Source organism: Salmo trutta, chromosome 10 (genome assembly GCF_901001165.1).
Source record: "Salmo trutta chromosome 10, fSalTru1.1, whole genome shotgun sequence".
Classification (NCBI taxonomy): Eukaryota; Metazoa; Chordata; class Actinopteri; order Salmoniformes; family Salmonidae; genus Salmo; species Salmo trutta.
The window spans coordinates 25,309,649-25,453,827 of record NC_042966.1 but is presented as its reverse complement, the minus strand read 5'-3'; the positions used below and the strand labels follow the sequence as shown (position 1 = coordinate 25,453,827).

General features: G+C 43.6%; 2 protein-coding genes across 2 annotated transcripts; both read left to right on the top strand.

Moving 5' to 3' along the window:
- The first annotated feature begins 38,296 nt into the window (after positions 1-38,296).
- On the top strand, positions 38,297-106,481 carry cox10 (cytochrome c oxidase assembly factor heme A:farnesyltransferase COX10). The gene is made up of 7 exons (XM_029765059.1): positions 38,297-38,413; positions 42,995-43,140; positions 43,542-44,004; positions 45,473-45,597; positions 98,624-98,694; positions 102,483-102,715; positions 105,138-106,481. Exons 1-7 carry the CDS (start codon positions 38,383-38,385, stop codon positions 105,578-105,580), a joined length of 1,512 nt encoding a protein of 503 aa, XP_029620919.1. The 5' UTR covers positions 38,297-38,382; the 3' UTR covers positions 105,581-106,481.
- A 4,703-nt stretch (positions 106,482-111,184) lies between these two features.
- On the top strand, positions 111,185-141,573 carry hs3st3b1b (heparan sulfate (glucosamine) 3-O-sulfotransferase 3B1b). The gene is made up of 2 exons (XM_029765058.1): positions 111,185-112,074; positions 137,516-141,573. The coding sequence occupies exons 1-2, from the start codon at positions 111,491-111,493 to the stop codon at positions 138,132-138,134; spliced, it is 1,203 nt and encodes a 400-aa protein (XP_029620918.1). The 5' UTR covers positions 111,185-111,490; the 3' UTR covers positions 138,135-141,573.
- The last annotated feature ends 2,606 nt before the right edge of the window (positions 141,574-144,179 follow it).

Genomic DNA, 144,179 nt, shown 5'->3' with positions numbered 1-144,179 from the left:
TCAACGACTCCAGCCACCCTAGTCATAGACTGTTCTCTCTGCTACCGCACGGCAAGCGGTACTGGAGCTCCAAGTCTAGGTTCAAGAGGCTTCTAAACAGCTTCTACCCCAAGCCATAAGACTCCTGAACAGCTAAATAAATGGCTACCCAGACTATTTGCATCCCCCCACGCTGCTACTCTCTGTTATTATCTATGCATAGCCACTTTAACAACCCTACCTGCATGTAGATAATTATCTCAATTACCTCGACACCGGTGCCTCTGCACATTGACACATTGACTCTGTACCGTATTGTCAGTAAATGCTAGGAGTGGTGGTAGGAGTCAGGCGCAGAGAGCAGAGGTAAGGAAATAATGTGTTTATTCCGTAACACAACAAAAACGGTTGACGCCAACACAACCGGCGTGAAATGCGAAGTGCCCAAAACAACAGGTACACAGCACGCACATAAAACAACACCAGTCGATCGCCAGCACATCCAATAACAAAACACACTTTGACGCAAATAATCCCGCACAAACCTGGGCGTGCTACACAGGCTTAAATAACCAAAAATCAAGAGAACCAAATGAGGAACAGGTGCAAACAATCAGACATAACAAACAAAAAGGAAAAAGGGATCAGCGGCGGCTAGTAGCCCGGCGACGACGACCGCCGAGCGCCGTCCGAGCAGGCAGGGGAGCCACCTTCGGTGGGATTCGTGACAGGTATCCCCTGTATATAGCCCTGCTATTGTTATTTACTGCTGCTCTTTAATTATTTGTTTTTCTTATCTTACTTTTTTCGTAATAATTTTTTGATGTTGAATTTTATTAAAACTGCATCGTTGGTTAAGGGCTTGTAAGTAAGCATTTCACTGTAAGGTTGTATTCTGTTGTTGTATTCGGCGAATGTGACAAATAAAATTTGATTTGATTTGATGTTAGCTAGCTGGCAAACATTAAACCTAGTATCCAAAGCTAACCTAGTTGGTTAGCTTTGGATACCTGCAGATTCATGCATGGTAGTAACGTTATGAGTTGGGATTATGGTTCATTATTTAGCTAGCTAGCAAATGCCTTAACAAAAAACTCCACTATGTAAGTAACCATTTCACTGTACCGTTTACACTTTCTGTATCCTGTACATGTGACAAATAAACTTTGATTTTATTTGATATGGTAAGTTTTTACCAGAGACAATAATGTGAATAACAACATGACCTGCACCAAAGTCTAATTAAGATATAACGTTAGGCTGAGATAGTGTCCAAGTTTTAAAATTCTCCGGTAGAATGCCCTCCTTTCATTTAATCACAATCTCAACCGTAAACTGTTTTACGTAATTAGCTTAACATTAACTTGTAAATAATGATCTTGTTGTGAGTTTATTTTCCTGTAATAATGAATAAAAATGAGCTAAAGTTAAGATGTTGTCAGCTATGATATGATCATTATTTAAACTGGCGAGCCAGCTAACTTAATTTTAGCTAGCTAGCTAACAAGCTAGAAATGAACCAAAACATTGCTTAGAAAGTTGCTTTTAGTTGCCTGGCTTGCTAGATTGACATATTAAATTCATTTTTATTGTTGTTAAAATACACCAGTTATGCTATTTTGGAACACCAGGCTGCTGATGTCATGCAGCCTGTCGTTTTTGTGTTTATACTTTTTCATAACGACAATGGCAAGTTTGATGTTCATGATGTCACTACAACAACTGTCTACAGACATGTCGACAGACGTAGTATAAACCAGCCTTTAGTCTTGAAATCTTTGGTTGTTTAGTACACTACCATTCTCACTCTGTTTAGCACACGGCCTCACATCTGAATCCCTAAAGAGATGGGTGGGGCTAAGGCTTAAGAGGGTGTGAACGATGCTGAATGGGTGTAGACAAAGAAGAGCTCTCTAGTAGGTGTACGAAAACATTCAAGGGCCAACTTTCAAAGCAGAATGAGTTTCCCATTGTTCCTGTGTGTGATATACCATTTTCTACTTTTATCCAATGTAAAAAACACAATTTCAAATTTTGCTACATAAGACCAAATCGAGCCGGTCGGTCACGTATTCCTGTAAAGCTTAGAGAGGATCTCATGTCAAATGCTGTTGAAGTAATATGGCTACAGGTTCACCTGCCTCACCTAAAGCCTATTCTTGTGGAAGTTGCTATAGACCACCAAGTGCAAACAGTCAGTATTAGGATAATATGTTCGAAAGGCTTGATAATGTATGTGATATCAACAGAGAGGTATATTTTCTGGGTGACCTAAATATTGATTGGCTTTCATCAAGCTGTCCGCTCAAGAAAAATCTTCAAACTGTAACCAGTGCCTGCAACCTGGTTCAGGTTATCAGTCTACCTACCAGGGTATTTACAAACAGAACAGGAATGAAATCATCCACTTTGTATTCACCACATCTTTACTGATGAAATCTGCTCTAAAGCAGTATCCACACCCATCGGATGAAATGATCATAATATAATAGCCATGTCTAGGAAAAACAAAGTTTCAAAGTCTGGACCTAAAATATTGTATTAGTGATCATACAAGAGGTTTTGCAATGATTCCCATGTTGAAGATGTGAAAAATATTTGTTAGTCTGGTGTGTGTAATGAGGAACATCCTGACGCTGCACATTCTTACAGGTATTGACAGGCATGTGCCCATAAAGAAACTGACTGTTAAAACTGCCAAATCCCCATGGATAGATGAGGAATTTAAAAACTGTATGGCTGAGAGGAATGAAGCTAAGGGAATGGCAAATAAGTCTGGCAACACAGCAGATTTGCAAACATACTGTAAACTGAGACATCACGTAACTAAACTTAACAAAAAAAAAGAAACTATAAAATCAAATCACATTTCATTAGTCACATGCGCCGAATACAACAGGTGTAGACCTTACAGTGAAATGCTTACTTACGAGCCCCTAACCAACAGTGCAGTTTCAAAAAATATGGATAAGAATAAGAGAAAAGTAACAAGTAATTAAAGAGCAGCAGTAAAAAATAACAATATATACAGGGGGGTGCCGGTACAGAGTCATTGTGCGGGGGCACTGGTTAGTTGAAGTAGTATGTACATGTGGGTAGAGTTAATTAAAGTGACTGTGCATAGATGACAACAGAGAGTAGCAGTGGTGTGTGTGGGGGGGGGGGGGGCAATGCAAATAGTCTGGGTAGCCATTTGACTAGATGTTCAGGAGTCTTATGGCTTGGAGGTAGAAGCTGTTTAGAAGCCTCTTGGAAACAATATACTATGGAACAAAGATAAATGATATAAAGAATGATAGCAAAAATGCTCTGGAGTACCTTCAATTAAATTCTAGGCAGAAAATCTAACAACTCCATCCTTCAATGAGGCTGATGGCTCATTAATAACAAACCCTTTGATATTGCCAACCCCTTTAAAAACCTTTCTGTTGACAAGATTAGCAAACTCAGGCATGACATGCAAACAACAAATGCTGAGCCTTCTTATTGATGCCTAACATACCAAATAATGAAAGACAAGCACTGTAGCTTTGAATTCCGCAAAGTTAGTGTGGAAGAGGTGAAACAATAATGGCTATCTATAAATAAGGACAACCCACCTGGAACCAACAAACTGGATGGTAAATTATTGAGGTTGGTAGCGGAATACATTGCGACTCCCTATTTGCTGCATCGTCAATCTAAGCCTAGAAGACAGAGACGGAGTGTGCCCTCAGGCCTGGAGGGAGGCAAAGATCATTCAGTTGCCCAAAAATAGTAAAGCACACTTTAATGGTTCAAACAGCAGACCAATCAGCCTGTTACCGGTGCTTAGTAAACTTTTGGGAAAAATTGTGTTCGACCAAATACAATGTTATTTTACAGAAAACAAATTAACAACATATTTTCAGCTTGCTTATAGGCAAGGGCACTCAACATGCTCGGCACTGACACAAATGACTGATGATTGGCTGAATGAAATTGATAATAAGAAGATTGAGAGATGGTTTGTTAGACTTTAATGCAGCCTTTGATATCATTGATCATAACATATTGCTGAAAATACCTAGGTGTTATGGATTAACATCCTCTGCCTTATCATATATGGACAGTTACCTATCCAATAGAACACAGAGGGTTTTCTTTAATGGAAGCCTCTTTAATGCAATTTTGGTTGAGTGTGGTGTACCGCAGGGCAGCCAGCTCGGACCATTATTGTTTTCGGTGTTTACTAATGACCTTCAACTGACCTTGAATACAGCCTATGTGTCCATGTATGCTGACCACTCAACAGTATACACATCGTCTGCAACAGTAAAACAAATAACTGACACCCTTAACATAGAGCCCCAGTCAGTTTAAGAATAGTTAACTATCAATAGGTTGGTGCTAAACATCTCAAAAACTAAAAGCATAATTTTTAGGACAAATCACTTGCTCAACCCTAAACCTCATCTAGATCTACACTGAGTATACCAAATATTAGGAAGCCCTCCCACCTCTTTTGCCTTCAGAACAACCTCAATTTGTTGGGGCATGGACTCTACAAGGTGTCAAAAGCGTTCTACAGGGATGCTGGCCCATGTTGACTCCAATGCTTTCAACAGTTGTGTCAAGTTGGCCACCTAATACCATACCCTGTTAAAAGGCGCTTAAATATTTTGTCTTGCCTATTCACATCTCTGAATGGCACACATACACAGTCCATGCCTCAATTGTCTCAAGGCTTAAAAAATATTGTTTAAGTTGTCTCCTCCCGTTCATCTACATTGATTGAAGCGGATTTAACAAGTGACATCAATAAGGGATCATAGCTTTCACATATATTCACCTAGTCAGTCCATGTCATGGAAAGATGAGTTCTTAATGTTTTGTATACTCAGTGTATTATAGAATAATGTGGCTATTGAGCAAGTTGAAGAACCTAAACTGCTGGGTGCAACCCTAGATAGCAAGCTGTCATGGTCAAAACATATAGACTCAATGGTTGCTTAAATGGGAAGAGGTCTGTCCATGATAAGCCATTGCTTTGCTTTCTTGATATCTCTGTCAACCAGACAGGTCCTACAGGCCGTAGTTTTGTCACGCCTGGACTACTGGCCAGTTGTGTGGTCAAGTGCGGCAAAGAGGGAAATAGGTACATTTCAGTTGGTCCAGTACAAAGCAGCACGTATCGCACTTAGATGTACATGGAGGGCAAGTGTCAATGACACGCATGTCAATCTATGCTGGCTCAAAGTTGAGGAGAAATGGACTACATCACTATTGGTGTTTGTGCGAGGTGTTGATGGTACCGAATTCTCTGTTCAAGCAGTTGGCACACAGTTCGCACACTCATCAGTATCACACAAGACATGTAACCAGAGGTCTCTTCACAGTCTCCAGGTCCAGAACAGAAGCTGGGAAACACACAGTATTAAATAGAGCCATGACTACATGGAACTCTCTACCACCCCAGGTAACTCAAGCTAGCAATAATAACAGATTCAAAAACCATATAAAAGAGCACCTGACGGCATGAAGAGACACACACATGTTTTAAAGCATTTTGCATTGTATTTTGCATTGTATTATGTATTGTACTATGTATGCGATACGTGGTTGGGATACGACTGTGATATGTGGTTGTCTCGCCTGGTTATCTCCAGATGAATGTACTAGCTGTGGGTCACTCTGGATGGGAGCGTCTGCTGAATGGCTAAAGTGTAATGTAAATGTAGTGCTGTGTATATTATGTATGTTATTTGTTATGTTGTTTCCTGTTTGGACCCCAGGAAGAGTATCCCTGCCTTGGCAGCAGATCATTGGGGATCCTAATAAATACTAAAATACTAAATACTAAAAGGAACACAGCAATTGTCCAGGAGGCCTTGTCTGTGTCTGGGTTCTCCCCGGGGATATATGGCACTCTTCCCTTTTATTTCTTCCCTCATAATGATATATGAAAGATATTAAACATGACACCTGTGTCAGGCAAATCCCCTCGCCACCTGAAGGCGTTTAACTAACGTTTAAACAATGATTTCTGTCCACTGCAGAGATAATATCCTGAGGTCCCAGCCCACCCAGGCAGAACAATATCTTTACAATAATTGTTCCTCTCCTCGCTGATGTGACACATTTACACACACACACAAATACAGAAACACACACACACACACACAATTGATAATTGGATCCAAGAAGAGGCTACTATGAAAAAGAAGCGTCTAGAGAAGCAACATTAAAATAGTTTAAATGAAGAAGCATCTTCATGCTGACAGTTTTTTTGTAATAGCTGTGTTGTACTGAAGCTTTATTCTCACTCAGAGAAACAATAAAAGAGTAATAAAAAGCAATGCCATGGCATCTGGTCTGCTGGCTGGATCCCTGCAAATCGACTCGGTACTGATACTCCCTGTGTATATCCCTGTTATTTTCTACTCCCTATATATAGCCAGGTTATTTTTACTCATTATTTGTAATTGTTATTCACTCTGTATTTATTCTTCGTGTCACTTTTATATTTCAATTTAAAAAATGGTATATTATCTTTAACTCTGCACTGTTGGACCCGTAAGTAAGCATTTCACTGTTAGTCTTCACCTGTTGTTTACGAAACATGTGCAATTCTTTTTTATTTGGATGGTGTAAAACATGTGAGACTCCATGGCTGTGTTTACACATGCAGCCCAATTCTGATCTTTTTTTTCAGTAATTGGCCTTTTAAAATTATATTTAAAAATGTTTGTGAAGCACAGCTGAGTGAGCATACATTTAAATAATTAGCTTTTCATTTTAATGGGCTGATGGTGCCTGCATCTGATGGTCAGTCTCAGCAGAGGGAGAGAGCAGCAGACTGAGGGTCTGCCTCTCAACATCCCTCCACTCCCCCTTTCCTCCACTGACACTGACCAAAAAGGGACAGTCTTCCAGCTGATGGTGAAACTCGAGTCGCACCGCATTATTTCTGCCTCATGCACAAATTCATGTTGTTACTACTATGACCAGAGAAAGTGAAATATTCCTTGATATTGAAAAAGACCCAACAACACAAGCTTATCGATACACTTTCCTACTCACTCGTTTTTTATGTTATTTTTTATTTCACCTTTATTTAACCAGGTAGGCTAGTTGAGAACAAGTTCTCATTTACAACTGCGACCTGTCCAAGATAAAGCAAAGCAGTGCGACACATACAACAACACAGAGTTACACATGAAATAAACAAACATACAGTCAATAATACAGTAGAAAAAGTCTATATACAGTGTGTGCAAAGGAGGTAGGATAAGGGAGGTAAGGCAATAAATAGGCCATAGTGGCGAAGTAAATATAATATAGTAATTAAACACTGGAATGGTAGATGTAAAGAAGATGAATGTGCAAGTAGAGATACTGGGGTGCAAAGGAGCAGGATAAATAAATACAGTATGGGGATGAGGTAGTTGGATGGGCTATTTACAGATGGGCTATGTACATTACAGCTGCAGTGTTTGTTGTAGCGCTGAGTGGAAATAGGAAGAACGTGCATTGTATGGCTTATAAAAGTGTTGAATAAAAAGTACTGTCAGTGCTTAAACATTAACACACTCATAAAATCATCAGCTCTTTGCTGTATTCGTTGAGTCTGTCTCTAGTCATGGTTTTACAAGTTTTGAAAAGTTTTGAAATCTCACAGTATCAACTTTGACGTAACTTTCTTTTACACCTGCAACGTTACTACAGACACAGTAATCTGAGCCATCCGATTGGCCAGCAGTTGGCCAATAGTGCACTGTATTTGCTCTCTGGGCCCGCCAGGAAGGCAGAGTTTGTACCTTCAGACACATGAAATTGTTCAAAATGGCAACACTTCGCCTAACCACCACGCAGGGCAGCTGAATCAGGTGCACCTACCGCCAACTGCACGAGACAAATAAAATTAAAAAAGAACGCAAGGCTTTATCGTTGTTGTTTTTTCACAGAAATGTTTGGCGATCGACTAGGAATGCCTCACCGGTTGGTGACCACTGCGCTAGATGGATATAAAGAATATGGTTTTATGATAAATGTGCTGCTCTAGTGAATATATACAGTAGTTCATATAAGAACTAAAATGATATGTAATACATTTCCTCTAAAGGGCAAACAGAGGATGGCTGTGGAGAGGGCAACTGGGGATCTTTGTCCGGTACTGCATGAAGAAGGATGAGACACACACTTCCTGGTCGTGTAGTCCAGTGAGGGAGAAGTGGAAAACAGAATGTCACGTGTAGAATCTTCAAGTAGCTTTGAAATCAGAGAGCGGTAGTGAGATGTCAAAGAAAGAGGGTAGACTGATCCAACGTGCCACTACATCAAGTGTTTGAGAAGACGGACAAGGCCATCATTGATCCTGTCAAGTTCTCATTTCTCTTGAATAGCTGTCCATTGAACGAAGTTAGAATAAAACTGTCCTGTGTAGCCTCATAATGGCCCATCTCCTCTTGAGAGGAGAGATGAAGAGACTTGATTGATGCTAAGAGGCCTAGTCTCAATCATATTGTTGACCTCCATCTCTTACCAGTCTCCCTGACACAGTCTCACTCCTTTCTGAGACAAAGCTCTCTCTACCTCCCCAAACCCCAGCCAATTGATTGGCCCGCCAACTCCAGAAGGCCCCATTTGAATGAGCTCCAACCCACTGGCACAGCCTCCTGTAATGCCTAATGATGGACTAATTCCGCAACCCTGTGGATTTCCAGAATCCCAATCATGCTCCAAAGAACCATATTGGCCAATTAAAATGTCTAAGCTTGTTCAGAGCCAAAGATAGCCATTCATGGTAATGGAGAGAAGGGTTGCGTTCGGTTGGACCTGTCTCTATGTTCTATTCATGCACCCCATCCATTACTGAACTCCACCAAACAGATTTGCTTTTGGCACAAATGTCGGTGCTGGATGGATGGATTTTAGTTATGTGGTTCTGGTAGTCAATGCTTATATGGGACTGTTTTGTTTCAATGCGTTTGTGCTCTGTCTGTAGCCTAGAACATGCAATCACTCTCAGCTCTGTTCTCAGAATTGGAGGTGAGACATTGGGAGTCAGTTTCCATGAATGTTTAAAGCTTGAAACACTGCCAGTAAACATTGTATTTGTGTACAGATATCTAAGAAAAAGTTTGACCAACCAGAATGTCTTATTGAGCAGTTGAAACTGTTTAACATGATTAAGTTATTTTGTTAACAAAGATTAATAGAAAAATATTGTCATGCCTGGGAGCATCACAGTGAAAACTATGTTTGTTTACACATTCATATATTCAGGAACAAGCCTCACCTTACCCTTCTGTGAAGGAGGAGGAAAAATGGCCCTAGGTTAAAAACACAATCAGTGATTTCTGATTCCTTTTAGACAGTTGAATAGGTTGAATTGCCCTGAAGAAGAGAGCTGATACTCTATGTGGGTGAGAGCAGTGAGCCACACTTACACATGGGTGTCGTGAGAACACCATTCCTCCATACTGATAAATCAATCAGAGAGACAGGCAGTTGATGGACGCCCCTCACACGGTGAGCAGAGGTCGAAACGCTACGGTGGCAAAACATGAACAATCCTCTCCAATTCCCTCCTGTCTCCTGAGGCTCAGGCTCCTGGGATTGGTGCAGGGGGCAGGAGAGGGAGTCCATGGAGGGGGGTTTCCCTGGTGATGTGCCCCAGTAGACCACACAAACAGAGAGCATCTGCGGAGGTCTTCTTCTACTTCTACTGTTGTTATCTCACGTCATCTCAAAAAAGAGCAAACAGAGTATGAAGAACAACTGAGCACATAACATATTGTATGCCCAGGCACACACAACCTGTACGGAAAATTCTTCCAGGCAACATTCTTTCTATCTCATAACAAGCTAATAAATAATTAGATTAATTACACAAATAAATCATACAGTAGGAAAATAAAGGAAGGAAAAAATACCCATCTGAAAGCGCCATCTAAAACATTCTTTGTTCATTATAGAACAGAGAGCACTGAAGCAAAATGGAGCTGAGGGGAACAGAACACAGGTGTTCCAAACCTGCTAACAATTTCTCCAAATCCAGACTGTAGCCTGATGAGCTGCAAGTGTAACAAAATGGCCAGACTATCAAAGAGCGCTGCTGTATCCTGCTAAAAGCAAAACAGCTGGACGTGATGGACCACTGCAGTAAAAAACCCTACAGTACTCAACCTGGCTACCAGGCCCCGCAAACAGCCGTTTGTAATTCACAGAGGTCACAACATGTTTCCATTTCAGTTTAAATCAAATTAACCCTCCACTGTTTATAGGAGGCTTCTTGTTGTATGTGCTAACATATGGGCTTCCCTTACAGAAAAATCATATGAATTCACTTGAAATTTCACGTGAAATCATGTTTTTCGAACATTTCACATGTGAGCATGTTTTAAAACATGTGTAGTTTAATGTTACCATGTTGCTTTACATGTTGTCACATGTTATCACATTAACTTCACATAAGACCACGTGATCACATGAAAACATGTATTTGTGGAACACTCTACAAGTGATCACGTGATATTCATATAGCAAAGTCTCCTCACTTTGTTATTTTATTTGTTATCATTTAAGGCTCTCTGAGTCCAAAGGCCTCCGGGCCTCCCCCTCACATCGATAATCAGCACCACCTTGATAGAAAAAATCCAGGGGAGAACACCGGAGATATCCTAGGTCCCCTCCTCCTATGACCCAGTGATAGAGGATACATACCAAATGGCACTCTATTCCCTACAGAGTGCACTACTTTTGATCAAGACTCCGTCAAATATAGAGCATATGCCATTTGTGACACAGAAATCATTTGTGAGGCAGTAGTAAGGAACATTTGTGGGCATCTTTACCTTCTCAGCTTGGTGTACCCTTGTGGAGAGCATCCGACCCGATACAGATATTGACAGACGTAGGGTGTTGCTGATGTTCCAGAGGGGGACGGATGGTTAGGTTATAGGGCTCTTATTCACTGACCGTCCGAGACACTGTCACAGGAGAACCACAGCCCTATAAAATATCCCTGCATTCCTGAGTATATGGAATGTCCGTCGGTATCCCTCTCGTTTTCCTCCCTTCCAAATATCTGTCTAGCCGGCTGAGACTCCACATAATGACAAATCCACCTGGAACTTTTAGTTCTAAACAGAAACAGAATAAAGTTTGAGAACCTATAAAAACAAAATGAATCCAATTTGTTCTGCTGATGTCAACATCCATCTATGCCTTATGAAATCTCCTCACAGGTCTCTCTACTTCAGCTATGAGAAACTGGTCTTCAGTGAGGAAAGGGCAACGTAGTCAGAGAGAGGGTCATTTAGGTAGGAAGGAGAAACACATCATGACACTGGGACTATTTTCTCTTGAAAGCCGCAGGTGTTTGAGTGACACCTTCATATATACATACACTCACACACGATAAAATGTCTTCACCCAACACTGAGAGGCTTGTTTCATTTTCTTAAGTAGTAGGTAAACACTTTGGCATAAGGAAGCACTTGATTCAGGCTGGACAAGTCAGGCAGGTGTCCCAAATGACAACCCTATTCCCTTTAAAGTGCACTACCTAATTATAATAGTATATGCCATTTAACTGATGCTTTTATCCAAAGCAGCTTACAGTCATGAATGCATACATTTTATGTATGGGCAACCCCGGGAAACGAACCCACTATCCTGGTGTTGCAAGCGGCATGCTCTATCAACTGAGCTACAGAGGACCCTATGGGCCCTGGTCAAAAGTAGTGCACTCCATTTGGGACAAAGTCTGGAAGGGTACAGGACATGAAAGAGTGCCTTTATAAGGATCTAATTGGTCCCTGCAGCATCACGTTTCAAACAACCACTTCTAACCTCCATCCACATACATGCACAAACACACGCACACACCATGTGTAAAACGAAGTGGACAGCCAGACCATGGTCAGTTTATTGTAATAAGCAGGGGAATTCAGCCTAATGAAACGTTTAAATGAGCTGTAAATGAGGTAAAATGAACCCAGAGGTCTTCTGAAAGACACTTAGCAAGAGAGGTATAAACATAGATACATAGGTCACTGGCTAAAATACATTTTGAAACCAGCTCATAAAGTAGGCCTAAATAAGCAACTTTTCTGACCAAAAAAATCTTCATGAAATGTTGAACATCTGATGTCAGATCGCTGACCCTTATTAAGAAATTGTGCAGGACAAACAACATATATTATTAGCTACTTTGAAAAACAATATGTTGTATGTTGTTTGTCCTGCACTAATTTCTTATGTGTGCATGTATGGGGATGTTTGAAAAACTGTCAAACAAAAAAAAATGTTGGTGCTTTAATCTAACACCACATTTGGGTTTCATTCTAAAACTAATCCAGAACTGTTGGTCCCTGGTCCTCTTCAAAGCGTAGAAGCAATGCTGGGCTCGAGCCCACAGCCTTCAAGCCACGAATCTGGAGGAAGGACAGGAAACTAACTACAGTGCAGTGCCACTTTGCGATCCATTACTACAGAAGAAAAGATCAACTAGGTGCAGAGGAAGAGAACACAACATAAAGCTGATTTCAACCACCTGTGCTGTGCTCCCTCCCGGGCCGAGGCCTGCACATTCCATCTCAGTGACGCACGGCACGCAGATCATTCCCTATATAAAAACATTTTCTCTTACAAATAAATGATTGACCATAGTTCAGAGAAATGTAGTGTCATATAAAAAAGAAAGGAAAGGGAGTGAGGAGGAGGGAGGGAAGGAGGCGGAAGAGGGTGGGGTAAAGAGAGAAGTTTAAATGAGAAAAAGTGCAATGAATGAATTATGCGATACCATTATATATCTACGTTTTCATCATTATCCCAAACCGTTGGAGGGGTAATTCAATTCATGCACTGATAGGATCCTCTTGTTTTCTGCCCCTTTGGTGTACTCTGTCATTCTGTCACTTTCTCCTCTGAACGAAGAGGGGGTCGAGGCGACTGGAGGAACTGGAGTAACAAAAGGGGTAGTGGTTATGGAACGGGGTGATGAATGATGTAGCTACAGTACATTCAGTAGACCATCAGTGGATCAGGGGTGAGGGTCGGGGTCATGGTCGAGGTCGTGGTCAGGGTGTCACGCCTGCTCCCGCTCTTCCCCCCTGGTGCTCGAGGGCGCCAGGCTGCCCTGCATTACGCACTCCTGCTACCATCATTACGCATACCTGCCTTCCCTTATCACTCGCATCAGCGATATTGGACTCAATCACCTGTTTATTACCTTCCCTATATTTGTCAGTTCCCCAGCTCTATTCCCTGCTGCTGCATTGATTGTCATCTGTCTTTGTGTTTATCAGTTCTTACGCTGTTCCTGTCCTGTTGCATGTCCATTCCAAATGAAATGTCAACTCCCCAGCCGGATCATCGGGCTCCCACGCCTCAGCGGGATTGACAGGCTTTCATGCCTCAGCCAGATCATGCTCCTATGCCTCAGCCAGCTCGCCAGGCTCCCACGCCTCTTACCGGTTCATCGGGATTTCACGCCCAGCCGGCATGTCCAGCGCCTGTACCTCGGCCGGCCCGTCAGGATCGCCCAGGTGGGACGATCCCGATGCCCCTAGAGGGGGGGGGGGGGGGGGTGTCCTGTCACGCCTGCTCCCGCTCTTCCCCTCTGGCGATCGAGGGCGCCAGGCTGCCCTGCATTACACCCTCCTGCCACCATCATTATGTACACCTGCCTTCCCTCATCACGTGCATCAGCGATATTCGGCTCACCTGGACTCAGTCACCTGTTTATTACCTCCCCTATATTTGTCAGTTCCCCAGCTCTGTTCCCCGCTGCTGCATTGATTGTCGTCTGTCTTTGTGTTTCCCAGTTCTGACGCTGTTCCTGTCCTGTTGCATGTCCGTTCCATATTAAATGTCAACTCCCTGTACCTGCTTCTCTTCTGCATCTTCATTCCTTACACAGGGTTGGGTTGGTTACTTTCTAAATCTTATCCTTTACAGTTACTAGTTTCCTGTCCAAAATTGTAATCAGTAACATTACTTTTGGATTACTTACCCCTTAAGAGGCAATATCATTATAGTGGTCTCTGACTTGTGGTCAGACTCACTCAGGTGGAACAAACTTAAACTTCAATGCTGAATTGAATGTCATTGAGAAAACAAAAATGTGTCATAATGAATTTTTCCACAAACATCCTTTCTGAATTTAAAAATGAATCCAAGAAGAAATCATCTAGTTTTTCAAAAGTACCTGTAATCTTATTGTGATATTTTAGCTGGTAACATAACCATTTTTTTTTTGTAATCAGATTACATGTAATCAGTTACTCCCCAACCCTGGTATTGGTAAATTAAAGGATGTAGACTTCAGTCAGTAGAACAACAGTGGATGAGGGATGAGGCTGGGTGGGTATCATTGGTAATGTAGAGTACAGCCAGTGCACCACCATTGAATCAGGGTGGAGTGGGGGTCAGTGGTACCTGATGTACAATACAGTCCTTACACCATCAGTACAGGGGGTGCTGTGCAGTCACTCTGTGAGGCAGAGAGGGAGTTCTGTAATGTAATGTGTGAAACAGCTTGGTCCCTGTTGAATGAGAGCAGAATCCAGGAATGCTCCCTAGCTGTCACACTCCAACAGACAGGACTCCATGGACCACAGCTGCTCAGACTAAACCTTCATAAGGCTAACCATGCACACTGACCTGGGGTCACAGTGGTGTTGACTCCCAAATTACACCCTATTCCCTATGTAGTGCACTACTTGTGTGCAAAATTGTGCACTATAAAGGGAATACGGTGCCATTTGGTACACAGCCACAATGGTGGTCTATACAATACTCAAACCTCTTCATAGGAAACGTGCTGGTACAAGACCAGCATGAAGGATCAGGTGGATTGCATCAATACTGAAATCAAGCCACATATTTGTCCAACTATCAAATAGAGCTGAACCTCACCTATCTGTTGTACAGGGGAATATTCTGCAAACAATATGCTTGATATTGATATTATGCAGAAAAGCTTGGTTTCATGTAGCCTATATCTAGCGTCCCCAAATGAATAAATGTTATCATATAAAATGGACATTTAGTTTACCCAGGGATGTAAAACTGGGTTATGGAGACATCCACAGCTGTTTCTGAAATCCAATCTGAAAACTGCATGGATTAGGTTATGGTTTTATTGATGGGAAATTATCTCACTCTTAAACCAATAAACATCAGACAAACTGGGGACAGACTTCTATAAAAATGACGTTTTACTACAGGATCTGTTTTTGTTTTTCGTCAATTCTCCATGTCTGTGAATTCTGTTTGTTTTACCTAAGAGGGATAAAAAAAGGACAAGCAGTAAGACAGATATGTTTTCCATATATGTGAATGAAAGCTTTAGTTGTTATTAAGTTTACTATTGTGGTAGAGACATTGGTCGAGTCCTATAATCAGAACTATTTAGCTACGTTTATAGACTAAAACTCATTTCATTTAAAAAAGTAAGCTTAAAAATGAAATGTACAGAATGCAGTAATTGAAAGCATGCATGTTGTTCTCATCATTTTCTATTGTTGTGATTCCAGCGACAGTACAGGGCCCAAGCTTTGGAATCTGCATTAAATCGCACACCAACATCGCCTCAAAAATCCAATTTTATTTCAGCAGCTAGGAAGAGAATATAGTCATAGTCCATTTTGCTTATTGACTCTTTCAGGAGGAGACTGCGGTCTTGCAATATCCTTGCTTATTCCCGCATCCCTCTGGTCGTTCAGGAGAAATACACAGCACAGAAAACAGATTCTGTTATAGATGGTTGTGGATTTATGACATGGAGGAGAGTACGAGTGAAGAGAGCTCATTCCCATCTGGGCCGGGAGCCACCGCTGGTCAGACGAGATTTATGACAAGGATGACACAGTTGATTACTCTCGGACACTGAGGAGAATTGGACATGGGACCAGTTTCAGCTTTGTCCTCTTTTTTAACAGGATGAATATACCAGGGGCGACAGTGTTGCAGAGACTGCTCTCCTCTCATCCTCTCCACATCCTCACCTTATACTCCAGAGAGAGGTGGCTTCACCCCTCCCACTCCCCCACCCAACTTCCACCGAACCCCCACCACGCCCCCTGAAGCAGCAAGGCTCCGTTGTTGGACAAATACAAGCCAATTTGAACTTGTTAGGGTAGATAAATAACATGTGTACAGACTGATGGGAAAGCCACATTGAAGCAAGCCAGGGGTTACAGTACGCATGCAGGCAATCTCTCTGGACGGAAGTGGAGAAATATGGAGACATTGCTGTGACCCCAGCAGAAACCTCATGTGCTGTGGTACTTTTCCCTCTCTTCCTTTTGACAAATTTGTGGGCCCTTCGTTGCAACGTTTCCCTGTGCGTGGCCTCAAACCCTGGACTGACAGTGAGAGTTCAGCCAAACCAAATAGACCACGAACAGAATAGTGGCTCTGGGGTAACCCTTTTAGACCCAGTATGGAGTATGGTTCTGGCTTATGGGCTGGACTCGTTGATCCTAGAGGTCCACAGGCTGTCACCTTCTCCAGCACCACATGGAACTGCCCTCAAGGCCCTCCACCCAGTTACAGCCACAGGTCCAGCTAGCATCCAAACCAAGATAATAAAGTGAAATGAAAGAAAACAGTCTCGTTCTCACCCAGTTCATAAAACAGAAGAGAAACCATTTCAAGTGAAAACAGCCAAATAAAGGACTAGTAGATTGGAGACAGATGGACAATTAATTTTCCTCTGAATGACCATTTCAGAGACATTATGATGAGATTCATTCAAGAGATCCAAATCACAGGAGTATGCTAATACAGGAGTAATAGAGGCCTAGTTCCCTAATTTTGTGGGGGGGGGGGAATAAATAAAATATATATACAGTACAGTCAAACGTTTTGACACACCTACTCATTCAAGGGTTTTTCTTAATTTTTTACTATTATCTACATTGTAGAATAATAGGGAAGACATCAAAACTACGAAATAACACATATGGAATCATGTAGTAACAAAAAAAGTGTTAAACAAATGAAAATATATTTTATATTTGAGATTCTTCAAAGAAGCCAACCTTCGCCCCGATGACAGCTTTGCCCACTCTTGGCATTCGCTCAACCAGCTTCACCTGGAATGCTTTCCAATAGTTTTGAAGGAGTTCCCACATATGCTGAGCACTTGTTGACTGCTTTTCCTTCACCATGCGGTCCAACTCATCCAAACCATCTCAAATGGGTTGAGGTCAGGGGATTGTGGAGGCCAGGTCATCTGATGCAGCACTCCATCATCCTTCTTGGTCAAATAGCCCTTACACAGCCTGGAGGTGATAGTCCCACTAAGCGCAAACCAGATGGGATGGCGTATTGCTGCAGAATGCTGTGGTAGCCATGCTGGTTAAGTGTGCCTTGAATTATAAATAAATCACAGACAGTGTCACGAGCAAAGCACCCCCACACCATCACACCTCCTCCTCCATGCTTCACGGTGGGAACCGCACATGCGGAAATCATCCATTCACCTACTCTGCTTGGTTGGAACCAAAAATCTCAAATTTGGACTCATCAGACCAAAGGACAGATTTCCATCAGTTTAATGTCCATTGCTCGTGTTTCTTGGACCAAGCAAGTCTCTTCTTATTATTGGTGTCCTTTAGTAGTGGTTTCTTGGCAGCAATTCAACCATGAAGGCCTGATTCACACAGTCTCCTCTGAACAGTTGATGTTGAGATGTGTCTGTTACTTGAACTCTGTGAAGCATTTATTTGGGCTGCAATTTTTGAAGCTGGTAACTGTAATGAACTTTTTTTTAAACTTTATTTAACTAGGCAAGTCAGTTAAGAACAAATTCTTATTTACAATGACTGCCTACCCTGGCCAAACCCGGACGACGCTGGGCCAATTGTGCGCCGCCCTATGGGACTCCCAATCACAGCCGTTTGTGATGCAGCCTGGATTCAAACCAGGGTGTCTGTAGTGACACCTCAAGCACTGAGATGCAGTGCCTTAGACCGCTGCGCCACTCGGGAACTGCAGCAACGGTAACTCTGGGTCTTCCTTTCCTGTGGCGGTCCTCATGAGAGCCAGTTTCATTATAGCGCTTGACGGTTTTTGCGACTATTTTAAGTTCTTGAAATGTTACGGATTGACTGACCTTCATGTCTTAAAGTAATGATGGACTGTCGTTTCTCTTTGCTTATTTGAGCGGTTCTTTCCATAATATTGTCACGCCCTGATCTGTTCACCTGTCCTTGTGATTGTCTCCACCCCCTCCAGGTGTCGCTTATTTCCCTGGTGTATTTATCCCTGTGTTTCCTGTCTCTCTGTGCCAGTTCGTCTTGTATGTTCAAGTCAACCAGCATGTTTTTCCCATGGTCCTGCTTTTCTATTCTCTTTTACTAGTCCTCCCGGTTTTGACCTTTGCCTGTTTTTCTGAAGCTACTTCAGGACCTTCTGGAAGGGCTTTGTTCCCTGACGGAACGCCACGACCAGGGGTTTAAGACTATTATGCAGCAAATCAGGGAGTTAGCTCATAGGCAGCCTAAAACCTCCGAAAACCCCCAACCACTCAGAAACTTTTTCCCTGTGAGTGGTGAGGTTGTACAGCCTACCCCGGCTCCCCGAGTACCCTGCTTACCTCCTCTGGAACGATGCTCTGGGGATCCTGGTACCTGCCGGGGTTTTCTTTCTCAATACTCACTTATTTTTGAGCTACAGCCATCTTCGTTTCCTTCAGACCGATCTAAGATAGCATATATTATTACGCTAATGTCGGGAGGGGGCTCTCCTGGGTGACAGCTGTTTGTGAGCAACAATACGCCATTTGTCATAATCTGGAGGACTTTATGGCAGAGGTGAGAAAGGTTATCGATTCTCCGGTATCCGGGAGAGAGGCGGCCCATAAACTGCTGGATCTACGTCAAAATTCTCATAGTGTGGTAGACTACGCTGTTGACCTTCGCACGCTGGCCGCCGAGAGTGCCTGGAACCCGGAGTCCCTTTTTGATACCTTCCTTCACGGACTATCTGAGGAGATAAAGGATAAGCTAGCCGCCGGTGGACCTTGAATTGCCGGTGGACCTCAGTTCCCTCATCGCCCTCACCATTAAAATTGATGGGCGGCTAAGGGAACGCAGGAGTGAGAGGAGGTCTGGCCTGGGTCACACTCGTTCATCTGCAGTGGCTCGCTCATCTTCAAAGGAATCCAGAAGTCCCTGAAGGCTATTTTTCCAAGAGGATCTGAAGCCACCCAAGCTCCCTCGAGAATCATCAGCGACGGGTGAGTCAGATACTCCGGAATCTATGCAACTGGGCAGAGCTAGATTATGGCCTAAGGATCGTTCACATAGGCTGAGTTCCAACAGCTGTCTGTACTGTGGGGCTGCAGGACATTATATAGCCACCTGCCCAGTTAAGAGACCTATCTCTATAGTAGGCACAAGTACTCTGGTGAGCCAAACTAGGAATCTACTTAATCCCATTAACCGTACTCCCTCCTTTGTTACACTGCTGAGGCTTTACAGCTGCTTCTCATTGAGTCGCCCCAGGTTCCAGTTGTTTTGGTATTTTTTTGGCTTAAAAAAACACAACCCCGTTATTGATTGGACCACAAGTTCAATCGTGGGTTGGAGTCTGTTTTTCCATTCCCATTGCCTCAAAGCAGGTTAGTCTTCCCCGAGACAACCTCCTCAGGACTTAAGTCAAGTCTCGGATTTCTCCACCGTCCCCACAGAGTACCACGACCCCCTGGAGGTTTTCAGCAAGGCACGGGTTACTTCTCTTCCCACGCATCGTCCTTTTGATTGTGCCATTGATATCCTCCCAGGCACCATACCAACTCGTGGTAGGTTATATTCTCTATCTGGGCCAGAGACCAAGGCCATGGAGGAGTACATAGAGGAGTCTCTGGCTACTTTCCAAGCTAGACCTTCGGAATGCCTACCACCTGGTTCGAATTACGCGAAGCGAAGGCGATGAGTGGAAGACAGCATTCAACACAGCCAGTGGACATTATGAGTACCAGGTCATGCCGTTTGGACGCACCAATGCCCCTGCTGTCTTCCAGGCCCTGGTAAACTATGTGCTCCAGGACATGCTAAACCAGTTTGTGTTCATATACCTTGATGACATCCTGTTTTTTTCCCGGTCTGCCCAAGAACATGTTCTGCATATCAGACAGGTCCTTCAGCGCCTCCTGGAGAACCAATTGTTTGTAAAAGCTGAGAAGTGTGAGTTTCACCGCTCTACCATCTCCTTTCTGGGATATGTCATTGCTGAGGGAAATGTCCCGATGGATCCTGGAAAGGTGAAAGCAGCGGTGGATTGGCCTCAACCCACGTCCAGGGTGCAGTTGCAACGTTTCCCAGGTTTTGCTAACTTCTACCACCATTTCATTCGGGGTTACAGCACCCTGGCGGCCCCCCTCTCTGCACTCACCTCTCCCAAAGTTACGTTTACATGGTCTCCAGCTGTCAACAAAGCCTTGGTGGACCTGAAGCATCGGTTCACAACAGAACCCATCCTCATCCATCCGGACCTGTCCCGTCAATTTGTGGTTGAGGTTGATGCTTCTGATGTTGGAGTGGGGCCCATCCTGTCCCAGCTATCTGCCCAGGAACAAAACCTTCATCCCTGTGCCTTCCTGTTCCATCGACACAACTCTGTAGAAAGAAACTATGACGTAGGTAACCGAGAACTCCTGGCGGTCAAGACGGCACTGGAGGAGTGGAGACACTGGTTGGAGGGAGCTGAACATTTGTTTTTGGTCTGGACTGACCACAAGAATTTGGAATATCTCTGCACAGCCAAGCGCCTTAATTCCGGGCAGGCCCAGTGGGCTCTGTTATTTACTAGGTTTAATTTCACCATCTCCTACCGCCCAGGGTCCAAAAATGTGAAGCCGGACGCTCTCTCCCGTCTCTACTGTTCCACTGCCACTCCCTCTGAATCTGAGACCATCCTCCCTGCCTCTTGTTTGGCGGCTTCTGTTGTTTGGGGAATTGAGGCTCTGGTCCACAAGGCTCAGCATAATAATTATGGTTTGATTTATCACGGGGTGCTGCAGCACTCTCAGCACCCCTACTTCCTGCGGATATGTGTTCTTCTGGGATATAAAGCAGAATTGAGAGACAAGACACACAAGCACACAGGCACACTTTATCGATGTGTAAAACAACAGAAGCCCTGTTTGGAGGTTTCAAATACTTCATTGCCTCAAAATACTTTGGCCAAATGTCATCATGCCTCCCTTTTCCCTCCTCCATAAGATGAAACCAAGACAAGAGACAATCCCAGCCTCAGACTAATTCCATGGCTGATTCCGGAACGGTGCCATCATCTCCAACAGAAGAAAAGGGGGGTGGAGGGTGGGATAGCCGTTCCATTTGACACCCTGTAGTTGACGAGCTCCAGCGGCGCCAGCCGGGAGGCTTGTTAGACAAACTCTGACAACAAGATGCTGCCCTTGAAAATCAATTATAAACAGGGGAGCTTCCCTCCCTCCCTGGCCTGACCTGGCTGCATCTGTTTCTGCTTGGGACTTTAGTAGCAGCCAGTCACTGTCTGTCTGTCTCTGTCTTCTAACCCCTTTTTTAAAGATCAGACTCCACATAACAGCAGTTGAAATGGCCATCCCCAAGGGATTAGTGATGGCACTTAAGCCTGTGGGACAGTGCTTGTAAATCAGGCAGGATGAACTGGGGCGATGACAGGTCCAGGAGGCCAATGTTACTTCACTGGGCCATTTATTAGAGGGGTTTACATGCACATACACACGCACACACATAGCGGGGGGGGGTCCTCCTCATTATCTGTGCTCAGTGCTTTCTCTGCTGCATTGGACGTGTAAAACAAAAAACACCAAATAAGTTGGACTGTTGGGCGTTGTAGAATGCCATATGGGGTGCTGCTCTGGACTGGAGTTAGACTTAGAGAGGCCCCTAAGTATTGAAGTCTATTAATGGCCCTTCAGCACTTTGCTTACACAACCTGGGGCCAAAGTTACCTTCAATTGATTCAACATGTCACCTTTTCACCGCAGAGCACCAGGGATCTGTGTTTAAATTAACAAGCTGGGTAAATTCCTCTGCCATTTGAAATTCGCTATAGAGACCCCCTTTTCCCGTTGGCCGCATCGATTTCACAGCAACCCAGACAACTGAAGAGACCCTAACATAGTCCTGGCCCATCAGTCTTCCTAACGACTGCTTTCCCATGTTTGTTCACCTTTAATCTCAATGGTGCTGCACATTTGGGCAAGGTTGGTCTCCTGCTAGGGAGAAATTAGTCCCCCCCACAAAATAACTCAAACCAAGATATTAGGCTATAGCCGTCTCAGCAATAGCATGCAGAGTATAGGCCTACGCAGCCCTGCCCAGACATATTACTTTGTTTGTCATAAATTAATAGAAGTTAATCAGAGGTTATCCGATGACCAATAGAGGATTATTTTATTTTTTACATTAGATTTTCCAAATGTGCTTATAGTTATTTTCCAACACACACTATCTTAGTGCTTTCATTTGTTTTCATAAGAGCTGAGCGGGTAAATATTTCTTTATGAATATTCTCTGAGAGCTGCAATGTTTGTCACGATCGTCGTAATAATTGGACCAAGGCGCAGCGTGAGTAGCGTTCCACATCTTTATTATAATGTGAAACTTAGCAAAATACAAAAACAAACGAACCGTGAAGACAGTGAAGCGCAAATAGGCACCTACACAAAAACAAGATCCCACAAACACAGGTGGGAAAAATAACTACTTAAATATGATCCCCAATTAGAGACAACGATTACCAGCTGCCTCTAATTGGGAATCATACAAATCACCAACATAGAAATAATAACCTAGAACCCAACATAGCAATAATAAACTAGAATACCCCCCAGTCACGCCCTGACCTACTTCACCATGGAGAAACAATGGCTCTCTATGGTCAGGGCATGACAATGCTCCAGTCTTGTTTACCCCGAAGACGCCAACCTGGCAAATTCGTCTTGCAAAGAAAATATGTACCGCCTGCACCAGATGTGTTTTCCGCTTTCACTGACATAGCCTACAGTACATCCCCTCAGCAAACTGTTAAATTACGGTGGTGAAAGACTGATCCGTCACCACTCCGAAATGTCCAAATCTCAATACATGCTATAACACTTTACGGGCAACTCTTGTTTCATTGTCTCCCAAAGAGGATGTTTACAGTCTTTTTCAAGACGCTAAAGTGGCGTGATAAAAGAGCTGCACATTGAGACCACCGTCAGCTGTGGATGAAATCATTGTATAGGCCTTTTGAGAGACTCCTTGTGTTGAGCAGACCTTTCCAATTCAACCTATTGTTCTTGGGCTTGTGGGCATTGTTTTTCCACACGGTGCCCATCTGTTCTTGAGGTCCTGGAACTGCCTCGCTGTCGACCCAACAGCTTGAAGAGAAGAGGAGGAGAAGAGGAGACCCCACATCACAGAAAGGAGAGGAGGAGAGACCCCACATGACCCTACATCACAGAGAGGAGAAGAGGAAAAGGGAGGAGAGAGGAGGAGGCGAGGAGACCCTACATCACAGAGAGGAGAGAAGAGGAGGAAAAGGGAGGAGAGAGGAGGAGGCGAGGAGACCATACATCACGGAGAGGAGAGGAGGAAAATGGAGGAGAGAGGTGGAGATGAGGACAACCTACATCACAGAGAGGAGGAAAGGGGAGGAGAGAGGAGGAGGCGAGGAGACCCTACATTATGGAGAGGAGGAAAGGGGAGGAGAGAGGAGGAGGCGAGGAGACCCTACATCACAGAGAGGAGGAAAGCGGAGGAGAGAGGAGGAGGCGAGGAGACCCTACATTACGGAGAGGAGGAAAGGGGAGGAGAGAGGAGGAGGCGAGGAGACCCTACATCACAGAGAGGAGGAAAGCGGAGGAGAGAGGAGGAGGCGAGGAGACCCTACATTACGGAGAGGAGGAAAGGGGAGGAGAGAGGAGGAGGCGAGGAGACCCTACATCACAGAGAGGAGGAAAGCGGAGGAGAGAGGAGGAGGCGAGGAGACCCTACATACCGGAGAGGAGGAAAGGGGAGGAGAGAGGAGGAGGCGAGGAGACCCTACATTATGGAGAGGAGGAAAGGGGAGGAGAGAGGAGGAGGCGAGGAGACCCTACATTACGGAGAGGAGGAAAGGGGAGGAGAGAGGAGGAGGCGAGGAGACCCTACATTATGGAGAGGAGGAAAGGGGAGGAGAGAGGAGGAGGCGAGGAGACCCTACATCACAGAGAGGAGGAAACGGTATGAGAGAGGAGGCAAGGACACCCTACATCGTGGAGAGGAAGAGAGGGTCTCACAGAGGAGAGGATGAGAGGAGGAAGAGAGGGTAAGAGAATAGAGTACAGCAGGAGGAGAGGAGACCCCACAACACAGAGAGGAGAGGAGGAAGGGGGAGAGGAGGAAGTGGAGGCATGTCTGGGTTTCTGACCTCTACAGAGCTTCTGTCTTCCCTCTGTCGAGCATCTCATGCAATTATCCAATCTTTGTTAGACAATTAGAGCCATTACTCTTCAAATGTTGAGAAAATAAAGGGTTGCTAGAATGTGTCTCTTTATCATGTAAAGCTATATAAATTGTCCCTGTGCTCCACATAAGTATGCCATGAAGACTGACATTATAGCCATATTTGTCACCAAGGGAAGATATTATCACCTGAATAAATTAGAATGAAATCTCCACAAAGTACCTTAAATCTAAACCATTCAGGTCAACAACATAGACCATAGTACTACCTCTCCTTTTGCCCTCATGGCCAGCCAGGGAAATGGGGAGATCTGAATGCTGGAAATCATTTCCCTATGGCTCCTCTCCTCTATCCAAACCTTCGTATTGCATTGGACCAGTATGAATTATTCCTAAATGATATAAACAAATATTATTCCCATCATGGGCTGGGGGAGGCGGAACAGCCAGCTCTGCTCCTCATGGTTATGAATGAGTCTGGTTGTTAATGTTAATGTGAGAGGCCCGATAACGTTCTACTGGGGCTGTATGTCACTCATCACATCTGGGGGGGCGGCTATACTGAAACTCCAGGGTCTGAGGTTACAGCTCAACACACATCCACAGCATGCAGATATGGTTTAAACTTTGGACACTCCACAACTTTATTCCAGACATCATTAGAGAGGTAATATGAAACAAGACAGGAGACAATATGAATTCCACTGCAAAAAAAAAAGTGGTGTATAACAAAGTAATAAAACATTTTATCAAACATATCAAAATCACACAAAAGAGGTTGACCGGTTCAGAGCCAAATCAAATCTTGTAGTACAGCACATAATCATTATCTCCTGTAATAAAGGTTGTGTGAAGCTGGGTCTGGGATGGCTGTGTCCCAAATGGCACCCTATTCCCAATGTAGTGCACTACTTTTGACCAGGACCCATAGAGCTCTGGTCAAAAGTGCCTGGTCAAAAGCGGGAATAGGGTGACATTTGGAATGCAACTCTAGTGTGTATTGTTGGCATTCATCAGTCCCCTGCATCTTGATGGAGCAACCAGATTACATGGTGTAATCTTGCCAGGGAAAGAGGAGAGGAGAGGAGGGGCCATGCAGCAGGAAGCTGTAATGAATGAGATGAATCAGGGAAATGGGATGGCTGGATTGGGATGGGATGCCCGGATCTGATTGGATTACAGCACAGTGCCTTTTGTGCTCAATGAAACCATCTACGATCATATAAAAGATCCACAGCATGATGGTGTAAGATACAAGATGGTTGATACTGGACATTTCAGCAAAACAATTTGATAATGAAATAAACAAATAGGATCATACCTAAGTACATGTATACAAAAAGTAGCCTATTTACTGTAGGCCTAGCTATACATTGGCTGAAATAAATACATAATTTAGGATAGATTCCAATGGTAACAACTCTGTAGTAACAGTATGCTCAGTTGGAACCTATTGATTATTACAACACTTTTCCTTTAAGACTACTTTCACTGAGTCTACTTTCTGCTATCATAATCATGTTGATAACCCAGCCAAATAGGCTATTTCTCATAACAACACATGGAAACATTGCAACGTCAGCAAAGACTAGCCTACACTTTTATACTAGCCTACACTTTATATACTAGCCTACACTTTATATACAGTGTGTATCAGAAGTATTTACCCTCCTTGGATTTCTTCACATTTTATTGTGTTACAAAGTGGGATTAAAATAGATTTAATAATTTACTGATATACCTTGATTAGATAAGTATTCACCCCCGAGTCAATACATGTTAGCAACACCTTTGGCAGCGATTACAGCTGTCAGTCTTCTTGGGTAAATCTCTAAGAGCTTTGCAAACCTTGATTGTGAAATATTGGCCTATTATTATTTTCTAAATTCTTCAAGCTCTGTCAAGGTGTTGGGGATCTACTCTTGCCATAGATTTTCGAGCAGATTTAAGTTAAAAGTGTAATTTAGAAACTCCAGTGTAGATTTGGCCTTGTGTCGTGGGTTAATGTCCTGCTGAAAGGTGAATTTACCTCTAGGATTTTGCCTGTGCTTAGATTAATCTTGTTTCTTTTTATCTTGAAAAGCTCTCCAGTCTTTGTTGATGTCAAGCATACCATACCATGATGCAGCCACCACCATGCTTGAAAATAAGGATGTAGTTACTCAGTGATGTGTTGTGTTGGATTTGCCACAAACATAAGGCCTTGCATTTAGGCCAAAAGGTGTATTCCTTTGCAATGATTTGCAGTATTGCTTTAGTAATACTATTTAACTTTAGGATGCATGTTTTGGAATATTTTTTATTCTGTATATTTGTATTCTTCTTTTCACTTTCATTTAGGTCATTATTATGGATTCACTTCAATATTGTTGATCCATCCTCAGTTTTCTCCCGTCAAAGCCATTGAACTCTGTAGCTGTTTTAAAATCACCAATGTCCTCATGGTGAAATCCCTGAGCAGTTTGCTTCCTGTCCTGCAGCTCAGGTCAGAAGGACGACTGTATATTTTCTGTGTCTGAGTGGTTTAATACATCGTCCACAGGATAATTATTAACTTGACCATGCTTAAAGAGATATTCAATGTTTGATTTGTTCTTGTTGCCCATCCACCAATCACTGCCCTTCTTTAAGAGGCTTCATGAGACAAGTTGGTGCCGAAGATGGATGCCCTATTGCTAGCTAGCTCCCAGCCAACTTAGCAGTCTTTTGTTTCTTTTAGTGTTATTGTGTACTTTATTTGAGTAGACAGTTTCTACACTCAGAAAAAAGGTGCTAGAACCTAAAAGGGTTATTCGACTGTCCCCATAGGAGAACCCTTTGAAGAACCCTTTTTGTTCCAGGTAAAACCTTTTTGGTTCCATGTAGAATCCTTTCCACAGAGAGTTCTACATGTAACCCAAAAGAGTTCTACCTGGAGCAAAAAAGGGTTTTAGCTGAAACCAAAAAGGGTTATCCTGTGGGGACAGCCGGAGAACCGTTTTATTCTAATGAGTGTAGTATTATTTCCTATGACCTACAAGCTTGTTTCTTTTGTATTTTTTGATTACATTTTGTTTATTTGTGTACTTTTTTGATATGTAACTGCATTGTTAGGAGCTAGTAACATAAGAATTCGCTGCACGCGCTATAACACCTGCTAAACTGTGTACGCGACCAAAAAAATTAGATTTGAAAAGCTTCCTGGTCTTGTAGTTGGATCTTTGCTTGAAATTCAATACATGACTGAGGGACCTTACAGATGTATGGGGCACAGAGGAAGGGGCAGCCTTTCAGAAATCATGTCAACCCCTATTATTTCACACAGAGTGAGTCCATGTAATTTATTATGTGATTTGTAAAGCCAAATTTTACTCCTGAACTTATTTAGGCTTGCCTAAACAAAGGGGGTGAATACTTATGGAACAACTTTATCTTAGTTAATTCATTTTTATTCATTTGAAAAAATGTGGAGCAGTCTCTTTTGTCACGTCCTGACCATGGTAAGCTGTTATTTTCTATGGTAGGTTAGGTCAGGGCGTGACAGGGGGGTTTATTCTATGTGTTCTATTTCTATGTTCTTAGGTTCTAGTTATTGTATTTCTATGTTGATTTGTTTGGGATCATCTCCAATTAGAGGCAGCTGGTCCTCGTTGTCTCTAATTGGAGATCATACTTAAGTAGGGGTTTTTCTTCCTGGGTTTTGTGGGTGATTAATTTTTGAGTAGTGTTTGTTTCTCCTCTGTGTCACGGTTTGTTGTTTTGTCTATTCAGTTATTTTGATGTATTGCATAGTTTCACAGAGTAAATAAAATGTGGAACTAGACACACGCTGCACTTTGGTCCTCTCCTTTTGACAGCCGTGACATCTTTTCACTTTGACATTATGAAGTATTTTGTGTAGACTAATGACCAAAAGAAAATCACGTATGTTGAGGGAGCTCGCAAATAAGCATTTCATTGCACCATTTTCACTGTATCCTGTGCATATGGCAAATAAACTTGATTTTCACCTACACAGTATATTAGGCTTTATTGTTATGTTTTCTGCCCGAACCCTTGTGTTACTATAGAAGTTAACTGAGGCTGCAAAGTCAAGGCAGGAAAGGAGAGAGCTGAGGATATTAATCAGGCAGCCACCATTGGCAGCCCAGGCCATCAGGATGATCACACACATAAATAACAGGCCAAGCAGTGGGGCTACACAGAGGACATGCAAGGGCAGGGAGGCAAAAGGCCAGCCATTGAATTAGAAGGCAATTTAGAGTTAAACGAATCCCATCTGCAACTCAGATTTATTGGACAGCGACAGGGTTTGCCTGGTTGGTAAGCCACTAGTTCAGTTCCAACAAAATGAAAAACCAACTGATATATCTAAATAAACAGGTGAACTTGCTGCAACAAATATGTTGTTTGATCTGGAACAAACAGTAGATGTGTTACCTTTGATCGGTTGAGTAAATCCATCAAACTCATCAGCCCTCAAACTCAACTCTGGACCTCGAAGCCAGTTACACTGCATTTTTTAATTGTTCCCCTCTAATCAGGGACAGATTTAGTCCTGGGACACCAGGAGGGTGCAATTAATTATCAGGTAGAACAGAAAACCCTCGTAAGTTAATAGTTGAATAGCCCTGATCTACAGTAACGGACGGGATAAGACTCGAAGTTATCATGACTATAGGAATTTATATGATTGGCTTGATGGCTAAACAAGGGATTCAAGTGATCATGTTCAATAATAATATCTGGAATATTTGTCAAATAAATAGACTGAATTAAAAACGACCGGTTCTGACTTTTGAGAGTATAGAGCAGGGTTTCCGAACTGGCGGCACGTGGACCGAATTTGTCCCGCAGGTGGTTTTATTTGCCCCCCAAGTTTTCTGAGCAAAACAATTCAAATAGAAATCTTTTTTATTAATATAATTTTTTATTGTTGGACATAAAAGACTGTAGAAACACCAGGAAATCAGCTCTAATTGATTTTAATTTAAGAAATCTGTTCAAGTATTCCCACACATAATTTTTTTTTTTAAACTTTCAAATCAGTTAAAAACAAATTGTTATTTACAATGGTGGCCTACAGTACACCGGCCAAACCCGGAAGACGCTGGGTTGGGAGCCCTATGGGACTCCCAATCACGGCCAGTTGTGATACAACCTGGATTCAAACCAGGGTGTCTGTAGTGACGCCTCAAGCACTGAGATGCAGTGCCTTAGACCGCTGTACCACTCAGGAGTGTAATAATAGAGAGACACGTGATAGCATACAAATGTAAGCAAGGTTTGAAATGATTATGTTTTAGTCAAATATTATATCTGTTTGGGCTTCTTGCGGTCAATTTGCAGTCTACAAATGATTTGTAATTATGTTCCGGCCCCCCGACCATTTGCTTAAGAAAAAATCAGCACGCAGCTGAATCTAGTTGATGATCCCTGGTATAGAGAAGAAGAAAAAAAACGAATAATTTTGAAATACAGTGCATTTGGAAAGTGTTCAGACCCATTGCCTTTTTCCACATTTTGTTCATTCACAGCCTAAAATTGATTAAATCGTCCCCCCCATCAATCTACACATGTTACTCCCGAATGACAAAGCAAACATTTTTTTTTTGAAATTTTAGCAAAAAAATAACACAGAAAATATATCACATTTACATAAGTATTCAGACCCTTTAATCAGTACTTTGTTGAAGCACCATTGGCAGAAATTACAGCCTCGAGTCTTCTTGGGTATGACGCTACAAGCTTGGCATACCTGTGTTTGGGGAGTTTCTCCCATTCTTCTTTGCAGATCCTCTCAAGCTGTGTCATATTGGATGGGGAGTGTCGCTGCACAGCTTTTTTCAGGTCTCTAGAAATGTTTGATCAGGTTCAAGTCCGGGCTCTGGCTGGGCCACTTCAGGACATTCAGAGACTTGTCCCGAAAACACTACTGCGTTGTCTTGGCTGTGTGCTTAGGGTCATTGTCCTGTTGGAAGGTGAACCTTCACACCAGTCTGAGGTCCTGATCACTCTGGAGCAGGTTTTCTTTAAGGATCTCTCTGTACTTTCCTCTGTTCATCTTTCCCTCGATCCTGACTAGTCTCGCAGTCCCTGCCACTGAAAAAAATCCCCACCGCATGATGCTACCACCACCATGCTTCACTTTAAGGATGGTGCCAGGTTTCCTCCAGACGTGACGAACATTCAGGCCAAAGAGTTCAATCTTGGATTCACCTGACCAGAGAATCTTGTTTCTCAGAGTCTGAGAGTCTTTCGGTGCCTTTTGGCAAACTGCTGTCATGTGCCTTTTACTGAGAAGTGGCTTCCGTCTGGCCACTTTACCATAAAGGCCTCATTGGTGGAGTGCAGCAGAGATGGTTGTCCTTCTGGAATGTTCTCCCATCTCCACAAAGGAACTCCGGAGCTCTGTCAGAGTGACCATTGGTTTCTTGGTCACCTCCCTGACCAAGGCCCTTCTCTTCCGATTGCTCAGTTTGGCCGGGCGGCAAGCTCTAGGAAGAGTCTTGGTGGTTCCAAACTTCCTCCATTTAAGAATGAGGGAGGCCACTGTGTTCTTGGGGACCTTCAATGCTGCAGAATTCTGTCTTGGTGCTCTACGAACAATTCCTTCGACCTCATCACTTGGTTTTTGCTCTGACATGCATTCTCAACTGTGGGACCTTATAAACACAGGTTTGTACTTTCCAAATCATGTCCAATCAATTGAATTTACCACAGGTGGACTTGAATCAAGTTGTAGAAACATCTCAATGATGATCAATGGAAACAGGGTGAACCTGAGCTCAAATTAGTGTGTCATAGCAAAGGGTCTGAATACTTATATAAATAAGGTATTTCTGTTTCAGATTTTTTATAAATTTGCAAAAATGTTTTAAAAAAACTGTTTTCGCTTTGTCATTATGGGGTATTGTGTGTAAATTGATGACAAAAATATATAAACTCAGCAATAAAAGAAACGTCCTCTCACTGTCAACTGCGTTTATTTTCAGCAAACCTAACGTGTAAATATTTGTATAAACATAACAAAATTCAACAACTGAGACATGAACTGAACAAGTCCCACAGACATGTGACTAACAGAAAATGAATAATGTGTCCCTGAACAAAGGGGGGGTCAAAATCAAAAGTAACAGCCGGTATTTGGTGTAGCCACCAGCTGCATTAAGTACTGCAGTGCATCTCCTCCTCATGGACTGCACCAGATTTGCCAGTTCTTGCTGTGAGATGTTACCCCACTCTTCCACCAAGGCACCTGCAAGTTCCCGGACATTTCTGTGGGGAATGGCCCTAGGCCTCACCCTCTGATCCAACAGGTCCCAGACGTGCTCAATGGGATTGAGATCCGTGCTCTTCACTGGCCATGGCAGAACGCTGACATTCCTGTCTTGCAGGAAATCACGCACAGAACGAGCAGTATGGCTGATGGCATTGTCATGCTGGAGGGTCATGTCAGGATGAGCCTACAGGAAGGGTACCACATGAGGGAGGAGGATGTCTTCCCTGCAACGCACAGCGTTGAGATTGCCTGCAATGACAACAAGCTCAGTCCAATGATGCTGTAACACACCGCCCCAGACCATGGCGGACCCTCCACCTCCAAATCGATCCCACTCCAGAGTACAGGCCTCGGTGTAACGTTCATTCCTTCGACGATAAACGCGAATCCGACCATCACCCCTGGTGAGACAAAACCTTGACTTGTCAGTGAAGAGCACTTTTTGCCAGTCCTGTCTGTTCTAGTGATGTGGGTTTGTGCCCATAGGCGACGTTGTTGCCAGTGATGTCTGGTGAAGACATCACCTTACAACAGGCCTGTAAGCCCTCAGTCCAGCTTCTCTCAGCCTATTGCGGATAGTCTGAGCACTGATGGAGGGATTGTGCGTTCCTGGTGTAATGTTTGGATGTACCAATCCTGTGCAGGTGTTGTTACACGTGATCTGCTACTGCGAGGACGATCAGCTGTCCGTCCTGTCTCCTTGTAGAGCTGTCTTAGGTGTCATTGCAATTTATTACCCTGGCCACATCTGCAGTCCTCATGCCTCATTGCAGCATGCCTAAGGCATATTCACGCAGATGAGCAGGGACCCTGGGCATCTTTCTTTTGGTGTTTTTCAGAGTCAGTAGAAAGGCCTCTTTAGTGTTCTAAGTTTTCATAACTGTGACCTTAATTGCCTACCGTCTGTAAGCTGATAGTGTCTTAACAACCGTTCCACAGGTGCATGTTCATTAATTGTTTATGGTTCATTGAACAAGCATGGGAAACAGTGTTTAAACCCTTTACATTGAAGACCTGTGAAGTTATTTGGATTTTTACAAAATATCTTTGAAAGACAGGGTCCTGAAAAAGGGACGTTTCTTTTTTCGCTGAGTTTTATATTTAAGCAATTTTAGAATAAGGCTGTAATTTAACAAAATGTGGAAAAAGTCAAGGGGTCTGAGTACTTTCCGAATGCACTGTATTAAGAAAAGTAAAGTGTATCGTTATCAACTTGGAATATAAAAATAGAGCAGAAAATAGGCTTATCAATAAGTGATAGGTCTGCAATCTACTTTGTTGAACGCAAAATCTAAAGTAAAGAAACATTTTTACTATAAGTTTATGGCAGTGTGCTCCAAGTATATACAGTGCCTTGCAAAAGTATTCACCCCCCTTGGCATTTTTCCTATTTTGTTGCCTTACAACCTGGATTTAAAATAGATTCTTGTGGGGTTTATATCATTTGATTTACACAACATGCCTACCACGTTGAAGATGAAAAATATTTTGCATTGTGAAACAAACAAGATATAAGACAAAAAAAATGAAAACATGAGTGTGCATAACTATTCACCCCCCCAATGTCAATACTTTGTAGAGCCACCTTTTGCAGCAATTACAGCTGCAAGTCTCTTGGGATATGTCTCTATAAGCTTGGCACATCTATCCACTGGGATTTTTGCCCATTCTTCAAGGAGAAACTGCTCCAGCTCCTTCAAGTTGGATGGGTTCCTGCTGGTGTACAGCAATCTTTAAGTCCTACCACAGATTCTCAATTGGATTGAGGTCTGGGCTTTGACTAGGCCATTCCAAGACATTTAAATGTTTCCCCTTAAACCACGCACGTGTTGCTTTAGCAGTATGCTTAGGGTCATTGTCCTGCTGGAAGGTGAACCTCCATCCCAGTCTCAAATCGCTGGATGACTGAAATCGCTGGATGACTTACCTCAAGAATTTCCCCGTATTTTTCTGCCATCCATCATTCCTTCAATTCTGACAAGTTTCCCAGTGTCTGCCGATGAAAAACGTCCCCACGTCATGATGCTGCCACCACTATGCTTCACTGTGGGGATGGTATTCTCGGGGTGATGAGAGGTCTTGGGTTTGTGCCAGACATAGCGTTTTCCTTGATGGCCCAAAAAATGTATTTTAGTCTCATCTGACCAGAATACCTTCTTCCATATGTTTGGGGAGGCTCCCACATGCCTTTTGGCGAACACCAAACGTGGCTTGCTTATTTATTTCTTTAAGCAATGGCTTTTTTCTGGCCACTCTTCCGTAAAGCCCATCTCTGTGGATTGTATGGCTTAAAGTGGTCCTATGGACAGATACTCAAAACTCCGCTGTGGAGCTTTGCAGCTCCTTCAGGGTTATCTTTGATCTCTTTGTTGCCGCTCTGATTAATGCCCTCCTTGCTTGGTCTGTGAGTTTTGGTGAGTGGCCCTGTCTTGGCAGGGTTGTTGTGGTGCCATATTCTTTCCATTTTTTAATTATGGATTTAATGGTGCGTGGGATGTTCAAAGTTTCTGATATTTTTTTGTAACCCAACCCTGATTTGTACTTCTCCACAACTTTGTCCCTGACCTGTTTGGAGAGCTCCTTGGTCTTCATGGTGCCGCTTGCTTGGTGGTGCCCCTTGCTTAGTGATGTTGCAGACTCGGGGGCCTTTCAGAACAGGTGTATATATACTGAGATCATGTGACAGATCATGTGACACTTAGATTGCACACAGGTGGACTTTATTTAATTAATTATATGACTTCTGAAGGTAATTGGTTGCAACAGATCTTATTTAGGAGCTTCATAGCAAAGGGGTGAATACATATGCACGCACCATTTTTCAATTTTTTATTTTTAGAATTTTTTTAAACATTTCACCAATTTGGACTATTTTTTGTATGTCCATTACATGAAATCCAAATAAAAATCTATTTAATTTACAGGTTGTAATACAACAAAATAGGAAAAACCCAAGGGGGTGAATATTTTTGCAAGGCATTGTATAAGGAGGAGTTGGCAAAAGAGCAGAAACAAACAACAGTAGACTTCATTGAAATCAGGACCATCAAGTTTCACATGAATTGAAGGGATACTGCAAGATTCTGGCAATTAAGATGATCTACTTGCCCAGAGTCAGATGAACTCGTGGATACCATTTTTATGTTTCTGTATGGAGTATGAAGGAAGTTAGAGGTAGTTTCGCAAGCCAATGCTAACTTGGAATTAGCGCAATGAGTGGAAGTCTACAGGTACGCTTTTTTGTTTTCTTCTAGGACATCAGGCATGTGATCTACATTGGCATGTATTCATGGATGCCAAGGCAAGCCAGGCTTCCCCAAAATGTATTTAAAAAAAAATACATACAATAATTTATCTTTCATCTCTCTATGTTTCATAATTGTCCTTCAATTCGTAAGAGGCTGAATGTATCTCACCGGAGAAAGCATCCCAGCGAGTAAAACAGAGCCCATCTGTCTCTGTATGTACAGCCCATCTATCTGATGCTGTCTGGTCAAAAAGAGTATTACATTGTTCCCGCCGTAATATTGAAAAATTGAAATAATGTGTATTGTTGCATCTCCTTGTGTTGTTGTCCTCGTCATGTAGGCTATACATGCACTCCAGCGGACAGATAGCGCTGTTGGCTAGAGCGCACCTGACAATACTAAAGTGGGCACACTCACTGTATTACGCATCACTTTTTGTGAGAAAATCATCAGTAGAGTTGAAAATTCAATGGAAACAAATGGGGATTTAAGTGCAAAAGGTATTTTTTTGTGCACTGCATCACGACACACAGCCTTTTATCAGCAACAGGTCAATTTGATGGAAACATCTCTGGTGGGAAAATGTGCATAATGTTTCATTGCAGATTTTTGAATATTTGCATTAAAATCTGTCGCCAATTGGATGGAAACCTAGCTACTGTGTCTTCTTATTGTCTCGGCCTTAGGCCTATATCACGGTGGCAAGGCATATGAACTAACAGGATTTATAGTGCAAACAATGCAATAAGGCTTTTTTTCTGGCTCGGCTTCCCCAGTGATTTTACCCATGCACCGCTACCGGACGTCAGGACCGGAAGATTTTAAAACTTTAAACAAACTAAACTTTAGGTTTCCCCTTTTTCCCTGTGTTGGAATTTCTGTTTCTTGTTGTCAATGGTGTGCTCTTTTTCAGGCAAGGCCCATGTAACCTAGTGGGCACATAATTTCACTAACTCAATAGCACTAACTCAAAAAAGTTCTGGGACACTGTAAAGTCCATGGAGAATAAGGGCATCTCCTCCCAGCTACCCACTGCTCTGAGGCTAGGAAACACTGTTACCACCAATAAATCCACTATAATTGAGAATTTCAATAAGCATTTCTCTACGGCTGGCCATGCTTTCCACCTGGCTACCTCTACCCCGGTCAACTGCCCGGCACCCTCCACAGCAACCCGCCAAAGCCCCCAACATTTCTCCTTCACCCAAATCCAGATAGCTGATGTTCTGAAAGAGGTGCAAAATCTGGACCCCTACAAATCAGCCAGGCTAGACAATCTGGACCCTTTCTTTCTAAAATGATCTGCAGAAATTGTTGCAACCCCTATTACTAGCCTGTTCAACCTCTCTTTCTTATCGTTTAAGATTCCCAAAGACTGGAAAGCTGCCGCAGTCATCCCCCTCTTCAAAGGGGGTGACACTCTAGACACAAACTGCTACAGACCTATATCTATCCTACCCTGTTTTTCTAAGGTCTTCGAAAGCCAAGTTAACAAACAGATTACCGACCATTTCGAATCCCACCGTACCTTCTCCTCTATGCAATCTGGTTTCAGAGCTGGTCATGGGTGCACCTCAGCCATGCTCAAGGTCCTAAACGACATCATAACCGCCATCGATAAGAGACATTACTGTGCAGCCGTATTCATCGACCTGGCCAAGGCTTTCGACTCTGTCAATCACCACATTCTTATTGGCAGACTCGACAGCCTTGGTTTCTCAAATGATTTCCCCGCCTGGTTTACCAACTACTTCTCTGATAGAGTTCAGTGTGTCAAATCGGAGGGCCTGTTGTTCGGACCTCTGGCAGTCTCTATGGGGGTGCCACAGGGTTAAATTCTCGGGCCGACTCTCTTCTCTGTATACATCAATGATGTTGCTCTTGCTGCTGGTGATTCTCTGATCCACCTCTACGCAGACGACACCATTCTGTATACTTCTGGCCCCTCTTTGGACACTGTGTTAACTAACCTCCAGACGAGCTTCAATGCCATACAACTCTTCTTCCGTGGCCTCCAACTGCTCTTAAACGCAAGTAAAACTAAATGCATGCTATTCAATCGATCACTGCCCGCACCTGCTCGCCCGTCCAGCATCACTACTCTCGACGGCTCTGACTTAGAATACGTGGACAACTACAAATATCTAGGTGTCTGGTTAGACTGTAAACTCTCCTTCCAGACTCACATTAAGTATCTCCAATCCAAAATTAAATCTAGAATCGGCTTCCTATATCGCAACATTCATCAGACCACAGAATCTTGTTTTTCATGGTCAGTGTCTTTCGGTGCCTTCATGCTGCCAAACATACCCTCGTAAACTGACCATCCTACCGATCCTCGACTTCGGTGATGTCATCTATAAAATAGCCTCCAACTCTCTACTCAACAAATTGGATGCAGTCTATCACAGTGCCATCCGTTTTGTCACCAAAGCCCCATACACTACCCACCATTGCGACCTGTACGCTCTCGTTGGTTGGCCCTCGCTTCATACTCGTCGCCAAACCCACTGGCTACAGGTTATCTACAAGTTTCTGCTAGGTAAAGCCCCGCCTTATCTCAGCTCACTGGTCACCATAGCAGCACCTACTTGTAGCACGCGCTCCAGCAGGTATATCTCACTCGTCACCCCCAAAGCCAATTCCTCCTTTGGTCGTCTTTCCTTCCAGTTCTCTGCTGCCAATGACTGGAACGAACTGCAAAAATCTCTGAAGCTGGAGACTCATATCTCCCTCACTAGCTTTAAGCACCAGCTGTCAGAGCAGCTCACAGATCACTGCACCTGTACATAGCCCATCTGTAAACAGCCCATTTATCTACCTACCTCATCCCCATAATGTATTTATTTATTTATCTTGCTCCTTTGCACCCCAGTATCCCTACTTGCACATTCATCTTCTGCATATCTACCATTCCAGTGTTTAATTGCTATATTGTAATTACTTCGCCACCATGGCCTATTTATTGCCTTAACTCCCTTATCTTACCTCATTTGCACTCACTGTATATATACTTTTTTTATGTTTTGTTTTTTCCATGTAACTCTGTGTTGTATGTGTCGAATTGCTATGCTCTATCTTGGCCAGGTCGCAGTTGCAAATGAGAACTTGTTCTCAACTAGCCTACCTGGTTAAATAAAGGTTTAATAAAAAATAAATAAAAAAATGCTACATCATGAGCTGTCACTACTTACTAATAAAAAAGAAAAGGACTAGATGTGCTACATGAGTGTTTGTCTCTGTTCAGCGTTATAACACCTGCCAGTGTCACATGTGTTGTGTGTTAAGGTGCACGTATGACTTTAAATGATTATGACTAAATTATGCGTTCAAATGAGGTGTCTGAAGTCATCTGAAATGCGCTTGCGCAGTCTGTCTCACCGGAAGGGATTCCCACGCTCAGACGAGGTCAAAATGGCGACTTGCTACATGTGAAGAGGACATAAGGGAGCCGGCTTTATGCTACAAAAACATGTACAAATCGACATGTAGCAGACTCACAGGTGAACACATAGATAATGTGCTTATCATTCTGATGCACCCGAATAAAATGTTACTTATTCTGCTTTTGTGGGTCGAAAATACCCACGTTTGCTCGGTTAGGTAAGCTTGCTAACATAAAACTGTTAGCTATGTGTACCGGTATGTTATGTAGATGTCTGTCAGTTAGCAATGCTGTATGACCTTCGATTTAATCCAGCCAATGTGTGCCAATCTATTCTCGAATAAATCTCGATTCATCTAGTCATTTGACTTATCGCTAGACACATCGTGTGGTGTTGCAGTGCCAGCAACAAACCCGTCAATTATGCTTTGCGTTGAAGAGTTATCTAGCTGCCTGGCTAGTTAATGCTAGCACCATACAAGTTGCTGACGTTAGCTGGGCTATCTGTAACTCGATACCCCATTAACGATATCTTCTGCCCATAGGTATTTTGTTAAGCGCCCCGACGCTTGGTCTAAACATTAACACGCATCGTTTGCGGTACGGTTTGGGAAATATAAGGAGCATATCTTTAATATCAGCAGAAATAATAATAAAGTAACATTACTACACACCTTTTTATAATGTTAGTGTTCCCACACGGCATATTTCCATTTTAGTGTTTGTTTAGGAAACAAAGACGGTAGACTGAGTGGCCTACAGTACCTGTGCAAATTACAGTGCCTTCGGAAAGTATTCAGACCCCTTGACTTTTTCCACATTTTGTGTAGTTACAGCCTTCTAATATAACCGATTAAGTCAAGTAATCCTCGTCGATCTGCACACAATGCCACATAATGACAAAGCGAAAACAGGTTTTTAGAAATGTTTGCTGATTTGTTAAATAAAAAACAGATACCTAATTTACATAAGAATTCAGACCCTTTGCTATGAGACTCGAAATAGAGCTCAGGTGCATCCTGTTTTCATTGATCATCCTTGATGTTTCTACAACTTGACTGGATTCCACCTTTACAATTCAATTGATTGGACATGATTTGGAAAGGCACACACCTGTCTATATAAAGGTCCCACAGTGCATGTCAGTGCAACAACCAAGCCATGAGGTCAGGGAGATGACCAAAAACCTGATGGAAACTCTGACAGAGCTCTAGAGTTTTTCTGTGGAGATGGGAGAACCTTCCAGAAGGGCAACCATCTCTACAACACTCCACCAATCAGGCCTTTATGGTAGAGTGGCCAGACGGAAGCCACTCCTCAATAAAAGGCACATGACCGCCTGCTTTGAGTTTGCCAAAAGGCACCGAAAGACACTGACCATGAAAAACAAGATTCTGTGGTCTGATGAAACCAAGCTCGAACTCTTTGGCATGAATGCAAAGCGTCACGTCTGGAGGAAACCTGGCACCATCTCTTCGGTGAAGCGTGGTGGCAGTATCATGCTGTGGGGATGTTTTTCAGTGGCAGGGATTGGGAGACTAGTTAGGATCGAGGGAAAGATGAACGGAGCAAAGTACAGTGAGATCCTTGATGAAAACCTGCTCAGGACCTCAGACTGGGGTGAAGGTTCACCTTCCAACAGGACAACGACCCTAAGCACAAAGGCAAGAGACCTAGAGGCACCTTTTCATTATAATGTTGAAGAAAATGTGTTCCTATCGTGTGAGGAATGTGATTGCTTGCCTAATAAATGTTAGCCAGCTAGCTAATGTTTAGAATTATAATATTTTTTTGGGCTAGACTTATGCTAACCCGTTTGCAGTCCTTTTAGCGTTGCTTGCTGGCTAGTTAGCTACAGTATTTGGCTACTGCCGTCAGTGTTTATCATATTTTGCCTATTCCACCATTTGTAGAATGCATACTGGCATTTGAATATAGCGCGGGAAAAGGGAATCTGGACACGGTAGACACATTTAAATGTAGGTGTAGAGGCATTACTCGTTCGGAATTCTATGATCAGAATACTAAAGCTGCATGAACTGTTAAGTCTAGACACGGCTTGAGGTGTGGCTAAGGTGTCTGGTTCTGGAATTATTTCAGCCTCCTGAGTTTGAAAAGGCACTGTTGTGCCTTCACCACACTTTGTAAAGGGACCATTTCAGGTCATCAGTGATGTGCACACCAAGGAACTTTAATCTTCTGACCCACTCCTCTGTGGCCCCATCGATGTGGATGGGGCGCGCGCTGTCTCCTGTAGGTGTATAGATTGATGCTATACATCGTTTGACATGTTTCTACAAACCAAACTATAGTATAACTTTTTGGACTTTTCGTCTCAACAAAATGCGCGAGCATGGCACATTTGGATAACTCGTCTGAATGCGTGAACAAAACAGACGTATTTGGATATTAATATGGACGTTATCGAAACAAAACAAACATTTATGGCGGAACTGGGATGCCTGGGAGTGCATTCCGACGGAGATTATCAAAGGTAAGTGAATATTTATAACACTATTTCTGACTTTTTTTGACTCCAACATGGCACCTTTCTATAATGGCGGTTGTTGTTCTCTGAGCACTGTACTCAGATTATTGCAAAGTGTGCTTTCTCCGTGAAGCTTTTTTCAAATCTGACACAGCGGTTGCATTAAGGAGAGGTGTATCTATAATTCTTTCAATAACTGTTCTATATTTTATCAACGTTTATGATGAGTATTTCTGTAAATTGATGTTCTCATTCACCGGAAGTTTTGGGAGGCAAAACATTTCTGAACATTACACGCCAATGTAAAATGGGGTTTTTGGATATGAACTTGATCGAGCAAAACATACATGAAGTCCTATGAGTGCCATCTGATGAAGATCATCAAAGGTTAGTGATTAATTTTAGCTGTATTTCTGGTTTTTGTGACGCCTCTCCTTGCTTGGAAAATGGCTGTGGTTTTTCTCGTTTACGTGCTGTCCTAACATAATCTAATATTATGCTTTCGCCGTAAAGCCTTTTTGAAATCGGACACTGGTTAGATTAAGGAGAATTTTATCTTTAAAATGGTGTATAATAGTTCTATGTTTGAGAAATTTGAATTATGAGATTTGTTGTTTTAAATTTGGCGCTCTGCTATTTCACTGGCTATTGAATAGTGTGTCCCACAGGTGGGATGGTCACATCCCACATACCCAAGAGAGGTTAACTGACTTGCCTAGTTAACCTTTAATTAATAAATAAATAAAAAATAACAGCTGTGCATATGTCCTTCCACAGAGGCGTGACATGCTGGAGTGACGCTTCTCTATGCAACTGTTGATCAGTAGGCTGTAACTCTCGAACGGAAGGCAAACAGTTTGTCATCTGTAGCACCATAGACTCCACTGATCAGCCAAAACAAGCTCAATAACTCAATGCATACACATACTCCTATTGAATATGCATTCACATGTATTGGGAGTAAGCCTATGCCATCTAAATTTCCCTAGTTTATCAAGAGATTTGCAACTCAAACAAAAGTATTACCGTTATGTAATTTTGGTAAAAACAAAGTCAAATGTATTGTTTGATTTAAAAATGTATGTAATACATACAAGGCTGTCTGGGAAATGTTTGTCTTCAACATTGTCAAATGTAATATTGAATTTCGTCCTAAAATATTGTCCATCAGTTTCCTAGACCCCCGAGGGTCAGCGTGGCGGAGGTGTTGTTGCCTACGTTCATCACATGGGCTTGGCCTGTCAGGAAGTCCAGGATCCAGTTGCACAGGGAGGGGTTCAAGCCCTGAGCTTAGTGATGAGCTTGAAGGGCACTATGGTGTTGAAGGCTGAACTGCATTCTTACATGGGTATTCCTCTTGTCCAGGTGGGTTAGGGCATTGTGTAGTGCAATGGCGGTTGCGTTGTATGTGGACCTGTTGGGGCAGTATGCAAATTGTAGTGGATCTAGGGTGTCAGGTAGAATGGAGGTGATATGGTCCTTAACTAGCCTCTCAAAGCACTTCATGATTACAGAAGTGAGTCCTACAGGGTGATAGTCATTTAGTTAATTTACCTTCGCTTTCATGGGTACAGGAACGATGGTGGACATCTTGAAGTGGGACAACGGACTGAGAGATTGAAAATCCCTAAACATTCCAGCCAGCTGGTCTGCACATGCTCTGAGGACAATGCTTGGGATGCCTTCTGGGCCGGCAGCCTTGCGAGGGTTAACATTCTTAAATGTCTGATTTACTGTACGTCGCCTACAGAGATCGGGAGCACACAATCCTCGTGAGTGGCGGACCACGTCAGCGGCTCAGTGTTTAACTCGAAGCGGGCGACGGCGTTTCGCTTGTCCGGAAGCGAAGCTTTGGTGTTTGATGTGGCTGGATTTCCCTTTTATAATCCGGGATTGTCTGGAGTTCCTGCCACATGCGTCTCATGTTTGAGCTGTTGAATTGTGACTCCACTTTGTCTCTATACTGACGTTTTGCCACTTTGATTGCCTTACACAGGTCATAGTTCTTCCAGAGCCAATTCGCTTTTAAACAAAACCATGTAAGGTCCTTGGACTATAAGGAGAAACGTTAGGCTCCTTTAGTCCATTGTTGGGCTAACCTCTGTTATAGCAGAGAAGCATAACTTACTTTTCTAGCAAGTCCTCAACAGTGGACATTTTGGCCAGATGATGCATATTCATGTCATGAACAGGTTTGTTTTGTGTTTATAGGTGTGGTTGGTGTGAGTGTGAACCAGAAACTACTAGGTCGAAATGCCATTAGAAATCACAAGAGTGCTCGCAGCCTCATCCAGATGTCCAGGAGAGACCCATCACAATGGATCACGTTTCAGCACCTCAACTTCTTGAAGCGCCAAGTAAGTCACATGCCGCCCATTTTAGCAGGCAACAACAACACTGTTTTGTAAGTGATAGGGCACAATCTAAGGACAGAATGTTGTCTATCATACCAATTGACTTTTCAGTCCATGCTCATGTAACCTAGTTGGCCTATATGTACCAGGTAATGTCAGGACATGTACACAGGATTAGCTCTATTATAATTGCAGCTGTATAGGCTATGTCATGGGCAGCCGCCACTTATTGATCAAAAAATAAGAGGACGACTAGCTCTGTGTTACATGTTTTTGTCAGCTGCATGTTGTGCCAATGTACAAGTATGACTTTCACTGCTTGTACTTTCAATGGAGGAATATGTGCCAATGACAGACCACCTTTATCTTCACACACACTATCTGCTTTACCTCCCTCTTCCCAGTATGTGATGAGGAGTAACAATGCCCTCTATCAGAGAGCTAAACCTAAGCAGACAGCCATCTTGACCGTCCTCGAGGACCATCGTGATGACGGCATGGACAGTCAGATCCAGCAGGTCCCAACCATCGACCTTGTGCCTGTGGTCACCGATGTCACACCACAGCCAGATACCACAACCACAAATATGACTGCAACACCTGTCTCAAGTCCTGTCTCGACTGTGGCAGCACAGGAGAAACTTGCTGTGTTGAAACCTCCCTCCAGCAAGACTGTGTCACCACCACAGCCGAAGGCTGTGTCCAGTGCAGCTGAGTCTGGGACTGACATGTTAGAGGTGCCCCATGTGCAGGTGGAGTCTGATGAAGCCAGGGAGGCTCGGCTGGAGAGGCAGTGGAAGGAGCTCAAGGTGGACCTGGCTGAGCTTCCAGATGTGTACGCCAAACTTTCCAAAATCAAACTCACAGGTATGTTAAGGACTAGGCTAAGCACGCCAGACTACTTGGTAACCAAAATCAAGTCTTAATTGCTTAGTGATCAAACTTTAGCAAGCATTGACAGTGTTATGATTTGAGGCTTTTTTTTAAATTGTCCGTAAAACCGAAGGAACACGTATGAAAGCATTTCTTATTTTTAATCAAGCATATGCACAATTCGGTCTAGAGTATTACTTCACCTTTCACAAAGATGGGAACTTTTGGCATTCGCATATACTCGGGGATGCAAACTCATCACTTTCCAGTGATATTCGCCATTTTGATTCCAAAATGGGTTGTCCACATGAATCGTGTAGATCCTAAGAAAAACAGTTTGGTGTGGGGGGGTATGTTTCTCGTATTGAAATTGACTGAGCACAGAATGAATCCTCACGCGTCCTTCAATGAGAATATCAAAGAGTTCAGAGCGGGATGGCCTGTCAGAATGAGTGCTTTATCCAATATCTTCAAATTTAGCATGCAGTTGCCTGATCAATCTTTTTCTGGTGTTCCTTAAATTTGGTTTGGTGCCTAACTTTTGGGAGCTGTGTGTGAGATGGGGAGGGGGGAGTGTGTAAAGTTGTCTGAAGAGTAGGCTAGTAATGTGGGGGGGGTCGATACAGTTACATAACGGATATTATTTTTGACGATGTATGGTTTTGACTATTGCAACATACTTTTTTCACTAGTTGGCTGTACCTGCACCAAAACTCCAGTATTTTTCCTTCATAGATTGTTCTCCATCTTTTTAAATAGGAGCCGATTTTTGTTTTCAGCACTTATTTCCATTACTTTTTTTTCTAATGGCGCTTTCTTGATTTTCTGCAGCAGACATATGGTGAGCAATATGTTTGGAACATCGAATCGCAATTCATATCGCATCGGCAGCCAAGTATCGTGATAATATCGTATCGTGAGGTTCCTGGCAATTCCGGGCCCTACTAAACATGGTTTCATATAGTGTTTTCTTCCCCTTACTGCCACAATGAAATTGCAGATCAATATGTGTTTATATTTTGATTACATTCCTCCTGCCAAATCACAGGTAGGCCTTTGGATATGAGCAAATCAGCCATTTTCTGCAGTAGCCCATTCAATGTGTTGTATTGAGTAGAGGTGTGAATATCAGGGACAGTTTTTTTGTGTAGCACAGGTGCAGAATGTATAGAAAACTCTATCGTGATACTTGACCTTGTATCACATCGTTAGTAAAATGTTGTTATCGTGACAACCCACTCCGAAATTAACCAAACTTTCTAGCAGTTTACACAGAATTTTCTTGTGTTTCCGTGTCACCTTTTTCTGGCACTCATCAGTTTGCATTCCTGATCCTGTTTTGCCAGTAATTGCCTAAAGCTGTAGTCCTATAATTGATATGGAAATGATGGTGGGTATTCAAGTATGATAAGCATGCATGTTGCTTGTGTGTGATGTTGATATTGTTGTCTGGTTGTTTCAGCATTAGTAGTGTGGACGGCAGCAGCTGGTTTTGCCATGGCTCCAGTGCCCTTTGACCCTGCCACCTTCTTCCTGGCATCCCTCGGGACAGGGCTCGCCTCCTGCACCGCCAACTCCATCAACCAGGTCAGTTGCGTCACAGCTGTGTGCGCGTGTGTCAAAATTGTCATGCAGAGTAGCCTGCCTGGGCAGTCTTGGTTTGGTTTCAGACATTGTCTTGTTATTGCAGTGAGATATGACCATCGGTAAAGGACTGTGAAGAAAAGCACAATTAGCTGTGTATATTGGCCTGCTGTATTATTAATGCATGTATTATTGTGGACTATATCCCCTCCCCGTGATGAACTTTGTTTTACATGGAGAACAAAAGCCAAATCTTTGGTTTTTGGCACTGTATGGGTGGTTAATAGCTCAAAACTTTAATGATTCTGCTTTTAACATCTTCCCCTGGTCAACCCCAGACTTACAAAACATTAAAATCACTGTAATCGGTCCCGAGTGGTCAAATTTTTTTCCCTTTTTCTCCCACTTAAGTTGTTTCTCTGAAAGATGGATGAGGTCTCATTTCAACGGCTGGCAAGATTACAGTTGGGTTCTGAAACGCGTAATAGATTTTCATTGCACTTTACACAAACATGAACTCACTGGCTGACAGACATGCACACACACAGTACTGTCCCCTCGTCGTGCACTTCTTGTTGTTCTACAAAACATTGCGGGAGCCATTGACAGCACCTTTGAACTTTAGTTAAATTCCTCTCTCGCTGCGTATCTAAAAAATGCATTAACAGGCGACTCAAACTACAATACTGTTATTTTCCTGCTGAAAGCTTTTTTGTAACAAAAAATAAAGTGACTGCTGCGCCTGGACACTTAAAATGCCTGGAATAATCAGACCTCGCTGAGTGTTGACGCTGTGCGCTGGAATGCACTCCATGACTTAAGAATATTAGTTTAATGGACAACCTCTCCCTCAGCCCTGGGTTGAACCCCAATTAGCTGTGGCCTTCTGCCTGTAATTTGTCCAGGGCCCTGATTACACTGCAGGTTCCTGCCCTAGGGGCCAGGCAGTAGGGTTATGTTCACTAGGTAGGCTCCAACCTGAAGAAAACCAACTAAAACTGGGAGGGACTAACTGGGAGGGACTAACCTGAACTAGTCCAATGAGAAATGCTTGTTTTTGTTGCAAAATGTGTTTGGTTGTAAAACCCTCCCTTAGCCCTAACACTAGCCCAGCCTTCAACAGCCAAGTTCCAGGCAGTGTCCTCTCTCTCATTTAGAGCTGGAATGAGGTTATTTTCTCAACGGGGTCACAATGAACGGAACTTATTTGTCCCAACAATCCAAAGCTCTTGGACCTGACCTTTCCGTGCAGGCATGTAGTATTTTCTCTAGTCTAGCGTGTCATTGTCAGGGTGACATCTGTAGAATTATGAATAGCGTCAATCCATCAAACAAAACATTTACATTTAAGTCATTTAGCAGACGCTCTTATCCAGAGCGACTTACAAATTGGTGCATTCACCTTATGATATCCAGTGGAACAACCACTTTACAATAGTACATCTATATCTTTATTGGTGGGGGGGGGGGTTAGAAGGATTACTTTATCCTATCCCAGGTATTCCTTAAAGAGGTGGGGTTTCAGGTGTCTCCGGAAGGTGGTGATTGACTCCGCTGTCCTGGCGTCGTGAGGGAGCTTGTTCCACCATTGGGGTGCCAGAGCAGCGAACAGTTTTGACTGGGCTGAGCGGGAACTGTGCTTCCTCAGAGGTAGGGAGGCGAGCAGGCCAGAGGTGGATGAACGCAGTGCCCTTGTTTGGGTGTAGGGCCTGATCAGAGCCTGAAGGTACGGAGGTGCCGTTCCCCTCACAGCTCCGTAGGCAAGCACCATGGACTTGTAGCAGATGCGAGCTTCAACTGGAAGCCAGTGGAGAGAGCGGAGGAGCGGGGTGACATAAATGGCATTGTCCCGTCAATGACTCCTTGGAACTAAACTCTGCCTGCCTTTCCCCTTCAATTTACCTCTTCACGCATCTACCTTACACTGGAGCAGGAGTGGAAAATATCCTACAGGTGTGACAGTTATGTCTCCTTCTCTAAAAGCAGGGGCAGGTTGGTAGTCTCTAATCCCCAGCTGTAGGGCTCCAGGGCCCCAGCCCTGAGGAGTTCAGTGCTGAGAGATGGGAGAGGCGGTAGCTACATCATGTCCGGCCCTGTATGTCCGTCCCTATCTGTATCAAGTCAGCCGCTGTCATTCTTAATTTTCTCTATATTAATTTGTTCGGGGCAAGGAAGGACATGATGATTCATCTTTCATTTAGAGTACTAGATCTTTCTCCTTTCATCTCCTCTTTATCTCCTCCCAGCACAGCAGGCACCAGCCAGGCCTAGTCAGAACAGAAGCCTGGGGCTTGGGTGAATGTGAAGTCCAGGGAGCCACCCACTAAGACCGGGTTTAGGTGATGGGTCTGGGGCCCTACAAATCAGTTAAATTAGTCTGATTTGGTTTTATTTTTCAGGTTTCTGTTTTTCGCTCTAAAAATCATTAGACCTCTGTTAGCAATGTTTCTGTAGTGCTCATCTGATTGCAGTGTTTGCACGACAAATGGCCACTGGATTGACGCAAATAATCATCATTCTAGTGGTAGACCAACACGCACACAGACGCGGGCATTCCTGTGCCATTTCAGAAAGTTGAAGGAAAATATGAATCACTGATGCATTTTGTTCATGTCTTATGATAATCTTGGGCAAATGAATGCATTTTTTAATAAATTCAAAACATTTTAGTTGATTTCCTACTAAGTTCAATCCATTTTTAAATGTTGTTTTAATGTCTGGATTCTTTGATTCTGTCCGCCTTCTCCGTAACTCAGTTTTTATCGGGTCCTAGAGGGGAGTGTGTGGCTGTAGTTTGGGTATGCTTTAGGTGTGGGTTGGCTGCTGTTCTGAAGTGGGCAGAGTGGAACATGTAGACTACCTTCAACCGGACATGAAGGGTAGTAGTCTAAGTTGTAGAGTTGGGAGGTAGTATTACAGTAGAGCAGGACCAATGGAATTCATGTTGATTTGTTTTGTTTGATGTGTCTCCGCTTTGAAGTCTTAATGGGCCCGCCAGCCAGGCCAGTGCATTATGGGTGGGTGGTAGCGGCGTGCACTTGGCCAACTGACAGTCATTTATTCACGCTGGCAAGGAGACACACAGGAAGAAAATTGTGGATGAGGTAAAAATGCCATTGTCATTGGATCGCAGTAAATTGTCTTTGAAAGTAAATACAGAGCTCTTGTAGGACTGTCTTACCTCAACATGTTTTCCTCCCTTTTTTTATGTGGATGGCCTTGTTTTTCTCAGACCTTATGTAAGCAGAGCCCGAGTCTCCTCACGGTTCTGTCTGGAATCTGAGGGCATTAAATCTTTAGGCCAGGGCTTCTCTTTCTTGTGGCCAGCACCAGTTGTCAGACAGACCAGGGCTTCACTCCACACAAGGCAGCCCCTGTCTGCCTCCATGTTTCTTGTCTTTCTCAATGTCCCTCTGTGGTGACAGATCCCTGTGATGTCATCAGTTTTAATTGGCAATATTGAGGGATTGAATTAAATGTAGTTTAAAGGGAAAAGAGCCACCTGGTTCAAGGAGGCCATTTCCTCCAGTTGGTGTCCCAAATGGGGCCTTGTTACCCTACATAATGCTCTACTTTTGACTATATAAGGAATAGGGTGCCATTTGGGATGCAGCCCTAACCTTACCTATGCTGGTAGTATGCCTGCTCAATGATACCGGCTGGCCAGCAATACTTTCATAAAAAAAATATCCAATGAGCCCATAGAGATTAGTGTTTTACAGTATTAGTATTTGGTTCTCTAATAGGGTAACACAATTCTTAGACAAAAAAGGCAGTTAATTACAAGTTGGTAGTTGCTCCCCCCTTTTTATATATTTATACTGTACGTGTGTCTATGCACGTGACTGCTAAGTAGTCGTTTTTGCTTTGTTTGGAAAATAATGTAATTTTCTTGTGTAATTACACACAAAGGCCTCGGGGTTGTCGTGTGACACGTAACACTGCGGTGCGCTGCCACACACACTTTGCTTCCGTGGCGACTCTCTGATCCTCCACTGTGTCGGCTTGACACACCGGATCATCTGTCAAGGTTTTGTCTCGTAAAAGAAACACACCCTCACCTGGGTGTAATTGATCTAAACACTTTGGTCGTCCATTTGGTTTTATTATGAAAACCAAAAGAAAGGGAGGGGTACGAAGAAAATATGACACTTTTTTTTTTATTTTTTTTTTAGATGTGGTGCCAAGTGTTTTTTTTCTTTAAAAGCAGTGCTACAGCGTCAGTACTGTGGTTGGGCTTGATCAAAGCACGCACTTATTTTCTTGATTTGACAAATAAAACTACAGCTTCAAATCAAAGTAAGCAGACGGTAGATCCCCCACTAAAGATCCACTTCCTATGAATTCCCCCGCCGCCCTTTAATCCTTTAATGTTTTGGGCCCTGAAGACTGAAGTGTCGGCAGCGGACGGAGTGTGTGCTCCTGAGTGTGTGTGTGTGTGTGTGTGTGTGCTCCTGAGTGTGTGTGTGAGACCACATAAAACAACTGTGGTTGAATTACCTTCAGGAAAGGGAGAAAAGAAAATGTCTTTGGGGAAGAAGAATGCCTGACTTGGGTTTTTATCCCAAATAGCACCATATTCCCTGTATAGTACTACATTTGACCAGAGCTCTATGGGCCCTGGTCAAAAGTAGTGCACTATATAGGGAATAGGGTGTAATTTGGGATTTAACCTGTCTATGAAGCCAGCAAAGGGAAGCCAGACCTTCAGTAGTGCAGCTATCAAAGCCAAGGCTGCTGTTCTTCCCATGGGGGAAGTGCCCGAAGGCAGGCGCTCTCACAGACCGAAATGTTGTGGTTTCTTTTCTTAAACATCCCCGTTTCGGGAAACTGACGCAAGGGTGTAAGCGCCTGGAGTCACGTAACAATGGCATGGCACCGTCTGGAGTTTCTCACTGCACTGAAAAGACACAATGACAGTCATATGATTTGAGCCAGAGAAGGATAGTGGGCTTTTGCAGGTCTTTTTATTTTTTTTCCTCTTCCACAAGAGTAACCAACAAAACTAAACAGCTGGCTTGACAGTTGGATCACTAGCTTTGCTGAACCGGGTATCCAAGATTGTTTGTCTGTGTGCTTTTCTTGCGGACACAATTTGACGTGGTTCACGACAAACTTTCTGACTACCTCACCAGATGAAATGTGCCCAATTGATTTCACAGACGGTGGTAGTTAGGGTTGAATAGCGGGAACTTGGTTACCCAGATTTCTCGCCCAAACCCGCTCCCTTTTCCCAGGATAAATAACTGCAAAAAACTGTTAAATTCTAATATATTATTTCTATAAACAGCATTACGTGAAATGGAACTGTTAAATGTCTGAATCAGGCTTCTCTACGGCTTTCTCTCTGTATGATCAATCATCAACTCTCAGGGTGGGGACAGACGGCACATCTCAGTATGGACCGCAGTTCACAATGCATGTATCCTCATGGTAGCTTTTTTCTTGTGACGGGAAGGCCTACATTTGCTGCAGCTTAGCCTATACTATAGCAATATAAGGACTGAATGTGTGTCTGGCTTTCGGGGGACACCATTTTTTTTCATATTTTTATTGTGAAGATGATTTTCTTTTAATTACAGCTGCAGAGTTCTAAAACAGCCTATCACTGGAATATCGTTGCTTTAAATCAGTGAGCAGTCTTTCCATCCGTTACATTCAAATGTCATCAGTAGATAATCCTGTTCAAGATAATACAGTGTGTATATATAGATCTCCTACCCTTCCTCTTTCAGGTAATACATTCTATGCAGTATTAGCCTTATATTTAGCTAATGAATGATGGCTTATGCATACACTTCTAACTTATAGCCTCTGTTTCTTGTGCAATATGCACCTGCACTTCGCCGGCCCCTCTAACTAAAAAACACTTCTTAGCTCTTGGAGTCCCAGGAAAAGGTAGACTAGAATAGCTAGATGGACACATTTTTTTGCATTTCTTATACTAATTGACTATTCGATAATTCAACATTCATCTTATTTGACGAATGTTAAATACAGCAGCCAATAGGAGTTTGAAAGAAGAGGATAGGCTATGGCGGTAGGCTATGGCGGTAGGCTATGGCGGTTATTTATTCACACTCATAACCATTCCATCTGCATCTTATTCTAGTCCAACTATTATTCAAGAATGTCATGACAATGAAGATAAGGACAAAGACACTCATTTCATTTAACTGTTGAAAGCGAGGAAGGAATGAAGCAACACTAGAGAAAGTAATACACACATTAGGGTAAATATGAAGGTATATATCCGTCAGCTTACTAAATGGAAAATGGGTCCTATTATAATCAAAGTTGCTAGCCCAGAATTGTAACTTTGTAGGCCGCATGTACTGCACCAGAATTGCATGTTTTCTCCTAGCTTCATGGTTGGACCGTGGTGTATAATTCCAGTATATAATACAGTTCACGCTCAAAGAGGAATTTATTTACCCAGAACATATAGCTACATCTATTTGTTTCTGTAGATGAAATGTGCTGGATAACAGCACAATAATTTAGGATTTTTTGTGCTTGGGCTCAAATGTCTTTAGCTCTTACATTAAAGATATTTTATGCCTCATCAGGCTCAGGTAGCATTGGGCTTGAATTTTCATGCCGATCAAAACTCTAATCCAATCCAAAAATGCATATGCTTTAGAATGATACTTCCGGTTTTTGGTGGGAAATACCGGGTTACCTGGGAAAAGTGTTTTATTCTCGGGATGAAACATTTTGTGAAATACCGGAGAATATTCAAACCTAGTGGTAGTGTTATGTGGTATTGGAACCTGCTTGTGGGATGAGGTGGTGAGTCTTTGGCCTCGTCTGAGGGCTGAGCTTGTGGTTTTCCCTCAGAGCTCCATGTGTCCTTGCAAACCTGCCAGATGGTTGAACAGCTCTGTAATGGGTCTGGAGACAGGGCCTTGAGTGTTGGAGTGACCTGGAGGTGGTCTGGCCTTCCAAGCCCCTGGGGTCACAGCAGGGAAGGACTCCCCGGGTGTTCCAGCCATCAGAAGGCCAGTCGGGGCCCATCTCCCCCCATCACTGACTCCCCACTCTCCGGCCCTAATTTAAGCAAATTGAGTAATTGGGCCTGAAGACTTTCAAGCTGGGTTTGGTGGTCCTAAAGACCCTGGGTGTAACCTGAGGTACTCAGCTAAACAAACAGGACCTGGCCTGTACTGTCAAATCAGGAGGAAAAGTGCAGTCTACTAGTGTATTGCTCTGTCCTAAATGGCACCCTCTTCCCTGTATAGTGCCCTAGTACAGCTGGTGTACGATGTCTTGAGGTTTTGCTCGCCTGAGGTAGAGTACCTTACAAGCTGTAGACCACACTATCTACCAAGAGTTTATCTATTTTTTTGTAGCTGTCTATTTACTACCACAAACCGACGCTGGCATTAAGGCCGCACTCAACGAGCTGTATAAGGCCATAAGCAAACAGGAAAATGCTCATCCAGTAGGGGTGCTCCATGTGGCCGGGGACTTTAATGCAGGCAAACTTAAATCCAATTAACCTCATTTTTACCGGCATGTCATGTGCAACCAGAGGGGGAAAAAAACTCTTGACCACCTTTATTCCACACACACACACACACACACACACACACACACACACAACCGTACAAAGCTCTCCCTCACCCGCCATTTGTCACATCTGACCATAATTCTATCCTCCTGATTCCTGCTTACAAGCAAAAAACGAAAGCAGGAAATACCAGTGACTCGCTCAATATGGAAGGGGTCAGATGACGCGGATGCTAAGCTACAGGACTGTTTTGCTAGCACAGACTGGAATATGTTCCGGGATTCGTCAGATGGCATTGAAGAGTATACCACCTCAGTCACCAGCTTCATCAATAAGTGCATTGATGATGTTGTCCCCACAGTGACCGTGCGTACATATCCCAATCAGAAGCCATGGATTACAGGCAACATCTGCACCGAGCTAATGGCTAAAGCTGCCGCTTTCAAGGAGCGGGACACTAATCCAGACTTTTTTTTTATTTTTATTTTTTTAAATAAGAAATCCCGCTATGCCCTCAGATGAACGATCAAACAAGGCAAAGCGTCAATACAGGACGAAGAAGGAACCCTTCAACACCGGCTCTGACACTTGTCGGATGTGGCAGTATTTGCAAACTATTACGGATTAGGAAGGGAAACCCATCCTAGTGACGCGAGCCTACCGGACGGGCTAAATTCCTTTTTTATGCTTGATTTGAGGCAAGCAACACTGAAGCATGCACGAGAGCACCAGCTGTTCCGGACGACTGTGTGATCATGCTCTCCGTAGCTGATGTGAGCAAGACCTTTTTTAAACGGGTCAACATTCACAACGCCGCAGGTTTTTCTTTTTTACGCTGCTGCTACTGTTTATTATCTATGCATAGTCCCTTTCCTCCTACCTACATGTACGTATTACCTCGACTAACCTGTACCCCCGCACATTAACTCGGTACCGGTACCCCCTGTATATAGCCTCATTTTTTTGGGGGGGGGGGGGGGGGTAAATATTTTAATGTTTATTTAAACTGCATTGTTGGTTAAGGGCTTATAAGTAAACATTTCACTGTAAGGTCTACACCTGTTGTATTCGGCACGTGTCAAACTATTTTATTTTGACCAGGGCCCATAGCTATCTGGTCAAAAGTGGTGCTCTACATAGGGAAGGGTACTATTTGGGACTCAGCCTTCTAGCGTGTGAATGAAGTCTCTCAGTCTAGTATGTGTGTGAAGTGTAACACACACCAAGGGCTTCCGAGTGGTGCAGCAGTCTAAGGCACTGCATCTCAGTGCAAGAGGCGTCACTGCAGTCCCCGGTTCGAATCAAGGCTGAATCACATCCGGTCGTGATTGGGAGTCCCATAGGGCGGCGCACAATTGTCCGGGTTTGGCTGGGGTAGGCAGTCATTGTAAATAGGAATTTGTTCTTAACTGACTTGCCTAGTTACATAAAAATGTGAGTGACTGAGTCATAAAGATTGTGTGATTTTAGTTTTTTGTTGTGGAAAAAAAGTATTTTGTGGCTGTCTGGCGTGTCATTTTCCCTGTAGTGTTGAAGGGCGGCTGAGTGCTCCTTTGTGCCTGCCTGTCTAGTTTGTTTTTGTCTCCTGCGAAGTGCTGTCTAAGGATGGTGGCACGCGAGTGGCGAGCCCCCACAAGCCCCCCCGGCAGCTATTACCGCCGCTGTGAGCGACGCCCTTCGCTCTTGTCTTGTGGAGGCATGTATTATTAACCCTCCTACAGTATCTCTGGCTTCTAACTCCTCTTAGTGGGCTCCTTCAAGCTTTATTGTAATGGTGAGAGGTTAGCATGTCTTGGGGGTATGATATTTGTGTGTATGTGACTTTCTCACTCATCATTATATGTGATTCATTCAGGACTGTGTGTAATCATGGTAGCATCCACAATCATGTAGAAGTGTTTATGAACATTCTATTCTCATTTACAATATAAGTGACAAAAAAATACACCAATACATTATTTACCGTTAATTTCTATCGGTAATCTTTGGAAACAACCAAAACAAACATCAAATGCATCCAACAAGTTTGTATATTCACAAGCTTGATGTAAACATTGCGTACTAGGAATATGGAACACAATTTTTGACTACTTTAATACACATGTAAGTGAATTTGTCCCAATACTTTTAGTCCCCCCATTTTTAAGGGACCATGTACAAAAAGTGCTGTAGTCTCAACGGTTCACCCTATATGAATGAAAATACCCTCAAGTTAAAGCTGACAGTCTGACTATGATGGAATGTATCATTTCAACACCAAAGTGCTGGAGTTCTGGCTCTAACCAGAATATAAATAGTGGGAGGCCCTGGTGCACAACTGAGCAAGAGGATAAGTACATTAGGGTCTACTTTGAGAAACAGTCGCCTCACAAGTCCTCAACTGGCAGCTTCATTAAATAGTACCCGCAAAACACCAGTCTCGATGTCAACAGTGAACAGGTGACTCCGGGATGCTGGCCTTCTAGGCAGAGTTGCAAAGAAAAATCTGTATCTCAGACTGGCCAATAAAATAAAAGATTGAGATGGGCAAAATAACAGACACTGGACAGAGGAAGATTGGGAAAATTGTTATTGACAGGCGAAAATAAGTTTGAGGTGTTCGGATCACAAAGGAACATTCGTGAGACATAGAAAAATGAAAAGATGCTGGAAGGGTGCTTGCCTCCACCATGCTTGACAGATGGCGTCAATGTGGTGGTCTGGGGATGCTTTGGTGTTAAAGTGGGAGATTTGTACAGGGTATAAGGGATCTTTAAGAACGAAGTCTATCACTCCATTTTGCAACGCCATGCCATACCCTGTGGATGGTGCTTAATTGGAGCCAATTTCCTCCTACAGCAGGACAATGACCCAAAGCACAGCTTCAAACTATTTAGGGAAGAAGCAGTCAGCTGGTATTGTGTATAATGGAGTGGGCAGCACAGTCACCGGATCTCAACCCTATTGAGCTGTTGTGGGAGCAGCTTGACCGTATGGTACGTAAGAAGTGCCAATCCAACTTGTGGGAGGTGCTTCAGGAAGCATGGGGTGAAATCTCAACAAATTGACAACTAAACTCAGCAATAAAACAAATGTCTCTTTTTCAGGACCCTGTATTTCAAAGATAATCCAAAAAACTTCACAGTTCTTCATTGTAAAGGGTTTAAAGTGTTTCCCATGTTCAATGAACCATAAACAATTAATGAACACTATCAGCTTACAGACGGTAGGCAATTAAGGTCACAGTTATGAAAACACTAAAGAGGCCTTTCTACTGACTCTGAAAAACACAAAGAAAGATACCCAGGGTCCCTGCTCATCAGTGTTAACGTGCCCTAGGCATGCTGCAAGGAGGCATGAGGACTGCAGATGTGGCCAGGGAAATAAATTGCAATGTCCGTACTGTGAGACACCTAAGACAGGGAGCAGGACGGACAGCTGATTTTCCTTGATGTGGCAGACCACGTGTAACAACACCTGCACAGGATCGGTACATCCGAACATCACACCTGCGGGACAGGTACAGGATGGCAACAACTACTGCCTGAGAACAACTGCCTGAGATAGGACTGGCAAAAAGTGCTCTTCGCTAACGAGTTGCGGTTTTGTCTCACCAGGAGTGATGGTCGGATTCGCGTTTATTGTCGAAGGAATGAGCATTACACCGAGGCCTGTACTCTGGAGCGGGATCGAGGTGGAGGGTCCATCATGGTCTGGGGCGGTGTGTCACAGCATCATCGGACTGAGCTTGTTGTCATTGCAGGCAATCTCAACGCTGTGCGTTACAGAGAAGACTCATGTGTTACCCTTCCTGCAGGCTCATCCTGACATGACCCTCCAGCATGACAATGCCACCAGCCATACTGCTCGTTCTGTGCGTGATTTCCTGCAAGACAGGAATGTCAGTGTTCTGCCATGGCCAGCGAAGAGCCCGGATCTCAATCCCATTGAGCACGTCTGGGACCTGTTGGATCAGAGGGTAAAGGCTAGGGCTATTACCCCCACTTACAGGTGCCTTGATGGAAGAGTGGGGTAACATATCACAGCAAATCTGGTGCAGTCCATGAGGAGGAGATGCACTGCAGTACTTAATGCAGCTGGTGGCCAGTTACTTTTGATTTCCCCCCCCCCTTTGTTCAGGTACACATTATTCCATTTGTGTTAGTCACATGTCTGTGGAACTTCTTCAGTGTATGTCTGTTGAATTTTGTTATGTTTATACAAATATTTACACATGTTAAGTTTGCAGAAAATAAAGGCAGTTGACAGTGAGAGGAAGTTTCTTTATTTGCTGAGTTTAGAATGCCAAAGTTCTGTTAGGCTGTAATTGCTGCAAATGGATGATTCTTTGACAGACAGTTATTTCAATAAAAAATCATTACTTATAATCTTGTCAATGTCTTGACTATATTTCCTATTCATTTTGCAACTCCTTTCATGTATGTTTTCATGGAAAACAAGGATATTTCTAAGTGACCCCAAACTTTTGAAGGCTAGTGTGTGTGTGTGTGTGTGTGTGTGTGTGTGTGTGTGTATATATATATATATATATATATATATATATATATATATATAATCTATATATATATATATATATATATATATATATATATATATATATATATATAATCTATATATATAGATATATCTATCTATCTATATGCTGACATTTCTCCCAAATTAAAAATATTGTAATTTAGAACTGGTCAAAATAACCAAAAAGATAGTGTTGTCAGACCTCGAATAATGCAAAGAAAATAAGTTCATATTCATTTTTAAACAACACAATACTAATGTTTTAACTTGGGAAGAGTTCAGAAATCAATATTTGGTGCAATAACCCTGATTTTTCAGTCACAGCTATCATGCCTCTTGGCATGCTCTCTGCCAGTCTTTCACATTGATGTTGGGTGACTTTTTGCCACTTCTGGCGCAATAATTTAAGCAGCTCGGCTTTGTTTGATGGCTTGTGACCTTCGATCCTCCAGCAAATTTTTCAGTGGGTGTGAGACCTGGAGAGACCTACAAGCCACAGTGTCTCGCACCCACTGTGAAATTTGGTGGAGGATCGGTGAGGATCTGGGTGTGCTTCAGCAAGGCTGGAATTTGGCAGATTTGTCTTTGAAGGACGCATGAATCAAGCCACGTACAAGGTTGTCCTGGAAGAGAACTTGCTTCCTTCTGCCCTGACAATGTTCCCTAACTCTGAGGATTGGTTTTTCCAGCAGGACAATGCTCTATGCCTCACAGCCAGGTCAATCAAGCTGTTGATGGAGGACCACCAGATCAAGACCCTGTCATGGCCAGCCCAATCTCCAGACCTGAACCCCATTGAAAATTGCTGGAATGTGATCAAGAGGAAGATGCATGGTCACAAGCCATCAAACAAAGCCGAGCTGCATGAATTTTTGGGGGAAAATATCGGGTATCGGCCAAAATTGCCATATTAGTATATCCAATGTGCGAGAATCACTGCACAGCTATTTTCAAGTCCGGACTCTGGCTGGGCCACTCAAGGACATTCAGAGACCACTCCTGCGTTGTCTTGGCTGTGTGCTTAGGGTTATTGTCCTGTTGGGAGGTGAACCTTCACCCCAGTCTGAGGTCCTGAGCACTCTGGGCAGGTTTTCATCAAGGATCTCTCTGTACTTTGCTCTGTTAATCTTTCCATCAATTCTGACTAGCCCCTGAAAGAAATCCCCACAGCAGGATTCTGCCACCACCGTGCTTCACCGTAGGGATGGTGCCAGGTTTCCACCAGACGTGACGCTTGGCATTCAGGCCAAATTGTTCAATCTTGGTTTCATCAGACCATAGAATCTTGTTTCGCATGAGTCCTTTAGGTGCTTTTTGGAAAACCCCAAGCAGGCTGTCATGTGCCTTTTTTTTTACTGAGTTTTATCAATCTGTCTGGCCACTCTACCATAAAGACCTGATTTGGTGGAGTGCTGCAGAAATGGTTGTCCTTCTGGAAGGTTCTCCCATCTCCACAGAGGAACTCTAGAGCTTTGTCAGAATGACCATCGGCCCTTCTCCCCTGATTTCTCAGTTTAGCAGAGCGGCCAGCTCTAGGAAGAGTCGTGGTAGTTCCAAACTTCCTCCATTTAATAATGATGGAGGCCACTGTGTGTTTGTGGACTTTCAATGCTGCAGAAATGTTTCGGTACTCTACCCCAAATCTGTGCCTCGACACAATCCTGTCTCGGAGCTCTATGGACAATTCCTTCGACCTCATGGCTTGGTTTTTGCTCTGACATGCACTGTCAACTGTGGGACCTTCATAAGACAGGTGTGTGTGCCTTTCCAAATCATGTCCAATCAATTGAATTGACCACAGGTGGACTCCAAGTTGTAGAAACAGCTCAAGGATGATCAATGGAAACAGAATGCATCTGACCTCAATTTCGAGTCTCATAGCAAGGGGTCTGAATACTTTCCGAATGCTGTCTGTCTATTCCGGATTATGACATTGCTCGTTGTGATAGTTCTTAATTTCTCTCTTTTGGATTTATGTGTCTTCAAGGTATTGTTGGAGCAAGAAACACACATTTCATTGCACCTGCGATTAAAATCTGTGTACGTGATTTTAGAGCGAGATTACACAAGCATCCGGAACAACGGGTTTTCATGCAAGACTCTGTTTTGTTCCTCGACGCGAGCATAAAAGGCATTTAGCTCGTTTTGGGAGTTCTGCATCACTGTGTATAACATGGCTGAGTTTCCTTTTGTAATCTGTTATCGTCTGCAAGCCCTGCCACATGCAACGAACGTTGGAGCCGGTGTAATAGGATTCCACCTTGTCCTATGTAGAGGATATACTTTACATGTAATTGGGCCTGAAAGTGACTGGTTGCAGGAATAGTAAATACTTATATTAACATACTAATGCTTATACATGTAATAGTGACCAGTAGCAGGACACATACTAATGGTAATCAATGGACAGTAGTGTATAGGAGTAATACATCAAATCAATAGTAATTTTAGCAGCAGCGTGGGTTGAGACTTGTGGATTGGTGTATATAATCAATGTAGATACTCTGGGAGTGGGAGAGCAGTAGTTATTTGCCATTTAAGTCTTATGGCCAATGGGATAGAAGCTGTTTAGGGGTCTGTTTGTCTTAGCCTTGATGCCTGGTACCGCTTGCCGGACGCCATCAATCATCTGTTTTAATCATATTTATCCAAACGCTTGGAGGTCAGATTGAGGTGCAAGCTAGTTGGAATGAATGGGCCCTGAAATGAGTCAGAAAATTCCCCACTGGGATACAATGTCTTGAACCCTCCTTTGGGCACCCCACCTCTAACTTGTGAGGCTGTAAGGGCATTTCAAGAGCTGTACTGGTGTAAATGTTAAATCTTGTCCGAAGGAAAGCCATTTCAAATCATACTTTCTAGTAATTTGCTTTAACCGAAAACAACAAATCATTATAGGATAAATTATTGTGATTTATTTTTTATTTGTCTGGTTATGCCCTACTTCAAAAGTGCATTTTTGAAGAAATCCCTCTACATGCGAGGAGCCTACATTTGTCTTTGGTTTTCTGGTTATATTCCCCTCGTTTGAACTGAGCAGATCATTGTTTAATTTAGACTTGTCTGGCATGGGGGTTCTAATCATGCTATTGAGCTTGAGATGCAATAATGAAGCATGCTAAGGCTTGCATTTTTAATGTGGCCCATTTTACCGCAATTTCTCTCATTGCAAAACCTTGAAAATCAGCTTGTTGCTGATGCTGGTTCTAGAACACCTGTGGATCTGATAATGAGCTGATTGGTGATTAGACGACAGTGACTAATTTACTTATGAGGTTTCCCATGGTAACGTAGACGGGGGTAGGCACCCTCTCTCCACAGGCAATTTCCCCACACCCACACGCTTTGTGTCGCCTGTCATTTGGTTGGAGAATGAGTGGCTCATGCATGTTTCCCATGCATTTTTTAAAATCCACATTTGCATGCATAGGGAGCATCATCAGAGGCAATGTACTGTGACTCAGAGATATGGCGTGTGAGAGAGATTACAGAAACAGCCTAGTTGTGTACTAGAAATTAAGATCTTATAAAATAGATGGAGTCATTTATTTTGCTTTATTTGAATTACTATGTTACATTTAGGTCATTTAGCAGCATACACTCTTATCTAGAGCAACTTATACAGTCAGTAAATGTTCATACTTTCATTTAAAAATGTACTTTTTTCTCAGACATTTTCTAAATGGATAGCCTAATGCTTTATATAATGGTGAAAATAACATCCACATAGCAGGCTTATTCTATGCATGTTACCATTCATCTTTGAAGGTGGTGGAATGTTTTTCTCCATTGTAATATCCACTGTCAATTTCAAATGACTTCCTGAGTGCTTTTCAATTGTTGCTGCTATTTGCTTTTCCTTCAGGTGTTGTATTGACACAGAATGGTAGATAAGGTTAGGCTATTGAAGGTCATATCAGGCACTGAATAGCCCACAGTTTGTGTTCACTGAAGTTGGATACCTTGCTGTCATATCTTCTGAGATACAATCAGTTGGATGTCACCACCGTTCTAAATCTCAACTGTCAAACTAGGTGTCGTCTTCCAGTATTGGTGCCAGCCACATACTGGGCATTCTACCCTCCCTCGGGTAGGCCTACTCAACTACCCAGTCGGTTACAACTGTCAAGTCCTCTCCCAGGGTTGCCCATACACTCCGAGGTTTTAATGTGTTTTGGGGTACCCTTTGTGACATTCTACCTCCAGAAGAGGGACCATTAGTAGTAACAGAACCTCTCAACCTCACCAACAAGAACACTCCTCTTCAAAGACCATGAAAATGCTCTACTCTAATAGTTTTATCTGTCCCCTGGTGAGCAGTAGTGACAGAAGATACGCTTTCAAACAGAGCATGAATACCACTAGCGTGACAACATCCCCACACACCAGGGTTTCTGTTAGGGAAATGTGGTCCGGCAGCATTTTAATTTAACGGAGATTTTGATAAATTTACTGGACCCATATGCATTGGGTGTGTAACCCAATTAGGGCGTTCACCCACGGTGCTCAGAATGACAGCATTACATTTAGATTATGGTTATTCTTAACAGAACATGAGACTGCCGATTTCAGATGCACACTTTGAAGATGTTAGAATAACTGCCACATTTGTTTATCCTCAGCAACAAGATGAGTAACGAATGGCAATCTACTATCCCCATAGTAGAAAAGTGTACCCATTCAATTGGTCAGCTTGTCATTCTGTGCGAGAAAGAAATGGCCTATTCCACATGGACTCTGGGACAGTTGTGGGATGATAGATCCCAGATTCATACAACCCAGTAGCCCTAGGCTACCAAAAAACAACCCAGTAGCCCTAGGCTACCAAAAAACAACCCAGTAGCCCTAGGCTACCAAAAAACAGAAGGCAGATGCAACAGATCAGAAGATTTATCTTAAAATGTTAAACTATTTATTGCTTCACACAAGGCAGTAGGCTACGTGCACATGTTCGTTCCATTTTGCAGTTAGCGGGAAAACGCCATTGTTAAAAGCCCACCGCTCATGTGAGTGGTTTCATGTGACTAAGATTAAAATATCTATTTGAAATTTAGAAAGTGCCAATCCTAAAGATGCAACAACTAGCACGGGTTGCTAATATGACTAGGAGTGTCTACTGGAAAATCAAAGAAAGTTGATTTGAAAACCAATAGAACAAAAGAAAATAGGCTACTGGTTTCAATGATTGCTTCCACGTTTCTATGGTCGGATTTTACTTTGAAGCAAGGTAAGACATGCCTCATAATATGAAGTAAAATGTTCAGGTTTCAAGCAATTAAGTGTATGTTTTCAAAATGCATACTGCCTCCAGCTCATAGCAAAGTCAATGGTGTGTGCCACGTTGAAGCCTGCCTCAAGTTGCCTATATGCACTTGAATGGCAAATGTGAAGTGCTCTTGAATGATTAGTTGAGAAATAAAAATAGTAGCTCTTTTTAATCTTGGCCATCAGGACTGCTTTTAACACACAATTGCATTTAGAATTGCTACACAATGAGTGGGCTTATAAAAACACGTTTCAGTCCAGCAACGAATGAGCTGTTTGAGAAGCTGTAGCAGCAGGTAGATTTTCCGCTCATAAGCTCTGTATCTGTATGCTGTGCGTGTTAATAAACACAAGTATGAAAATACACACGCCAATTTAATTCCGCTAAATTATGCAAATTAACCTAGACCGATAAGCATGACTGGTCAAATGTATTTCCATCAATGAAGAGGCAAAAAAAATCATTTTGCAATGGGACTTTTTTTCTTCTCCTGGACAATTGTCCGGCGGCTATTTTATTTATCGGCAAAAAAGATATAGCGGCCAAAAGCCAGCTATTACCATCTAACGGAAACCATGACACACTCCCTCTAAACATTAAGCTACTTTGAGATGGAATAAAACATTGAAACACCCCATGCCTCCACTCCACCACTTGGAAGAATTGCAACAGACTGTTTCAAAATAACCTCTATGCTGAGGTCAAATTGTTTATGTTTAACTAATCGTTTGTGTGGTGGGCTTCAAAGAAAGCATGAGAAAGAACGATGGACTGCTAGCTCTAGTAATCAATCCATCATTTGGTCATCATATTAGTTCCACTCTGACTGTGTAATGACTGAGTATTTTGTCTGCATCACATGCTTTTTGGGGGGGGGGGGTATTTTTCTCTTTTGTGTTTTGATGGTAAAGGTCAGATACATCAGTAGGCTGCCTAAGGAGAGGTTTAACACTACCCTGATCCCTTTGCACAGACGCTGCTGCTGCTGTGTGTGTGAGAGCTCTTGTTTTCCACCAGCTTTGTTAAAACAATAGAGCTAACTGGCCTTTGCCTTTGCCACTTTTTTAGATGTTTGTATTCTCTCTCTCCTTTTCCACCAAGCTGTGAGTAGAATTCACTGGGGAGCCTTATTATGAGGAAGGAAAGTCCCTTGTTTAATCGCTTGGTCGGATCAGGATGGCACGAGAGCAGCCCCGATGGGTTTCTTTCATTCTGTGTTGGATTAAAATGAATATTTAACTAGGCGGCACTGTTTAATAGTTAATTTCCTTAAATCCTGTCTGTGTGAGCTGCGGGGTGCCAATCCATGTCAAACTGTACACGACTGGATCTTCTGCAGCTTGAGAAAGACCGGAGGAGACCGACGCTTGCCTTTGATAATGCTGTAAAGGAGACCATAGATCTGTGTCCTCAAGAGAAACGCCTGGGGAAAAAGAGGGGCCTTGGCTAGATATTGGGCTAGTTCAATTATTAGCTTTGTAATCACTGGTGTGGAGGGCTGTTTCTGGTATCCATTGACTTGGTCCTTTAATGTAAGTCCATAGTCCAGGCCTTCTTTGGGAGAAGCTGAACTGATGAAGCTTCATATCCTCACAAGTGGCGCAGCGGTCTAAGGCACCATCTCCGTGCTAGAGGCGTCACTACAGACACCCTGGTTCAAATCCAGGCTGTATCACAACCGGCCGTGATTGGGTGTCCCATAGGGCGGCGCACAATTGGCCCAGCGTCATCCGGGTTTGGCCGGTGTAGGCCGTCATTGTAAATAAGAAATTGTTCTTAACTGACTTGCCTAGTTAAATAAAGGTTAAATATATATATTTTTAAACCCTGAACTACCCCTGATATTTTCACTCATGCCACTTGACTTCCTTCCTTACATTCTTTGCCCTATACACTTGAGTCCAGCCTATTGGTCTTTTTCAGCTCTATGCTGCCTGCAACACTACAGCGCCAGAGTGGTGTTTTTGACAACTGCTTAAACATTTTGGATGTCAAAATTGGCTGGTTTTGTTGTGAAGACAAGTGGATGATTAGTGGTTTCATGTAAATCAGCTTTTCAGGCAGCCTAAAGCACTGTAACCTTAACATGGGTCAAGGGTTTGTGGTTTTCCCTCAATTGGACCATTTCAAGAGGTCTTGTTGCATTAGTTTGCCCTTTTAACCTCATGAGCTCTTGTAGCCTAATCTAACCTATATGACTACAATATTACAGTAGCCTAGCCTATATGACTACAATATTACAGTAGCCTAGCCTATACGACATGACCAAAAGTATATATGAACATCTGCTCGTCGAACATCTCATGCCAACATCATGGACATTAATATGCAGGTGGTCACCCAGCATTCGCTCTTCCATTCAGCAACAAAAGCATTAGTGAGGTCGGGCACTGATGTTGGGTGATTAGGTCTGGCTTACAGTCGGTGTTCCAATTCATCCCAAAGGTGTTTGATGGGGTTGTGGTCAGGGCTCTGTGCAGGCCGGTCAAGTTCTTCCATAGACCATGAAACAGGAAATGGCCTTCCCCAAACTGTTGCACAAAGTTGGAAGCACAGAATTGTCTAGAATGACATTGTACGCTGTAACGTTTTAAGATTTCCCTTCACTGGAACTAAGGGGCCTAGCCCGAACCATGAAAAAACGCCCCATACCATTATTCCTCCTCCACCAAACTTTACAGTTGGGTAGAGGTGACCCTATGCACACAGCCAAGACAAAGCAGGAGTGGTCTCTGAATGTCCTTGAGTGGCCCAGCCAGAGCCCGGACTTGAACCCAATCGAACATCTCTGGAGAAACCTGAAAATAGCTGTGCAGCGATGCTCCCCATCCAATTTGACAGAGCTTGAGCGGATCTGCAGAGAAGAATGGGAGAAACTCCCCAAATACTGGTGTGCAAAGCTTGTAGCGTCATACCCAAGAAGACTTGAGGCTATAATCGCTGCCAAAGGTGCTTCAACAAAGTACTGAGTAAAGGGTCTGTACTTTATACATTTGTAAAATTTCAAAAAATCAGTTTTTGCTTTGTCATTATGGGGTATTGTGTGTAGATGACGGGAGGTGGGGGACTATTTTAATCAATTTGAGAAAGTCTGTAACGTGGTAAAAGTCAAGGGGTCTGAATGAAGGCACTGCATATGACTACAGTAGTACAGTAGCCTAACCTATTTCAATGCAGTATTAAAGTATGGGCATCCTTTGTGTTGTGCCAGAATAAAAAGTGGCTATCCAGGTACATTTTACAACTGAGTCAGACCTCTGAGAATACCTTCATGGGAATTGCCCCAGGAGGATCCACGACGAGTCATCAGCTTCTTTGATCAAAGGCGTGTGTTTGCATCGACACACACTTCCCCCTCGCACGCAAGGTGTCTCTCCGCTCTCTCATCGCCCTGGTCTGTTTACTGTACACACACTTGTCTACAATAGAACCAGCCGTCACCCAGAGAGGAAGACTTCATGACTTACTCGCTGAATGACTGGGCAGGCAGCTCTCTGTCTTAACTCAGCCTTACAGGTTCTGACAAAGTGCTGTGATTATGGGCTTCAGTGACCAGCGAGACATGCAGCAGGCCACCAGCTACGGACCCGAGTCAGAGATGAAACGAACCACCACCCTGTATCGGTCTGTCACCAGAGAGCGAGTTATTTTCTTCCCCTCAGCGATTTTGACCAAGAAATGGCACGCGAGGCAATGCAAACGCAATTACAGCTTTGAGTGCAATCATTTCTCTTTTTCATTTTTAACATATTCCCTTGTTCCACAGCTGTTTTATTTTGAGCAGAAACAGCTGTCAATATAATTACAATTGGTCGAACAGAGAAAGACCGAAAACAATACTTCCTTCCTTATTTAAGTCTATGGTGACAAAATGACGAGACCGACCCCATACCTGTATGACAGTGCAGTTGCTTGAGTCATACAGTAAACGGATAGGGATGGTTTCCCAGACCCCGATTGAAACAAATGATTGGACTAAAAAGCATGCTAAATGGACAATCCTAGAAGAGGCTTCTGTTATTAATCTGGGTCTGGGAAACTGGCCCTGATTAATGTCATATACCTCATGTCTGAGTTCTCTTACACAAATGGAAATGACTGGTCAGCACCTTGGTGGTCCTCTCTGGAGGTGCCTGCTGGTGCAGCCAGTGTGGTGAAGTGGCCCCTTTCTAAAGGACACACTGGCCCTACCGTCACTCAGCACCTGAGTGTGTGTGTGTGTGTGTGGATAATGGGCTACTGCTGAGGATGCACTCCCTTTAGAAGTGTTCCTCTGACTCTCCTCATTGCACTCGGATGCACTCTCAGTCCGCAGCACTAACACGTTGAGGCCATAAGTTCACATCATGCATGTTTTAATGGGCAGCCCCTTCGCGGACCTCTTTGTTGTCGGAGGAGGTTTCTTTACTGCCCATTGTTACATTTTACATTTTAGTCATTTAGCAGACGCTCTTATCCGGAGCGACTTACAAGAGCAATTAGGTTTAAGTGCCTTACTCAGGTAGCCTTGTACAAACCATCCTGATCTCTCAAGCTCACATTCTGTGGCTCAGGGGCACATAGACAGATTTTTCACCTAATAGGCTCGGGGATTCGAAGCGGCGACCTTTCGGGTTACTGACCCAACACTCTTAACCGCTAGGCTACCTGCTGCCTTGTTGAAGGTTGTGTTACTGAAGTACTGCTGTTAAACCTTTCCCCTCTGATGGAAGGAAGGTTTTTACCATTTTATTCCCCATCAACATTTTCCACAAACTACAGCACAGAAAACTACAGTAATTTCATCCATGAGGGAGCCGTTTCTTGAACAATGCATGTGTTGCATATTTGATCTAGCAAGTCTGCATCCAAGGACAGCTCTTTGTTATTATTGAGTAGTCAGAAATTGCCGAGTTTTTACAATGAAATTACAAAATAATAACTTAAGCACTGGTGCAGAACTTTCAATTACCATGCTAGGATGGCCAATATGAGAACATGCATATCTTCTGTGTGATACTATGTTACAAGCATCAGTGAAAGTAAAATAGGATAGGAAATGAATAATATCACTTTCTAGTTCTGTCATCGTTGAAGGATTACAATTAATTAAGCCCTTTGGTCTGCTCCTAAGGTTGGTTTACCTTATTGGATCAGATTAGATGAATATCTAGCCTTGTCAGGCGCATCAGGGTAGTTGTTGCTTGTCTGTTCTAATTAACAACATTTGCGCATAGTGAAATGTGCACCAGAGTGGAAATTCAGACTAGGTGAGTGCTCACAAACAAAGCTTATGCGGGCCAAGATTTGGGTCTCAAGACTCAAGCATTGTTATATGCCTAGGGATTTCTATCTAGGCCTAAATCTTGATTGCAGTCACATCCTCTGTGCTTCTGTATTGATGAATCTCAAACCTTCCATTCAGCTCCGCCATCTTGTTTTCCGCTTGAGAAATGTTTTTATAAAGCATAGGCGTAATTGTTTACATGCTCTTATGTTTGGAAAGGATGTCGCAGAGGATTGGTTCCATTGAAACTTATCTCAAGTACCTTAGCCAAGGCATTGATGGTGAACTAGGCTAGTAGTGACACAGTTTTAAGGAATGACCAGGTAGTGGTTGCCATAAAAACAGAGACCCAATGTTTACAAATCTAGGTCATTTATTAAGCATCTACCACTTTAAGATCTGTTTTGCTACTTCCTTAGTCGTCGTCTTCTACCCATGGTTGATTTTTATCCCCATAGGGTCTAAAGTAGTGCACTATATAGGGTACCATTTGGGGGATACCACTTGTTTGTTCTCAAACTCCCCTCTCGAAGGTAGCTAACACAGCCAACGGCAAACAGGACCCCTCCATTTAATGTTGAGATGCGTGGATAATTAACAAAAGCAGCACTGTTTTATGGTGTTTCCCGCCAGCCAACACTTCATGCTAATTTTAACTCAGTCAAGCAGCTTATGGGGCAAGGGCATCACTGCTGCCTGGAAAACCAAGATGGCTGCCTGGCAGCATTGACCAAGAACTCTCCTCATGCCGTGGGCCTTGTTTGGGGCTGTCCTCGAGCTTTGTTTGCACCTGATGCCATATGAACCTTGGCTTCGTTTAGTCAGCATACTAAATGTGGCATACTCAGGATTCTTTTGGCAGGAGGCTTAATGTATTAATGACCGAGTTGTTCTTATGTCCTAATGATGGAGCTGTAACACTTCTAGATAGCACAAAGGAGATTTACAGTGATTTTGCAGTACAGCAGATGGTGAGAGAGGGATTTAGCAACAACAAAAACGAATCTAGGGTATTTTAGCATAAAGATGTGCCTTGTCAAACTGTCCCAACGCTTCAAGGCGTCTACTGACCTGTGAGGTATTAGGGCTTTGAGGTTTGGAAATATCATTGTCTGGGTGTTGCCAGCTATATTTCTGTACAGATTTGGACATCATGTTACCCACTTTTTGGAACACCCTCTACCTCTAAGAATTTTCTACAAAGCACAGTCGGAGCAGTATTGCAAGGCCCTGTTCTAGACAGGCCAGCATTATGTTGCACTTAGTCTGAATTAATTTAGTCAACAATAACTATTATGAAAAGTACTTGTCAGCTACCTATTTTTCCTGACTAAAACTATGACGAGATGCCCTGGCGGGGAAAACAATTATTGCAAATGTTCATTTTGGTCTACAAAAATGTGACGAGTATTCCATGTAAAACGAATGGGCATTTGACTTGAAGCTCCTTTTCATCTGTGTTGTCCCATCATAAGCATGCATGCAGAAACTTTCAGTTGGCTGTCTAACTGAGCAGATCTGCCCAGCTATCCCACGCAGCTACCAGGCGGTCACTTCAATCACTCATCAATCTTTTGAACTGATGCAAAGCCAGCACACTTGACTTGTAAATAACTCAATCTCTCTCTTACTTTCATGTAGGCTATTTTTGCTTTGATCACATCAGAAGCTCTATTTTTGTTGTTCATTCATCTGTGTTGACGCAGTCCGCAAAATTCGAGTTGCAGTTGCTTTTTTCCTATGGGGAAAAACAAATGCTATTTGTTGACTATTAGGAGTACACTAATACTTATTGCATTTTTGAATAGCTCAAATTCCCCCCTCTTCAAGGAAAGCACTAGTGATAAGGGAGAAATCGATACAGTTCTATATCGGGATATTATTTGTGACGATTATATTGTATAGTGTTGACAGTATTGCAATATTTGTTATTTTGAGCTAGTTGGCTGTACCTGTGCCAAAACTCCAGTATTTTTCCTTCATAGCTTGTTCTCATCTTCTTTTTGAAATAAGGAGCCAATTTTGTTTTCAGCGCTTTTATTTCCATGACTGATCAAAACTAGTTTTCTCATGGCTCTCTCTCTTGTCCCTCTGCAGCAGACACATGGTGAGCAATATGTTTGGAGCATCGAATTGCAATAAAATCACAGGATCGAATTACAGTGCCTTCAGAAAGTAGTCATGCCCCTTTTTTCCCCCAATTTTATGTTACAGACTGAGTTTAAAATTGTTTAAATTGCTATTTTTGGGTCACTGGGCAACACACAATACCCCCATAATTTCAAAGTGGAATTATGTATTTAGAAATGTTTATAAATTAAAGCTGAAATATCTTAAGTCAATTATTCAACCCTGTTTGAGCCTAAATAAATTCAGGAGTAAAAATGTGCTTAAGTCACATAATAACTTGCATGAGCTCACTCTGTGTGCAATAATATTGTTTAACCTGGTTCAGTCTTTCTACCAGACACTGGGAGATTAATTCACCTTTCAGCAGGACAATCATTTTAAACACAGGCCAAATCTACACTGGAGTTGCTTACCAAGAAGACGGTGAATGTTACTGAATGGCTGAGTTAGTTTTGACTTAACCATTTTCAGGTCTTGCAAAAGATTTGTCTATCAACAATCAATTTGACAGAGCTTGAAGAATTTTGAAAAGAATAATGGGCAAATGTTGCACGATCTTGTGGAAAGCTCTTAGATACTTACCCAGAAAAACGCATAGCTGTCATCGCTGCTAAAGGTTCTTCTACAAAGTATTGACTTCGGGGTGTAAATACATCAGGGTGTAAATTTAGATTTTTCTGTATTTCATTTTCAATAAATTTGCAAACATTTCTCAAAACATGTTTTCACTGTCATTATGGGATGTGTGTGTAGATGGCTGAGAAAAAAATTGATTCAATCAGTTAGGAATTCAGGCTGTTACACAACACAATGTGGAATAAGTCAAAGGGTATCAATACTTTCTGAAGGTACTGTATAGAATCATGACAATCACAATATATCGTATCGGCACTGAAATATCATATTGTGAGTTCCCTGGCAGTTCCCAGCCCTAGAAACCACTGTTATTTACCCCCTTGACTGTTATGACGGGGAGAACATCCGAGCCGGAAATTGTTTAGCCAAGGCTTTATAGTCTGTATATTATAGCCACAATACCAATGTTGCCGGCTAAGGTATACGAGGTCATAGTAAGCCTATTTGGAGAAGGCTTTCTGAACGTGCACATGATGGAAGGTAGACTAAATATGAATTATTTAATAGAAAATAAATATGCAGACTGCGACTAAAACTAGACATACATTTTCCAGAGTGTTTTATTTGACTGACAACTAAAAGCAGGAAATTATACAGTCTGAAAAGCGACCTTTGATACATAACTAACGTGCTGTGTCTGACATTTTTGAAGACATGATGTTCTGTGTGTGCAATGCAGACCAAAAAATGTAGTAAAACGACTGGGATGGTGTCATACAAACTAGCTCCCATCTGCTTTCTAAACAAATGTGAGATGCTTGCGTACTTGTGACAATACATGAGATGCTACTACAGTCTACCATTGATCTGTCTAGTCTTCTTGTTTTCTGATCCCAGCTGCGCTCCTCTCCCAGCCAGCTGGCTCTCACCTGGGGCAGACTTACCTGCCAGGCTGGGGCCCTGGGTGCGGCGATGTAGGGCTGGGCGGTGTGGAGGCAAGAGAGGCCCAGGTGGGGTGTCTCTGGGTAGACTGCAGGTGGTCTGGAGGAATGTCCACATGACGGGTAGTAGTGTGTGTGTGTGTAGAAGTTCCCTCTTTAATCCTTCTACTCATTACACCTCTCCCCATCTCGGGCACACAGCGTCTGTAATAACACACTTTTTGTTTTTGAAATGCAACTCTTTGTTTTTTGTGTTACTTAATCTTTCCCCCTTCCAAAAGCGTGAAATGACATTAGTTCTCCGTACACTGATGCCTAATAACCGTTTTGCGGATTCTCCATGGCTCACCTGCTGGCTCGCCTCCTCTTAGAAATCTCTCTGTCAACCAACAACAAAAGAAACCTGAAAGCCTTTGGAGTGTGGCTGGCAGGCAGGCAGGCAGGCAGGCAGGCAGGCAGCACCACTATATGCTGTTTCTTTATCTAAAGGAGCTGCTGCCATTATGTCTGTGGTGCTTCACTAAACCAATAGCTAACCAGTTAGTTGGTGTCATCTTTTTCATGATCCTTTGTTTTGTTGGCACGCGATGAAAGGGTAGTTATATAATCAAACAGGGCCTGATCCAGTAGCGCCTTTCGTTGGATCCTCTTGTCTTCGAACTCGATCTGCCTACCTGTTCCTCGTCGCTCAAAACAGACACGTGACACTCCCACAAAGAAAAATACGACTCCTGAACTTAAACACACACCACCACCACATTTAGCTAGAGATGAAAGGTTCTGTAGCCAGTCATTCAGGTAGGACACTGAGTCTCTCTGCCCATTCATTTCTTACCCTCATATTGGTAGTTGCAGGGACTCTGTGATCAGCTGTATTTTCCCCTCCTAGTAGGTGTCTGTGTATGAGAGAGAGATATGTTTTGTAATGGAGAGGATAGAACTTGAAACTGCCTTTGTTTCCCCTATCCAAATCCTGGGGATTAGCTGTTTCCGCTATGTCTGTCTGAAAGTGTCTAATAAAGTGGGTCTCTGTCGTCTTACTCTGGCTTTTTGATGCCTAGAGGCCTTTTATCTGATAGCCTACTTCCTCTTTCTAGTAAATGCTTCCTGAGTGATAGAGGGTAGGTAGTAGAAAAGCAGCTCCAGTTTCATCAGCCAACACTATCCGCAGTACATTATAACTGTAAAGTCACACATGTCAGCAAACCTGTCCTCAGCCATTTAGATGTGTCCCAGTCCTGAAGTCATGGACCCTGGCTACAGTCCTCTGGGGTCTCCTCTGACTGACTGCGCTCAGCTCACTGTCCACACACACACACACACACCCAGACAGACAGAGAGAGCCCACTCAACCTCCCCAAGGCTCTCTCTTGCACCATGTCTGTCAAAAACCATGTCGTGGCTTTACAGGGACAGACTGTTGACAACTCCGTCTCAGGAGCCATCCAAGGAGCTAACTGGAGTAGATGATGGACAGACAGAGAGCCTCTGTCTCTGGGGTGTCGCTCATGAAGTGGACACGGAGAGGCTATGACAGGGACTCACCATTCAGTTTGTCTATTCACGGAGGGACTTCCCATCTGCTTTTGTGAATATCAATTTTCAATATTATTTATCCTCAATAGTTTTACCCCCTCAGTTCAAACTCCTGTTTCCTGTTTTGGGTTTTACCAGTTAATATGCTGCCACCCCCATTGCCAGCATTAAATTAACCTTTAACTCATTCCATTTCCTGTCAAGCAAATGCATGTTGAACTAATAGCGGGTTAGTGGGGGGCATCGGATCAATGCAATCTTTCAACCCCCTCATATAGAGAGTGGGGGGAACCACAAATACATCCTGGTTCATAATTAGAGATTATAAAGATGGTGGGAGGACGTTTATTTTCTTCAACTCTCCAGCCCCAGTCTCCATGTGATGGTTGAAGGAATCTCTCCCTCCCACTCCCTCCCTATGTTGGCCATGTTCAGACACAACCCTGATATTAACCATGTGCTCTCTGGCAGGCTGACTCTGTGCTTTACACCACTATATCCTCTTGTTTTCTCTCCCATCAGCATCAAAGCTGCTCTGCTATACTGGAGGATGTGACCTATAGTATGTTGAGGACACATCCAAAAACCAGGGATGCGTCCCAAAAAGACTTGGGGCTTCTGTATAGTTCTGTACCGTGTTGGACTTGCGGCTTCTGTAACATGTGTTATCAGCTGTTTAGTTTACAGAACATGCAGGCAGGGGGAAAGGGAGGGAGAAAGAGGACAAATAAAGGAAGAGCGGGAGGCAGAAGAAAGGCAGACCTGATTGAGGAATGTGATGGAAGGCAGCGTTAGCTGGGTCTCATTGTGTGAGCGGCAGGGCTGTATGGCTGTTTTCAGAAGGAGCCCTGAGACAAGGCAGAACACTGGAGGCCTGTGACCCATGTCTCAGCATGCCAGAGCGCTTACCACAATACCCTGATGGAAATGAAAAAAATAAACACAGAAGAATTGAATAGGTTTTTCTATGAGGGATGTGTGCCGATGTGTTTGTCAGAGACTAAGTCTAACACGGAACCCAAACCGGCTGCGCGCATGCGCCATCGTGCATACATTTATTTTGTCCCCCTACACCAAACACGATCACGACACGCAGGTTAAAATATCAAAACAAACTCTGAACCAATTACATTAATTTGGGGACAGGTCGAAAAGCATTAAACCGGTATGGCAATTTAGCTAGATAGCTTGCACTTGCAAGCTCATTTGTCCGATTTAGCTAGCTTGCTGTTGCTAGCTATTTTGTCCTGGGATATAAACATTGAGTTGTTATTTTACTTGAAATGCACAAGGTCCTCTACTCTGACAACTAATCCACACACAAAACGGCCAACCGAATCGTTTCTAGTTATCTCTCCTCCTTCCAGGTTTTTTCATCTTTGAATTTATATGGTGATCGCATCTAAACTTTCATAGTATTACCACGACGACCGGCAAGACAGTTCGTCTTTCAATCACCCACGTGGGTATAACCAATGAGGAGATGGCACGTGGGTACCCGCTTCTATAAACCAATGAGGAGATAGGCGAGGCAGGACATTCAGCGCGATCTGCATCAGAAATAGAAAGAAGTTCTATTTTAGCCCTTAAAGCCTGTTAGGGCTAGGGGGCAGTATTTTCACGGCTGGATAAAAAAACTTACCCGATTTTAATCTGGTTACTAATCCTACCCAGTAACTAGAATATGCATATACTTATTATATATGGATAGAAAACACCCTAAAGTTTCTAAAACTGTTTGAATGGTGTCTGTGAGTATAACAGAACTCATTTGGCAGGCAAAACCCTGAGACAGATTCTGACAGGAAGTGGATACCTGATGTGTTGAATTGCCTTTAAGCCTATGCCATTGAAACACACAGGGGCTGATTAATGTTTTGGCACTTCCTATTGCTTCCACTAGATGTCACCAGCCTTTACAAAGTGTTTTGAGTCTTATACTGTGAGATCTGACCGAACAAGAGCCATGGAACGGTGATGGCCCATTAGACACCTGGCGCGCAAGTTCATGTTGTGTACGCTCGTTCCAATACGTTTTAAAAGAGAACGCAATCGTCCGCCTTGAATTTTATTCATGTTCTGGTTAAAAAAGACCCTAATGATTTATGCTATACAACGTTTGACATGTTTGAACGAACGTAAATATATTTTTTCCCCTCGTTCATGAAGTGAAGTCCGGCTGGCTTAGATCATGTGCTAACAACACGGAGCTTTTTGGACATAAATGATGAGCTTTTTTTGAACAAAACTACATTCGTTATGGACCTGGGATTCCTGGAAGTGACATCTGATGAAGAGAATCAAAGGTAATGGATTATTTACATAGTATTTTCGATTTTAGATCTCTCCAACATGGCGGTTAGTCTGTATCGCAAAGCGTATTTTTCTGGGCGCAGTGCTCAGATTATTGCAAAGTGTGATTTCCCAGTAAGGTTATTTTTAAATCTGGCAAGTCGATTGCGTTCAAGAGATGTAAATCTATAATTCTTTGAATGACAATATAATATTTTACCAATGTTTTCTAATATTAATTATTTAATTTGTTGTGCTGACTTGACTGCCGGTTATTGGAGGGAAACGATTTCCTGAACATCAACGCCATAGTAAAACGCTGTTTTTGGATATAAATATGAACTTGATAGAACTAAAAATGCATGCATTGTCTAACATAATGTCCTAGGAGTGTCATCTGATGGAGATTGTAAAAGGTTAGTGCATAATTTTAGCTGATTTTATGGTTTTGGTGACGCCTGTCTTTGAATTGACAATACATTACACACAGCTATTGTCAATGTACTCTCCTAATATAATCTAACTTTATGCTTTCGCCGTAAAACCTTTTTGAAATCGGACAACGTGGTTAGATTAAGGAGATGTTTATCTTTCAAAGGGTGTAAGATAGTTGTATGTTTGAAAAACTTGAATTTTGACATTTATTTGGTTTCAAATTTGCCGCTCTTGAAATGCACCTGCTGTTGATAGGGTGCGCCACGGGTGGCACGCTAGCGTCCCACATAGCCATTAACATTGCAGAAGCTCGTGAGCAGTGTGGGTGCAATAATTGCATAACCTGGATTTCTACATTCATTTTGCGACTCTCGCACACGCCATGTGTCTGGTCTGGTCAGCATGTAAGACTATAGGCTGTGTATTTCTATTGTCGGTCACTCAAAAAGATCCAATTAACTAAATAGCCTAATATGTCTAAGCCTGTTAGTTTGACATTTTTAACACAAATTCACCATCTTGTCCTGACAGGCACCTAAGAATGATAGATTTTGTTTGTTTTCTCCATTGCCTCATTGGATTTGTATCAATTTGTCCTTTTTCTTAGCCCTGTATCCAACCAAACCAAATATTATTTTCAAAGTCTGATGTCTAAAACCTTAAATGGACAGTAATTTGTGCTGTCTCCCCCCCCCCCCCAGCTGTGTTATAATAGAAATTGGGTAGTGCATCATCAATTGGAAGGGGGCTCTGAGTGACAAAGATTAGGGAACACTGTTAGTTTTCTCTGTGTTCTCTGAGAGGTCCATGATGTTCCATCAGCTTGATGAATGACCCTGTCCAGGTGAATGAGTGGATATAACTGTGGGTCGCTGGTGTCCACGGCTTCAACACAAACCTGCCAGAGGTGCTGATGGGCCCCGTCATGTTTAGAGAGATCAGGCCAGGGAGGCCCTCGTTCAGATGTTTGACACATGTCGCCTCAGACTGAATTGGTAGAACTCCCAAGAGGAGCGCCCCACCTCCCACGACCACCAAGGGCCCACCATATCTGGGTTGTATTCATTAGGGAACACCGTAGCAAAATGTTTTGTAACAGAAAACGAAATCGTTTTTCTAATTGGGCAAGTTCAAGTAGTTCCTAGTTTTATTTCTCCATCTGGTGCCGAATGAATACGACCAAGTGCAGGATTCAGGCTGAACCCTTCCTAGGAACCTCGTACTGTTCCACACAGCTGGAGGAGAAGGAGGTACTCTAAACACTCTCATTCTCTCCCCCTATACACAGTCATGCACATGCCTGTTCTCTAACCAAACTGTTGAGACGTACTATTACAAACTTGCGAAACACATGTCATCTCACTCACACACCTTCACAGTTATTGTCAAGTGATAGTAAAATCCCAGAAAGTAGTGTATATTTCCCTTCAAAACATGTGAAGTGTTTGGAACATTGGAATGTGCGAGTGTGTGTGCGCGCGCACACACACACACACACACACACCAAGTCTGGGTAAAGACTAATCTAGTGTGGAGAGTTAATGATTAACAGGAGCCTCAGTGGAATGCTCTTGTTATTAAGTGTGTGTGTGTGTTATCAGTTTGAGATAGATATGGCCGGCCAGCCAGTGCTCCAGAGAAAGGGGTTTGTCCTATTAGCACAATGTTTACAGTGGAGTGAGAATAATGGCAGGCCTATCACCTAGCTAATCTGGTTCTATACTGTGTTGTTAACTTTGCCAGGGTGTTTGGCTGCAGTGAGTCTGATTGGGAGGGAACTGGAAAGGGATTCATTGTTTTCCTTGTAGGGACATCGTACCAAATCAGGTCAGGAGGACCAGGGCACTAGCCAAGATAGAAGTTTACACCTGCGACAATGCTTGAAATTGGAACTCGTATTGTGATCATGGATTTGCTCATACAGTGCATTCTGAAAGTTTTCAGACCCCTTGACACTTACCACATTTTGTTACCTTTACTCAGTACTTTTATGAAGCACCTTTCGCAGCGATTACAGCCTCGAGTCTTCTTGGGTATGACACTGCAAGCTTGGCAACCTGTATTTGGGAGTTTCTCCCATTCTTCTCTGCAGATCCTCTCAAGCTCTGTCAGGTTGGCTGGGGAGCGTCGCTGCACAGCTATTTTCAGGTCTCCAGACATGTTCAATCGGGTTCCAGGCTCTAGCTGGGCCACTCAAGGACATTCAGAGACTTCTCCAGAAGCCACTCCTGCGTTGTCTTGGCTGTGTGCTTAGGGTTGTTGTCTTGTTGGAAGGTGAACCTTTGCCCCAGTTTGAGGTACTGAGTGCTCTGGAGCAGGTTTTCATAAAGGATCTCTCTGTACTTTGCTCTGTTCATCTTTCCCTCCATCCTGACTAGTCCCTGCTGCTGGAAAAACATCCCCACAGCATGATGCTGCCACCACCATGCTTCACCGTAGGGACGGTGCCAGGTTTCCTCCAGATGTAATGCTTGGCATTCAGGCCAAAGAGTTCAATCTTGGTTTCATCAGACCAGAGAATCTTGTTTTTCTCATGGTCTGAGAGTCCTTTAGGTGCCTTTTGGCAAACTCCAAGCGGACTGTCATGTGCCTTTTTACTGAGTGGCTTCTGTCTGGCCACTCTACCATAAAGGCCTGATTGGTGGATGGTTGTCTTTCTGGAAGGTCCGCCCATCTCCACAGAGGAACGCTGGAGCTCTGTCAGAGTGACCATCCGTTTCTTGGTCACCTCCCCGACCAAGGCCCTTCTCCCCCAATTGCTCAGTTTGTCCGGGTGGCCAGCTCTAAGTAGAGTCTTGGTGGTTTCAAACTTCTTCCATTTAAGAATGAGGCCACTGTTCTCGGGGACCTTCAATGCTGCAGAAATGTTTTGGTACCCCTTCACAGATCTGTGCCTCTATACAATGCTTATATAGACAGGTTTGTGTGCCTTTCCAAATCATGTCCAATCAATTGAATTTACCACAGGTGGACTCAATCATGTTGTAGAAACATCTCAATGATGATCAATGGAAACAGGATGCACCTGAGCTCAATTTCGAGATTCATAGCAAAGGGTCCGAATTCTTATGTAAATGCTTTGTCATTATGGGGTATTGTGTGTAGATTGAGGAAAATGTTTTATTTAATCCATTTTAGAATAAGTCTGTAACGTAACAATGTTTAAAAAGGGAAGGGGGCTGAATATGCACTGTACATTCAGACTTGTTCTCTCTGATGCCACTCAGCCATGAACTGCCTCCCAAATGGCACCCTATTCCATATTAGCCCTGGTCAAAAGTACAGCACCCGTAACTTCATGGTGGAGAGCACATTTGACTGTTTTGGGTAGTTTGTTTACAGATGGCTTGAAATATGCAGTGAGGTCAAAACAGGAAGGTATGTCTACCTGCTGCGTGAGACCCTATAAACATGACCTGTAATAGAATACCTCCCTGTGGGTGTTCTATAGCCATAGCTAACCTAATCACCGTCTCATCATCCCCACTGCTATCCACTGAGAGCTCAGTGGGTGAGACATGACACACACACACACTTACGCTCTCACACACACACTCACACTGTAGACTGTAACCGGAGCCCTTCCTCTCAGTAGGAGGCGCTGTAGCCGAGTCGTGGTGTTGCCCTAAACGCTGAGCGTAGTGATGCGATATGACATCCTGTTGCTTGTATGGTGAGGTCTCCATCACCTCAACACGGGACACTCTTCTCCCCATCCTACCCCAGGACCCCTGCCGTCTCCAACTGCCTCCAACATCCAACCAGAATTGGCAACACTCATCCATCATGAGACACCAGTGATGGAGTCGAGGACTTAGGAAATGTCCTTTATGTTTTCTTAACAACGGGAGCGACAGCCGCGAAAACAGTCTGTGGTCGGGTCAGTGGGACTGGATGAAAAACAGCAGTATGCCAGGGGAAAAAAGGAATTACAATTGTGGTAGGAATTTGGGGACATGTCCTGACCTCCGTTTTCCACATCCCAATGTTATCCTCCTCGTCCTCCTCCTCCTCCTAGCCTATATCTCTTCCTCCTCATCCCTGTCCCCTCCACATCTTTATCCTCATTAATCAACCAATTAATTGAGATGGGCTGTGCCAACTCACAGCCAACTGAACCTCTGCCAACACAGTGTTACACTACGGAGAGGGAGGAAGGGCTAGAGAGAGAGCGCGCGCACACAAGTGACATGATGTAGCCTAGTACTAGGAACCGCAAAATACGATTCGTACAGCTAATCTATACCTCCATGGTTGAGGGATTTAGTAGGCGGAGAGGTGTAACCCTTACCAGCTCCATATGTCTGGTCTGAGTCCGTCTCTACAGTGGCCTACGTCATGCACATGGTGTCATGCGGACCTCAGATCTGGTTCAAATGTTTCAGTGTGTCTGAGCTCTGCGTCTTTTGTTAATGTCCCCCATAACCTCCACACACATGGGCCAGAGTGCGATACACACAAACACCCCCTTAGATTCCATTCTGGTGATCCCAGTCATGTCAGCACACCTTAGGATCAGAGGACTATGGAAACGGCTGGCTGTAGAACTTCAGGATCAGAGGACTATGGAAACGGCTGGCTGTAGTCCTCTGATCCTGAGGTTATATGGAAACGGCTGGCTGTAGAACCTCAGGATCAGAGGACTATGGAAACGGCTGGCTGTAGAACCTCAGGATCAGAGGACTATGGAAACGGCTGGCTGTAGAACCTCAGGATCAGAGGACTATGGAAACGGCTGGCTGTAGAACCTCAGGAACATCTGCCAGCCGTCCGTCTGCCGTTTTATCTCTGACCCCACGGCCGCCACTAACGGCATTGCCATCAGCCGTTGAGGAAATGCTTCCTTTGAAATCAATGACAGCTGCTTCAATGAGAAATAAAGTTGATTTTGATTGCATATGACCTCGACTAGCAACAATTTAAAGAGTAGGCTACTTGCGAATAAGTGTACCAAATCTATTGTGCTTACGCATAATTGATGAATATGCTACAGTACATGAGGCAAAATAGAATAGACACACACTTCCTCTGCTCTCTCAACAACATGCTCTGTGTAGCAGGTAAATCACATTGACGCCACGCTGATGGCAAGGCAACTTGACGAGTATAGGGGAGCTGAATAAATGTTGTCCTTTGCACAGCCTCTCTCTCGTTCTCTTGCTCAATGCCAGACAGTCCTCTTGTTAACCCCCTGCTGTGTGTTCACAGTTTAATAACCACTCTGGAAGACTGTAATCTGGTAAACAGGTTATTCAGGCCCTAGTGAGAAACCACAGCATTGCTCACATAGCTCCAACACTATACTGAGTATACAAAACATTAAGTACACCTGCTCTTTCCATGACATAGACTGACAAGGTGAAAGCTATGATCCCTTATTGAGGTCTCTTGTTACATCCACTTCAATCCATGTAGATGAAGGGGAGACAAAAGACAAAGCATTTAAGTGCCTTTTGAACAGGGTATGGTAAAAGGTGCCAGGCGCACCAGTTTAAGTGTCAAGAACTGCAACGCTACTGGATTTTTATACTCAACAGTATGTATCAAGAATGGTCCACGCCCCAAAGGATATCCAGCCAACTTGACACAACTGTGGGAAGCGTTGGAGTCGACATGGGCCAGCATCCCTGTGGAATACTTTTGACACCTTGTAGAGTCCATGCCCTGATGAATTGAAGCTGTTCTGAGGGCGAAAGGGGGTGCATCTTAATATTTGGAAAGTGTTCCTAATGTTTTGTATGCTCGGTGTACACTACTGACTCTGCCTTAATAACCTCTTACATCTAGATGTTCCGCTAGCGGAACACTGTCCAATATCCAATGATAAGGCGTGGCGCGAAATAACAACTCTCAAAAATCCGAAAACTTCCATTTTTCAAACATATGACTATTTTACACCATTTTAAAGACAAGACTCTCTCCTTTATCTAACCACACTGTCCGATTTCAAAAAGGCTTTACAACGAAAGCAAAACATTAGATTATGTCAGCAGAGTACCCAGACAGAAATAATCAGACACCCATTTTTCAAGCTAGCATATGTCACAAAAACCAAAACCACATACATGCATGTTTTGTTCAATCAAGTACATATTTATATCAAAAACCAGCTTTTTACATTAGCATGTGACGTTCAGAACTAGCATTCCCACCGAACACTTCCGGTGAATTTACTAAATTACTCACGATAAACGTTCACAAAAAACATAACAATTATTTTAAGAATTATAGATACAGAACTCCTTTATGCAATCGCGGTGTCCGATTTTAAAATAGCTTTTCGGTGAAAGCACATTTTGCAATATTCTGAGTAGATAGCTCGCCATCACGGGCTAGCTAATTTGACACTCACCAAACTCAGATTTACTATAAGAAAAATTGGATTACCTTTGCTGTTCTTCATCAGAATGCACTCCCAGGACTTCTACTTCAACAACAAATGTTGGTTTGGTTCCAAATAATCCATAGTTATATCCAAATAGCGGCGTTTTGTTAGTGCGTTCAAGACACTATCCGAAGGGTGACACGCGGACGCGTATCGTGACAAAAAATTCTAAATATTCCATTACCGTACTTCAAAGCATGTCAAACGCTGTTTATCAATTTTTATGCGATTTTTCTCGTAAAAAAGCGATAATATTCCGACCGGGAGACGTCCTTTCCGTTCAAAGACTCAAAATCTAAAATGGACTCTTCACGTGCACGCGCGCACCCGTCTCATTGTTCTCAGATCGACCACTTACCAAATGCGCTACTGTTTTTCAGCCATGGACAGCAGAGTCGTCATTCAACGTTCTGGCGCCTTCTGAGAGCCTATGGGAGCCTTAGAAAGTGTCACGTTACAGCAGAGATCCTTTGTTTTGGATAGAGATGACAAAGAAGGCCAAGAAATGGTCAGACAGTGTACTTCCTGTACAGAATCTTCTCAGGTTTTGGCCTGCCATTTGAGTTCTGTTATACTCAGACACCATTCAAACAGTTTTAGAAACTTTGGAGTGTTTTCTATCCAAAGCTACTAATTATATGCATATTCTAGTTTCTGGGCAGGAGTAATAACCAGATTAAATCGGGTACGTTTTTTTATCCGGCCGTGAAAATACTGCCCCTATCCATAACAAGTTAAGCAACTTGGGATGTGTCTGAAATGGCACCCTATTCCCTGTGTAGTGCACTAGTTTTGACTAGGGCCCATAGGTGTATATATGTTAGCAAGTGTTGGCTCGTGCTAGGTATTCTAAATCATTGAGTGTCTGGGTTTGTCCAAACAGTATATCGGAGAGAGTTCACCCTACAGGTTTAGAGGGGTTTGTGGAGAGCTATCAGGTGCTGTTTTAGAGGGCTGGCGTATGCTGGAAACCCCCTCCCCCCACGGATGTTTGTACTTGGAACAGTCTCCATTTCCATTGAGCTCCAGTGTATACTACAGTACAAACAGGTGACAGCCCCAACACGTGATGACTTGGTGTTTTTGTTGAGTTTACCGTATGTACACAGTGCACCTGGGTTTCCCTCAATACAGAGATAAAAAGAGAGAGGGGTTGATATTGTACAGCTGCGTGTGTGTGTGTAATGTTAGCAGATCTCTTCTCTTTCCCCGACCTCTGTCGCACTCCTGTTGCTTTTGTGTGGCCTGGCTGGCGGGGTGTTTGTCGTGTGGGAGGTTGGTAGGGCAACCCCTCTCCCTGCGGGAGTGAGCGGTGCACAATGGGTGTGGGCCTCATAGACACAGGTATGCGGTTACTGTTTAAACACTGTAGCACCGTGGTTATGATTGACGCCTGAGGGAGGCAGCTGCTTTGAGGTGTGTGTTGTAATAGTGTCCATTCTGACAAGACTGAATGGGTAGAGTGGGGCCCACACAGTTCACATTCACAAACAGCTTCTCGCTCGTTGCCCTTGAGGGTGTATGTGTGTGGGACTGATAGCTTTGGCGTCCACATGGTTTATCTCCTAAGTGACAGGTATATTCCATCCAGCCTTTTATTAAGCCATTATATACTCCGGCCAAGCGGCGTCCTCCAGACTCACCCACTTAGACACAATGGCACTGCAAAGTCTGTGTTCATCTCGCCAGACATGAAAGTTCTAGAAGACCCGCTGTGTTTTTACCATCACTATAAATCAGTGTGAAAAAAAAGCACATCTTTTTCCTCTAAGTCGACCACAGGAAGAGGAATTGCCACACATATACTTCACAAGGCCTGTTGTCAATTGAGACTTGGTGGTGGTTGGAGGATCACGTTTTGTCTTTGATTCCCCCAGGATCTGGCAGCTGTAGTGTCTGTATGCTACCCCATTCCCCCCCTCCCCCCGGCACCCTCCACCTCTCCCGCTCTCCATGGTCTCGCCTCTGTTTTCCGCCCTCATCATCTGGTGGATAATTGTCCCTGCAGCAGTGGGGGTGTGTGTGTGTGTGTGTGTGTGTGTGTGTGTGTGTGTGTGTGTGTGTGTGTGTGTGTGTGTGTGTGTGTAATCAAAAGCAGCACAACCCCTCCATAGCTTCCGGTGCAGCTCCCCCTCTGGACCCCCTTTCAGTTTTACACCATGTCCATCAATCAAACCACGCTGAGTATCGCTGTGAGCTCTGTCTTCTTTCTGTGAAACCTCAGAGGATGTGAATACTACAGTCTAGAGACTGACTCTGTATCATATCACAATGACAGGCTAGACATTAAACTTACAGCTTTAGAGCTGTGAGCCTCTTAATAGCTGCGTCCCAAATGGAACCCTATTCCCTTTTACACTGCAATACTTTTGACACGCACTCTATGGTATCTGATCAAAATTAGTGCACTATCAAGGGAATGGTGTCATTTGGGATGCAGACTTTTTACAGAGCACTTTATGGAGTGGTCAAAAGCCATCCAAGGACCCCCCACCCCGCGCCAATCCCACCCCAACAACCAGCATACAGTATCCGTCTATGTTGACAAGTAGTATGAAGCTGTGGCTTGGAGTATTGCTTCTTCAGCATTTGTAATATATTCTCTGTGAATCTGGTGCTGTTTTTTCCCCGTTTAGAAAAATGATCCATTTGAAGTTGCTTGCATTATTTACTGTAAATTAGTGTGACGGTACCAGGTTTTGCCCACTAGATGCCGCTGTTCCTGCTACTGCAACCATACCCTTTTATTAAATTTTTCTTCGTTTATTAAATTAATCACAACATTTTCTTTGCAACTTTGGGTAGAAAACCAATAGCTTTTTCTCATTATCAAAATAAATGAATTGTGTGGTCAAGCCAGTCCTCCATGGGATCAATTCAGTTTGTCATTCTCTTAGCAACCTAATGCTTCAACCCAACTCTTTGAATAGTCCCAACAAATGGCAGCTCTCTGAGGGCTACCTACATGGTGCAATTCTCATATGAAGACTTTTCCTACAAGCCCAAAACGTTGATGGAGAAATGGGCTCGTGAATAAATGTGACAACCCTAATAAAATAATTAAATTAAAAACCATTGCATGGCAGTCAGTTTTTTCAATCAAATAATTAGAAAACATCTCTATGTAGTGTGATTTAGTGAAATGTACCATTTAAACCCAATACCATTGCAAAACACTATGCTGTGTGTGTGTGTGTGTGTGTGTGTTTTGGGACTTTTACCATTAAAGACTATAAACAGAGATGGGACCTCAACCTTTTTTTTAGTCTTGAGTCAAGTCCCAAGTTTCACAGCTCAGGTGGAGTCAAGTCACGAGTCCATCATTTTGGGTTTTGAGTTCTCAAGTCAATGGTAGTGTTTATTGCTAATTTCATTGCAATGCATCAGTGATTTTTGGACCCACAAGTTTTATAAACTGCATCCCTTTTCCCCCCACATAGTCTTTGAATGCAACGATTTTTGGGACCGACGCAAAGGTGGCACCACAGGTCCCAGATTGGTGGGGCAAATTGTTTTCCCTGGGACCCAGAGCTTTTCCTAATCTGGTAAGAGACACAATGACTGCAATTGGACAATAGAACTCACAGGGCTGAGCTTGCTTTATGCAGGCTTGCATCATATAGGCCTATGCAACTGCAATTAAAAAGTAACTATTTCTGTAATTGAGTATTGTTTGATTAATTTCAATTAATCATTTTGGATTGAAAAGGTCAAGGTAGCCTAGCCAGCCAGCCCAAGTTTGAATGTAGCCCAAACCAAATTTGATCACATTCACATTTTCTCCAAACACAAATAAATTGGCCACATAACATTACCACTTTGTTTACTCTGGCCAGAGGACAAGAGGGGACATGGCGCATTGGCCGTAGCCTATGTAGCTGTTTGCTGCGGTTATCAGTAGCCTAGTTGATCAGACTGAGAAATCGTCTCCTTTTTTCCCCATACAGTTTAGATGTAGGCTGCTGCAGCATATCTGTCAAGAGTTTTTGCTTGTGTATGTCGGGAGTGGTGTGTTATCAAGTTTGCTAAATAATACCGGAGGACCGTTTAGCGGCGCCCACTTTGCTAGATGACGTGCTTTGTGCCCGGCCTGTGCAACCTGTGATTACTGTGAATCTGATTGGTTAAGACAGAACCGAATGTGCAGAACCTGCAGCACTCTGAAATAAAGGACAGATAGGCTTACATACTGTAGTGCGCGAGATGACAAGTCTCAAGTCATACTGCTCAAGTCCAAGTTAAGTCACGAGTCATAGATGCTCAAGTTGAAGTCAAGTGGAAAGTGTTTTTTCTCTTTGCCTAGTCAAGTCTCATTCTGCAAAATGTGCAACTCGAGTCCAAGTCACGTGACTAGAGTCCACATCTCTGACCAATAGAGGCCGTGGCTGCACTCCAAACACTTAGGGCGTGTCTTATCTCCTCAGCCCTCAAATTAAGTGGACACGACTGATGACGTCTGACGAGTATACACTTGCAGGGCAAGGGGAGAGGGAGGAAGGAATGATTTTTAAATGGAACGCCCTTACCCGGAAAGTTGTCACTCGTACATTGCGCGATGATTGTTTTCAGCCGCTGTTAGCTTTTGGGTGCTTTATATGCGCTACAGTCAATTATGAGTGCATGTCTACTTATAACTAAATTATTAATATATGCCTACTGTATGATAGCTAGTAAATTAATTAGCTAACTAACATTAGCCTACCTAGCTACTTCTGAAGAAGGAAAATGTTTCAAAAGCTAATCGATCAAAAACATAATTACTTTTACGAGACGTGTTTGTGCATTAGTTGCACAATTTCAAAGTTATTTACATTTGTTACTTACACTTGTATGTTGACTCCATATTGACGTTGAGGTTTTAAATTTTGGCTGACTTATCTTAGCGGATGTACAATCATCGCGAATTGAATTATGGGGCGTTTCAGGCCCCGAAGTGAACATAACATGTACACTCGCAAACTCCATTAAAAACAAAGGCTGAGGGGCTTACGTTGCAAACTTCCCTTGCTTGGCTAATCATTTGGACAGACGACAAATATGGCTGAGGGTTTAGGGCCGAGGGCTGTCTACTTTGAGTTTGAAACGCAGCACATAACATTGAAACCATTTAGAACTGCTGTTGCCATGTGGTTTGCTTGTTCACATAGAATGGTATGACTAATTGTAAAAAAAATTTGAAGGGGATAAATCATACACAGAGGACCGTTTCTTGCACACATTAAGCCTAAGAGAATGACAAACTAAATTGCTTTCATGGAGGGCTGGATGGAATTGTGAGGATGACCATACAATCTATTTATCATGAGCAAAAGGTATTGGTTTTCTACCCAAAGTTGCAAAGAATATTATGTGATCCATTTTTAATGAACACAAGAAACTGCAATATAGTGGGCAACACATGGTACTTGCACACTAATTTATGGTAAATATTGCAAGCGACGTATTACTTCAATGGCTAATTTCTCTGAATAGGGAGAAAAGAAAACATCACCATATTCACAGGGAATACATTAAAAAGATAAACAATACTCCAAGCAGCAGCTCCATAGTACTTGTCAACATGGAGAACTGACACTATATACTGGTTGCTGGGGTGGGATTAGCGTGGGGGTCCATGGGTGGCTTTTTTGATAATTTTGGGGGATTCCTTGTGTCTTATTGTTAGTAAGAATGAAGGTCCAAATCGGATGTTAGGTACTATATTTATTGTAGATTATGAATCCTATAAATTAAAATGGCCAATTTGGGTGCAATCAATTGGCTTAATTTATCAGAAATCAAATAATTTTTGTTGAAATATATTCAGGAATGCTAATCTTATTTTTTTTTTTGTACAAAAATGAGGTGGAATGACTTGTTCATTATGATATCAGTTTTACATTTATGGCACTGGTGATGTGATTGGTTGTGAATTAGGCCAGTAGGACGGAGTCTCTCCCTCTGAGCATTCTGTTTTACAGGAAGAGACTAGGAGAACAGGAAGTGATTAAGTTGTCAGGTGGTCATGTTTTTGTGCCAATCAGATTTAAAGAGCTGATTTGATACTCCATTACTTTAAACAGATTTGAACCGCTCCGGCCCTCTTTACCTGCACCTACACAAACGCGTGTGTTCGCACACACAGTAGAATGGAATGGCATAATTGTTTAAAGCCGTGGACCCATGTTTGTAGCATATGGGACTGTGTGGTTGTAGGGAAGTAATGACAAGAGGCTGAGAGGAGAGGGCTGGTAGTGATGTGATCCAGATGAGCCAACTTAAAAGGCAGAGAGGAGGAAGGCTAATAGAGGGGGGACACTGTGAAATGACGACACACACTGTCAGCACACAGTGGGCTCACTGAGTAGCTAGAATTTGACACCCACATCAAACCAGGGCTCCGTGGAGGACTAGCACACAGTCAAACCAGTCGGCTCATTCAGAAATGAATTGAGAATACCTCATCTATTTCAATTCTAGAATTTGAATTTAAGTAGCAAGCAGGATACAGAATTGCAATTAGTTTTAATGAAAGGAAATATAGTTGCATTCACTGAAATTCAAATGCCTCTTCTAATCTATATTAGGTGTAGTCAGTTTTGGTCATGTAGTGTACAGTTGAAGTCGGAAGTTTACATACACCGTAGCCAAATAACCTGCTCCAAAAAAATAAAGGGAACACTTAAACAACACAATGTAACTCCAAGTCAATCACACTTCTGTGAAATCAAACTGTCCACTTAGGAAGCAACACTGATTGACAATAAATTTCACATGCTGTTGTGCAAATGGAATAGACAACAGGTGGAAATTATAGGCAATTAGCAAGACACCCCCAATAAAGGAGTGGTTCTGCAGGTGGTGACCACAGACCACTTCTCAGTTCCTATGCTTCCTGGCTGATGTTTTGGTCACTTTTGAATGCTGGCGGTGCTTTCACTCTAGTGGTAGCATGAGACGGAGTCTACAACCCACACAAGTGGCTCAGGTAGTGCAGCTCATCCAGGATGGCACATCAATGCGAGCTGTGGCAAGAAGGTTTGCTGTGTCTGTCAGCGTAGTGTCCTGAGCATGGAGGTGCTACCAGGAGACAGGCCAGTACATCAGGAGACGTGGAGGAGGCCGTAGGAGGGCAACAACCCAGCAGCAGGACCGCTACCTCCGCCTTTGTGCAAGGAGGAGCAGGAGGAGCACTGCCAGAGCCCTGCAAAATGACCTCCAGCAGGCCACAAATGTGCATGTGTCTGCTCAAAATGTCAGAAACAGACTCCATGAGGGTGGTATGAGGGCCCGACGTCCACAGGTGGGGGTTGTGCTTACAGCCCAACACCGTGCAGGACGTTTGGCATTTGCCAGAGAACACCAAGATTGGCAAATTCGCCACTGGCGCCCTGTGCTCTTCACAGATGAAAGCAAGTTCACACTGAGCACGTGACAGACGTGGCAGAGTCTGGAGACGCCGTGGAGAACGTTCTGCTGCCTGCAACATCCTCCAGCATGGCCGGTTTGGCGGTGGGTCAGTCATGGTGTGGGGTGGCATTTCTTTGGGGGGCCGCACAGCCCTCCATGTGCTCGCCAGAGGTAGCCTGACTGCCATTAGGTACCGAGATGAGATCCTCAGACCCCCTGTGAGACCATATGCTGGTGCGGTTGGCCCTGGGTTCCTCCTAATGCAAGACAATGCTAGACCTCATGTGGCTGGAGTGTGTCAGCAGTTCCTGCAAGAGGAAGGCATTGATGCTATGGACTGGCCCGCCCGTTCCCCAGACCTGAATCCAATTGAGCACATCTGGGACATCATGTCTCGCTCCATCCACCAACGCCACATTGCACCACAGACTGTCCAGGAGTTGGCGGAGGCTTTAGTCCAGGTCTGGGAGGAGATCCCTCAGGAGACCATCCGCCACCTCATCAGGAGCATGCCCAGACGTTGTAGGGAGGTCATACAGGCACGTGGAGGCCACACACACTACTGAGCCTCATTTTGACTTGTTTTAAGGACATTACATCAAAGTTGGATAAGCCTGTAGTGTGGTTTTCCACTTTAATTTTGAGTGTGACTCCAAATCCAGACCTCCATGGGTTGATAAATTGGATTTCCATGGATTATTTTTGGTGTTTTGTTGTCAGCACATTCAACTATGTAAAGAAAAAAGTATTTAATAAGATTATTTATTTCATTCAGATCTAGGATGTGTTGTTTAAGTGTTCCCTTTATTTTTTTGAGAAGTGTACATTTAAAATCAGTTTTTCACAATTCCTGACATTTAAACCTAGTAAAAATTCCCTGTCTTAGGTCAGTTAGGATTACAACTTTATTTTCAGAATGTGCAAATAGTAGAGATTTATTTTAGCTTTTATTTCTTTCATCACATTCCCACTGGATCAGAAGTTTACATGCACTCAATTAGTATTTGGTAGCATTGCCTTTAAATTGTTTAACTTGGGTCAAACGTTTCGGGTAGCCTTCCACAAGCTTCCCACAATAAGTTGGGTGAATTTTGGCCCATTCCTCCTGACAGAACTGATGTAACTGAGTCAGGTTTGTAGGCCTCCTCACTCGCACATGCTTTTTCAGTTCTTCCCACAAATTTTCAATAGGATTGAGGTCAGGGCTTTGTGATAGCCAGTCCAATACCTTGACGTTGTTGTCCTTAAGCCATTTTGCCACAACTTTGGAAGTATGCTTGGGGTCATTGTTCATTTGGAAGAGCTATTTGCAACCAAGCTTTAACTTCCTGACTGATGTCTTACGATGTTGCTTCAATATATCCACATAATTTTCCTTGCTCATGATGCCATCTATTTTGTGAAGTGCACCAGTCCCTCCTGCAGTAAAGCACCCCCACAACATGATGCTGCTACACTCGTGCTTCACGGTTGGGATGGTATTCTTCGACTTGCAAGCCCCTCTCTTTCTCCTCCAAACATAACGATGGTCATTATGGCCAAACAGTTCTATTTTTGTTCCATCAGACCAGAGGACATTTCTCCAAAAAGTAATATCTTTCTCCCCATGTGCAGTTGCAAACCGTAGTCTGGCTTTTTTTATGGCGGTTTTGGAGCAGTGGCTTCTTCGTTGCTGAGTGGCCTTTCAGGTTATGATGATATAGGACTTGTTTTACTGTGGATATAGATATTTTTGGCCATGTTTCCTCCAGCATCTTCACAAGGTCCTTTGCTGCTGTTCTGGGATTGATTTGCACTTTTCACACCAAAGTACGTTCATCTCTAGGAGACAGAACGCGTTTCCTTCCTGAGCGGTATGACGGCTGCGTGGTCCCATGGTGTTTATACTTGCGTACTATTGTTTGTACAGATAAACGTGGTACCTTCAGGCGTTTGGAAATTGCTCCCAAGGATGAACCAGACTTGTGGAGGTCTACCATATTTTCTTTTTTTTTTGGTCTTGGCTGATTTTCTTTTGATTTTACCATGATATCAAGGCACTGAGTTTGAAGGTAGGCCTTGAAATATATCCACAGGTACACCTCCAATTGACTAAAATTATGTCAATTAGCCTATCAGAAGCTTCTAAAGCCATGACATCATTTTCTGGAATTTTCCAAGCAGTTTAACTTCTATGGGATAGGTGGGACGTTTGCATCCCACCCTAGTCAACTGCCAGTGGAATCGCGTGGAGCGAAATACAAATACCTCAAATGCTATTACTTCAATTTCTCAAACATATGACTATTTTTCACCATTTTAAAGACAGGACTCTCGTTAATCTAACCACATTGTCCGATTTCAAAAGGGCTATACAGCGAAAGCAAAACATTAGATTATGTCAGAGTACCCAGCCAAAAATAATCACACAGCCATTTTCAAAGCAAGCATATATGTCACAAAAACCAAAACCACAGCTAAATGCAGCCTTTGATCTTCATCAGATGACACTCCTAGGACATTGTTATACAATACATGCATGTTTTGTTCAAACAAGTTCATATTTATATCAAAAACCAGCTTTTTACATTAGCATGTGATGTTCAGAACTAGCATACCCACCGAAAACCTCCGGTGAATTTACTAAATTACTCATGATAAACGTTGAAAAAATACATAATTATTTAAACTATTATAGATACAGAACTCCTTTATGCAATCGTGGTGTCAGATTTTAAATTAGCTTTTCGGCGAAAGCACATTTTTGCAATATTCTGAGTACATAGCTCGGCAATCACGGCTAGCTATTTTGACACCCACCAAGTTTGGGGCTCATTAAACTCAGAATTACTATTAGAAGAATTTGATTACCTTTGCTGTTCTTCATCAGAATGCACTCCCAGGACTTCTACTTCAACAACAAATGTTGTTTTGGTTCCAAATAATTCATAGTTATATTCAAATAGCTCCGTTTTGTTTGTGCATTCAGGTCACTATCCGAAGGGTGACGCGCGAGCGCATTTCGTGACAAAACATTTCAAAATATTCCATTACCGTACTTAGCATGTCAAACGCTGTTTAAAATCAATTGTTATGCTATTTTTCTCGTAAAATAGCGATAATATTCCAACCGGGCAATGTTGTATTCATTCAAAGGCTGAAAGAAAAAAATGGAGTAGTCTCGTGACTGCGCATCTGTCTCACTGTCCGCAGGCTGACCACTTACGAATTCTGCTGCTGTTCTTTGCCCAGAGAGTCAGCAGACACCCCATTCCACTTTCTGGCGGCTTTAGAGAGCCAATGGAAGCCTTAGAAAATGTCACGTTACAGCACAGATGCTGTATTTTTGATAGAGATGCAACAGAAGGACAACAAATTGTCAGACAGGGCACTTCCTGTATGGAATCTTCTCAGGTTTTGGCCTGCCATATGAGTTCTGTTATACACAGACACCATTCAAACAGTTTTAGAAACTTTAGAGTGTTTTCTATCCATATCTACTAATTATATGCATATTCTCGTTTCTGGGCAAGAGTAGTAACCAGTTTAAATCGGGTACGTTTTTTTATCCTGCCGTGCAAATACTGCCCCCTAGCCCCAACAGGTTAAAGGCACAGTCAACATAGTGTATGTAAACTTCTGACCCACTGTAATTGTGATTATGTGAAATAATCTCTGTAAAAAATTGCCGGATAAATTACTTGTCTACTTGCACAAAGTAGATGTCCTAACCGACTTGCCAAAACTATAATTTGTTAACAAGAAATTTGTGGAGTGTTTGAAAATCGAGTTTTAATGACTCCAACCTTAGTGTATGTAAACTTCTGACTTCAACTGTATATTTGTATGTGGACACCTGCTCGTCGAACGTCTAATTCCAAAATCAGTTCCCCCCCCCCCATTTGCTGTTATTACAGCCTACATTCTTCTGGCAAGGCTTTCCACTAGATGTTGGAACATTGCTGCTGGGACTTGCTTCCATTCAGCCACGAGCATTAGTGAGGTTGGGCACTGATGATGGGGGGAGATGAGGCCGGGCTCGCAGTCGGCGTTCCAATTCATCCCTAAGGGGTATGATGGGGTTGAGGTCAGGGCTCTGTGCAGGCCAGTCAAGTTCTTCCACACCGATCTCGACAAACCATTTCTGTATGGACGTCGCTTTGTGCACGGGTGCATTGTCATGCTGAAACAGGAAAGGGCATTCCCCAAACCTGTTATCACAAAGTTGGAAGCACAGAATCATCTTGAATGTCATTGTATGCTGTAGCGTTAAGATTTCTCTTCACTGGAACTAAGGGGTCTAGTCCTAGCCATGGAAAAACAGCCCCAGACCATTATTCCTCCTCCACCAAACGTTACAGTTGGCACTGCATTGGGGCAGGTAGCGTTCTCTTGCTATGCGCCAAACCCAGATTCGTCCATCAGACTGCCAGATGGTGAAGCATGATTCATCATTCCAGACAACACCTTTCCACTGTTCCAGAGTCCAATGGAGGCGAGCTTTACACCACTCCAGCTGAAGCTTGGCATTGCGTATGATGATCTTAGGCTTATGTGCAGCTGCTCAGCCATGGAAACCCTTTTCATGAAGCTCCCGACTGACTGTTCTTGAGCTGACGTTGCTTCCAGAGGCAGTTTGGGACACTGTAGTGAGTGTTGCAACCGGGGACAGATGATTTTTACACCATACACGCTTCAGCACTCTGTTCCCGTTTTGTCAGCTTGTGTGGCCTACCAGTTCGCGGCTGAACGGTTGTTGCTCCTAGACGTTTCCACTTCACAGTAACAGCACTTACAGTTGACCGGGGCAGCTCTAGCAGGGTAGAAATTTGACAAACTGACTAGATGGAAAGGTGGCATCCTATGATGGTGCCATGTTGAAAGTCACTGACCTCTTCAGTAAGGCCAGTCTACTGCCAATGTTTGTCTATGGAGATTGCATGGCTGTGTGCTCGATTTTATACACCTGTTTGCAACGTGTTTGAAATATATATTTTAATATTTACTGTATCTTGTACATAATACATCAAACATGTCGCTATATATGAACTCTATATATGAACTCTATATATGAACTCTATATATATAAAAAAGAAACATCCTCTCACTGTCAACTGTTTGTTTTCAGAAAACTTAACGTGTAAATATTTGTATGAACATAATATTCAATAACTGAGACATGCACTGAACAAGTTCAGTTTGTCTAATGTGACTAACAGAAATGGAATGACGTGTCCCTGAACAAAGGGGGGGGGGGGTCAAAATCAAAAGTAACATTAAGTTTCTGGTGTGACCACCAGCTGCATTAAGTACTGCAGTGCATCTCCTCCTCATGGACTGCACCAGATTTGCCAGTTCTTGCTGTGAGATGTTACCCCACTCTTCCACCAAGGCAACTGCAAGTTCCCAGACATTTCTGTGGGGGAATGGCCCTAGCCCTCACCCTCCGATCCAACAGGTCCCAGACGTGCTCAATGGGATTGAGATCCGGGCTCTTCGCTGGCCATGGCAGAACACTGACATTCCTGTCTTGCAGGAAATCACGCACAGAACTAGCAGTATGGCTGGTGGCATTGTCATGCTGGAGGGTCATGTCAGGATGAGCCTGCAGGAAGGGTACCACATGAGGGAGGAGGATGTCTTCCCTGTAACGCACAGCGTTGAGATTGCCTGCAATGACAACAAGCTCAGTCCGATGATGCTGTGATACACCGCCCCAGACCACAAAACCTTGACTCATCAGTGAAGAGCACTTTTTGCCAGTCCGACTGGTCCAGCCTTGTCCCGTGTGGCTCAGTTGGTAGAGCATGGTGTTTGCAACGCCAGGGTTGTGGGTTCGATTCCCACGGGGGACCAATACGGAAAGAAATGTATGAAATGTATGCATTCACTACTGTAAGTCGCTCTGGATAAGAGCGTCTGCTAAATTACTAAAATGTAATGTAAAAAAATGAATGCAAGCGCATGGCCTGAAGGATAGATCTGCGCCAACTGTTTTTGATTATTTCATATTTCGGAAAAGTAACAAAATAAGCCCCACTAGCTAACATATTTGGCCTAGACAGTAACAGTTTTCATTTTGGCGCCTGTCCAGTTTTGGCACATAAGTAGCACAGATTGCTAACTAGCTAAGCTAACTACCTTGCCGGCTAGCTAGCCAGTTAGTGTTAACTAGGTGAGAATGTGATGAGGACAGGGCTGCTTGCTTGGTGATGTGTACTTTTGATTATTTACTTATTCTAATATGTTGGCTGTGGCAAGATACTCACCGTCAAATCACCATGCCTACGCTCTCTCACATTGTGACCTAGGGCTGAATGATGTTCAATGAACAGCTCGTAGAGCGCCCTCTTCAGGCTACCATTGAAAATGTCAAATTTGCCGTAATTTGTTTATTCTATGTATATAATATTGGCGCTTTATCTGGAATAAAGGGCGATACAACTGTGTCTGTGAAAGGATCAACTGATTTTTATCGGTCGGGCTCTAAAAGTGATTTATTCTTTGGTAACTGGAAGTCATAGAAACTCATGTTCTATGACTGAGTGGAATTTCTTTGAATTGCACTGAATTAAATTCTACTTCCTGTCACTCAAACACAAATTACAATTCTACATCCTGTGGGGTGTGGCCAATTTTGAATTTGAATGAGTTGAATGGGAGTGAATAAAAAAACAAAAAATCTGAATTGAGCCCAACCCTGCTCCAAACACTAGGGCTGTATTCTGTGATACACTCCTCTTCTGCACTCCTGATATTTTTGAACACAGGCCTGTAGGGAAGGGGGAGCAAAGCAGAGGTACAGTTATGTGGGTGTCAGAGTTTTATGTGCAGGTCAGAATGATGTCGTTATTGGAAACTGAAATGATTGTGATTTTATGTGACCAACGAGCAGTCCTGCATGTGAGCTTTTGGTCTGCCTGAGGGACAGTTCTGCTCTCGCCCTGGTTGCCGCTCCAACTGCAGTACAGAGCTCTCTTCTCCCACTCTCTCGCGGCCCCTGACCCCCTGACGCGTTTCCTGACCCAGGAAATAGAATTAGCACCTCTGCCTGTGTCCTGGGTCCCATAGCCACAGCTGTTCCCAACCCAGGCCAGCCCGTCATCAGCCCCAGCACAGCAGACTTCAGCTCGAGGGAAGGGGAAGACTGACTTTATATGGAGCTTAGCTTATCCCACCACTAACTTTATCTCTTTGGGTGGCTGTGGGCTTATGTTACACAACCTGCCACTGAAACAAAATTAAATGCATCAATTATCAACCCCACTCTCTGTATGGAGCCTAGGCCTGACCAGTTGCCCACCTGTTTCAAGCGTATATCGTAGTCCACAGACACTGAGACGTGATAGTCCAGCGTCCCATTGTGACATAGCTACGCGGCTCTGAGAACACCATCCGCGGGGGCTGAGGACACGAAGTCTGTCCGTGCACCTCGCCACAATTCCCTACCGACGCGGGTCCGGTACCCATCTTCTGTTTATTTGAATGTGTTGAGGGCCTCGTTAGACCTACCTGCTAGACTGGTCAGGAAGTAGTCAGGAACGTTTTAGTCATCTCTGTAGTACTAGTGATTCTTTTGAGGAACAATTCAGTGTGCCTTCCCCTTTATAACGCATTTCATAGGCAGACACAGAACACGGGTGAATCCTGCAACCTCTCGTCTATCCAAAAAGGTTTTCCTTTCCTGAGAAAGCAGCATATCAGGTCAAGATGATCCATTCCTTTAGGTCTCCAGAGGGGACACACCAACAGGCCAAGCTGACAGACTTCCCTGTCACAGTTAATGCAAAGAAGTCGTCCCCCCCCCCGCTGTGCAACTAAAGTGGTATGACCCAACTCTCCGAAGGCCTCTAGCGAAATATAAATGTACTCTATATGAAACGTATTACCCACCACGGGGGTTTTTAAATATAGAGGCTTTCCTATGTCAAAAGGACCGTAAATTAAGGAAGGGGGGCGATGGAGAAGAGAAGTGTATTATCTGTTTATTTATTTTATTCCAGCCATATTTCAGGAGTAATGGATCTTAATATTCTCTGGTTGTCTGGACTCTGGTCTGAGTGCTCTGTCTGTTTTCATCATTAGGGTGCTGGCTCAGATTTATGTACACACACACGTAGGCCTACACACATGTACACACGTACACATACTAGCTGGTTCCTGCATTTAAGCGCCCCATGTGTTTGCGTTTTAGTCACACATAGCTGATCTCTTGGGGCCACTTTGAAGCAGGCTCTCCCAGAGTAGATCATAAAACAGAAAAATACGTTGTTTTTCACATAATCCTCCCCCTATGTACCCTAGACCCCTCCAACCTCCTCCTAACCACATCCCACCTCAGTCCCCATTCTGTGATGTGAAGGGCCGCTGTTCTGCTCAGAGATTTGTCTTGAGCTGCTTCCCTCACTTTCTTTCACTGCAGATGTCTGACGAAGGCCTGCATTGCTGTGTATTTTCCCCTGTATGTTTTCCAACTTTTAGCCTAATTTTGGTCATGAAAAATATCAGAAAAGCTTTTCCCTAAAAGTTTTGTCGCAAAGCCTCTCATGCTCCCATAGAAGATGCTATTGGTTAAGACCCCAACTATGCCAGAGATGGTGTTATGAAAGTGCCACTGATCAGGGGTATGTGGTGATGGGTGACATAGCCAGGCAGTTTAGGCAATGGTGGGTTGACAGGATGAATGGTTACAAAGAAGAACTTGAAAGGCCTCTGAATATGAGCTGTATGTCCTTCCTACCTTCCTTCCTTCCTTCCTTCCTTGACTCCTCCATTAAACCATACTCTGTTCTTTCTCTCTCCACAGTACTTTGAGGTGCCCTTTGACTCCAACATGAACCGCACAAAGAACCGTCCCCTGGTCAGGGGACAGATAAGGTAAACTAACAATTGTTTTCTCTACCCCAAATGGCACCCTATTCCCTATATAGTGTCCTTCTTTTGGCCAGAGTTCAATGGGCCAGTGTCAAAAGGTAGTGCACTACATATGGAATAGGGTGCTATTTGGGACATCGCCTCTGTTTTTGTGTGTCTAGTTCTGTTTCTGTCTCACAACAATTTTGCATAAAATATATTTTTCATAATCATTCAACCTTTATTTCACACGGATAAAATCCCTTGACTTGAAAACCTTCTCTTTTGAGTGAGACCTTGATGCCATCACCAAATACATTGCCACTTCCCTTATCATGCTGTCTCCATATTGAGTAGGCCATCTGATCTAGTGAAGTGTATTACTAGTGGAGAAACTGGATCCTGCCACTTGGCGTAATAACAGCTCTGTGTTATTGCATGTCTCGTGATAACGGGGGAGGTAGGGAGCATCGTGGGTACACCTTCAATTAAACAATAGTGCTGCAGAGCACAGCAACACCACCCATATCACAGATCCATTTACACTCTTTTCCCAATTAGTTATGGTGCCAAGCCTGGGACAGGCTACAGGCTGTCTATACAGAGTAGCAGAGTACAGCCAGGAGCCAGGAAGGTTGCTGCCAATATCAGATCAGAAATAGTATGCCTGCAGCACCAACCAGTCCTCCCCTTCCACACCTGCCAGGTGTAACCTGATACTATTTATTGTCAGGCTGGGAGGGTGGTGTAGGCTACCTGTACCTGCTCTCTCTCCTCTCTTGCTCTAGCCAGCAAAATAAATACAACTATTTTTTCTTTGTTGGACATAAGACTGTAAAAACACCAGCAAATCAGCTCCAGTTGATTTTAATTTTGGAAATCTGTTTTGAAATATTCCCACTCATAATAGAGATGTGATCGTATACAAATCGAAGCAAGGTTTAAAATTACTATGTTTTAGTCAAATATATATGTTTGGGTCAATGTGCAGTCTAAAATTATTTCTATGTTCTGGCCCCCTGACCATTCACTCAAGGAAAAAAGGGGGGGCTGAATCTAGTTGATGATCCCTGGAACTCCAGGGTAAATGAGAAGACTCCTACCATAACAACTGTGAGATGCTGAAGCGCTGGTGTTGAACCCTGACCTGGCCTCATGTTCACAGTGGAATCCTCACGGGATGTGTTGTTTAAAGGGACACTCCTCTTGTTGAGTTGGAGATTTAGGATGTAAACTGTTCTCCAAACAGGCCCAGGGTGCTGCCACTGCCTGGCTTTGTCCGTACATCCTTGTGTTGACGTGACTGAGGACTGTGTGTGACACACACACAACCTGTGGCCCGATGTGGACCAGCTGGATGGCTACAGCAGCATTCCAAATGGCACCCCATTTCCTACGTAGGGAATATGACCATAGCCTTCGTAGTGCACTATATAGGGAATGAGGTGCCATTTGTGACGCAGACGACGCTTACAGTCCCTGTCAAGAAAGCCCTCAGCGTCTGTCTCTGTCTGTCTCTGTCTGTCTCTGTCTGTCTCTGTCTGTCTCTGTCTGTCTGTCTGTCTGTCTGTCTGTCTGTCTGTCTGTCTGTCTGTCTGTCTGTCTGTCTGTCTGTCTGTCTGTCTGGTGATTTTTAGTCTAGCTTAATCTGGGTCTTCTAGAAGACCGTCCCTAGACAGCTAGATGTATAGCAGAGCATACTGGTGGATGTCTTTTTGATAATCTGTTTGGACAACTTTGCAGAGCTCTCCCTCTAACTTCTTGTTGAAATCTCAATGAGATGAACTCATTCTCTATTGTGGTGTGAGGTTGAAGACATTGAGGTTGCAGCATGTGGCGATTTTGGACCTTAACCAATTCGGTAAGATGGATGAGAGCGAGAGAGAGGACTCGGCTCACCACCGTGTCCTCTAGCGCCTCACGCTTGTGTGGATCTTATTTCAATTCAACACTGAGCCATTCATTCGTGTAGCCCTCTTCATTGATCTAATTGGAGAAGCCATGACACTCTCTTCCAGACCCTTCTTGCCTGCCTGCCACCAACCACCCTCTCATCACGCTGAAGACACCCCTTCAACCCCCCAACTTATGCTCTTGCCTAAGTCCTCATTCTCTCTTCATTCTCTCACTCGAGCTTGAAGAACTTTTAGAGCACGTATCAAACTCATTCCACGGAGGGCCGAGTGTCTGTGGGTTTTCACTCCTCCCTTGTACTTGATTCATGAATTAAGGTCACTGATTAGTAAAGAACTCCCCTCACCTGGTTGTTTTAGGTCATAGTTGAAAGGAAAACCAAAACCCTCCTAGACTAAGCCCTCCATGAAATGAGTTTAGTACCCCTGTTTTAGACCTGGGTGAAGAACTTGTAAGCCTGGGTGAAGAACTTGTGAGCCTGGGTGAAGAACTTGTGAGCCTGGGTGAAGAACTTGTGAGCCTGGGTGAAGAACTTGTGAGCCTGGGTGAAGAACTTGTGAACCTGGGTGAAGAACTTGTGAGCCTGGGTGAAGAACTTGTGAGCCTGGGTGAAGAACTTGTGAGCCTGGGTGAAGAACTTGTGAGCCTGGGTGAAGAATCTGGGTGAAGAACTTGTGAGCCTGGGTGAAGAATCTGGGTGAAGAACTTGTAAACCTGGGTGAAGAATCTGGGTGAAGAACTTGTAAACCTGGGTGAAGAATCTGGGTGAAGAACTTGTAAACCTGGGTGAAGAACTTGTGAACCTGGGTGAAGAACCTGGGTGAAGAACTTGTAAACCTGGGTGAAGAACCTGGGTGAAGAACTTGTAAACCTGGGTGAAGAACCTGGGTGAAGAACTTTTTTTGAACTGGGTGAAACACTTGTCTTAGCCCTCAGTTGTGGAAAGTAAATTCCCTCTTATAGCCAGCCAGCCAGCTACATGGGCTTAGTGCTGACTTTACCCCCCCCCCCCCACCCCGGCTGACAGCGTTATGACTGGGACAGTGTCGAACTGTAAACTAAGGCCAGATAACCCCCCCCCCCAGTCCTCACTTCGATCCCCACAGAGATTACCCAAACTCAGCGCGCACACACACACTAACACACACACCACTGCCACATAAAACAGACATAACACACTAATCACATTAATACCCTATCTCCCAAAATAAAAGCCCATTTTCGCTTCAGAAGGCCTGCTGCGTTTGTTCAAGATTTTAATCTCCAAATCTCCTCCCTCTAATTTACAGCGTATTTACTTGAACCAGCCCTGGAGTCAGTCGCTAGCTAGCTGCTTTCAATAAAAGACAGCGGGAGGAGGAGGTCTTCACCCGGTTAAAAGCGGGAGCCTCTGTGGTTAGGGCTGAGGATGGTTTGATCTCTGGGTGTGCGTAATGCGTACAGCCTCGTAGCCACACGCTCATTGTCTTGCAGGGCCACTTTTATCCCTGACAAACGCTGATCACAAGAGCTCTCCTCTAAGCCCATGTTTTCAGACTGAGTGCCGGAACGTCACTAACTGTCTCCGAGTGTGTGGCCCGGCCGTGTGGCACTCGCTGTCTTTACATGGGGCTATTGTCATCTTCTCCTATAATCTCCACAAGTTCACATCTCAATCAGAGCATGAGAGCAATTGTTGTTCTCTTCTGTCTTTCTGTGTCTTTAAGCCAGGTGTTCAGTATTCTGTGTCTTTAAGCCAGGTGTTCAGTATTTTGAAGGAAGCTTAGCTCTCTATTGTATGCTGAATTTGTTGTTGGTGAAATAGTGTTGTATTAAGAGATTTCTTTATCTCCCTCCTGATCTCTCCCTCCTTATCCTCTCTCCCTCTCCTTCCCTCCCCTTCTTCCTCTGTCGCTCAGTCCTCTCCACGCGGTGGGCTTTGCCCTAGCCTGTGGTGTCCCTGGTATCACTGTGTTGACCCTGGCTGTGAACCCTCTAACAGGGGCCTTGGGGGCCCTCAACATCTTCCTCTACACCTGCTGTTACACACCCCTGAAGAGGCTCAGCATCATCAACACCTGGGTGGGGGCGGTGGTGGGGGCCATTCCCCCCATCATGGGCTGGACGGCCGCTACAGGTGCTCTGGACCCAGGTACTGAACTGGAGGACACACACTCACTGTACGCCTCTGTCTGCTGGGTCCTAGTGTCCTCTCCCACACACAGTCATGATACTTGGTCCTATGGGTCTACACACACACACACACACACACACACACACACACACACACACACACACACACACACACACACACACACAGCAATGATACACCCCATCTTATGTTTCACGATGAAGCAGCCGGTGTATGACGAGCTGTTCAAACTGAATATGTTGGTAAATGGGGGATTGAGGAGAGAAAAGGATACACCCATACTTGTTCTTCCAACATTGGGTCAAAGAGCAGCTGTAGTGTGTTCAAGTTCATATGTCCATATTAGACTGTGTAGACTCATGATAATACATTGGTGTTCGTTTCTACAGTTACGTATGTTAAAAACTCTGATAAAGTGGTTCAAATCTGACACTTCAGATGCGATTTTATTATTTTCCAAACTAGATATCCAGCTAGTGGGAAATGCACGGTTTATCACAGCCTAAATGAACATACTGTGTGGTCACTCCCAGGAGAGTTAGGAGCTAGGCTGCAGTGTAGACTAGAGGACATTTCTGCATGTTGTATAGCCATGTCTCCACAGAACTGCAGCTATTCTATAGGTTCAATTCTATTTCTACAGTTTGTCTTGTCATTCCAACACAATTAGTCTCTGCTTGACTCCGTGAGGCCTCTTTCACAACTGACATTCAACACAACAGAGTTTGTATGTATTTCACTGGGTTGACGAGGACCTCTGTGACCAGGCCTGACCCCCCCCCCCCCCCCCCCCCCCATTACGACCAGCCTTTTATTTACATACTCCACAACCCAGAGTCCCACGTTGCTAACACAATACTGTGTGTTTATGTTCAGCTAGCTGTGTGTGTGTGTGTGTGTGTGTGTGTGTGTGCACTTCTCTAGTGGATGAGGAAGGCAGAGCAGAGGGGGGTCTCCTCTCTCCTCTCCAGATTGTTTGGCAGACATGTTAAGTGTTCTGTTATGGCAACTGTGAACTGTGTTGCAGCTTGTCACAGGGGTCTCTCCGTAGGGTACACACACAAGTTTACACTCACCAAGCCAAGATCTTGGGACTTGCTCTCAACAAAATGTTAATCATGAATCTATGGGGCTTTTCACGTGGGAGTGAATGTGTTTTATTCCCATTGAACTTCCGCTGGGGGTTTTCTCTTCCCTTGGTGGCCCTCTTGATTCAATGACTGCTCTCATGCTATACAATGACATTCATGCCCTTTATGTAAGAAGGACCCCCTCAGTTTCAGCTAGAAGTATGACTTGGATATTGGCATTTTAACCAGGTGAATTGGGGGTCATTTAAACGTTAAAGTAATAAAATAATAGAACAGAAGTAAGTCTAAAGTGACAATTGTTACCATGATCTGTCCTGTTAGTTGCTACTACAGGCTGCACTATAGTCCTGTTTGAGATCACTGTGTTTGGTGAGACCGGAGAGGTTTGCAGTAGAGATGCCTTAAGGCCCTGTTTTCCTAGGGGATTTAGGCTTCTTTTGTGTTTACAAAATGCAAGAACAGCGGAGTGAAACAAAAGGAAACCCTGTATGTTACGCTCGGGTGCCTCTGCAGCGCTGCCGAGTGAGTCTTTGTGCCTCGGCGGCCGGGGCGGTTCTCCTGTTTCTCTCTCTGCTGCTACTTGCTCTCTGGTGGAGCGTTTACAACGCCACACCGTACACGTGGCCCCGGGCTGTTTGTTGCCCACACACACACACACACACACACACACACAATGTGCAAGGCGAGCTGATGAATGGGTCTCTTTCTCTCTGTTTAACCACAGGTCTGAGAGGAACAGAACAGACAGAATGACTGGGGGATTCCTCCTCTCTGACTAGTGTCTACAACATCCATGTTCTCGTATTCAGTTACCCATTCACTCTCTCACCTCTCCTGTATCGTGTACAGAGGCTGTGTCATAGAGGTCAGGGCAGTGAAATGTCCAGAAAGGATAAGTTGATTGAAAAAAAGACGTAGATTCAGTCAAAAAGGAAATCAGTCCCTCCAGGATTCTGCGTTGGCAAAAAAACTAATGTGCAAAATCAACATTTTCCTGCATATTATGCACCGCGCTATTTTACTTCAAATCATCCCAATTTTATCGCATACAACTGACCCATCACCGCAGCACTGAAAGAGGGGGGTAGTATGGTTCAATCAAGCCACATGTCAACAAACGTTTTCCCTCAGTGCATTTTTGTGACAAATTGGACAGAATCATTGCATATTGCTGTCCAAAATGTCAGAACTGCTGCAGCGAAATCAAGCATTTTTGCCAACAAATCACCATAAATCCCTGCGAGAGGGACTGGGAAATGCAACACCAAGAGATTTGTGAATTCTCTATCTAGTCATTGTCAATATCTTCTCTTCTCCCTCCCCCTCTCTAGGTGCTCTGTTGCTGGGTGGCTTCCTGTACTGCTGGCAGTTCCCCCACTTCAACGCTTTGAGCTGGAACCTGCGTGAGGACTACTCCCGGGGAGGCTACCGTATGATGTCCGTCACCCACCCGGGCATGTGTAAGAGGGTGGCCCTGCGCCACAGCCTGGGTCTGATCGGTCTCTCGGCCCTGGGCCCTGTGCTGGACGTCACCACTTGGACCTTTCCTCTAGTCTCCCTGCCCATCAACCTCTACATCAGTTATCTGGCCTTCCGCTTCTACCAGAAGGGAGACCGCAGCTCCGCCCGCAAGCTCTTCTTCTGCAGTCTGTGGCACCTGCCTATGTTGTTGCTGCTGGCGCTCACCTGTAAGAAGTCCCGGACCGACAAAGAGGGCGTGGCGAAGACCTCGAGCCTAGCCCCAGCACCCCTGCCCCTCGCCATGCAGAACTAGGATAGCCCGTTAGACCCCACCACCTCATCCAACCTCCAACACACTGGCCATTACTTCTCCACCCACCCTTCGTACAAATGGAGGTATTACCTTCCGATGTCTTCTTCCCTCTGCCGCTGTATCCTGAGAGAGGGGAGTACTAGGGACACACTCCATTTGATCTGTGTGTGTGTGTGTGTGTATGTCTGAGGACTTGTGGTGCTCACCGACTGCGCTCTCCATGCCCTCAAGACAAGGGGGCAGGGTGGAAGCAACATGGCTGAAATGGTTGATCAACGAAAACCACACATTGTGAATTCCTGAAATAACTTCAGGGTGTAATGAATCATTTCAGTGTGTGTGTATATATGTATTTATAAAGGAAGGCTGCCCTCTAGTCCCTGTCCATGTTGTATATGACTGTTGTTAATAAGAACGTTGTACAGTGTAACTTGCTCCTATGGATTCGCAATTGGGCCCCAATCTTGAAAGAAACCCGTGCATTGTATCAACACAAGATGACGTCAAGAAAGAATCGAGAGTCAACTGTGATGGCCATGAAGACTTGTAAGATAAATGAGAGACAACAGTACATTGAGTTACGTAAATATTTGCTCATCAATTTAAATAATTGATTAAGGAAATACGTTTTAAAGCAACCTAGACACTGCACTGAAATGCAATGATAGGTTATTACTTGCCTATATGTTACTTGACTGTAACGATTGCCTATGCCTCTTGGTTTTAGCTGTTCAGCAATCTCAGTGGAGTGTATTCTTCTGTCTGCAACACACTGCTTTAACTCGACACGGTTCACCTGCACCAAAACAAAAGAGAATAGTTGACTTGTTAAACCATTTTTGTAAGACACAAAAATCATTACAAATGTTCTCTTACAATAAACGTCTTATGATTTAACCAATTTATTTGATTTACTTTTGAGTCAGTTGATTGTCTAATTATTTCATTATACTGTGTCAAGTGTGTTTCCCATTCAAGCATAGAAATCATTGTTATCCATATTAAAGCAAATTTCGAGGGGGCTTCATTAGTGAAACCAAGTCCTTCCCACAGGGGGCGTCATTCCTGTCAGTGCGGATGATGTCACCGTGCTATCTGACATAAAAGGGATGAGTCTTACACATTTGTGTAGATATTCATCACCCACACATACACCACCACTACATGCCAGCTAGATAATTGTGTTGGCATGGGCATAAACTTTGATAATGTCAAGATTCAGGTTAATCGTAGCCTCAGTGGACACACATGTCCTGTTAGTCACATGAATATCAATATCACCAACACCTATTTAGCAAAAATCAACCCACTGCTGCACCTGTCACTTAGTCCAACACATGCTCCCCTTCCACTCTTTACTCTTAGCTTGTTTACATTAAACACCATCCACCTCCATTAAACAATGTCGGTGTCCCAAATGGCACCCTATTCCCTATACAGTGCACTACTTTTGACCAGGGCCATAGGGTTCTGGTCAACAGTTGTGCACTATTTAAGGAATAGGGTGCCATTCGGGAGGAACCGAGGGGCGAGAGGAAACCCCAGCAGGGGAAATAAGAGAGGGAAACGCAGGGGCAAGGCAGACCCCCTTGCTTTCCCGTGGATGGAATCGAGTGAGGTCCAGTCTACCACACTGCTTTCGCAGCCTCCTCTGAGCGGATGTTGTTAACGTGACAGGCAGGCAATCACACTGAAGGTTGGCAACTGACATTTCATCTACACAGAGAGTGAGACACATAGGTTGTGGTGTTTTTTCAGCCTATACAGTAACAGCTGTGCTGATATGGAACACTGTATCCATTCTGAGCCCTTTAGGAGGATATTACAGTTCTGTTCCTCTGCAGCATGCTTGGGACAAATCCCACAGCCCCCTTTAACTAAGGAAGGGGAGGTAAAGAGGATGTGTGTCCCAAATTAAACACCATTCCCTAAATAGTGCACTACTTTTGACCAAAGCCCTATGGGCCCTGGTCAAAAGTAGTGCACTATGTAGGGAATATGGTGCCATTTGGGACGCAAACACAGACCTCTACTTCGCTCTCCCTATCTCAGATGTTGTACAAACTTCATAGGCATTTAATACAGCTCTCACCTGTTGCCTCTATGACAAGTGTATAGCGACTATGACTCGTATTACCAGGCCTCCACTCTGAGATTTCCACCGTCCTGTTCCCTTCGCTGATGGACCTGGTCAGCCAGAAGCCTTGATTCCTCACCTGCTGTCTTGTTAACAGGTAAATGATATCCTCCTATGAAGATGGCAATTGTTTCATCTTTTTTTTTAAAGTAGCCTAGTTTTATATTTGAGTAACAGTCTTAAACGTAAAAGTTCTTATTTTCCTCGTGCGTGTTTTATTTCATACAAATATTTCAGCGCTATGTATTCCCTTTATTTGGAATAAGGCGGGGGAAATGTATAAAAATGTGGTTTTGCTATGATTTCATGAACTAGAAGTATTTCATCGTAAGAATAATTCCTTTATTTAATCCCAAAGTTATGCCTTCATAATCATTAATTTAAAGGAAGTATCTTCTAGTAGCGTCCCAACTGGCACCCTATTTAGTGCACTGCATAGGGAGTTGTGTGCTTTTGGAACTTAAAACCTCTATTCAGCGCAGTGACATGCAGCCTTTAAATCACCCTCAACTGAAGGAAGGCAGCAGGGCCTTTGCCAGAGTCAACAACAAAGAGTGAAATATTGATAAACACGCGGAAGGAACTTTCCATCCAGACATCCACTGTGAACGCATGCTGGCTTTTATGTCCATAGTGACCCGACATCTGGGCTCTAATCTCAGAGAATTAAACGAGAAAATGGCTCACATTCCACGACAACCTAGTTGATGGATCGTATAAAGACTTTGCCTAATAGTTGCCTTTTCTTTTCCACTTAACTATCGGAGGAGAACGAGGCTCTTCGTGTTCTATACATTTCTAACTTAGATGGGGTCGATCCCTCAATGTTATTTGGTCGATCAAGTTCACTAGCCTACGGTCGGTTGTTAGGCCTGTAGTAGCGTAGTCTAAACAGGATGTAGTGGTTCCGCATGATTTAGGGACTCTGGAATTATTAGAGTTTTTAGAATTGTATAGCCTAAATAAAAATGTGCATGTGCAAAAATATTTAAAATATTTCTTGATTTGAATATTGTCTAGTAGGGTTAGTCTATATGGCCCAATGTAAAACACATAAGAAAGAATGAATCCGAGTCCATTTAGCGTCTATAGGCTACCATTAACAGAAGATACAGCCCTACAGAGATGCACTCTCGACTCCCGAAGGAGGACGGAGTTGATTCTTGACCGTAACATCTGGCCGACTCTCCCCGCGCTGCCTTAGTGTGTCTGGTCAGTCATGTAAAGTGGCCTACCCCTGGTGTCGTGGATTTACTTCCAATGGCTCGGTAATGTAGCATCATTTCGAAGTCACTTTGGGGCCTTTTAACAGATCTTGAGCACATTACTTGATCTTCTACGAAATGTTTGTTGGGGCTTGTGAGATAGTCTCAAGACACAAAAACACTAAGTATTGCAAAGATTTCAGTGACTCGAAAGTATGAAATTGTATAGCTAGGCCTATGTATGTTTATAGTGGCCTGTAAATTATCTAGCATACTCATCTCTGAAACCCTTGCAATGTGATATGTCTTTGACAAAATTGTTCTGGCTAATGTAGGCTAGGTTTATCAGTTATTTTTCAGACTAAGAAATATAACTTATACAATAAGGTTTCCAGTACCTTCGGTGCCAGGACCTCTAATTAATGTGATTTTGGATCGAATGTAGATGTCCTTTGAAGTTCAATTGATCCATTTTAGGGTTGTCGTTGACTTGATATCTGCTGTGCAAAGTTGTTAAAATATTGCTGTAATTTAGACCTGTTAAGATCTTTTTCATATTTATCCTTTTTGATAGTTTTAAAATATTTTTGTTTTTACAAAGATCATGCTAAAAGCATGATATAGAATAGCCTAAAGTAGTTTATTGTCCTCGGAGAATGGGTTTAGTTTTCATGTACCACGCATCACAGAGTTCGGAGGCTGTTGGGCGGTGCGGCAGTTTGTGGGTTACTAGGCTACACCAGTTTCCCTTGCAATTAACGAAAAAAATACTTGATTGACCAAATATTTGTCTAATTGACTTATTTATGAAGAAAATGTTCACAAGTTCATGAGGTAGCCATATGAGTTCATATTCATTAAGAAATAACACATTATACACACAACATTCATATCCATGTGAGAGTGAAAAAGTTCTCAACTATACAAATGCGTCAATTTCCTCATGAATAGTCAGCCACCTTCAGCGCGAACAGTTTGGGGACTTGTTGTCAAACTGGTTCGAAAGTTCCAGCACACACTGTTTTCGTTTAAAGTCGACATTTTTCTGCATATTTACATTGAATTTAGGACAACGTGGTCATTTCCGATGGCATACAAATAGTTTAATATTAACAAATAATAAACGGATAGGCCAAAGTCCTCTTCAATTCAATGAAGACATATTTTTTCTTACAAGAATTGCATAACTCAAAATTCTAGTTGGCATCATTTTGTTGGTGTTTTCGATGATAATAATAATAATGATAGGCTAGTAATAATAATAATAATCATCATCTTGTCGTTTTTGTAATACAACTGCTGTGTTATTATCAATAATTAAGGTATGAATCATTATTATTAATTAATGACTACTTACGTTAACTGTAAAAAAATGAAGTAGCTAAGTCTACTATTCCTCTGATAACAACCGCTCATTTCTCCATCTAAAATGACTTGCAAGTTGATTTCGCCAACGGTTCAACTTCATTATTGTCAAGCATATAGCTAATATCTTCTCCAAGTTCTCTGCCAAAACAATTGGAAACGACATTGTTATAACTGTTTTTTGTTATGAATACTAATTTGTAGCCTATATCTCGATGTATATTTCTTGAAAAAGCAAAATCATTGAAAATATTTTTTCTCCTTGAAAATATGGAAGAAAATATTTAACTTCTAATGCAGCCTATATATCGTGCTTGGTACAATCGATGGCCCCATACGTTTGGCAACGCAGAAGATCTCTAACAGCAAAACTTATATTTGGTCATAATGAGTTTGAGATGACCAGAAAGGTTATAAATAGGCCTATAACTTCAGAGATATGCGCTTCAGTGATATGCATAATAAATCATGTATTGTCGTAGGCCTATAGGCTATATGACTCAGAAGCAGAAAAACGTCCCCTAACCAATCCATTGTGTTAGTTAGGATACACATTAAATAATGCTCAAAGATAAAAAGGGAATAGCACAGCGGGTGGACTTCGCAGCTGCCTCACCAAAAATACAGTGTTAACTATAGAATTTCCCTAGTGATTATATAGAATACCGTTCGTCTCTTCATCCAATAAGAGAGTTTCATCTCTATGGCGAGAATCCCAACGCGAGCGCCCTCCCACACTCTCCTGTGATAGGTCCGTTTCTATCAACAAACAACTGATCATTTAGCTTGCGTGAGTCAATTGGCCATGGGGATTGTCAATCAGATGTATCGGTACGCCTCCTCGTGCTGTAAAAGGTCTAGTCCTCCAGAGAAGGCTCAAAACTAGCAGTTGTTCGAAGGTTTGGCAACGGCGATGCGCGTGAAGAGAGACGGCTAGGGTGTGGAGTAGCACCACTGAAGTGCACCAGTCGTTCGTATCAATTTCCGAATTCTTTACTGTGGCTCTGGTGAATGACGATTATAGTATGCAATGACTTTGCACCAGTGGATACATCATCCGCTTTAGTTTATTTGCTTGCTTTATACATTTTTCCGTTTTAAATGAATGGCATGTGCATTTTGCGAGGCTACTTGATGTGCCATCGGGAGTGAGTGGTTTTGGCAATATGTGTCGCTGGAATATGGTATGCACTCGCAAGGCTTATGGAATATAGCCTGGTTTGTCACAATCTGTATGCGTTCTCATTCAGCCCGGTGAAAAATAAACTCTTTCTGCTCGGCATCATGTTTTTACTCTGGGCATATATGCTCTACTCCTGCGTGGGCTACTGTGCCACCATGCCAAGTTTGGTCGTGGACAATTACCGGGGAAAGGAGACAGGGTCCGTGGTCGGTAAAAGGATAGAGAATAACGGCAGAGTGGACCTCATGTCCAGACTGCTACCTAGACCCCAACCCTGGGTGGATATAGAATCCGATTACGACGAACCCTCTGTCCGGACCTCCTCCAGAGACTTGCTCAATAACGATATAGACGCTTACAGAGGAGCAGAGGACTGGGACGAGATGAGGGGCGAGGGGCAGAGAGCTCCCGAGCCCGGTGCGATGTCAAGTTTCTCCAACGGATCAGGGAGCAAGAAGCTGCCCCAGGCGATCATCATCGGTGTAAAGAAAGGAGGGACGCGCGCGCTGCTCGAGTTCCTCCGCGTGCATCCAGACATCCGAGCTGTGGGAGCCGAGCCGCACTTCTTCGACCGCAACTACGAGAATGGACTGGAGTGGTACAGGTAAATCAATCTACATTATATGCTCTCACATTCAATGTGCATTAAAGATGATGGGCTATCAGACGTACATCACTGATTCCCATAGATGATGCGCTATACAAGACACGGTGAGAGAATATGCATTACAGTCAAGTCTACTCATCCAGTTACTAGAGCTGACCTTCCAATAGTTGTCCATAGCAGCCTATTCATTTCGTTTCGTTGCCTATATCTTCCACGAACATTATATTGGATTGCAAACGGTGGAGGGTTTCTTTGCATTATAACAGTCTAAAATGCACTTAGACTAGCATAGTTGATAGTATTAAAATCACAGGAAAAGTTGTATAATCTAATTAATCATAAAGCTATAACCAGTATATAATTAAACAATGCAGTGTATGTAAAATGATTCGATAGTATAATTCAGGATAATTATATCTGTACGTTTTTATAATACGATTTGTATGAATAATTTATCAAATAAAACGAAATATGTTCAAAAAGTCATTTTAGTTAGCTCCATAATGCATAATTATAGGCCTAGATCATATCCTATTCGCTATTTGCAACACATTTATTCTGCATAAATGTTTAGAGATAACGTCAGTGATCATATTTAGGGTAAGGTCAATAGAAAATATAATATCTATAATCTACAGTACAGACTATTATTCCAATAGATTTTTAGTTATGTATATTGGTATGGTGCTTTTCCAAACTCCAAGCAGTTTTGGCGTCGACGTGGACATATAATCGAGTATTCAAACATGAGTAAAACTGTAGGGTCATTGAATAGCATTAAGAGATAACAAATGCAAACGTTTGTATTTTTATGTCTTCAGTTTATGATCCGGTAGTAGGCTAGACTATACCTGAATGAACATGCACTGTCTCAGTATCGCTTGGGCTGAGCCGTTTCCACGTCGTACAGTGGTCTCTATTGGACACAGTGCAATACTGCAAGTTAACGGGTTACTTTTCAGCGCTGTTAAACTGAGTTTAACTTTTAAATATAAATAAATAATTAGTTGATTATAAACTGAATATAAGTTGCTAATAGGTGTATTATACTACAGTCTAAAAAGGTCAGGCAATGTGCAAGTTGTGAATTCAAGATCTATTCATTATTATTTGCCTATTATTGGATGCTATATAGGCCTAATATATTAGAAATAAGATGTGCTTGATTACTTTAATTATCAATAAAACATTTTTTGTATATTTCAAACTTTCAATGTAAATAAATATGCAACGTAAGCCCATACTTACTAATATAGTTAGGCCTATTTGAGTTGGGAAAAATTATGTTAAGCTTAAATAAATTCTAAGCTAAGCGGATTTGTCCTAGCACTCTCCTTCAAAATGTATACATAATAAATGCACTCGAAAGTAACAGTAATCTACAACACAATAGCGCTGTGCTACTCGGAGAACAACAGTAAAAAAAAAAACTATTCAAACGTTTCTTATTAAGAGGGTATACTACCAACTAACCTTTATACCAGTCATTTACATTTTGAACGGATAATGAGAGGGAGGAGGACTAATATACTAGGCTAAGTAGGCTACTGTAGGATAATGAAAGAAAAACGTACCCCAGAATTAATTAAATAATAAATCAAACAAAATCCCACCAACCGCATATGAGCTATTCCTTGATCAATATTTGGAAATACATGACAAACCCCCTCCTATATTATTCATGCATAATTAAACGTTATAAACAACGTTCATATGCCTCTACCTCACGTTGGATTCTCTTAACTTAGCCTAGAAAAGTAGTAGGGCCTATTACCATAATTTAGATGTCATATTCAGTATCATATTCAGCAGGCCACTAGTCAACGACGACTGAGCAATGGCAACTCATATCGAATTAATATGAGTGGAACATTATGTAGCCTAATCCGTTTACCTGAATGAATTAGTCAAATGAAAACTTTAAAAGAATGAAGTCAGTGCATTAAATGCAGCCAGCCTATCGCAGTAAAATGCCGAAAATAGCGTAGCTGTTGAAGGTCTTTGCAGGAAAATCAGGGACCATGCATAGTGGTTGGTTTCCTCCTTGCTTAAACCCCGGGGACATTGCTTTAGTTTAAGGAGAGTTTTTCCATCTCTTGTCCCTGGACGGCGAGCAGAACTAATAGCTCATCTGACAAGTTGATAAAAACAATTGCATGCCCCTCTGAATAATCGGATTTGGTGCTGTGTGTAAAGAGCCGGGCTGTTAAATATGCGAGGCAGTTGAGGGCCCCCAACTAAAGTAGAGCAGTGAAATGAAAGAAAAGCGGAATGAGAAACCTGTGTGTATGGAGGGGGTGTCCGGCTATATGGATTTGATTCAAAATAAAGACACTGTCTTTATGCCGGATTTATTATTCAGAGATCTAACTTGAGCATTTGAATTGGCTTTGATAGCCTACAATTATTTATTAAACTTTGCACAGTTTCAAATAAGTTATCCAAATGGTAAGCGCTAATTCTAGCTAATTTTATTTAGATTTCCCATGAACCCAATTGCCTCTTCATCATTGCATACTTTTAGAAAGAACAAACACGAGCAAAACTGAACATTGAGCAGTTAATGATAATGGTAATGAGGAGAATAGCTGCGGTGGATTCATTTGGGTCGATGCTTCAACCCTCTCTCTGGCCGCTGTTTACAGAGAAAACATGAGGGGACGGTTGCCTGCTGGCGGGCACCGTGTGAGGAACGGATAGAATAAACACACATGCACCAGCGTTTTATCTGCGGTTCTGGCTGTGTGGCCCATAAACCCGTATCTGTACCTAGAATGGGTCTGGGTCTTTATTTAGTAGTCTCCAGGCTTTTCTTAGGCCTCCGGTTATCCCTCAAATCTGCTCAAGAAATCATACCCTCCAGCCAAGCCTCTCTTTTGGCTTATCATTTGATGGGACAAGAGTCACACTATTGGAACACAGTGTAGTTTGATCTGTGGACAAATGTATGTTTAATATATAGGCCAACACACACACACACACACACACACACACACACACACACACACACACACACACACACACACACACACACACACACACACACACACACACACACACACACACACACACACACACACACACACACACACACACACACACAACACACACTGTTCAACTGACTGAAAAATTCAGCTGAGCTTTTCCATCTAACCCAGTTTGTCAGAAAGCATCTCATGTTTTAGTAAGCTGTACTGACTTCCCCTCTCATGCAATCACACATATTGTGTGTCAGACACACCATGCCACGCTGAAATTCTATATCTGGGCACTGGTGTTTTTGCCCGAGACACAAACGCCACACAAACAAAGTGAAGAGTTGTTTTGTTGCTTTCCCTCTGTCTGTCCTGCACTTATAAAACTTTATGATGTGAAACTCACAGTCTGGATGCTTTAACAGTAAGATAAGCAGGGCGAATAAAACTGACCCAACCCCTACTGAAGTAAAGGAGAGTGTGTGTCAGAGCGAACCAGCTGGCTGTAGTTCTGAATGTAGTTCTCCCTGCATGCTGCTCATGGAACGTTTTGATAAGCTTTCTTTTTTGTCTTCAAGGAGAAGATTAACTAAATAGATGAAATCATACTTCATGATTAATACTCCTAACTTTCCCACTAGTGCCACATACTGGACTTTCCATACGAGAGAGAGATCATACCGGATGTATTTTGAAAGTTATATATCTTGAAAACTTGATTGCTAAACATGCAAAACATTTTGGAACTATATCAACAATGGACTAATGCAACAAATACCAAAAAATTGTTTTTGGGTGGAGTTTTCCGTTAAATCATAGTTTATTGTTGCATTATGTGTGGGCCATTTATGAAGTCTTTTGCAATAGTGTAAAGCGATCTTCTGATGCCATGATGTTTATTTGCACAATACTACTGTGCCTTCCACTCTTCTTCTCTGGCTAGTTTGCACCATCTTTGTCTCCGCGGGCCAATGGTCACACAAATTTAGCCTTGGAATTCACTAACTAAATGCAGCCCGAGAGAGAATAGAAAAGAATAGAGAGAGGGAAGGAGAGGCCGCTGCAAAAGGGAAAGAGAATAGAGCAGTGATAACAGGATTATTGTGATTCTCTGATGTACTTTGACAGTTTTTATTTGGTGTCAAAGACAAACACAAGACTTGTGCAAGGGGGCGCTTTGTATCAGGAGGTACACATTTCCACTGTGAGGTCATGCATGAACAGCCCCTACGGAGTGAGAGAGAGAGCGAGTCAGGGCAGTCTGTGCTGTGTGGACCAACCAGCTCAATTGAGAAGGAAGTTACTGTATGCCCTGTCAGTTGAAAGTATCGGTGTTATACTTTCTGGAATAGAACATGGATCACTCATTGTTGTTCTACCCATAGATATCCTTCATTCCTAATTCTATGGTTCTGCCTTATTAGTTCCAAAGGTACTGTTAGCACCTGCTACAGTGTGATCGGAATGCCGATGAGTTGGCTGGTCCTTTCAGTTGGACTGTTTTCATTAGCTACTCAATGAATTCTTCACACTTTTTCAGTCTCTATTTCTTGCCATTTTACTGCACTGAACTCCCTGTTGCTTCTGTCATGTCAACGTTTTTACATCTTTTTTATTTACAACTTAGCCTTTTTGTCGAGTTGGTTTTAAATCTCTGTCATTCTGACAGTTTGCGGTGGTGTTGCCTCTCTTTCTGTGTTCATATTCCACATAGATGTATTGGTGATGAAGGGGCTCTGATATATCATTTATGGTTCTGTGGTTTGCTGATGGGTCATGGGCTCTCGTCTCAGCTGCCTGTCAGATCCATGCAGTGCTGTACTGTGCTCTTTCACTGCTCCTCCCTAAGAGTGTTTTTATGGTTTAAGAAGTAGTTCTGAACACTTATGGTCGCAAGGCTCCTAACCTTCATGCTCTATATATGGAGTCTGTCACTCTTGTGTGAATAACTGAGGAGTGATCGATCTGTGCTTGTTCACTACATAATCATCATTCTCCCTAGAATCTCCCTATGAGAAAGATAATTGTTGAGCTTTGTTTGAACAAGATTTTCTCTTGCGTTTCTGGCAGTCAAACCTTTTGTCATGAAAAAATGTGGAGTCTTGCCTTGAACTGAAGTGCTTGGGGAAAGTTCAACACTCTTTTGTTGACATGCACTATATTTGGTTAATGATTGTGCTACATGGTCAAAAGTATGTGAACGCCCTTTCAAATTAGTGGATTCGGCTATTTCAGCCACACCCATTGCTGACAGGTGTATAAATTTGAGCACACATCCATGCAATCTCCATAGACAAACATTGGTAGTAGAATGGCCTGCAATGAAGAGCTCAGTGACTTTCAACGTGGCACCTTCATAGGATGCCACCTTTCCAACAAGTCAGTTCGTCAAATTTCTGCCCTGCTTGAGCTGCCCCGGTCAACTGTAGGTGCTGTTATTGTGAAGTGGAAATGACTAGGAGCAACAACGGCTCAGTAACGAAGTGGTGGGCCATTCAAACTTACAAAATGAGAACACAGAGTGCTGAAGCGTGTATGGTGTAAAAATCATCTGTCCTTGGTTGCAACACTCCCTACAGTGTCCCAAACTGCCTCTGGAAGCAACGTCAGCTCAAGAACAGTCAGTCGGGAGCTTCATGAAAAGGGTTTCCATGGCCGTGCAGCCGCACACAAGCCTAAGATCATCATACTCAATGCCAAGCTTCAGCTGGAGTGGTGTAAAGCTCGCCGCCATTGGAATCTGGAGCATTGGAATGGCGTTGTCTGGAATGATGAATCATGCTTCACCATCTGGCAGTCCGATGGACGAATCTGGGTTTGGCACATAGCAGGAGAACGCTACCTGCCCCAATGCAGTGCCAACTGTAACATTTGGTGGAGGAGGAATAATGGTCTGGGGGCTGTTTTTCATGGTTCGGGCTAGACCCCTTAGTTCCAGTGAAGAGAAATCTTACCACTACAGCATACAATGACATTCTAGATGATTCTGTGCTTCCAACTTTGTGATAACAGTTTGGGGATTGCCCTTTCCTGTTTCAGGATGACAATGCCCCCGTGGACAAAGCGAGGTCCATACAGAAATGGTTTGTCGAGATCAGTGTAGAAGAACTTGACTGGCTTGGACAGAGTCTTGACCTCAACATCATCGAACACCTTTGGGATGAATTGGAACGCCGACTGCGAGCCCGGCCTAATCGCCTAACATCAGTGCACGACCTCACTAATGCTCTTGTGGCTGAATGGAAGCAAGTCCCTGCAGCAATGTTCCAACATCTAGTGGAAAGCCTTCCCAGAAGAGTGAAGGCTGTTATCGCAGCAAAGGGGAACCAACTCCATATTAATGCCCATGGTTTTGGAATTAGATGTTCAACAAGCAGGTATCCACATGCTTTTGGCTATGTAGTGTGCTTGTAAAATGTCACTTTTATTATTGCACATTAGGGAATTAGGGATGTTTAATGTGATATATAAGCTGAAATAGTTTATCCTTGAGACCGCAAAAGATCACCAACATGGATGGGCTTTCTCAGCCATGCCAAAGTTAATCTGGCTGCTGTTTTGTTTGCAGTGGTTGATCAAAGGTTATGCTTCAGTCTTCTGTTAAAGGAGTAGTTGGACTGAAATGGCGCCATCCCTGAGTGGGGTGTCTTTGTGGGCCGGTGAACCTTTGTATCCCTCCACCCCGTGATAAAGAACCAAAGAAAAAAACGCACTTAATGGCAGCTAGTGTCGGTTAGCTAGCTAGGGCCTGCTTAGAAGCTCCACCACAACAAAGGGACAAGTGGAGCATTGTTCAAAAGGGGAGTTTCAGAGGGGGTAAATTTTTTTTGTTGCGCTATCAAACTGGAGATGGTTGCGAAAGGAAGTCAGTCAATGTAAAGTTGTTATCTATGGGCCTGCCGGTCCACCCCCCAGCTCCCTGCTTCCAGAGACCAGACAGGGGCTTCTGTCCGTGTCAAGGACAGTTCTGGTTGGATGCCTCTTCTTTTTAACTCCTCACCCCAGGAGCACTCCTGTTTCCATATAGGTGATGTGACCCTACACATCTTCTGCTCTCCACTGACCTCTCTCTCCTTCCTCCCCCTGGAAGCCGAATGTCAGAAAGGCCACCTGGTTGAAGTGCCACACTGGCAAAGTTCAAACTAACATCATCAACAACAACAAAATGTCAATTGAATGTGTGCTGTCCAAAAAAAATAGAGAATAAATGGAGAATGAAGGAGTCAGTGAACCAGTTTCACAAAGTCTTCTCCTGTAATGACTTACAGTAGGGCTTTTATATTCAGCTGTGAAACACACTAATTTTCTTCTCAAGTCAAAAGAATGCTCAACACACACAGTGATGGACACCATACACACACAGATGACACAGAGCCTTGTCCCTGGGTCCTTAGGGAGTAGTGTGTATTGATTAGTCAGGCCTGATTGGAGGTAAAGCGTGTGGAAGGGTTAGATGGGTTAAGGGCCTTTGACTGGAGGTCAGTGTGTCTGTGTGCTGACTGACAGGGTCAGTGTGGCTGTGTGCTGACTGACATGGTCAGTGTGGCTGTGTGCTGACTGACAGGGTCAGTGTGGCTGCTGCTGACTGACAGGGTCAGTGTGTCTGTGTGCTGACTGACAGGGTCAGTGTGGCTGTGTGCTGACTGACAGGGTCAGTGTGGCTGCTGCTGACTGACAGGGTCAGTGTGGCTGTGTGCTGACTGACAGGGTCAGTGTGGCTGTGTGCTGACTGACAGGGTCAGTGTGGCTGCTGCTGACTGACAGGGTCAGTGTGGCTGTGTGCTGACTGACAGGGTCAGTGTGGCTGTGTACTGACTGACAGGGTCAGTGTGGCTGTGTGCTGACTGACAGGGTCAGTGTGGCTGTGTGCTGACTGACAGGGTCAGTGTGGCTGTGTGCTGACTGACAGGGTCAGTGTGGCTGTGTGCTGACTGACAGGGTAAGTGTGGCTGCTGCTGACTGACAGGGTCAGTGTGGCTGTGTGCTGACTGACAGGGTCAGTGTGGCTGTGTGCTGACTGACAGGGTCAGTGTGGCTGTGTGCTGACTGACAGGGTCAGTGTGGCTGCTGCAGACTGACATGGTCAGTGTGGCTGCTGCTGACTGACAGGGTCAGTGTGGCTGTGTGCTGACTGACAGGGTCAGTGTGGCTGTGTGCTGACTGACAGGGTCAGTGTGGCTGTGTGCTGACTGACATGGTCAGTGTGGCTGCTGCTGACTGACAGGGTCTGTGTGCTGACTGACAGGGTGTGCTGACTATGTGCAGAGCAGGAAAACGCTTCTGGACCCTACAGGGCTGCTGGACCCTACAGGGCTGCTGGACTCTACAGGGCTGCTGGACCCTACAGGGCTGCTGGACTCTACAGGGCTGCTGAACCCTATAGGACTGCTGAACCCTACAGGGCTGCTGGACCCTACAGGGCTGCTGGACCCTATAGGACTGCTGAACACTGCAGGGCTGCTGGACCCTACAGGGCTGCTGAACCCTATAGGACTGCTGAACCCTATAGGGCTGCTGGACCCTACAGGGCTGCTGGACCCTATAGGACTGCTGAACCCTACAGGGCTGCTGAACCCTACATGGCTGCTGCACTCTATAGGACTGCTGAACCCTACGGGGCTGCTGGACCCTACAGGGCTGCTGAACCCTACAGGGCTGCTGAACCCTATAGGACTGCTGAACCCTACAGGGCTGCTGGACCCTACAGGGCTGCTGGACCCTACAGGACTGCTGAACCCTATAGGACTGCTGAACCCTATAGGACTGCTGGACCCTACAGGGCTGCTGAACCCTATAGGACTGCTGAACCCTACAGGGCTGCTGGACCCTATAGGACTGCTGAACCCTACAGGGCTGCTGAACCCTACAGGGCTGCTGAACCCTATAGGACTGCTGAACCCTACAGGGCTGCTGGACCCTATAGGACTGCTGAACCCTACAGGGCTGCTGAACCCTATAGGACTGCTGGACCCTACAGGGCTGCTGAACCCTATAGGACTGCTGAACCCTACAGGGCTGCTGGACCCTATAGGACTGCTGGACCCTACAGGGCTGCTGGACCCTACAGGGCTGCTGGACCCTATAGGACTGCTGAACCCTACAGGGCTGCTGGACCCTACAGGGCTGCTGAACCCTACAGGGCTGCTGGACCCTACAGGGCTGCTGGACCCTATAGGACTGCTGAACCCTACAGGGCCGCTGGACCCTACAGGGCTGCTGGACCCTACAGGGCTGCTGGACCCTATAGGACTGCTGAACCCTACAGGGCTGCTGGACCCTATAGGACTGCTGAACCCTACAGGGCTGCTGAACCCTATAGGACTGCTGGACCCTACAGGGCTGCTGAACCCTATAGGTCTGCTGAACCCTACAGGGCTGCTGGACCCTATAGGACTGCTGGACCCTACAGGGCTGCTGGACCCTACAGGGCTGCTGGACCCTATAGGACTGCTGAACCCTACAGGGCTGCTGGACCCTACAGGGCTGCTGAACCCTACAGGACTGCTGAACCCTACAGGACTGCTGGACCCTACAGGGCTGCTGGACCCTACAGGCCTGCTGGACCCTAGGTTCCATTGGGTATTCTGAGTTGTTTCACTCCCCCAGTCCACACAGGGAAATACAGTTAGTTATGTTGATTTAGAGACTAACCTACTGAGAGCATCCCCTGTCAACACAGGAAAACATGATTTGTTATGTCGATATATAAACCAACATGCTGAATTAAGGAACCCGACTTTTCAACTGTCCAACTGTGGGATAGGAAATATATTCACTATAAGAGTTTTGTCTGATAAAGTCATTGACAGACAGTACAATATCTGAAATCTTCCGTGAAAACCCCAACTGGAGATGGACGCTATTATGTTGTAGTTATAGCTAGAGAGGAATGTTGACTCTGCGGCGATCTGATACTTTGGCGCTGTGATGGCTTCCTGTATCCTTGCCCTGGCCTTCCCTCCCTCCACAGCTCCACTCTTCAGGGGCCAACATGGCCGACCAGCCAACCGTACCGCTGACAGCAGGTTGACATCCCCTCCTCAAAGAGCGGGAGCCGCAAACATAAAAACAAGTCGCTCGAAACCATTCCTCTGTGTTGGGTAAGCTTCCCCAGCGGTCCCAAATGAGAGCAGATTATTTTCTTTATGGTCAGGCTTCAACCCTCAGCCCTGGCTGCCCCCCCTCCCGTTCTTCCCCCCACCACCCCAAAACAACCTCTTTTATGAACCTCCTTTCTCCATTCTTCAGCTGTGCGCTCCGCCTATTGGCAAATAAGAATAGTGTCACATGTCGTGCTCTGTTCGCCCGATCCTGGGCGGGTCTCCCTGCAGGCCTCAGTGACCACGAGTGGTCAGCATGGAAGGGGAGAAGAGGCCCTCACTCCCCGCTGCCTAAGCTGGCATGGCCCTACCGAATGGAGGAGAGAATAGGGAGAGACTGGGGGTGGATGAGGTGGAGGTGGGGGCTGGATGCTGGAGAAAGGCAGCTTTGAGCATTCATCCCCAAATTACCACCAGCTAATTGTGAAAGGGGTGACCTGTGGAAAGGGGAGTGGCAGCTAGCTAGCGCAGCACTGTGGTGGCCTGGTGGCCCATGTGAGTGGCCCATTCAGCACTACCCACAACAGTGGGGGGAAGATGGCCGCCGCAGCAGGAACCTACTGCTAGAACTATGGATACAGGAACTCAGTGTCACACACACACACACACACACACACACACACACACACACACACACACACACACACACACACACACACTCACACACACACACACTCACACACACACACACACACACACACACACACACACACACACACACACACACACACACACACACACACACACACACACACACACACACACACAAAATTAAGTTTGAAAAACTCTGACTATTGTATGCGCTCATTCATTCACTCTGGCGGAGGAGAGGAGACACTTGTGTGTCTGTCTGTTGATGCCATTTTTGTTCTCCCTTTTGAGAAATAATTTATGTATTCCCCCCAGAGCTGGAGTCAAAGCAAGACAAGGAAGGCAATGATGAAAAGAGTTGGGAGAAGAAGAAATAATGGAAAAAGAAGAAGAAAAGAAGCTATGGTCTTCTGAGATAGTGGTGTTTTCCCCCTCTCTCTTTCTCTCTCCTATAGGCCCTTGTGTACTGACCCTCCTTCTGTGCCACTAGTGAATTGGGTCCTATTTAACGAGGTGATAATTTGGATGTGGGAACACATGTCAGAGCAATACCAGACCTCCCTCCTGAGTTAATGCTCATTCATTGCTGCTAAATAAACACTGTTTGGCACATTAAAAGAGCCCAGGGGCTTGGAATTAGAGAAAAAAGCACACACAAGCGTTCCTATGCGTTGTTAATCATTAGCCTCCTTCTTACTCAATTTTCCTTCCAACACCATGGTCAGTCAGTGTTCGGTTGGCATCGCTCCCCCAGATATTGAGAGATGAGAGAGTGGTAGGTGAGAAAGGGGTGGGCGTAAAAGTGGAGGAGGGGGAGGAGGAGTCCCAGTCCCAGGTATTAAGTCTCGGAGGTACCCATTAGGGTGTGGGTGGGTGTGGCAGTGGATGGGGCTGCGTCTGGTGCTCGAACCAGGGCTGGGGCTGTGAGAGGGAAAGTAAGAGTTAGGTAGTGGAGACTAGGAGGCCCCCTGAGGTGTTCTATTAACCCTTGGCCATAAAAGAGCACAGCTCATTAGGAGCCCTGAGTGGTCTCTCTCTCTCTCACTCCCTCACTCTCGCTCTCTCTGTGTGTGAATGGGCCTCAGCGGAGAACAGTGAGAACAGCTCAGCTCCAAGGCAACCCGGCAAGCCAAACCCAGGGGACAAACTCCCTCTGGCTCTCTCACTCTTTTCCACTCTGTCTATTTTGTCTCTATCTTTCCTACTGATCAAAAGTACTGGGTGTTTGGAGCTTGTACTCTTCACTTGTGGAATTATAAAGCTATACAATAGCGGGTGTCCAAACTGAACATTTAGTGTAAAAAGTTCAGAGAAATAATTTTACGCTGCAGCAAGTTGTGCACCTTTTCCTCCACAAATCTCCACCAGAACAATTTGATTAAAGAAATACACAAATAAGATACAGCAGGGGTATAAAACCGGGGGTCCGCTTAGATATTGCAGGGAGTCCGCAATTTATATATATATATATATATATATATATATATATATATATATATATATACAGTACCAGTTAATAGTTTGGACACACCTACTTATTCCAGGGTTTTTCTTTATTTTTACTATTTTCTAAGATAGCCCTATTTGGTAAAATACCAAGTCCGTATTATAGCAAGAACAGCTCAAATAAGCAAAGAGAAACGACAATCCATCATTACTTTAAGACATGAAGGTCAGTCAAACTGAGAAACTTCAAGAACTTTGAACGTTTCTTCAAGTGCAGTCAAGCGCTATGATGAAACTGGCTCTCATGAGGACTGCCACAGGAAAGGAAGACCCAGAGTTACCTCTGCTGCAGAGGATAAGTTCATTAGAGTTAACTGCACCTCAGATTGCAGCCCAAGTAAATGCTTCACAGAGTTCAAGTAACAGACACGTTTTAACATCAACTGTTCAGAGGAGACTGTGTGAATCAGGCCTTCATGGTCGAATTGCTGCAAAGAAACCACTACTAAAGAACACCATAAGAAGAAGAGACATGCTTGGGCCAAGAAACACAAGCAATGGACATTAGGCCGATGGAATTCTGTCCTTTGGTCTGAGGAGTCCAAATTTGAGATTTTTGGTTCCAACCGCCGTGTTTTTGGGAGACGCAGAGTAAGTGAATGGATGATCTCTGCATGTGTGATTCCCACCGTGAAGCATGGAGGAGGAGGTGTGATGGTGTGGAGGTGCTTTGCTGGTGACACTGTCAGTGATTTATTTAGAATTCAAGGCGCACTTAACCAGCATGGCTACCACAGCATTAGGCAGCGATACGCCATCGCATCTGGTTTGCGCTTAGTGGGACTATCATCATTTTTCAACAGGTCAATGACCCAAAACACACCTCCAGGCTGTGTAATCGCTATTTGACCAAGGAGAGTGATGGAGTGCTGCATCAGATGACCTGGCCTCCACAATCACCCGACCTCAACCCAATTGAAATGGTTTGGGATGAGTTGGACTGCAGAGTGAAGGAAAAGCAGCCAACAAGTGCTCAGCATATATGGGAACTCCTTCAAGACTGTTGGAAAAGCATTCCAGGTGAAGCTGGTTGAGAAAATGCAAAGAGTGGGCAATGCTGTCATCAATACAAAGGTTGGCTACTTTGAAAAATCTAAAATCTAAAATAAATGTTGATTTGTTTAACACTTTTTTGGTTACTACATGATTCCATATGTGTTATTTCATAGTTTTGATGTCTTCAATTTTATTCTACAGTGAAGAAAATGTAAAAATAAAGAAAAGCCTTTGAATGAGTAGGTGTCTCGAAACCTTTGACTGGTACTGTTTATGTATTTATTTCAATGTTTTAATAATGTAGCTAGCAACAACAGAATAAACACATTTGGATTTTCATATCTACAGTAGAAAAGAGGAGAATAACGAGGAAGTGTTCTGGCTAAGGCTGACATATTTCCCTGGCAGGGCCCATTTCTCAAATGTCTTTTTAAAATCTGCTTCTTTCTCATTTTTCTCTCGAACGACTTGTTTTTCTGGCATGGAGAGCGAGTGGATAGAGTTTCGTTGCGTACCATGAGGCCCTCGCTAGAGACAGCGGAGGGCCAAAAGAGAAAACATTTGTCATCTTGCTCCCAACGTTTCTCCGACATCCAAATTAAATAATGAAACCTTGAAATTGCACTTCACCTTGGACATCAACGCTGGGCGGTAACTTGAACTAGCCGCGGTAGAAAGGGTTAACAACGTGGGTCCCGGCTCGCTCACTGTACTTTCAGCAATTATCTTGTCTTCGAGATGCACTGAGATATCAAAGCAGACAATATCTAGGCTATCATCCAAGACGGAGCTTTAGAATTGCCTGAGGATGCAGGAGCACAACAACACTGCTGTCATTCTTCTCCTCACAAATGAACAGTTTAATTTCACTACTGGAACTATCGCTACACAATTTGGCTAATTATACGTTAGCCAGAAAGACGGCTTGTCTGGAGGATTTTGTAAACCATTAACCTACACCACAGCTGTACTGTCTGGGAATAAGGGAGGAGAGACATGTAATGGTACACACACACACACACACACACACACACACACACACACACACACACACACACACACACACACACACACACACACACACACACACACACACACACACACACACACACACACACGAATATAGATCCTTGTACACTGACTGACGGGGAGGAAATCCCCTCTTTGTAGCTCACCTGCCTTCAAAAACTGCTCAGGCAGTTACGGATGACAGGCAATTCAAACAAGATGCAAAGTAGCTTTGTGTATATATATATATATAGTAGCAGTCAAACGTTTGGACACACCTTCTCATTCAAGGGTTTTTCTTAATTTTTAACATTTTCTACATTGTACAATAATAGTGAAGACATTAAAACTATGAAATAACACAAATGGAATCATGTTGTGACCAAAAAAGTGTTAAATAAAAATATATTTTATATCTGAGATACTTCAAAGTAGCCACCCATTGCCTTGACGACAGCTTTGCACACTCTTGGCATTTTCTCAACCAGCTTCATGAGGTAGTCGCCTGGAATGCATTTCAATTAACAGGTGTGCCTTGTTAAAAGTTAATTTGTGGAATTTCTTTCCTTCTTGATGCGTTTGAGCCAATCAGTTTTGTTGTGACAAGGTAGGGTTGGTATACATAAGATAGCCCTATTTGGTAAAATACCAAGTCCATATTATGGCAAGAACAGCTCAAATAAGCAAAGAGAAACGACAGTCAATCATTACTTTAAGACATGAAGGTCAGTCAATGCGGAAAATTTCTTCAAGTGCAGTCACAAAAGCCATCAAGCGCTATGATGAAACTGGCTCTAATGAAGACCCCCACAGAATTGGAAGACCCATAGTCACTTCTGCCGCAGATGATAAGTTCATTAGAGTTACCAGCCTCAGAAATTGCAGACCAATAATTGTTTCACAGAGTTCAAGTAACAGACACATCTCACCATCAACTGTTCAGAGAATACTGCATGAATTAGGCCATGGTCGAATTCCTGCAAAGAAACCACTACTAAAGGACACCAATAATAAGAAGAGACTTGCTTGGGCCAAGAAACACGAGCAATGGTCATTAGACTGGTGGAAATCTGTCATTTGGTCTGATGAGTCCAAATTTGAGATTTTTGGTTCCAGCCACAGTGTCTTTGTGAGACACAGAGTAAGTGTACAGATGATCTCTGCATGTGTGGTTCCACCGTGAAGCATTGAGGAGGAGGTGGAATGGTGTGGGGATGCTTTACTGGTGACACGGTCAGTGATTTATTTAGAATTCAAGGCACACAACCAGAATGGCTACCACAGCATTCTGCAGCGATATGCCATCCCATCTGGTTTGTGCATAGTTGGACTATCATTTTGTTTTGCAACAGGACAATGACCCAAAACACATCTCCAGGCTGTGTAAGGGCTATTTGACCAAGAAGGAGAGTGATGGAGTGCTGCATCAGTTGACCTGTCCTCTACAATCACCTGACTTCAAACCAATTGAGATGGTTTGGGATGAGTTGGACCACAGAGTGAAGGAAAAGCAGCCAACAAGTGCTCAACATATGTGGTAACTCCTTTAAGACTGTTGGAATAGCATTCCAGGTGAAGCTGGTTGAGAGAATGCCAAGAGTGGGCAAAGCTGTCATCAAGGCAAAGGGTGGCTACTTTGAAGAATCTAAAATCTAAAATAGATTTTGATTTGTTCAACACCTTTTTGGTTACTACATGATTCCACATGTGTTATTTCATAGTTTTGATGTCTTCACTATTATTCTACAGTGTAGAACCCTTGAATCAGTAGGTGTGTCCAAACCTTTGACTGGAACTGTTTATATGTGTACTGTAAATGTGTGTGTGTGTGTCTCTAGGGGATGGTGGTGGTGACATGTATGTTCTTCTATAGTCCGTTTCATCTTTTGTTCATCCTAGCTGTATCTAGATTAGAGAGTCATATCTGTACCTAGATCAGAGAGTCATATCTGTATCTAGATCAGAGAGTCATATCTGTATCTAGATTAGAGAGTCATATCTGTACCTAGATCAGAGAGTCATATCTGTATCTAGATCAGAGAGTCATATCTGTATCTAGATCAGTGAGTCGTATCTGTATCTAGATCAGTGAGTCATATCTGTATCTAGATCAGAGAGTCATATCTGTATCTAGATCAGAGAGTCATATCTGTATCTAGATCAGAGAGTTATATGTTCTTTTGAGCATGTCAAATACCTTTAAATCACAATGTGTGTGACTACTGCTTCTGGTGCGGCACGCACGCAAACACACATCTGAATGAGCTGTATCTGAACGACACCATGATACTGATGAGGCCTGAGTCTACAAGGTGACTGGTGTGATGGCGATGCTGGAGTTTGTGGCTGCCTCAGGGGTCACCAGCGGTCTGCTAACACCTTTAACAAACACCCACAGCAAACACAACATAACACACTGATCACAGAGGATTACCAGCACTAAGCAAACTCGGGGTCGGGCTCCTGAGTGGCCGCAGCGGTCTAAGGCACTGCATCTCAGTGCAAGAGACATCACTACAGTCCCTGGTTCGAATCCAAGCTGTATCACATCTGGCCGTGATTGGGTGTCCATTAGGGCGGAGCACAATTGGCCCAGCGTCTTCCGGGGTAACCCATCATTGTATATAAGAATTTGTTCTTAACCGACTTGCCTACTTAAATAAAGGTTAAAATAAAAAATCTATAATACAGACCCAGCACTGGATTACAGCTAGTGTTTGTGTGTGTGTGTACCTGCAGTGGAACCCTGTGTGCCCAGAGTAGATTTACTTGTTGGCATGGCCCACTCCCGAAGTGTCAGGTATACCTTATGTTGTATCTCGTCAATCCAAGTGTTGAGGTGTCGCGTTGCCGTTCTAAAAGGAATTGTGAAATACAATGGCCCTTTTGGCATAGCTAGTCTTCATTCCTCCCTCTTCAGTGGAAAGTACTACTGAAAATGGCAGCAGCTCAGGGTAGGGACTAGGGTTGCATCCCAAGTGGCATCCTATTCCCAAGTGGCGTCCTATTCCCTATGTAGTTCACTACTTTTGACCAGGGCCTATAATATTTCCAATGTAGTGCAATACCTATCAAAAGAAGTGCCCTACATAGGAAATAGAATGCCAATTGGTACATAACCTCGGTGGGCAGAATGTGTAAAGCATGAGAGGAGGAAGTGAAGGCAGCACTTTCTACCCCCCGCCACCCTGTTCCCCCACCCCCCGCCACCCTGTTCCCCCACCATCCTAACTGTTTTATTTATACCACATGGAGAGCTGCCTCTCCTTGCACCATGGTCTTGTTATTAACACTCAGTAATTCTGCTCAGCCTGCATGGCCACAGGCATGTACCTCGATGCGGGCCCTCCGAGCAAAAATATGTCACATTCTCACTGTTATTTGTCCTTTCAGAGGTACTGAATAGCAACAAATAAACCCAAAACAGACCGTGTAGCAAATGGTGAGTTATAGAATTGAGTGATTTGTGTGTGTCATGCTGCGGGGATGGTAACCCATCACAAAGGAACCACTGTGGTTGTGAGAGAGGTTTTTGGAGCACTCTAACCTCATTTAAGTGTTTTCAGTTCAAAAACAGAGATTCCAAATGGCACCCTATTCCCTTTATAGTGCACTGCTTCTGAGCAGTCCATGATCAAAAGAGGTGCATTATAAAGGGAATAGGGTGCCATTTGGAACTCAACCAAGTATCTGAAGCTGGCGGTTACAGCAGTACAGTGTTGGCGTGTCTTTTTGACACTTTGCCTGACATACAATCCCCAACTCTGTATGGGTCGTTTAGTTTCTGTTTATTTACTCTTCTCTGCTGGTGTCCGATGTTCCCTCCAAGAACCAGGCTGGTCCTTAGCCTAAACTAAAACCATGGAGTTGGACCAAACCAAACCGCAGGGTCGGGCCAAACTCACACAGACACTAGCAGTAAAACATTTTTTATAAGATTGCAACTTCGTTGGCATATTTCTCCCAGTGAGTCCAGTGATGTATGGGGCCATTTAGGTAAACTGTTTGTTAACGTTGAAGCCAAAATGATATTATTTAAATAGGATGCTCTGAGAGTCTGTCTCCTGAAAGACGATAGAGGGTTGAGAGAGGCTGGGCTCAGCCAGCCAGGTCAGTGTGTCTGGGACGATTCGCCTATCTACATTATTCATCTCCCCTCTTCAGTAGACAGCTCAGACGGTCTCTTCCAGGGGCTTCCACCCTCCATCAGTGTGTGTGCCTGTGCGTTTGTGTGTGTGTATGTGTGTATCCAACCCGACATCTTACAGGGATCCAGTGGCACCATTTATTCAGTGAGGTCTATTAATGTGTAAATCCAGGCCTGGATGGAAAGCACCCTGACAATCTGAAGAGGGGCTTCTTCTCAAGGCTTACTGGTCCTTTAGTATCAAATAGGATTCATCACACAGTCAGCATGAGTTATTTACTAACAAACAGTCACACACACACACACACACACACACACACACACGTGCATAATCAAGAGAATGCATACATGCACATTCACTCCTGGCCCTTAGGTTAAGAGGAGATCCCTGGATCTTTTCATACAGGAAATGAGCTGTCAGGAAACTCTAAGTGGCCACATACCAGAACCTACCATCCACCCTTCTCCTCTACTCTCCTCTGACTCTTTCAGTATGGATCTAGTGCCTCTGCCATAAACCGTCACTTTATTATTTTGAATTTATAGCCATAGTCTTGCTCTGCGGTTAAATACTCTGGGCTCAGTGGGGTATATTTCATAACGTCTGGCTTCTGTGTGTGTGTCTCAACACTGCTTTGGGAATATGTATGTAGTGGGCCAGGAGTGTTGTGCATGCCTGCCTGTCTGCTCAGTCTGTGGCATCCACAGTGTGGGTGTGTGTGTTTATATTTCAATCCCATTTCATAGACAGACGAGCTTCTCCTGCTGGACAATTACAAACAGACTGTAGTACATTACATTCAGCACCCTATAGAGGCTTCATAATGTGCTTATTTACCAGTCAGAGATTCACAAACTGTTGAATTTGTTCACATTACACTTACAAAAACCGGTGGAATAAAATATACTTTCCATTGTTGAAGGGATCCTTCGTCATCCATGCATTGATAAATGGTGTTTATGAAAACAAGCAGTCTAACTATGCTGAATGAGTATCTCTTATGCATTCAGAACAGATAGGGGGCTCCAATAGAGGTCTCAATAGACCACTTTGAGCCCAGACTTAATTGCTAGTCAGCCACTTGTCTAGAACAGGGGTTAAACCTCCAAACTTTGTGGCCAGTCAAGGAACAAGTGGGCCTCAAGTCTATCTTACACCGCAGAAGAGTCTGTTTTTTAGCCGACGACTTTGTAGCCACATCTCTCCTCTACTCCTGTTCATCTGAAGACCTTGGGTGAGAGGTTGGAAGAGAAGAAAGAGAGTCTTTCAGTGCTTCTTTCCTTCATTTCCTCCATCTCTCCCTGTCTCCTCCTGTGAAGTGTCACTTAGCTTCTCTCAGATCTCCAGGCTGGTCTCTGAGGGGTTTGGGGACTGCTCCTGATCAATAGCCTATAGAGTATTGGGAGTTGGGAGAGGAGGTAAGTGTTTGTAGTGGCTATCCAGGAAGTCTTTAATAAGTTCAGAAAGCATTACAATGAAGTATTACCAACTGGGACGACTCAGTGCTCTAAATGGGCAGAAGTTTTTCACCTGATAAGCTGCAACAGTAGAATTCTAAGAATAATTATAATTATATTATAAGAATTTGTTCTTAACTGACTTCCCTAGTTAAAAAAAATATATATATAAAAAATATGTATATATATATATATATTTTTTTTTTTAACTAGGTAAGTCAGTTAAGAACAAATTCTTATTGACAATGACGGCCTACACCGGCCAAACCCGGACGACACTGGACCAATTGTGTACCACCCTATGGGACTCCCAGTCACGGCCGGATGTGATACAGCCTGGATAGGTGACTCAGCGTTGGTGAGCCATCTTGAGGTGAATCACATGGAGAGGAGACTGTCTTTGGTTTTAGCTATCCCCTAGCGTTAGTACTCAAAGTCTGGAAATGATTGGGCGATTAGCTTTGATTTGTTTTGACTGCGGGTCTTCAGATTAATTTCAACATCTCTACAGCTACTTAGAGCCTTAGCTGTTTGTGTGTGTCTTGTGTTGGTGTTCTCTCTATGGGGAGTAGGTCTAATCAACAACTTAAGGTGTGCATCAGTCTCTCCTGTCCCTAGTGGACGAGAACAATCTCTCTTGATTTGCCTTCACACAAATGATCCTACAAGGGACAGACACCTTGAGTAACATAGACTTTACATGCAGTGGCATACAATGCCACCTGGATCATATAGACACCAAATAGGGAACACCATAACAAGGCAACTTTTCTCTCTTCTGTCTTTGAACAAACCAGTGGTCATTTTGTTACGGCTGTTACAGATGCACTCTTTCAATGGAAACAGAGGCAGCCTCTTATCGTCCAATCAAACGTGACAGAAGATAGAGAGACAGAAATAACCCCTGTCTTGTCTGCGTTTATCTGTGTGTGTGTGTGTGTGTGTGTGTGTGTGTGTGTGTGTGTGTGTGTGTGTGTGTGTGTGTGTGTGTGTGTGTGTGTGTGTGTGTGTGTGTGTGTGTGTGTGTGTGTGTGTGTGTGTGTGTGTGTGTGTGTGTGTGTGTGCGTGTGTGCGTGTGAGTGAGTGAGTGAGTGTATTTACTGTATCTATGATGGGATGCGGGCCGTTAAACACAGGCCACAGGGCCACTCCAGTCCCCCGTTTGAAGTTGGCATGCAAAGAGGGTTTCTGCTTTGTGTCTTATCGCTGTTTTTGGCGTCCCTTTCAACTTGGAAAGAAAACCCTTTGACGGAGGACAGAGAGAGAGAGAAAGGGGAGAGATAGAGAGAGGGGAGAGATAGAGAGAGGGGAGAAAAAGAGAGGGGGAGAGAGAAAGAAAGAGAGAAAGGAGTTGAACCAGCAGCTGAAATGCTTAGTAAAGTCCTGCTTTTGAACATCCTCTGTTCTAGAAGAGAAAAGCCATATAAACCTGATGTTTTGTTGTGTGTTCCGATGTGAAGAGCAAGGGCAGTTCACCCTAATGGCAAATGTCTGTCATGCAATTTTAAGATATCTAATATTTTTGGAATATCATAATGCACTCTCAAACTTTTGCATAATTTCAGCCAGTAGTTTTGAAAGTGGTGCTCACGAGCCAAAAGTGGTCCCTGTTTTTTTGTGTACTACGTCATCAAATTGTGTACTACATCATTCATTTCGTATGATATGTTTCTTTTTATTTGTATGGTATGTTACGAATCAAATTCGTACTGTATGTTACGAATGTGTTGTGCTTAAGATCCTAGAGTGCATCTTTAAGTCGTCATGTATTGTAAGGAACCAACAGCGTAGATGGATGTTGGTTGCTTAGAGTGAAGACATTTGTCCCATGTGTCATTGAGCAGAGAGAAGCGGAGGCAGTGGAAGGACCCTAGAGCTCGTGGAACCTCTGGAGTCTTTAGGGGGGGCAGCTGAGTGTTCCAGGGGACAATCTCTAGGCACACGTTCCACTCTAGAGCTCTCCAAAAGCTCTTCTCACTCAAAGCTGAGAGTGATCGAGAAGTGCTTCCAATCAGTCCTCAATAGGCACCCAGCCCCCCATCTCACCCCTCCACCCTTACCCCAGTCCTTACCCCCGATGGCCCGGCCACTGCCTCGTTCACCCCGCCGCCAAAGGACAATGCTCTCGATTTGAAAGGAAAGCAGGGAAAAAGAGGGTCTCGTTGTCACAGAATTGCCTGTTTGCTGACAGAACCTTTAAAAGCACTACCTCATAAATCAAAACAGAGCATAATAGGCATTGTTCCTCCCAGGACCTACTCTTCCCACTGAACTGAGCCCCCTCCTCCTCTTCTCTTTTATTCTACTCCCTCCCTTTTCTGCTTCTTTGGCACTCTTCTCAGAGAGAAGTGGGTAAAGTCAGAGGGGGAGGTTTTTATTGAAGGCCATCTCTTCTTCTCTTGTGGTGGATTTGGCAGGTCTGTTTAGAGGGTCTCGTCTTCCCGCTCCCTCTCTCTCTGTCCAGCTCTACCCTCCTTTTACCCTTTCCCTCCCTCCCTCCCTCCCTCCATCCCAACCCCCTACACTTGATTCACAAGAGGGATTCCCTGAGCTAGGATCACCATAATCTATCAGCATGCACATTCTACCTCGATCTCCCTCCCTATCCCTCCCTATCGCCAGGCCCCATTGTCACTTAGAAATCGGATTAGAACGAGAGCTGTGTGCTGGTTCTGTGTTGGTTAGCTTCTAGGCACTTTATGCAGCATGTTAGCACTACATAATACAAAAAGGTTGCCTGCAGTATCACCATTATTTCTAGAGAGAATTAGTGACTAATGCTTTGTATTTTAAGGCTGACATGTTTGGTTTATATTCCTTGAAGACATTCGAGAAGCCTGTATAAACACTTTAAGTGGGATCAACGCTCTTGAAGAAACAGTAGTATGTGTGTGAGCAAAGAAAGGAGTGCAATCCAAACACACACACGGACACACACACACACACACACAAGATTGCACACACACAAGCACACACACACGCAAGCAAACACACAAGCACACGCGCATACACACAGTCACGTACGCGCACATGCATGCCTGCGTGTGTTAGCATGCGTGCGTGTGTTTGTGTGCAAATGTTTGTGCATGTGTGTGTGTGCATGTGTTTGCTTGCACTGCTTTCTTCATGCATGTGTGCCTCCGTGTGTATGCATGTGTGCGTGTGTGTGTGTGTGTATAATCAGTCTGTTTGGCTTACACTCCTTTATCTAATAATGGTTTTGCTTAAGGAGAGATCTGTCATGCTCTTGCAGAGAGATTCAGTGCATCCCCCTGTTTTGATTTCAATAGGCAGTTAATGAGCTTTTGGAAGAAGCCTTGGTTCTCTTTCCTCTGCTCCCTTCTCCTCTTCTGTGTCAGCAATGAAGCTGATATGATCCTAATTAGATCACTGGCTGGCTCTTGAAAGACTCTGTTGATACTACGCATACATATCTGTCAAGAAATGTCCATGAACCATTTCATTAGTTACCTCACATCACCCTGGGCTTTCTCTCCTTCATTTCATTTCATCTCTCTCTCTCTCTCTCTCTCTCTCTCTTTCTCTCTCTCATTTTCACTCTCTCTCTCATTTTCACTCTCTCTCTCATTTTCACTCTCTCTCTCTCTCTCTCTCTCTCTCTCTCTCTCTCATTTTCACTCTCTCTCTCTCTCTCTCTCTCTCTCTCTCTCTCTCTTTCTGTTTCTCTTTCTATTTCACTCTCTCTCTCTGTATTTCTCTCTCTCCCTCCCTCTCCCAAAAAGCGATTTTTTACTCACAATTTCCACTATAAAACGTGACCACTAGTGCATTAAAGGAGAGCCAGCCAGTAGTACATGTCAATGAATTAAGCATGAGGTGCAGTAGTTTTACATGAACTAGATTCTAGAGCAGAACTGAGGAGGACATAGAACTGAAGGAACTGTAGGACAAAGAATGGTAAGCCTAGGTCTATATGGCAGCCCCAGTGCCTCTTACAGCAGACATGGTGTGTAAACACTCACGGTGGGATTACACAGTGCAGGGACAGGGTCTTTTACAATGGCTGTGTAACTCTGGCCCTGCACAACAACACAGCCTGGTACATAGAGGACAATAGGCTAACGGGAACCCTTATCTCTGTCTGCACCCTGATAGCCTCCTGCCTGCATGGGTTATCTATCTCTCTCTCTCTCTCTCTCTCTCTCTCTCTCTCTCTCGCTCTCGCTCTCGCTCTCGCTCTCGCTCTCGCTCTCTCTCTCTCTCTCTCTCTCTCTTTCTCTCTCTCACTATCTTCCTCCTTGCTTTCTCACTAACTGTCTGCCTTGTTTGCACTGGGGTTCAAGCAAGATAGTATCAGTATTCTAGTGTGTATTTATACGTATGTGTCCTGCAGGGTTGTATGTATCAAGGCTGTGTGTGCATGTGTGTGTTAAGGAGCGTGCCTAAGCACATACGAGTGCAAGTTCCTGTAATCTCCGGTTTATAATAGTACCCCTCACCTTCAGCTAGCGAGTATCACAACCAGAATCACATGAAGACATCAGAGACGTACAGGGTTTCCTGCCAGAGGCTCCAGGGGCTCTCCGCCAGGGAGGGAAAGGGGATCCGTGTCCCGGTGTCCGTCAAAGCCCCTCTTATTGCCTCGCCATAATCCACTCTCTATGATTGTCCACCATTTCTGAAACCCGAAACCATCTTGGCAGCAGAGAGCATGTTCACTTTTCATTCAAATGCCTCTTGATCATAGGTTTTGTATGTAACTTATACGTCTCACTCCCTCTACCACAGCCGTACAGGCTGGCCCTGGTCCTGTTAGAAACATTGGGTAAAGTGAAACATGTTGAGTCTCCTTTCAGACAGCTCGAGGGCTTATTGTTGAAGCACTCCGCCATGGGCATGCCACAGAGAGCTCTAGCTAAATCAGTGAAAGGCAAATTAGGCTGTGCTTTGCTGCCTAAGCGGTTAATGGTGTAAAGAGGCAGGGTGGATTAAGATTTAAGCCCAGCCTCACTGGACCATTAGGGTGGTTGGCAGAGCTAGACAGACAGACAGGAGGGATGAGACAGTGCACTTCTCTGTGTGTTGTTGATCAGATGATGAAATAGCCCAGGTTTAATAGAAAAAATGGTTCTTCATAGAATTTGATTGTAAATTCTACACTACACAACATTTTCTTGTAGATGGATATTTACTCAGGAATATAGCTGCATGACTACAAGCGATGTGAGGGCCTCTAGCCTGTGTGTGTGTTTTTAGTGAGTGGTGTTTATGCTGGAAGGCTGCCTATAGTAATAGGTTGGGAGCCCTGTAATAAGGCCAAGCGGCCTACACTAACTGACTGACTGACTCATTGATTGTAGAACACAATGCTCTCCATCTGGTTGATTACATTATGCAAGATAGATTACATTATGCAAGATTCTCCTCCTAACCACCCCCCCTCACTCCCTCCCCTCTCTCTTTCTCTCTCTCTCCTACCCCCCTCTCTCCTTCCCCCTCTCTCTTTTTCTTTCTCTCTCCTACCCCCCTCTCTCCCTCCCCTCTCTCTCTCTTTCTCTCTCTCTCTCCTAGCCCCCCCCCCCCCCTCTCTCAAGCAAAGTGTATTTCTGGCTGCTTTAAAAATGTAATAGTTCCTAGTTCTAAGAGTCATGAGTGATAGATTTTCTTCTGACACTGTCCTCTTTTCCACTCCTCAGGGAGCTGATGCCCAAGACCCTGGAGGGCCAGATCACCATGGAGAAGACCCCCAGCTACTTTGTGACCAGAGAGGCCCCTGCCCGGATCTCCGCCATGTCCCGGGACACCAAGCTTATTGTGGTGGTGCGGGACCCCGTCACCAGGGCCATCTCTGACTACACACAGACGCTGTCTAAGAATCCCGACATTCCCACCTTCGAGAGCCTGACCTTCAAAAACAGGACTACGGGGCTCATCGACACGTCCTGGAGCGCCATCCAGATCGGCATCTATGCCAAGCACCTGGACAACTGGCTGCAGTACTTCCCCATGGGTCAGATCCTGTTTGTGAGCGGGGAGCGTCTGATCAGCGACCCGGCCGGAGAGTTGGGCCGGGTGCAGGACTTCCTGGGGCTCAAGAGGATCATCACTGACAAACACTTCTACTTCAACCAGACCAAGGGCTTCCCCTGCCTCAAGAAGGCTGAGGGCAGCAGCAAGCCCCACTGCCTGGGCAAAACCAAAGGGCGGACCCACCCCAACATCCACCCAGAGGTGGTGCAGAGGCTACGGGACTTCTACAGACCTTTCAACATGAAGTTCTACCAGATGACAGGACATAACTTTGGTTGGGATTGATGGATGTGAATTTGGGAAGACACATTGTTTTTTTCTCTCTCTGTAATTCAATGAATGGCAAAAAAAAGACATGGGAGATATTGCTATATATATGTAAAATGTACAGAAATCTATTTTATAATAATTTATTTTTATTTCTAAGCAATTAATTCACTAAGCTGCCTAACCATATTGTACATACATAGCATCTGGCCCACATTTATTTCCTAGGTTTTTTTTTTACATTCCACATTTTATTTTGTTTCTTTATTCTTCCCTTAATGGTCCCTCATGTCAACTCAGCAGAGTTAAAATGGTCCCTCATGTCAACTCAGCAGAGTTAAAATGGTCCCTCATGTCAACTCAGCAGAGTTAAAGTGGTCCCTCATGTCAACTCAGCAGAGTTAAAGTGGTCCCTCATGTCAACTCAGCAGAGTTAGTGGTCCCTCATGTCAACTCAGCAGAGTTAGAATGGTCCCTCATGTAAACTCAGCAGAGTTAAAATGGCCCCTGATGTCAACTCAGCAGAGTTAGAATGGTCCCTCATGTAAACTCAGCAGAGTTAAAATGGTCCCTCATGTAAACTCAGCAGAGTTAAAATGGCCCCTGATGTCAACTCAGCAGAGTTAGAATGGTCCCTCATGTAAACTCAGCAGAGTTAAAATGGTCCCTCATGTAAACTCAGCAGAGTTAAAATGGCCCCTGATGTCAACTCAGCAGAGTTAGAATGGTCCCTCATGTAAACTCAGCAGAGTTAAAATGGTCCCTCATGTCAACTCAGCAGAGTTAAAATGGTCCCTCATGTCAACTCAGCAGAGTTAGAATGGTCCCTCATGTCAACTCAGCAGAGTTAAAATGGTCCCTCATGTCAACTCAGCAGAGCTAAAATGCAGATAAGTAATAATTGGTAACTGAAATATGAATATAAGGATATTGATAAATCACTGTTTCACAGGTGTAGTGTTCACAGAACAGTGATGAAAAACCCATTCATGTGCATTCTGATTTAAACATTCATAATCGATTTCACGTTCAATAGCCATAATCAACCCCCCCACACATTGTTCCTTGTCTAGTTACTCCTATGAGTCTCTGTTCCATCCATTCAAAATGTTGTGCTTCATATTGTGAGTTACCCCCATCCACATCCCTTATTCTAACGTCCCATTGGTCAAACCAGCTGATCTCCTGCCCTGTCATTGGCCTAACCAGCTGATCTGATGTCCCTTTCATTCAATAACAGGTGGATCAATTGGCCTAATTGCTCCTCATTGTGTCAGACATGGTTTAAGGGGCACGTCTGGCCTCCTTCTTGTAGGGCTCCTACAGCCTGTTCTAATGAATCCACCAAAGGCCTAAATCCTATTTCTGACAGCATCACTTTGATAGGGCTCCATGTTGACATGATGCTAATGGAATAACGTTACTGAGGCCCATCGATTCAGGTCTCCGCTCCACTATACTCTTGCTCTCATTACAAGACACTGTTGGCTCAGAGCCAAAGGTCATACAAAGTCCCAATTAAATTAGCTCTGAGAGACGTTTGATTTGTCGAAGAGACAGAGAGGGGAGGACACTCTGGGTCAGGGGAGGACTGTAGTATAGTCCTTGAATGCATCCCAATTGGCACACTCAATCCCTATATAGTGCACTGCTTTTGACCAGAGCGCAGTGACCCTTGCTCAAAAGTAACGCAATATACAGAAAATAGGGTGCAATATACAGGAAATAGGGTGCAATATACAGGAAATAGTGTGCCATTTGGGACACAGTGCAAGCTCTTGGCCTGAGTTGAGGTAGGAGCTAGCAGTGGCCTATACATCTGTCTGATACGGAGCATAACGATAGAGATGATAGAAAAACCACTGAGCGCTCTCCTTCCCTGGAACACATCATCCTCAAACAGGATCGTCAGGCCTCAGATCAGATCTTGAACTGCGTCCCAAATGGCACCCTATTCCCTATATAGTGCACTGCTTTTTAGCAGATGTCAAATGACAATACTTTTGGGCCTTGGTCTAAAGTAGTGGACTATGTAGGGAGTAGGGTGCCATTTGGGGCGCATACACAGATCTAAGGGAGGCGGAGAGTTTCTGAAGTTCTCTCTACGGGAATGGCCTCGGAAGAAAATACAGAACGTCACTGTTGTCATGATAAGACTTCATTATGGTATGTCTGTGGTCTATATAGTTTGCCTTATTCAACCCGTCATCCTAACATTGTTTCTTTCATAGTTTCATATTGGATCTCAATTCGCTCCTACTTGTTGCCAAAAAAAATACTTTTTCAGAGTATGGAGCTCAGATATGAAGTTGCCTAGGCTACACTCTAGCTTGAGTCACTATCTTTTCTTTTGAGCTTTTCTTTTTTTTGTTCTTTGTTTTTCTCAATGCTTCTTTCTTATTGTTTGTCTTTCTGTCTGAATTCTTGATATGCAAGAGACAGTCTGGCGTTATCATTCAGCGATGTACATGCTGGCCCATACCCTCGCATGTAGTGTCTACTTCAAAGTCATACTATGCTCTTTAGAGGATAAGAGGGCTGATTCTGCTTCTCAAATGGTACCCTACTCCCCATAGTGTATTACTTGTGACCAGGGCCCATGGTTTTTACCTCAAACTAGTGGATGGTAGCATACTGTGGTAGGTGGATGGTAGGGCTTGTCCTAACATTGTACTGTCCCTTATTCACATATAGTGGCTTTTTTCCACCAAGGAATTGACACTTATTTTCAAATATCATGCCTATATGGACAACACCTCAATGTCTCCTTCTCTCCTTATAGTGCAATGGTTGTTGAAAGCATTTAAAATGGTCTTTATATAGAGCAGGAAAACCATGTGAATACAAGCTATCACATTCTGAATTGGAATAATGTTGATCTTTCTCCCTGTAATGGCTGGATTAGGGGAGGCTGGGGCAGTTACCCCCTGTTACATTTGCCTCCGGTCTCCCCCAATGCATTGGAATTCTGATCTTGGTCATGTTACTAAGAGAAAAGGGTTGTGTCCCAAATGGCACTCTATTCCCTATTTACTGCAGTACTTTTGACCAGGGCCTTTAGGGATCTGGTCAAAAGTAGTGCACTTTTATAGGGAATAGGGTTCCATTTGGGACACATTCTATCTTAAAAATGTGCACTCATGGTCATGGTCCATGCTGCTGCATCCATTCTGGTTGAGTTTTATTCAACCCTTTTAGAGCTCTACAAATGTTACTGATGTTTGTCTTATTCCCATCCGCATATAATATGGTTAATACTTAGACGTTTAGCAGATTGTGTATGTATAAAAATGAAAAAGAACATGTAAATCAAGTATTTTGTGGTATCATGTACATCAAATGAATTAATTTTACACAGTGAAAGAGCAAAATGGAACAGATGTTTCTAGATAATTAAATACTGAACATTCATACTATTTCTTTGTATGAAGAAATAAATAAAAAATTATATATTTTACCACTTTCTAAGTTCATCTTTTGAATTTCAATGTGAAAACATGAAAATAATATGGAATTGTCAATGTCAGAGTATGAAATGTAAAATGTAAAACATTTAGAATATGGAATCTTTGCACATCAAAAGAACACACAAGAAAGTAATGATCTGTATTTCTCTCCACATGAAATGCAAAAAGTGCTCGCCTAGCTGTCTAGCAATTAGAGTAACTATGCTAGTAAATACTTGTTAGTAGTGCACTCAGACAGTAAATAGTTGTTCCTAGAGCACTCAGACATTGCACAATTGGATCAGTGGTACTTTTCCTGTGGTGTACCTTTTCTCTAAAATGGAGGCTTTCTGGGAAATGTCTCATTACTGGTAGTCAGAGGAGGTCTGAAGCAGACCAAGGGCATGCTGTGTCATCCACAATGGTTGGGAGGTGTGTGTGTGTATGTGTACGTGCATGAGCGTGTGGGGTGTGTGTACATGAGAATGTGTGTTTTTGTGTGGGTGTGAATTTGTGTGTGTATGTTATTCTGTTTTGTGGTTGTGGGTTGACACAGACCAGCGTGGGAGGTTTGGGTACAGTGGTGGGTCTTATTCCTGATGTCAGAAGTGCCCCTCTCTTCCACACCCCCACCCCCTGTGAAAGAGACACATTGTGTCCTAGTTCCTAGTGTGGACTAATGAGATACACCTCTACCTCCCTGACTGTTTATTTATGCGTGTGTGTGCGTGTGCACACGTGGATGCGTGTATATGGAACACCTCCATGTTTTAACAGAGCCCTATTTACCCTTTCAGAGGTGCTGTGTTTACCTGGCTGTGTTCTGACAGGGATGCTGACATGCTGGAACTATGTTCCAAACCAGGAGAGTTCTTTACGCTCTATCATACTTTCCTGTGAAATCCCACATAAAAAATACTGCAGCTTACTATAGAATACTACTGTACTTACTATAGAATTATGCAGTAAACTGTAGTATACTGTACTATACTGTACTACACACTGTAGTATCCCTCTAACATGTGTATAACTTACTATACAATGGTGTAATATACTGTAGAATACTATGGTAAATACTACAGTATTGTCTGCAAAAACATACTAAATAATCTGAGGAAGCTACAAATTACTTCACACTGAAGGAAGTTAAGCTACACTAAAACTACCCTTAAGAAAAATATAGTTTACTTATCTAAAGTTACATTGAAAAAGTAGTTCACTACATACATCCAAACTACTTCATGAAAAAGTGTTATATGTAAATCTGAAATGTCATGGACTACAAATTGCAAGACAGATCACTTTGGGGTCATATGTTAACAGAATGTGTTAATTAATTTAGCCCATTAAACACAAAAACAATGTTTCAAGTGAAAATTAGGTAGGTCTGATGCCAAAAAAGAAAGAACATTGCTTACTTCACCAATATTTTATTTTAGCAAAAGAAAGTAGTGTGTAGATCCAGTAGTTAGCTACACTGGTACAAAGCAAAATAAAGTAGTGTGTAGATCCAGTAGTTAGCTACACTGGTACAAAGCAAAATAAAGTAGTGTGTAGTTCCAGTAGTTAGCTACACTGGTACAAAGCAAAAGAAAGTAGTGTGTAGTTCCAGTAGTTAGCTACACTGGTACAAAGCAAAATAAAGTAGTGTGTAGTTCCAGTAGTTAGCTACACTGGTACAAAGCAAAATAAAGTAGTGTGTAGTTCCAGTAGTTAGCTACACTGGTACAAAGCAAAATAAAGTAGTGTGTAGTTCCAGTAGTTAGCTACACTGGTACAAAGCAAAATAAAGTAGTGTGTAGTTCCAGTAGTTAGCTACACTGGTACAAAGCAAAATAAAGTAGTGTGTAGTTCCAGTAGTTAGCTACACTGGTACAAAGCAAAATAAAGTAGTGTGTAGTTCCAGTAGTTAGCTACACTGGTACAAAGCAAAATAAAGTAGTGTGTAGTTCCAGTAGTTAGCTACACTGGTACAAAGCAAAATAAAGAAATTCACTACTGAAAACACTACCTCCCAACACTGTAAATAATACAGTAATGTCCGCAAAAACACGACACTTTTTTTAGCTATTACAGTATTTCATTTGCATAGACACTGCCCATTACCCTACCCCCATATCCCAATTTGTGACACCCATAAGTGAGAAACTACGTGCCAAGTATAGACCATACATATATTGTGTACCCTACAGGATGTAGAAATGAGCAAAAGCTCTAAACTATCTGTTCAGATCCCAGTCCTACCTACCAGTATTCATCGAAGCGTTTTTCTGACTTTATTCCGCAAAAACACTACAGTGAATACTACACTTAAGTATACTATAGTATACTATACTATTTTTTCATGTGGGCACCTAGAATACGTACTGTACAGGTCTAGCCTAGGGATGTGTGGATGAGTCAACCTTGCCCAAGACCTTACAGGTAGACAACGATGGTGTTCTTGTTTGGGTCAGGTGGAACATGGATGCTGTGGTAAGGAGGCCAATTCTGCATCCCAAGTGGCACCATATTCCATATTTAGTGCACTTCTTTTGACCAGCGCCCATAAGGAATAAGGTGCCATTTGGGACACAGACCAACACCGAAGAGAAGGTGGCAACAATCACAGCTCCTC

Coding starts and splice junctions, on each gene's coding strand:
- cox10 (XM_029765059.1), top strand. CDS start 38,383: ATGTACAAATCGACATGTAGCAGACTCACAG. Junction 43,141..43,541: donor TCAACTTCTTGAAGCGCCAA/GTAAGTCACATG, acceptor CCCTCTTCCCAG/TATGTGATGAGGAGTAACAA. Junction 45,598..98,623: donor CCGCCAACTCCATCAACCAG/GTCAGTTGCGTC, acceptor CTCTCTCCACAG/TACTTTGAGGTGCCCTTTGA.
- hs3st3b1b (XM_029765058.1), top strand. CDS start 111,491: ATGGAATATAGCCTGGTTTGTCACAATCTGTATGCGTTCTCATTCAGC. Junction 112,075..137,515: donor AATGGACTGGAGTGGTACAG/GTAAATCAATCT, acceptor TCCACTCCTCAG/GGAGCTGATGCCCAAGACCC.